General features: G+C 34.8%; 3 pseudogenes; 2 read left to right on the top strand and 1 right to left on the bottom strand.

The window, feature by feature from the left end:
- Positions 1-32,454: 32,454 nt before the first annotated feature.
- Positions 32,455-32,572, top strand: LOC120614340 (uncharacterized; annotated as a pseudogene).
- A 4,796-nt stretch (positions 32,573-37,368) lies between these two features.
- On the top strand, positions 37,369-133,721 carry LOC120614322 (eukaryotic translation initiation factor 3 subunit H-like; annotated as a pseudogene).
- On the bottom strand, positions 69,227-69,345 carry LOC120614344 (uncharacterized; annotated as a pseudogene).
- Positions 133,722-144,179: the final 10,458 nt, after the last annotated feature.

Below are 144,179 nucleotides of genomic sequence, written 5' to 3'. Positions count from 1 at the left end.
TTGCAGTGATTTTTATTAAAGTAGATGCTCTAGCCTTAGCGATTGACTCTGCAGGTTCCAAGCCAACTGATTGAAGCCAGCATCACTTGGAGAGAAGCAGGTCTTTTAGGGAACATCAGGAGTTCTTGGAATTGGGGAAGAATGCTGTTTCATTTGATTCTGTTTTCTACCCTAGTAAAATTCTATCTCTCCTAAAGACTTTCCTTTTTATCTTTTTGTTTTTTGTTTGTTTGTTTTGCCTAAAAGCCAAGACGAGGAAAGGTATTTGTTTAGTTAAAAGAACTTGTGTCCAAAGACTTGTACCTCCAAAATTGGTGGTGATTGTACCAATTGACACAATTGGGTCAGATTCTATCAACCTCCCAAGCCTTCACCCTGAAACTGTTTCTGTCACACAAGTACACACACACACATACACACACACACACACACCAGATCACAAACAACTCAACAATAATTGGTTAGGAAATAAAAGAAACAAACATTATTCTAAACTGCGTACCTAGAAATATTGATCTGGTAAAAGGCAAGAGAGGCTAATGAATTTCAATCCATATATCTACTAACGAGGGTCTTGCAAAGACTGGAACATCTATTGATTAACATGTTTACTATCTTAAAGCCAGTGCCTTGACATGGATAATACCCACTACGCTGCCTATCCAGAAGAATAATGTCATTGTTTGTCTTGCACATGCCAGGAGGAAGCTTCTGCTGATTCCTAGATGACAAAAGTGCAGAAAAGGCCTTCTCTCTCCCTCTTTGGCAACAAGAAAGATGCTCCTCTAGATGATAGGGTCCTTCCCCCTTCTGACAGGTAACTGTCAGTCAGGCAGGGTGTAAGGTATGATAATTCCATCTGCGCCATTCGGATTGTCAGCTGCATTGTTCTGCTCAGCGTGCTGTGGATTGTGAAAAACAACCAGGATGGATGATTTTAAGTAATTTCGCTGACACAGACTGATTACTACAGTAACAACAGTCAGTTATAGTTAAGGAGTAGCCTTGGCATATGGTCTACATTTGATGTGGGAAGGAGAGTGGAAGAGAGGAAGAAAAAAGCATTATAATTTTACAGATTGCTTTATGCTTTGTAATGACTGAGTTTTCTTTTCTTTTACTTGATTTTAAAAATGTCACCAACAAAGCCTGAAAAAATCTAAATATTATTACAGTTAAGGAATTCAAAGAACATTTTTAACTGCTATTAAGATAAACCATAAAATGATTAGGATTTATAAGACTGATAATTATTCATTGCCACAGCACATATTGTTCTATACATTGGGGTTTGTTTTCAACTTTATTCGTTCAGTGCTCACTCTTTGTGAGATCTCAGCCATTCACTGATTGCATAAAACTATTGTATTCTTTCTGACAGATGAATCATTAATATCTGTAGCTTACTACCAAACTAGTCTGATATTTCTTTTGTGGAAAATACTTTAACAAAACAATTCAATTTCTATATCTTTTATAAAATACTCTGTCTAATATTTAATGTAACAGAATAGAGACTTATCTGTTTTTGTTTAATGAGAGAATAACAAAAATAATCACATATTTCACATACACAAAAATACAGATTATCCTTAAACAAATGTAAAAAGAGATATTTATTTATCTTTATGATTACAAATAGAGAAACAAAGCAACTAAGGTTTCATTCTAGTTGGGTTTTTAATTTTTATATCATTCTTATTTTTTTGTAATGCCCAAGAAGTGGAACATGAGATTATATGCAAAACAATGAACTAGAAAGCTCCTTCAGAAATAATTGAAATGATAGTGATTTTTAAATATAAATAGTAACATACTCAATAAAATAATTCAATACCAGATAAATAAGAAAGTCTTTGGATTAAAAACTAGGGTAATAATTTAACACTGTGCAAAGTATGATAAAGAACATTCGAAGGACATTAATTACTTATATGTGTGAGCTATTGTTGGGCACATAATGGCTAATCCATTTGCCAGCACTGTCGGGCTGCTCCTAGTATTTTAACTCCTTCCTTTGTAAATCTTTTCTGTGATAGCTTGAGAAAAAAATTGCTATTTTAAATCTACTATTAATATTAACTAGTATCAAGCAAAATAATTTTCACCAATTATTATTTACACAAAGTTCTGGGCCAACTAATATTTTCTAATATGTTTGGTATTAACTAGCCTTCTAGAGTTTCCAATAGGGTAATTATATAACCTTCATTTCCAAAAATAAAAATAAAAAAAGAAGAAGGTCTGCTATTGGACTTCTAAAGTCAGGCTTTAGAAGCTATTTCCATGTGCTAAGAAGTTTGTGAGTCAAGGGAAGTCTGGAAAACTAGAGGACTTTTTCTTTCTTTCTGTCTGTCTGTCTCTTTCTTCCTTCCTTCCTTCCTTCCTTCCTTCCTTCCTTCCTTCCTTCCTTCCTTCCTTCCTTCCTTCCTTCCTTCTTTTCCTCCCTTCCTCCCTTCCTCCCTTCCTCCCTTCCTTCCTTCCTTTTCTTTTTTTCTTTCTTTTTTAAGAGAGATTTGGGTTATAACCTGCCAATGAAGAAACACAAGTCACATTGCAAGTTGCCCTTCCAGTTAGAGCAAACCACCCATACTAAATAAAATTCTTTGCTGGGAAAACTGGCAGTTATTCAGAACACTATATGGCAATTGGTTCTAAATAGCACAACTACTTGAGATTTTCATTTTCTAAAAATCACTCTTCTCAAATATGCTTGTCATCCTCCAAAAACATCCATGCTTCAAAGAGGTGACTTCTTACACATTTAGTTGAATAAGCAAACTGATCTTAATTAATTAAAATTAAATATTTTCCTTTATGACTCTGAAAATCTTTCAGGCATAACATAGTCCTGGATATTTTTTTTCAGTCAAATGGAAATTCTCTTAATCAATTATGAACTAAACATATTCATACTAAGAATAACATTTTATAAACTTACTGAATCTGAAATCTGATATTTTGCCCTAGACATTAAAGTCATTTGGGCAAGACTAATTTCTTAGTTCACTTTTTAAATGGTGCAAAAAGAATTAACATTTTGAAAAGTATTTCTAATGTTTTCTCAGAATTCACTCTTCATTCTCCATTTTCTTACTTTTGGACAAAGTCATAAATGTGTTACTTGTCTAGTCCTTATAGGCATTTGGATTTGAAATGCCTGGATCAAATAATGTCCAAGTTCTATCCTATAAATTGTTTCCACCTAAATTTCCCAAATTTGGATAAGGGCCAAAAAAAAAAAAAAACCTGATTTGAGGAAACTTGTAGCATCTTTGTTAACCCTCTGAAATTTCATCAATTCTGTTTTAATCTTCTTTGAGAACCTTGAGCACACATACAAATTTGCAGAATGTGGTTAAGAATTTAAAGTACTCTAAATTCTTTAATTATTTTAACTTGCCCTTTCTTCCTCAGTTCTCTGTTGCATTATAATCCATACCAAAATGTAGAGGCTTCAAGCAACAACAACAATGTATTATTTCTTATAATTTTGTGGATCTAGAATTTAGGCAGACCTTGGTTGTTTGGCTCTTCTGCTCCATCCGCCATTGACTGAGGTCATTCACTCAGCTGGCTTTACTGTCACTGGGATGAGCCGATATACACAAGAGGGCTTCACTCACATGTATGGCATTATAGTAAGCATTTAATGGCTCTCTCCTTCTTTTCTCTTCTCTCTCTCTCTCTCTCTCTCTCTCTCTCTCTTTCTCCACTTTAGACATCTTCTTTCTTCAGTAGTCTTACTCACCCTTCCAAAAAAAAAAAAAAATTATGGCATGGTGGCTGAATTCTCCAGAAGAGGGAATTTGCCAGTCCTCTTAAAGGTTAGGCCCAAACTAGAACAGCATCACTTCTCTTATATTCTGTTGATCAGAACAATTCTTAAGGTCACTCCTGATTCAAGAGGAGAAATAGAGTCTACTCCAATGGGAAGAGTGGCCTACACATATAGGGAAGGGAGGAATTAATGGCAGCTATCTTAAGAAATGATCACCACACCTTCTAAGAAATCATTTGTCTAAACAAAATGAGAAAATGTTTCAGCCACACAAACTATCACTGATTTTCTTAATGTTAATAGTTCTCATCATGGAGAATGATGAACTAAAAAACTATATGCTTCGAATAATAAAACTTTTGGCCCATCCATACATATCCACTAATTAAATTTATCTATATTTCTTAATGAATTTCTTTTATTTTCAACTAGATATAATGTGTATATATATATGTATAAAATTATAAAGTACAATTAATTTCGAAGAGTGAGTTCTAACAATGTTTTTCAAGAAGACTAACTGGAACAAAGCATATTGACTTTAATATTCTGAAAAAATAAGTTTAACTTCTGGTTTTGGAAAGGTTTGCCTATACATCTTAGCAGTTGAAGAGGTACTAGCAGTCTTTTTCTTTTGGACTTTTTCAAGATCAACATTCAAAGAAACTTTATTATATTGTGAAATACATTATTCTCTAAGACTATTTTTGTGTGAATTGGTAAGACCAGAGTTCATTTGTTTCATAAAAGCATATTTGGCCTTACTCTGCTCTCATTATTTTTCAAAACTACACAATTTAAAAGTTATTATTTCAGGTTTAAGTCTTTCCAGTGGAGTCTCAGAATCTTTTATACAGTTTAGGTTCAAAATGATTTCTAAACATATAAATAAATAAATAGATAGATAGATAGATAGATAGATAGATAGATAGATAGATAGATAAATTGTTTGTAGTTTCTCCTCTGAAACAATTTTTGGTGCTTCCTCAAAAGAAGGGAGCCATATAACAGAATATTTCTTTCACAATAGACAGATTTAAAATGCTGCTTTTCCAGTTATAAGGTGTATGGCCTTTACTCATTTTTAGAATGACAATTTGCTCACCTACTCTGTAGGGTTGTAGAAAGGATTAAATAGATAGTATATGTGAAATTCTTAGTTCAGTCTTGGGACATAGCTCTCGGTAAATGGCAGCTTTTAATATTAAACTTTTTTCGAGTCATGAGTTTCAAATAAATGACCTACTTTTAATTGGTTTGCTTATAGAATATGTAGTTGTAAAAATGATGATTGTTTCAACTTTCCTAAGTCTCAGTAAGATAGTAGTATTAATTTTCTCATTAGAAGAGGTGTGTTTGTGATCACTAGTCTCCCAAAATGCTCCTTGAAAAGGGAGTATTATGGTAAAAAGTACTTGAAAAATGTAATATATTATTTCTCCCACAGGGAACCATAATGTATATTAAAGACTCTAAAATATCTTGTGTAAAAATTAAGAAATATTCTTAAATTATTTAACTTAGTATTTAAAAAACTTTAGTAAAATCTAAATGAATAATAATCAAACTAAAGCATGAGACTGAAAATAATCAGCCCACTACATACTCTTTGTACTTCGAGGACTATTTTGTTGTTGTTGTTACTTTTATTTCCCTCATAGAAGAGGCAGTAACATTTCAATTTGAGGGTTTCCAATAAACTTAATCTTACACTGAATAACCAATAAATAACATATATTTTAAGAGGTTTATGAAAATTCAGCATCATTTTTAAGAACATAATAATGACCCTGAATTTTCATAAACCTCTTAAAATATATGTTATTTATTGGTTATTCAGTGTAATAAGTGTTCATACAATGTGTAAGATTGTATGTCCTTAGACTGAAAAGTCCCAGACCACTATGCTTTAATAATTAAGATACGTTCATATCTTAATTCATATCTATCTATAGGTATCTATAGGTAGATAGATATGGATATATCTGACTATTATCTCTGTATCTCTCTATCTCTATCTATCATGTATCTATCTATCTATCTATCATCTATCTATCTATCTATCTATCTATCTATCTATCTATCTATCTGTCTGTCTTCAGCTCAGCCTTCTTAGTATGTATGCTTTATAGTCTCCCTCCTCAACTGCTTTCTGTTATTATTGAAATTTAAGAAAAGAGACAAGATTTCCAGGAGAATCAAATGATCAATCTTGTTAAACTAGTAACTTCAATTTTATATTCAAAATGAATTCTATAAACTCTGCCGAGAGCATAGTTGCTTAACTCACAGAATAAAATGCTAATGTTTTATGACAGTCATTTTCTTTTTTTCCTAAATTTTATATCCTCTTTCCCACCATATCTCCATCAAGTTCTATTTCAAAGGCACAAATGTTCTATATTCTGACATATATCACACTACAGTAGTTGCTCTACAGAATTGGACGGGTACATTAGTAGCTGAGTGGAGAGTGGGGAAAAGGAAGGGAAAGAGAGACAAAGGAAGGAAGGAAAGAAAAGAGAAAAGAAGAAAGAGATACGGGAAGTAATGAAGGACAAATTTACAGGTTCATAACTGTTCTGAAGGAATAGTTACAAGTCTACACAAAATTAGCCAAATATTCTTTTTAAGTTAAGAACTAAATAACAAATTCTGTGATACAAACTGATATGCATAAAGACAATATCAAGAGAATAAAAATGTAAAATAAATAAATTACTTTTTTGTTTCCTCCTCTCATTACAAATAAACTCTTTGCTAATAGAGGCAGTGCCTGGTACAGAGATGGCTTTTCTTTATTTGTTGGTTACTTGAATAACTTTATTAATTATATATTATAAAATATATTGTTTCATCTGAAAAAAGGGTTTTCAATCAATAAAAAAAGGGAAAATACTTTAAATAAACAAACTTTACGTATTTTCTATGTTTAGTTATCCCATAAACCTCTGCTATCTTGACTTTTTCATCCATGCTTTTGTGGATAGAGCAGTATCATAATAGGGACAGTCCTTTAAGAGTGTGTCTCAAACATTACGACATTTTGCTCCCTAGAGCAAACAAACTTTTCTTTCAGTATGACAGGAGACATCAGTTTTAAGAAAATATTTGGATGAAACATTTTATCCAAGGAATCAATTTAGCTCTGTGCATGCATCGATTTAATCGTTTTGGAGACATGTGTCTAACACAGGTTAGTTAAGTCAGAATAAATCATTGAGGGAGCATGTAAATTTGAATGACAAACAGAATAGACATCTAATTTTGTTGAAATTTTTTCATAAGAATAACATTTAAAAAAAAACCCTGTACTCTCCACTTTTACATAAAAAAGACTATATAGCTACCTCACAAACTCCAAGCATTAATTTTGCAATATTTTGTGAGAGATAAAGCAAGATCAAAATTAAAATATCGAGTTCAAGAACATAAAGGGGAAAGTAATTAGAGGACACGGTTTTCTTTCCCCTTCAATTTCCTTTAAAAAATTAAGTTTTTAGAGACGGAAGCATTGTCTTAGAGAACAGGATGCTTAATAATACTTTTAAAATACTATAATTTAGCTAAAACATAGAAGTAAAGGGAAAATCATTGAAAACTTCTACATGGTGAAAAAGTGGGGGAGAGGAACAGAAAAAACACCCATAGTATACTTGTTATAAGTTAAGTCCTCTTAGCCGATTTATTTTACCATTTCTTTGATCAAGTAACCTATTTAAAAATGCATCCATCCATAGATTGCCCCTATTATTAATAGTAAAGGTACATTTCAACCTGTCAAGTTTTTATAGCCCCACTTTTGCAAGGGCTTTTTTTTTTTCTTTTTTTTTTTTAGGAAAAAATTTTAAAAGCAAAGGCATTTCCTAGGGCACATGCTGCCAGACACCCAGCATTTATCTTATCTCAGTTGATGACTTTCCTTTTATCCTGAAATGATTTGACAATGACTCTATGATTTCCTGTACAAATTGCCCTTTGAAAGTGGCAGTGGCGCTTGGCAGCGATCTTCACTTAATTACTGAGTGGATTATTAGCATACTGCTGTTCCCCCCACCTTCCTTTCTTTATATTTTCTAGATTGCGTTGACAGTTCCCTTTCATTGCATGCTTTAACTCACTGAATATTAAACATGCAGATTGCAGCTGAGAAGTACTCAGGCTACTCCAAACCCCTAGTCTGCTCCAAAACCTTTTGATGGAGAGTAATTTACAGGTCAGAAATCAATATTGTGTCTGGGGAGTGCATTTGTAGTTTTTCTTAATTTGAATTGTGGTTCTGAATAGCAGAACATTAATGTTCAAAGTGAAAATTCCTTTGCGATATTTTCGAAAAACAATTAGTTTTGTTCTTTCCTTTATTATTTTCTGTCTTTAAATAGTCTGAGATCTTGAGATTCTATTTCTCTTATTTTCATTATGTTACCTAACTTGGCTAGAGAGATTAAAGAGTCCCTGCTTTGAGAAATGATGTTTCACCCCTTATCTGTCTCTGAAGTCAGGGGGCTGATAAGCTGACCTCCTCAGCATGTGTAATATGTTATTTATTATTTGCCAGGGCAAGACAAATGCAAATGATAAATTGCGAAGATCTCTTCTGCATTCTCAGAAGGAATCTTCTCTTCTGTCTTGGCAGCCATCTTTTAGCACAAATATGCACATATGTCGGGCATTCTCCATCCAGATCTTTATTCCTTTTTTCTTCCTGAACTACATTCTAAAGCATCTTCCACATTTCCCAGGGTATAATAAGGACATGCACTTCTTCCTATTTCAGCCTTATGTTATGGCTCCATTATTTTTTTGTTTGTTTGATTTTTTTTTTTTTCTTCCTGGGAAGAGAATACAATGCATGAGTGATTCAGGTATTGATGGAAGTGACACCAAAGCAATAGGAGTCAGCATGGGTGGGGGCAACTCCTGGATGTTGACTATGTCATTGCCATTCTAGGACTATCAACCACCAGCTTTTTTCTTCTACTGTTACATCTGCTATGAAATTTGGGTCTTCCAGGTGGCAGCCCAACATGCTGTCCAGGGCTATCAGGCCATTTAAATGCTTTGAGCTAATGCTGCATATCCATTTTCTAAACAAGTTAGCAGATAACATATGCAGCAATTAAAGTTTTATTGAATAGTGCCTGCTTACCATACTGAATTTGGATTGGTTACCATCTGTCTCAAAGCCTGTGGTACCATTCTTCTTGCTCGAGAGAGCATTTGTAAGGATAGACAATTTTTCTCAACTTCTGAAGAAGCTGCTCTCATTATTTTTACATGCAAACCCACAAAAATGGAATTGGTACAAATTAAAAATGCCAGACAATTAGAAGTTAGGATTAAATACACATTTTTGAGTGGTAAAGGCCACTACTCCAAGAACACAGAATCTTGAAGCTCCCACTCTAGCTGTATTTAACATACAGGTATAGCTGAATTTGCTGTTTTTCAGATACCTTCTATGGGCAACCCAATGAATCAAAATTAGGACTAGGCAAAAAACATGAGAATTGTTTCACATCTGTAAGACTTAATGCAATTGTTCTCATTTTCTAGGAAAATTGTACCTAGTATCTCAGGAAAAAAATAAAATATAAATTTACATTTTACTAACTCTACTGGAGACAAAGCTGTTTCAGGTCAATCAGTGCTAAACAAATTGTTTTGCCTAAATACTTGAACTATGATGGTTTATCAATACAAAGTTAATGTTTGATGTTTTCTCAGACATATTTGTCTTTGTACCTTTGAACTTCATGAATGCTAAGAGAAAAAGACATATGAAAATAAATTTCAAAAACTTTTCTTTGTCTCTTGTTATAGCTTTTGTTTTTAAGTCTATTTTGTCTGGTATAAGTATTGCTAACCCAGCTTTTTTTGTTTGTTTCCATTCCTATGAAACATGTTTTTTCATACTTTTACTTTCAGTCTGTGTGTGTCCTTCAATCTGAAGTGGGTCTCTTGTGAACAATATATGTAAGGGTCTTGTTTTCTTATCCATTCAGTCACCTTATCTTTTGAATGAAGCATTTAATCCATATACATTTAAAGTAATTATTGCTATATATGTAATTATTGCTGTTTTATTATTCTTTTTCTCTCTCTCTCTCTTTTTTTTTTTCTTCTTCTTAAAGAAGTCCCTATAACACTTTCTGTAATACTGGCTTGGTAATGACGAAGTTCTTTAGCTTTTTCTTGTCTGAGAAGCTCTTTATCTGTCCTTTGATTCCAAAAGATAGTTGTGCTGGGTAGAGTAATCTTGCTTGTAGGCCCTTCCTTATCATTACTTTGAATATTTCCTGCCAATCCCTTCTGGTCTATAAAGTTTCTGTTGAGAAATCAGATGACAATCTTATGTGAGTTTCCTGGTTGGTAACTAATTACTTTTCTTTCTGCTTTTAAGATCTGTTTTTTCTTTAACCTTTAGCATTTTACTGATGATGTGTCTTGGTGTGGGCCTCTTTGAATTCATCGTGTTTGGGACTCTCTGCATCTCCTGGGCTTACATGTCTATTTCCTTCACCAGGTTAGGGACATTTTTAGTCACTATTTCTTTAAATTAGTTTTCAATTCCTTGCTCTCTCTTGGTATCCTTATGATGTGGATGTTGGTATGCTTGATGTTGTCCCAGAGGCCTCTTAAACTATCCTCATTTTGTGGATTCCTTTCTCTTGTTGCTATTCTAATTGGGTGTTTTCTGCTACCTTGTCTTCTAAATTACTGATTAAATCCTTCATTTCATCTAATCTACTGTTAAGTTCTCCTAAAGAATGCTTCATTTCAGTTATTGTAGTCTTCATTTCTGACTGGTTCTTTTTATGTTTTCTATCTTCAGTTTTATATCTTTTTGTTAACGTTTTCACTGAATTTATCTACTCTTCCCCTCAGTTCATTGAGCATCCTTATAAGAAGTATTTTGAACTCTGTGTCTTGTAGATTGCTTGAGTCCATTTTATTTAGTTCTTTTTCTGGAGCATTGTTCTGTTCTTTCACTCGAGATATATTTCTTTGTCCTCCCATTTTGGCTGCCTCCCTCTGTCTGTTTCTATGGATTAGATATGGCTGCTATGTCTCCCAGACTTAGAGTGGCCTTATGCAGTAGGTGTCCTGTGAGGCCCAGTGGCGCAGTCTTCCTTGGTCATCTGAGCCAGGTGCTTCAGGTATGTCCCTCGTTTGGGTTGTGTGTGCCCTCCTGTTGTAGTTGAGCCTTGGTTGCTGTTTGCTAATTAATAGGAGGAATTGATCCTCAGGCCAACTGATTGTGATGACTAGCCATCACCAGTAGAGGAGCTGTTGTGCAGAGGCTGGCTCTACCGAGCAGGATTCACTTTATCAGGGCTCTGGTGCCTGCTCTGTCTGCTCTTTGGCTGTGTCATACTTAGATATGACCCTGGGTGGTGCTCTAGCTCAGACCAAAGCCAATCACTGGGCATCCAGGCTGGGGCCTCTTTAGAGGAGCCGTGCTACAGGCCAAGTTCAGCTTCATGTTGTATCCTCCTTGGGGCCACCTGGCATGAGCCACCAAGCAATCCGCAGATGGCCACCACCCATGCTGGGCTTGGAGATGACTTGAAAGGCCACACCACAAACCAAGGCTGGTTACCATTAGTGCAGGGCTTGGGATGCTCAACAACAGGTACAGTGCATGCCAAGGCCAGATGCTACTTTTTTAGGTTTTCTGAACCTTTGAGAGATTTTAGAAAAGTCTAGAGCATGAGTCCAGACAGGCTGTTTGTATGGAAAATCTACTGGAAGTGGCTTGAGTTGGCCCTGCTATTCGGGAAGGGCAGGGTCTCAGTAATCACCAGGGTGGGGGTGACCAGCGTTAACTACATTGATGGAGCCTCCAATATGGCATCCACCTTGGCTTGGGCACCAGGCAGGGGAGGACTCAGTGAAGGAACAATGCCCTGTACTAGCACGTCTGTCTGGGAGAAAGAAACTCCTCCATCTCTTGCCTTGAAGCCAGTCAACTCAGTTATTCCCCATATATTCCTGGTGCTTTTTGAGCTGCTGCCTCAGAGTGGAGCTCAGAACAAATTAGTTCATCATCAAATAAATCAGCAGCCGGGCCCCTTAAGTGGAAAATCTGAGACTCCCTCATCCCTCCATTTCACTCAGCCACAATCTTCACTGGTTTTCATAGCCAGAAGTTGTGGGAACTTCTCTTCTCAGCACTGGAACCCTGGATTGGAGAGTCAGGTGTAGGGCTGTGACTCTTTCCTCCTCCAGTGGGGACCTCTGCAGCCAAAATATTTCTCTCAATTCTCAATTGCCATACATGGGTGTGAGACCATCTCATTTTTGTATCTCTTCCCTTCCTATAAGTCTCAGGGTGGCCTCTTCTGTGTATCCTTAGTTTAGGACTTCTGTTCAGCTAGACTTCAGGCAACTCTCAATGCTGTTCCATAGTTTAGTTGTAATTTTGATGTGGTTATAAGAGGAGGTAAACACAGTGTTTACATACTTCGCTATCTTGACCAGAAGCTTCTACTATTCTCTTTTAGTCTTTTTTTCCAGTTTGGTAAAATGGAGCTCAAAATTCATGTCCACCCCTTTGGGTTATTGTAAAACTTTAGTTTGCAAATTGTAAAGTGCTGTCATAAATCCTACTTACTCTTCAATTGAAGGTCAAATGTCATATTTTTAATGAAGCCTTTAAATAACGAGAATCCTCCATTCCTTCTCTAAACTCAAATAATAATGTATTTGTATTGGCCTAAAAATACTCTTTTGTATTTCTTATGATCTAAGAGAGGCTATCCACAACAACCCTGTGAGCTTTTGCTATTTGAATTGTGTGGTCCACAGAACTGACATTAGCATCACATGGGAAATTCTTAGAAATATAGAATTTCAATCCCTCACAGATCTACTAAATCAAAATCTACATTAACAAGATTATCAAGTGAGTTGTATAAACATTAAAGTTTGAGACATACTGCTTTATATGATAATTCAAATTTTCAGGAAATTTCTCGTTATTTTCTAATTAAAGTAGTTACTATATGAATATCTCATGAGACTTCAAAGATTACTAGCACAACCTCAACATTTTAAGAATAAAAGAAAGCAAATCTAAACTGAGATCCATATAAGTTGTGATTGCATAAGATTAAATATCTGGTTTATTCATTCATTTATTCAGCAATTATTGAGTGCCTACTATGAACCAAGCACTGTAGTAGGCATGGAGGATTCTATTTAGAATAAGACATGATGCCCAGTATCTGAGGGCTTGCAAATCTAGTGGGGACAAATGAAAGTTTCCTCACTCTGGTCAGGTGTTCTTTCAGTCATACCACAGAAATCTTCTTTAAGGAGTATGTGATCCTGACTAGTAATTAATCTTCACCTCTGTCTTACATTTCTTCCAGACTCACATATTTATTTATCTTCATTGCTATGATATTGGAAAAAATCTTTGCCTAATGAATTTGGTGAAATCAAGTGTTATTCCTTGATTACTAAATATATAAGGTAAGAATGGCTCATTGGTCAGCATCGTATCATAGCACTGGCAGATACATCTTATAGTAGGTGCTTTTTACCATTCTCCAACATTTGCCCACCCTAACTTAGAATTAAATTGTTATTCATTGATAATAATAACTGACAAATATTTAGGCCTCACCATATGCTAGGCATAATCCTAATCATGTCACATGTATTATCTCTTGTAATCTTCACAACTATGAGGGAACATCACACTCTATTTTCAGATGTGCTAACTGAGACACTAAAAAATTAAGAGAGTGATAGAGATACATTAGAACCCTGGGTAGTCTGAGTTTAGAAGCCTATCCTTAAGGAAATAATTGTACCTTTGGAATAATTTCCAACAGGATAGCTTGTCTCTAATCATGTATTCTAGCCTTTCTATTCTGAAATTGGCAGATCTCCCGCCGATGACAATGGGTATTCTAGACACATTAATCCCAAGTAGCTCTTTTAAAAGAATTAAACAAAGTAATGAAGATCTTAAAGTTAATTAAAGTAATTCCATTTTCTTGATTGAAAGGTCAGTAGAAGCAAAGAGAAAGCGCAGTTTCAATTATTTATTGACTGTATATTTTCTTCCTTCATGAAAGGTAATTCTCTAATTTTTACGAAACCATAAATACGTCATAATTTTCTTTATTACACAACATTGGATAAATGCCCATGTCGCCATGTTGTTCTCTTGCATTTTCACTGTAATGGTTTCTTAGAGTGTGTGCTCTAACCTTTTCTATTACAGATTCTCATCATTGGGTCATTTGTATCTAAGTAGTCTAAAAGTATATTTAGATCTCAATAGCCGATTAGACTTTTACACAGAAGTTTGGTCATCCAAGTCAAAAGGGTGATTCTAACATTAGTTTAAAAGTTTCTGACAACCATTCTTTGAGCATTACTACTTCACTTTTACAATTGAACTTGATTGTTGCATGGACAAAAATCAAGTCTACAGAAAAGTGTATGACTTGACTGTTGTGAGTTACAAATCAAAGTACCTTCTCCCAGGTGTTGTCAGTTTCAAGTAAAGTACTTAGTTTATACTCTTCTTTCTAAACTGCTTGTGTTCTTTGTTTTGGCTCCTTCCTTACTCCAATTCTCTGATTACTAGGATCCCCAGAAAAGATAAGTTCAGCAAAGTTTTATAATGCTGAAAATACTGATGGAAAATAAAGCTTATCAATTATCTATACCTTCATTTGCCCTATTCTTCATGAGCTGAGGAAATTAAATTCTTCATGCTCTATTTTCAAGTTCTCCCCAACATTAGAACATAAAAAAAAGAATGTATTAGTACATCTTGTCCATTTGAAATAGAAACATTTCTAGAACCTCATTCTACTGAAAAATTTCTCTAAAAGCCTGCATCAGTTCTAACAAGATTATGTAATTAAACACAACAAGATCTCCTTATAACATATTTGTACCAAAATTGCTTTTACAATACATGTCTCAAGGTTATGTGGTATAGAGAGGGTCCAGGCAATTTCTTTAAATGAGCTGAAGATATCAGTCTATAACCAGTAGTTAATTTCACTCCTTGGCTTACCAGGCTTATCATTGATTACAACTTTGCCCTTGGCTCTATAAATAGCTTTGTTCAGATCTTTTGTTTCCAGCTTAATTTGCAGCTACATAGATCGCTCAGCAGTCTACAGGTGTGCTCAATTGCTTCAAAATCTTCTTTGGAGAGTTTCTATTCATCCTATGTGCAATCATATATTCCTCCAATAATAATTTACTAAGCATGTGCTCTAAGAAATATCAAAACACTTGCAATATTCTCCAGGACCTGGCGACCACCTCTTTTTTCTAGTAGTGATTCTAATTTCTTCCTACTTCCAACTCTCCTGCTTCAGTCAATCTGAATTACTTGTTCCTGTAAGCATTAATAATAAAATAAAAACAACTGAGACCTGAGCCTGTCAGGATATATTAGTAGCTTACTCACACTAGCTAATGTCAATCCCAAGAAAGAAGATAGCTACTAAGAAGGACTCCTGGTGGCTAACTGGGCGAAAAAAGAAGAAAGAAGAAAGAAGAAAGAAGAAAGAAGAAGAAGAAGAAGAAGAAGAAGAAGAAGAAGAAGAAGAAGAAGAAGAAGAAGAAGAAGAAGAAGAAGAAGAAGAAGAAGAAGAAGAAGAAGAAGAAGAAGAAGAAGATAATAAAGAAGAAGAAGAAGAAGAAGAAGATAAAAAGAAGAAGAAGAAGAGGAAGAAGAAGAAGAAGAAGAAGAAGAAGAAGAAATAGCTAAGAAGAAGAAGAAGAAGAAGAAGAAATAGAAGAAGAAAGGAGGAGGGGAGGGAGAGGAGGAGGAATGGAGGAGGGAGATGAGGGAGGAGGAAGGAGGAGAGAAGTGGAGGAAGGGGGAAAGAGAAAAGAGGAGCAAGAGTGAGAAGTGAAGATGATGATGAGTGAGAGGAGGAGGAGGAGGAGGAGGAGGCTGAGGAGGAAAAAGAGGAGGAGAAGAAAATAAAAGAGCCTAGCAGCCATTTCAAACACGGGCCTCTAATGCAAACTACACTGCAGGGAGAAGCCTGCACTACTCTGCCTTCTTCCTGCACTGTGTTTCTGTCGTTTGAGCTAGCCTATATAAAAGAGTTCCTGGAATTGTATTTCAACCAATACGATTGACTTTCCCTGTCCAATCAGAGCTATGCAGTTATATCCCCATTAGAATCTTCACTGACCAATAAGAGTAGCTCCATTCTGACCAATCAAGATGGTGTTTTTTGGGCCAAACTGAGGATTTGTGGTCCTCATTTACATGAAGACAGATTAATCAGGGAGAAAGGATGGGACTTCTCTCTATATGTCAGCTCCCCTCTGGTTCAGAGAGTGTACTTTCTCTTTCCACAGAAGACAGTGTTTCCTCTCCTAGAGCTAAAACACTGACAATGTCTTGCCAGACAGAATAGGGCAGAGCAGAGTGGACCAGACCAGAGTGGAGCAGAGCTGTCTAGCCAGAGAAAAGCCTCACCCTAGGGTCACCTCACAGTCATGCTGTTCCAAAGTTGTGCTGCTTCGTAATTGCATAATTGAGATGTAATACTATTGAGCTGTTCCACAGCTGTACTGTATCACAATTGAGCTTTTTTCACTGAATAAAATTTCCTTCCTCACCACACCCCATTGTGTAGATATACATTGTTTATTCAACTGATCCAAATACGATAGACATTTGGGTTATTTCCATTGCTATTGTGAATAGTGCTATAATTAAATCTTATGTATACGTTCTTCATATTTTTGCTTCTTTGTCTTTGGAATATATTTCTAGAAATGAGATATCTGGATCAGGTGAGAAGTGCATGTAGGAGTTTGTTAGATATTGCCAAATTCTCACCGATCATATATGAGTGCCTTTTTACCTACATCCTCACCAACAAGTTATGTCGTCAACTTTTGGATTTTTTTCTAATTGACATTTCTCTTATTATGAATAAGGTTGAAATCTTTTCATATGTTTAAAAATTATTTATACTTTTTTCCTGTGAATTATTTTTCCTATTTCTGGCCCATTGTCTATAAAGTTTCATTTTTTTCATTAGAAGCTCATATTATATTAGAAATATTAACCTTCTGACTGTTAAATGAATTTCAATTTATTTGCAGTTTGTCATTTGTCTTTATACATTACTTATTTTATTTTTTTATGCCATGCAAAAGGTTTTGTTTCTTCCTTTGATTGAATAATTAATTGATTTATATATATATTAATCTTTTATTTTAGTGCCTTTGGATTTTGAGTCATGATTAAGTAAGGTTATCCCACTCCCAGATTACAACAGACAGCTTCATGTTTCCTTTTAGTATTTATATGAGTTAACTGTTTGCAAGTCCATCTCGTAATTAATATAAAATTTAACATAATAGATGGAATAAGAATTAGATCCAATCTTATCTTTTTATATGACTAACTAGTTATCTTAACTTCACTTAATAAAAATTCCATTTTTTCATGACTAATTTGAGACATTTTACTGTATTTTAACTTTCTGTATGCAATGTTGGGTCTATTTCTTAATTTTATAATGTTATATTAATTTATCCTTCTATATTCATGAGACAATATATATTGCTTTAATTATGGAGGCTTTAAAATACAGTTTAATTTGATAGTGTTGGTTCCCCCTCATTATTTCTAATTTTCAGGGTTTTCCAGGGATGTTCTTGCTCTTCCAAATAAAATTTATAATCAAATTGTCTGGATCCATAACAAAACATGATAGTGTCTTTATAAGGGTTGCATTAAATGTATAAATTAACTTCGAACTGACATTTTTGTTGATGATGAGTCCTTCAATCCAAAAGTATGTATATACTTGTCCAATATTTCAGATATACTTTTACATTTGATAATTTTCCTCATGTAAGTCTTGAACATTTTATGTTGTGTTCTATTTTATTATTATCAGATAAGATAGATGATAAAGGGATAGATATATAAAATGTTAAGAAATTTAATGATATTTGTATCTGCAGTTTATTTTCATTGCCCCCATGACTTTTTTCCCCATAGTATTACACTTTTTATATCACTGACTTTCAGAGAGCATATTAACCAACCATAAAAAGTTTACTTTTTACTTCCTTATAGGAAGTAAATTGTTCAGCAGCACAGTAACAAATGTAAAATTCTTAAAATTCAGTACTTTCTCTAGTTATTAAATGAAGGTTCAAAATGTATATTTTTATGTGAGATATAACATAAATTATTTGTATTCATTTTCATTTTCCTTTTTTTATTTATTCAAATTACCATTCACTATACTATTAGAAACCCTAAATATGCCAGAAAACTACATCTCAATATACTGAACTTTTTAAACAAACGTTTGCTGCTTAGTAACCTTAATTAGCACAAAATTGTATCTTTGATCAAATTAACCATGACTTTACTGTTATTTCACCTTAATAAATAAAAGTTTCAACTGGAGAACTTGAGAATTTCCTCTTATCTCCTTTCTTAATATTTAGTTCATGCAGGGAGGAGGTAAGAAAATTAAAAATGTTAATCAAGCTACATTCAAAGACTGTAATATGCTGATCAGCCCTGCAGCCAGTCCAGCAGGACACCTTCAGAACAAAGGAAGATTTCTACTGAGATTACTAACAACCCATTCCCCACACCTGTGAAGAGGAAATAGAAACCAAGAGGAGTTGTTTATGGCTCAAACCATGGGGACCGTATGGCTTGGAACTGTCAGCAGGCTTTTCACTCTATATATTCTTATCTTTTTATGCTATATACTCTTCCCTTTCTTCGCTGTATGTCCACTTCGAAGGAAATGAGAACTAAAGAATGCCATAAACTGAATTCCCTGAACACTCAGGGTCCCTCTCAATGCCTTTACTCTGTCTCTCTCACTGTCTTTCTCATTGTCTCTTTCACTCTCTGCCTCTGAGAGGAGACCACACTCTGTGGAGTGCCGTCCTTTTTCTAATGTACTTTCCTTTTGATTCTAATTTTGGAATGTATGTTGAATTCTTTCCACACTCTCCGCCAAAGGACCCTCTTCTTCTCTTGGGTACAGGGCTTGGTCTTCCCTCCCCCACCACTCTGGGAAACTTGCCCTGTCCTGAACCATAGTGACTGAAAGTAATTTGTGGACAAGACGGGGCTTCCTGAAGGCAGTCCAGTGTAAACAACCTGGAGAGCTGTAGTCTTCATTAAAAACAGGCAATTTTGGCTGATCCTCCTGGCTCCAAACTTATTCATCAGTATCCACAGGTATAGTACAACAAAATAAAATATTTTCTTCTTGAATATTTAGTTCCAAAATTATTTTTTCACTTAAAAAATGTTGACACCACAATGTTAGATTGCTTCGTTGGCCCCAATTTGCGACCATCCTAGCATTAACACTCTTTTCATGGCCTCATTGTGTGTGAGCAAACTTTCTTATCTCTTGACTTTGGACTCAGCCATGCGACTGCCTTTAGTTAGTGGCCTGAGGCAAGAAATGACAAAACACCATTTCTGAACCTATAACTTAAAAAGCCTCATGTTATTCCTTTTGTCCTCTTGCAGCTCTCCATTGCCATAGGAAAAATAGAGCCTGGCTCTATTTTCAAATTCTGACATGCAATTATGATTTTGATCACTAATTCTGATGTTTGTAGGGGGTTTTCCCCAAGCAATTCACCCATACCAGTTGGGTGTCATACTATTCAATTCATTTATGACACTTTCTACCCTGAGATAATATCAGATTCCATGGGTTAAAGATTCAATCCAACAGGACTGCCCTCCATTTCAGATGCCAGTATGAGTCTAGCTTTCTACCTGTGCTTACAACTTAACTGGCTATAGATTAGAGGTTCCAATGACTCTCCATCTCAGATTTGATTAATTTATTAGAGTGGCTCACTGAACTCTGGAAAACATTTTACTTACTAGATTACTGTTTTATTACAAAAGAATATAACTCAAGAATAACCAAATGGAAGAAATGCATAGGGCAAGGTATGCGAGATGGCTATATATGGAGCTTTCATGCCCTCTCTAGCCACACCACTTTCTGCATGTCAAATCCCATTCTTTTGTGTTTTTATGGAGGTCACATTACATAAGCATGATTGATTAAATCATCGGCCAACAGCAATTAATTCAGCCTCCATCATTTCCTCCACCCCAGGGGGCAGAGAGATAGGACTGAAAGTTCCAATCCTCTAATCACATGGTTGGTTCTCCAAAAGTCACCTCATTAACACTTGCACTCATCATTTAGGGAATTCCAAGGATTTTAGGAACTCTGTGCCAGAAACAGAGACAAAGACCAAATTAAATTTCTTCTTTTAGATCCCAATATTACACTTAACACATAGGACAAGGATAAGAGCCATATAAAAGAGAGTTGTCCAGCTGCCCCACAGATCTGCAATGATAAATAGTGCTGCCCTAGCTGCCCAGCCTGAAGAGAGGCACATAAATAAGCCCAAACTACATAAGGAGAATGTCACTTTACCCACATATTCATGAGGTTATGAAATGATTGTTACTTAAGTCACTGAATAACAAGTTGCTTGTTACACAGCAGTTAATGATTGATTCCACAATCACTCAAATCCACAAACTGAACACTGACTTAGAATCTTGCGCTTTTTCTTTCACCCTCCAAATCTAATCAGCCATGTTTGTTTTACCCCTACAATATGTCTGCCGTGTCGCTTTCTTTCCATTTTCTCTACCACTGCTCTAATTCATACCTTATCGCATATCTGAATTATTACAATAACCTTCAAACAGGTCTTTGATTTCTTTCTTCTCTAATCCATCTTTCTCATTGATAGCAGGTTGGAGTTTTGTTGTGTTCTTCAAATCCTCTTAAAATGATTTGGTCATGTCCACCCTTTGCTTGGAAACCTTAAATCAATACTCGCAAAGTCACAACACTTTTTCCTCACCTTTCTCATAATGGGTTATAGCTGTAAGTTTTGCCACTAAATTCAAAATGAGACTCTATATGAGTGTTCCCAATAGCTACTCCCCATCAGTACAAGCCATCTCTCTACTAAACTTGTGCTAGATAATTTGTCATTGTCCAAAAATATCTCTACCATCGAATTCAGACTATGACCCAAATTATCTATTCAGTTTTTCACTATTTTTCTATTTTTTCACTATTTCCACTGAATCCCATATGTTAGCCTCACTCAAGTAACCTTCCTGTTCCCCAAGTAGGTTGTTGGTTCCTATAGTAATTCTCACAAAATTTCCCCTACCATATAAGTCTTTCAGCCCTCTTGACCTAATGGTCAAGCTGAAATGTGTCCTCCTCTGTGCAGAACTCTTTGACATCTTCTACTTCTATTCCAATGTCTTCTACCTCTGGATGTCAATAACACATTAATCTTGTCATATTGACAGTATTGCATTTATGTTTACCATAGTATCCTCTGCTGACATGTCTCCTACTTAAATAAGGACCTTGTCTTACTTACCAGGCCTAGCACAATACTTGGCATTTAATACAGATTGGACAGATAAAACTATTTCTGTGAAACCACTCAAGTGATACTTAAAAGTATGTGATGCAATGTTTTCTTGCTAAATATGATTATGAAAGGGATTTTAGTTTACTTTTTTATTAAAAATCCTTTCACTTAGAAATTATTTAAAAATCAGTGACTTGAGGATATGTAATTTGTAAAATAAAATAAGTTTTCAAGGAAGATTTTACACGTTAGTTAATATCATTTAAGAAATGCCTGATGTAATGAGAGACTATTGCTCATAAAAAAGTGTTTTAACAAGTTAAAGTAATGAAAAATTGATACCAAAAATATGAATGCAATTATCATTTTACCATACTTATCCAAAAGTTGTAGGCATTCAGTAGTTTGTTTATGTGACAGAATAAAGAAAATAATTTTCAGCTTTTGAATTAATATAATCCCTTCCAGCAAGTATAGGTAGTACTATAATAAATTAAATTTATAAAAGATAGGAAATAAATAGGTATATCATTTAGTAGGTTAAATATAACATAAAATGAACTCACATTTAAATGAACACATGAATCTATCGATACCGTTTATACCAGAAGTATTAGTTAAGTTTGGAAACAGCAAAAAGTACTACCTGTTTAGTTACCACCACAGTTTAATCTTCACAAAAGAGAGCACGTGATCTCTCAACATGATATATGTTCTCCATGTCACCATTCAACCCTGATAGAATGACCCTATTTCTTAGCTCAAAGATTCATCTGCTTTTCATTTCAAGTGAAGATACAATAGTGTTTCTTAGAACATTTGCCAATTAAACTTGAGGTTCTGGGTTATGATAGCACATTGGGGGCTTGAGAATTCAGATGAGGACAGAACAAAGAGAATAGAGTGTTCAGCTCACATCTCTAAGTATGATTGCTTCTGAGAAGTTAGAAAAAAAGAAAAGTCTTAAATGTGGTCCCTGTTAGGGTCATTTTTTTTTTTTTCTGAATCATTCATATTTTTTCTTTCTTGCTTGAAAACAAAGTGTAACTTTCTACCAACAGATCTCAATCCTTAGACAAGTGTTTTCTAAAGTGGTGTGCACACAGCAATCCAACATGGTAGTAAAATAAAACACCATAGCTTCTTTTTATGTATATTTATCTCATCTTTTTTAATTCAAATATTATATTTTCATATGTTTGTAATAAATATGTATATTTTATCATAATATTATATGTATTTTTCCTAAACATATTGAAGTATGTTATCATAGAATATTTTTACTTAGAATATGTGATCTCATAATTTCGAAAGGAGTGTACAATGTGAATCACCGGGGTCCAGAAAAAAATTATAGGGCCATTATATATATATTTTTTAAATACATAAACAAGAAATCTACTGTTTTACTATATTCCACATGCAACTATCACTGGAACTCTCCTTTTATTCCTCTCCTTAGGCCTTTGATTCAGTAGGTCTAGTGTCTCATCTGCTAAACAAAATATCCTCGAGAAAACTAGGGGAGCCTGCACTTGTTTCTGAAAATATATTGAAACATACTATAATCTTGGAATGTACAGATAAGTTGCTTTGCAGATCATATTATTTCATGTTAACTAAACAAATTCTCACAAAAATTAATAAGTGGCTTCTTCAAAAAATTAAAGAAAAGAGGTTGGCAGTCTTGATATCCTGCCAAATATATGCAAAATTTAAAAACTGAAAGTGTTAATACTTTAACCCTGGCATGATCTTACCACCTATTCCAGAGCAAGGTATAGATGATGGCCATCTAAGCAGATCTGACAAGTAAAGAGCCAGGTATTTCAAATTATTGACAGGACAATTTAATATGTCATAAACTCATATTGCTAATGAGGAACTGTGCTCTAAATTTATATTGTACTTTGAGATATTATCTATCTTTTTCCATCCTTACTGTATTCTTTTTAAATTTATAAATTATGTTTCAAAATGTATATTATATAAATATATAATTAAATGTGTATAAATAAATGATTATAATTGCATAAATAGTATGTATCAATATTTATTTATTATTGGGAAAGCATGCTTCAAAATTACTTCATAAACCACGTAAATATGTAACTGATAGACTATTCTATAGTGCTCTATCACATATTCTTTTGATTTAGTCCATAGGATTGAATAAATTCTTTAGCAGGTCCAACTCACATGTACTGAAACCTACAAAGAACATAGAATATTGACATATGTTATATATAAGAATCGTTCTTGACCTCCGAGAATTGACAGGCAATTATTTATTAACAGGAAAAACATAATTAAGATAATCTTTAAACATTATTTTATACATTAAAGAAATATTTTAAGATAGAATAAAGTCGAGTTGCAAGATTACAATTGATTACTTTTAATTTTTCACTCTATAAAAAAGTAGAAATTGTAAAGACATCTAACTCCTTATTTCACATGAAATTAATGGAAATTAATAAGATCTTACATAGATTTTATCCATTCTTGAAAGAACCCCAAGACTATAATCTTTTACTTCCAAATACTTAACTTGTAAAAGATAATGACACAATAAGTGTTATTGTGGTGTAAATGAAAAACAATTTGCTCAGAAAATGAAATAAATTTCAAAATTGTTCTATTAAAGAATAGAATTTTGCCATCAAAGTGAATTTTTATTAATGCTGTTTGTTTTTGAAGAACTGTATCTAAACAAATTCTAATTTTTAGTTTTTTCCGTAGAAGAAATACTTGTTCAACAAACTAGCAAAAGAGTATGATATAAATCTCAATAATATTTGCCAAATGGGTACAGTTTCTAGACACTATTTGGGTTACAAAATCCTTTGTGGCCCACTCAACACCTAAGTATCACATGGTCAAAAGTCATTTCCTTTCTGAGTATAGCTATTTTTAACTCCTACATGTAACTATTCTAGTCTAGTGGGAAACTTTTCATAATGTTTCCAGTGTGTTTTTATTCTGTGTCGTGTGCATATGTAATATGGAACATGAAGTAGTTAGGAAAATGAAATGATGACATTCTCTTATATCAACAACCTTTTCTTGAAGTACTGGCAATTAGTTCCAAAGATTACATCAGCTTCATAAAATTCAGACAGTTAAAGAAAAGTACAATGTACAATGAGTCACATGACTTAAGGAACTAGTCATAAGCTAGAGAGAGCAGTTAACTATGACTTAAAATTTGAGTGTTCCTTAGTGGAAAATTCTTACCTTTCTTGGCCTCCTTCTTTATTTAAAAGCTGGAATTTGGTTACTTCACTGCATATTAACATCTAATGAAGAGGGTAAAGAAAGAAAAGTAGAGGAAGTAAAATTCATATCACTAAAAGTATTAACAACTCTCATTAATAAAAAGCTGGGTAAGAAAAGAAGTCAAAATATTGTGTTAAACTGAGATTTAGTATTTACTTCATTATGCATGATTATACAGTTCCTATTGTCTCAAATAACAGAAATCAAGCTCTCTTGGTTAGTTATTATATGACATGAGTATAGAGGGAAAACTTTATATTAATCACAGTGTATACATACACTTGCTTTTAAAACCACTTAAGAGTATGACATAGCCTAGAAGACATCAGGTAAAGAAAAGGGACAAAGTTTGGAGGGCAAGACAGGACCCAGAGGAAAATTATCTCTAACACTGAGTAATAATCGTGTTTCAAGGGCAGAATCCTGGACAGGAGGCTTGGTCTGTCTCAGATGAGGAATGTAGAATTCCCACCCTGAGCAAAAGATCCAGCTGCTGGCACCAACAGTACCAACTGCTGCTTCTAGTTTCTTTCATCATGACTCTATAGGCAAGTAGACATAGAACAAGCATGTTAAACACTTGTCATGAGGTGTACTCTCATTTTCCGTCATCTTCTTTGCTTCATTTTTCTCATGGTACTTATTGCTATCTACTTTTCTTAGCTTTTTGTTTGTTTATAGTCCATCTTTCCCACTAAAAATGTAAACTTCCTGAGGGTAGAATTGTTTGTCCTTGTAGTCACTGCTGTATTCCTTGCTTCCATACAGAGCTCAACACATAGTAATTGTTAAATAAATATTTGTCTAGTGAATTAATGGGTGACCCTAATGTCCACTTCTCTGCCTATGAGCCCAGAGAATTACTAGGACCACACTGACATCTCAGGTGTCATCTAAGTGCCTTCCAAAGTTATAGTCTGCAGAGATTTAGCTGACAGGAAATAAAGAATAAGGAACTCTTTCCCTTCCTTCTTCCCAAAATCTCTGTAAAATGATATGGGAAAATTAAATATGAGAAGTTAAGGATTCCTCCAGAAGTTATAAGTGTCTGCTTCTTCTTGATCCAGTCTTAATTGATCTTAGCATAAAATAGTTGACTACAAGGGAAGCTAATACCTTAATAAGGGCTTGGTAATCCCAACCCCACATTGAAGGCTCATGATGGTGCCTGGCTTTCTACTGCCATCTTTCCAATTCAAAACATGCAGGGCTTATGTCCATTCCAGGGGTGCTGTCTCATTCTGCTCAGTAAGCTACAGGCACTGCTTCCTACAACTGCTAAGGCCATGGCTTTCCTTGAAAGGTATTAAGGTTGTTACATGTCACTGCCTACCAATTAGCATGGGGACAGTCTCATTTAATTCTCACGACACTCCTGAGTTATGTGTTACTATCATTTTCAGCCAAAGAAACTGATGTCGAAGAGGCTTGTTGGAGCTAGAAATTCACCTTGCTTTATCTCTCATTGCTCCTTCTCCCACATGTTATATACGCTTCAGTCTCAATTTATAGTTCAGGTGCTAAGTTCTGCTATTCTTTGAATTTTACAGAGGGAAACCAAGCCTCATGAAGCTCAAATAATCTGCCCAGTACAACCCAGCTGGAAGGTGAGAGCTGAGACCTTAAATCCACACTTAATCACTTTGCTTCACTGCTTTTAATGTCTCATATAAAAATTGGCAAAAAAGAATACAACATATAACTACAGTATTTTTTTAAATTAAGTTTTCTTTATTTTTTTCCAGGGTGTAATATTTTTTATTTTTTTAATTTATTTTTTATTAAGTTTATTGGGATAACATTGATTGATACAATTATATATTTTTCAGGTATATATTATAATTTGATATCTGCATATTTTATCGTGTGTTTACCACCCACAGTCCAGTTACCTTCAGCTACCATATATTTGATCCCCTTTACACATTTCACTCTCCATGCTTCCATGAGTACTAATTAGGCTGCAATAAGGCTTCTGGAATCAGTCTCATGGACACTGCATATCTGACAGAAGAGGGTACATAGTCTCAAAGAAGAGTGCCCATGTGACTAAAGTGTCAGGATAGGATATCAAAAAGCAAGGAAATGGATATTTTACTTCTAGGGAGTCAGACCTTGGTTTAAAATCACTTAAGAGGTGCCTACTATGATGAGTTTTGCATAGAGGATGACCATATGGTGACTGCTCACATTCCCCATCCTTGCACACTGCACTCCAGCTTTTTTTTCACTTGTAATTCCCAACCCCTTTTTGCTCCCTGACCTTTGCATGTACTGGTTTCCCTATATGGGATACTCTTTTCTACCCCTCTCCATACCCTTGAGTCAGGCTAACTCATCCTACAGGTTTTGGCTTTGAGATCATTTCCTTCAGAAAGCTTTTCAGGACTACGTTAACCCCACACCAAGATCAGAGGAGAGAAATTATTTACATTTCATATTTTAATTATCTGTTTGCTTTTCTCTCTCCACCAGTGGGCTCTTATTGAGGGACTTTATCAATGCTAAACACAGCTCCTAGTAGTAATTCAGCAAATAGTTAAAGGACAAATGAATAAAATAAATGAGAAAACTTAATTAATCATAGCATGCATCACTCTTTCTTGGGACACTAAGATTTTTGCTAAAGCAAATAGGAAGAGAAATCAGCTGATGATCATCATGTGGTTGAAGCAGAGTATCTTTTAAAGTATAAATATAGAGCAGTAAAGCCAAGACCTCCATGCAGTTGTAAGATCAGTACTGACACCACAAAGCAATTTGTCTAGGTTAAATCACAATGAGAAACCCAAACTGGGAAATTCAAGTTGGAGAAAAAGAACTAGGTTTATGGAAAAAAGATAGATTCAAATTGAAACAAAACAAAACAAAAACAACTTTGGGCTCATTGTTAAGAACTTTATAAATAACAGAACATACTGCGATACATATTTTGTAATAATACACATATCATCTACATATATTTATCCTTAATTTAACAAATTTTAACTGAAATATATATAGTTTTCACTTCATTATCAAAAATTGTTTTGTATACCAGTTTCTATTCCCAGCTCTATGCAGACATTCCATTCAATCCATTGACAGCTCTGTGATATAACTATCACATGGAAGTTAAACAATTTTCTCTTAGTCATTCGGTGAGTAAGTGATATAACCAAGATTTAAGTTTAAATGTATCGGATCTAAAGGTCATGCACTTAATCACTGTATTATACTATCTCTACCTAAACTAGCGTAAGGGTCACTATTTGGATAAAATATTTAGGTAAGATAGGTAAACATGCCTAAGTGGCATCAATATTTGTGTGAACCAGCCCTTATATGTACAGAATATAAACACTGAATATAGTGATTAAGGGCAATGTTATTTGGCTCAGATTTCTAAGCTAAGAAAATAAGTGGTAACAGTTACCTTCTGGCCAAATAAGAGAGATGATTCATTTTGTTTTGACTACTGCTTTGGCTGAGAATCCTGCTTCATGAAAGTAAATTGATGCAAATCATACACACATTAAAAAATCAAGAAATTACCTAGAGGAAATCACATTCTAATAATAACTGAGGTATTTTTGTTGTTGTTAGGGTCTCTCAGAAAATGCATGTTCAGTTTCTAATTCCATTTAATAACCCTTTTAAGGCATGCCTGCATGGACCATTCTCTGACTAGTTTCTAAAAATATTTAAAATCTGAGGAACCGCATCTCAATATAAATATATTATACATTTATACAAGGTAATTATTTGGTTTTCCTTAAGATTGTTAAACATACTAGGTGTCAATTGCTTCCTAAAAGTAACATTGATCAAAAGAAAAACTATATACATATATTCAAACTCATTCCTTAGTTTATCAGTTAAATTTAGTAACTCCACTGAGGAATGGCTAATATTAGATTTCCAGTTGTGAGACGTCCTTTTGTTTCTTATGATGTGAACTTTTTGAGTTCTAACTAGTTACCAGAGAAGATTGTGATTAGCCACATGTCTTGTGATCTCACTGGTCTTCTACTTCTTTCTGCTCTCTCCACGGAGCTCTAAGATGAGTTAATTTAGTGGAACATTATCGAATGCAATCAGATAGAAGGATCCTTATGAAGAAAAAATTAATAATAATATCTCTTCCCATTTATTATATGTCAAGCCATCAAAGTCAAAAATCATCCTCATCAAAATATACAAACTACTTAAGTAGCATGCACTGTCTCATGTAACTCAAAAGCTTACAAACCAAGGGTCTCTAGAGATTGTATTCTAAAACCACTAAAATATAGTAATTTTTCAAACTTTGTAAATCTATCAGCTAATTTTATACGGACCTCCTAAAGTATAGGTATAAGTGATAGGCAGACAATGAATAGATTTAATTAATTAACTTTTACAAAGAACAAATTTAAATACGTTATAAAAATTCATGCATGAAGTGCCAAAGTCACAATGATATTTATATAGTTTTGTACATATCCATAGTGCTATTAAAAATATCAATTTAGTTTTGGAAGATTGGTAGAGGCATTTACATTCCAATTATTTCCATTCAACCGAAGAGTTAAGTAGAGCCTGAAAGAGCCCTAGGAAGGATGCCTACCTTTTAAGGAATTCACAGAATTCTGCAGGGCCGGGTCAATAGATAAAAAAAAAAAAAAAATTCTCAGATATTGAGGACTCTCCTGATTGAAGTTAATCCTAAGAACTTGCTTTCCAGTGGAAACATTGTTCTTGGTAGTTCCTAAGACACCAACAGGAGTTCTCCATCTCCCAGAATACACCAAAATATCTACTTCCAGGGGCCTCAGTTGCTAAGAGTAATCATGGCCTACAGTTCATGGTTGTAGTCCTCAGTGACTTCTCACCAGAGATTGGGGATACACAAAGTGCTGGGACACCTTACTATGTTTCAAAAGATAATTTATTGGTTCATGCTCTTTCAACTCTTTGGTTTGATATTGAGCATATACTGCTCTTTCAAACTTCGAACTTCAACAAGTCCATATATATATCACTCTTTTTATACTTAGAATACAAAATACCAATGAATCATGTATATCACGCATATTATAAACCTACTATATTGCCTCAAAAATGTAATTCCCCTGACATTATCAAATACTATCCTAAGAAGTCAAAACATTCTTGCCCATACAAAACCTAATCAAAACTCTACAAGCAAAAGTATATACAGCCATGCACTGTCTTATAGTCTCATTTCATCTAATTCTCTTAATCAGTAACATGTCATCTCTACTTGAGAGCAGGAATCTTATCTATCTGACTTTTTAATCACTCAATACACATTGTTTAACACAGTGCAGGCACTATGGACACAATCAACAGGGAAATTTGTAAGTTTTTTTTTTTTTTTAAATCTTCTACTGCCACCCCTACTGCCATGATAAATATATCTGGAAGAATGACAGTGAAGTTGCTGAGATCACCAAAGTCCAAAGAAGGGCACCATAACTAAATCACAAAAGTCTCCTAATCATGGATGAATGCAATACTTGCTTTTAAGCACACACATTTGGCTGTTCACAGGTGGGAGATTCCCAAAGCAATTCTTGAATCTGTAGATTTCCTACCCTGTATTGACCACCACACAGGTCAGAAAATCTAGCAAACTACTCTCCTTGAGCTCTCTTGCTGTGTCATATTGCATGACTAAATTTTAACTCTAAGTCAAATATCCCCTGCGAGATAGCTTGCCAGGGCACCATCAGTTGTTACAAAATTAATATTTCTCTTGAATCATTCTAATGTCTTATTAGTTGAGATACAGCAGAAGTTTGTAGGAATAAAGAATTTAGATACTGAGCTTTCGTTAAGTTGAGCTGGTCAGATTTTGAAATGTATGCCCTTTTAGAACATGCTTCTATAAATGAGTGCCAATCTGAACATCCAATATTTCTAGCCCAGCCAAGCATATGTTAAATAAATGAATGAATGATAGAATCAGAGGACCAATATAGCCTAAAATTAAGGAATGATCCCTTCCTGTTGCTCTCTCTGCCTTCTGTCAAACTTTTTTCCCCCATATTTCTGCCTCAAGACTTCTTTATAACATCCCCAAAACTGTCCTACAGAAAATCCCAAATTACCTCCTCAAAACTTGTAAATGTCAAGCTTTGGTTATATCATATACCATTTCTCTTCCCAGGAAGTGGAAAAATCCCCCAAGGCAGTGCCTCCATGTATGCATAATATGAGCAAACCTTCCAGATCAGTCCATATACATGACTGTTTTGTAAAAGATTTACTAAGTACAAAGCAAATCATTCCTGGTGCCTAACTTTTGAAACATCTCCCTTTGTGTTTAACGAGTGCAGTCACTCAGTCACAAGCATTCTGAGACATGAAGTTTTGCAGATGGTTTCGTGTGTCCTCACTAAAATGGCCTTACCCATTAACTCCTCAGCTCTCAACACATGCTGCTTTCAAGTCTGTTCTGGGCAATAATCTCATAGCCTAGCAATCACCTAGTAGAATTAGTATTAGATCTTGGCTTAACACTAAAAGATTTAGAAATATTTTAACAGAAGTTCTACTAAAATGGCCCATCTGCAGAGCCTGAATCTACAGGCCCTAAGAGGAGAGAACAAAAAAGGAACAGTATTTGCAAAAGAGAAAGTTTCAGGAAGCATCGTCCACCTAGTATACACTCTTAGACTTTGTAGTCCTGTGTTGTATTGTTTTGTTTCTTAATAATAGCCTCTGAGTTAAAATTTGGAGTGTCAGTATTCTCTGAACCAAAGGAAGTGAGAAAAGCAAAATTTGGTAAATTGAATAAAACCGCAGTTGGAACCAAGATCTCAGCCAATCTCCTAAGGAACTCTGGAGCTGGGTGGGACTTCAGATTTGTTCCACATTGAATCAAGGAGATTAAGCCATTTTATTCTTGCATCTCCCTCTCACGGAATATGTGCTGCTCCTAGAGAGAAGGCAGAAACCCTTGGCAGAAGGCAATTGCTGGGAAAGGACTCCACTAGGAAGGAATTCAGCTAATTAGGCCACATCTTAATCTCATATATTGGCATAAGAATAATGTCAACATCCCTGACAGCTGAGGGAATAAGTGCCTTGTTCCTGAAGGTAGAATCTGGGCAGTACACCACAGTGTCCACTACATGCACCATATCTAGAGGCATAATAATCAATTGAATAGTATATTTTTCATTTTTTTAAAAATCATCATTTTTTTTTCCAAAATATTACATGAGGATAACATCACTAGAAGAAAATTGGCATCCCTGAAGATGTCACAGGTATTGACTCAAACATTTTAAGAAGTCTTTGCTAAGCAAATAATCCCATACTAAATATAAGCTATCAATCTATTACTGGAAATAGTTTTAATTTAATTACCGGAGAGCAATTTAAACCATTGTTTAGATACTAATAATGATCATTTCTAGTTTCTCAACATATCTTCAAACTGAGAAAAGTATGTGTAAATGAACTACAAAGGTACATAGTTTCAACAACTCCTGGTGTCCCTTCAGGGAAATCAGCCTACTGACTTGTATTTTATTGATAGAAAAGTAAAATTTCTTAGAGGTTTTTTTTTTTTATCAATATGGATAAAAATTTCCTTGATAAAATTCCTCATCCAACCACAGGAAACCAGAATTTAAACTCGGGACTCATAAAAGTTTGTAGGAATAAGGCACTTAGCTGGAACTTTGTTAGATTGAGCTGGTCAGATTTTGAAATTTAAGCGCTGAATGCAGAATATTATATTTGCTACTATACTGCATTCCTTGGAAATGTTTATTAATGTTGCAAACATATATTTAATATGATGTTTCAGGGAAAGATAATATATCATATAAAGAATATTACTCCTCAAAATAAATATTTAAAATAATTCTTATAAAAACATAGCAGCAGCTATGTCCTCACCATTATCTAACTTGATATTATATTTTAAAAGCTATTTCTCTCAAGATTTAAAAGTAATAGTCTACGGCCATGCTACCCTGAACAAGCCTGATCCTGTCTGATCTCGGAAGCTAAGCAGGATCAGGCCTGGTTAGTACTTCTTGGGAGATCACCTAGGAAGACCAGGTATTGTAGGCATAAAAAAAAAAAAATAATAAGGGATTGTAAGCTGATAAGGTCCTCGCAATCTGTGAGGTCAACCAAGGGTTGCCTCGCCTAAAAAATAAAATAATAAGAGAAAAATAAATAAAAGAAAAAAAGTAGTCACAACTATTTAAATGTTTTTTGAAGATTTTGAGAATCTATAAAATTTTCTTGTTTTATTTCTTTTGAATATTATGAAAATCCTGTAGAAGTCATCATTGGCAACAGTTACAAAGTCAAAGACAGTTCTCTCTCCGGTTGTTAAGATTTGTAAGGATGATATGTGTCCACTTAATAACAACTTTAATGGATGATCACCTAATAAAGTAAGTAGGAATCACAACTGTTGACCTCTAACCTCAGGCATTCAGAGAGTATTCTTATTCATTAGTTTGTGATCCACCGAGAAGCTGTGAGAACTCAGCTAGGTCTTGACCTGTCTAGACCTATCCATGCTCTGCTGTGTCCTGTTAGCTAGTGAAATGCAAGTCACCCAGGAAGGTCGGGAGTCAAACACTTGGAAAACATCTGTCTTCATTCTTTCAGATTTGTTGATATATGCTTCAGTGGTCATGAAATAGATTCAAGGGCAGAAAAGACAGCATCAGTTGACAATTAGGCCACCTCTTGATCTTTCACCCTGCATGGCCAGCTCCCCCTTAGCCCAGCACCCAACAGAACACTCTCTCACTTGACTCCATGATACACCCCTTTCAAAACAGCACCACGTGATGTCACTGACCAGTTAGATTCATTGTAAAAACCACCACTCCAATATCAACTCCAACCCAGGAATTCCAGCAGTCCTAGGAAGAACACATGTCAGAGAGAAATGAGAATTATAGACTACTCTACTTCCAACTTGGGGAGATGGAGAATAAAAAAGAAAAAAAGTAAAATCTACTTGGGTAAAGCCATATATAAATGACCCACAGCCATGTCACTTCAATACCTTCCACTTCATTAAAAAAAAAATGTTAAAGCCATATATAAATGACCCACAGCCATGTCACTTCAATACCTTCCACTTCATTTAAAAAACAAAAAGTGTTTTGGGCAAATATGTACTATGTCAAAGGCACTGTGCTATGTACTAAAGATACTGCCTAAATTAGAAAATACAGCTAGGCTATTGAAAATGAATATATGGGCAAAAATACTACAGCTGTTAAGCGGATGCTTATGTGATCCCATAGGTCTTGTTTTCACTTGCTAAACTTTATGTAAATATATAGTGATAATGAAGTGGTGTCTGAGATAGCTGGTGCCCAAATTATGGCTCTTTGCCATAAAACAAAATCTTTTCTTTATTCCTTTATTTGCTCTTTGCAGAAATGAGGCTTTCCAGCCAGGAAAAATAATGGGTGGCATCTGTTCTTTTCAGGAACTGTTTAACAAAGATTTTATTCAAGTTGTGAAAAAACATAATTGTCTAGATTTACTCTATTCTAATGTGTAGAAATTATACACTGTAACACAAAATGCAAAGAATGATAGACTAAAGTAAATTCTATCAACAATAAAGGATGTTTGTTAAATAGTATCTTTAATACAAAAACAGGCAGCTTCAAGTGTTTGTGGATCTGTAAGTCATTGGCCTGAAGACTTAGACAACTTGTTCGGGGGAGCTTAGTCCTTCTATTAGTTGCAGGTGCAAACATTTCAAATTTGTTGATATAAGCTTCTGTGGTCATGAAATAGATTCAAGGGCAGAATACCTGTAGTTATTTGTAGTCATAATTAGACCATTTGGGGAACAATTAGACACTTAATTTTGAGGATGTAAGTGACTGGCCCACAGTTAGCCCTAGATAAAGTGTTTGTACCCACATGACAGGACACTGTGCCCAAACCAGTCAAACACTTTTTTTTTTTTCATTCACTTCGATAGTTCCTGTTTTCCCTTTGCAGACAGACAGATATTGGAGAAGATAACTATTATTGTAGTGGCAAAATACATGTGATAAGAATAACTATACTGAGTGAAAATAAAGTTGTGTTGACAAAGATATAAATAAGGGCAGCAATGTACATATATCATAAACCAGGAAAGAAACTCTGTCAAAAGAGTTGCTTCACACAATGAATTCCTTAGTTATGTCTCCCTTGCCAAGCTAGTAATTTATGAAAATGGTGCAAGGAAGATTGCTGTGAGCTGGAAATCATTAGGTGAATGTTCTTCACCTATGATATGTTTGTCCTCTTGAATGGAGAATTCTTAGGGATTTATGCCTATATTGAAGTGACATTCAAATGGACTCTTGTTCTAGACTCTGATTTTATTTTTCACCCTCCCCTACCATTTCCCTTGGAACACCTCCCAGCCATTCATACTTTTAAAATACAGGTATTTTCTACCTAGGCATAAGGAAAGTTATCTTTTTCAGTCACAAGTTCAAACTGCTCATAGTTAATCTAATAATCTTTCTTAAACCATTGGTTAGGCTTGAGAAAAGAAGATCTGCTTTTGAGATTTCATTTTTTTATTTGATTCTTAAAAAATAAAAGACGTCTTTGAAAAAATTGGAAGTCTTTCAAGCACAGTCTTTTTCAGTTTACTGAATGCTATATATACTTTAATGTTCTATTTATTTATTGCTCAATTAGAAAAATACATCACAGCCAAGTTCATATTACTTTAAATATCCTTTTTAATGTAAGATAAAGCAAATGTTCTCAATTTTCCCTCCTATCATTTTGTCTTCTTGAAAAGCTTATATATTTCATTTATCTATTGTTTAAAATATCAATATATCTTAAAGCAGAAATTTCCACATAGAAGTGTCTTACTTGTGCCCAGAGACAAGTCGGCCTAATACATTTTGCTATGGACTTCTTTAATTAAATCAGTAATTGGATTCCAGAGCTCCTGAATTTACTGGTTGAAGTTTAAATGTACCCTTAAAATACAGTGAGAGGAAATATAATAAATGTAGAAACTTCTTATCTCTTCAACTACAAGATCACTTCTAAGTTAATACAGTGAATCATAACTGCCAGTTACATAACCTCTGTTTATAAATTATTAAGCACTTTAGATAGGAACACTGAGGCTTGTCCAAATGGAAACTCAGTGAAGTTCAGCAATTTCTATGACTATCAACTAGTGAACCTTTCTTTGTTATGGCTGCTGCACAAATGTCAGGCGGATGCTTTCAAGGATTTCATATCACCCTGAACTGCAACTTCTGCATGATATCGTCTGTAACCAAGTGACCTGTTGCAGCTCATTAAAGTTAATGTAATGGATCATTCCCTCTTAATTGTAATCATCAGCAAATTAATCTTTTTCCTAGGCTAACTAGGTAACAGGGAACTATGTGATCTAAGTAGAATACATGAATAACTTTCCTCTTAGCTATGTGCCTTAATTCAACTTAAATAATTAAGCAGGGGGCATAAGCAGAAGTTCTAATATGTGCTAGGTGTGCCTTATTTACATCATTACAATATAATTATAAAATAATCTAATGCTTTTCCAGAGCTAGACTTTCATCCCAAAGCAGAGACAAGAGAAAAATGATGAAGGTAATTCAGGTGAGACTCCTATTTGGCAAAATGACATTTCCCTTTGGCTGATTTCCACCACTGTCAAATATTAAAGATATTATCTAACTACTGTTTATAATTATAAACTCTTTGGAAACTTCAATACCGTTATATTGATTTTTTATTTAAAAAATAATATACAGAAGCAGGAATGAAGAAACACATATGAAAGACCACAAATTCTTAGAATTAGTCGAAATAATCTTTCTAGAATTCTTGATCTATCTAATGATTCCTACTTCAAGTACATTTGTCACTGAAAGATCATTAGTATGTTTTATGTTTGCACTGAGGTGATAATAATTTGCTAGTATTTGTAATGAAACTTGAAATTGAAAGTTAAAGAGTAATCTCTCTAGATAATAATATTGTGTGAAAATTTTTCTAATCTATTGGACTAAGCAATCTCTAGAAAAGAGCAATTTTAGTCTAAACAGAAAAGGTGTTGAACTAGTGACAGGATTTATTATCTCAGTTAGCATAATGAGCCCTCTACTACTCCTCCAGGTGAAGGTTGACCAGCCATTTTATAAGTGAGCTCAAACATTCAATAATCATCCAGAAAGAAATGTGAAAAAATTAGGAAACATCTATAATTCCTATGCCATATAATAAAAAAATAGGCCTTAAACACAGTGATACAAAAAATGTTTCATAAGAGTGTGCAGAGAAAGAAAGATAACCATAATCAGGCTCCCTCCCACACCCATAGCTAACTTCTGAGCAGAATAAAACTCAGCACTTCTCCCTTACGTATGTGTACACGGGCTCCCATCATCTGGCAGTGTGACACTATTGTTTAACCTGTGTATAAAAGGTACTGCCATCATGTGAGGGTGCCATGCCCTTGCTGGGGAACTGCCACTCTGTGAGGCGGGCTGTGCTTTTGCTAGAATAAAGAGCTGTGTTGCAGTTTTCTTCCAACTTATCAATTTTTGTGCCACTTACACCAGAACAGTGAATCTGCAGCAATACACTTGGTATAGTCGGCAGGATTCCCAGATAAGGGAGCCGTGTGCTCCGCTGAAAGATAGGAGGGACATGTGGCCTGCACAGAGTATGTGGTACCCCATGGCGGCGGTATTGATGACTTGGACTCCACCTGAGCCATGGAAGGCAGTTGATGGATCCTCTATAAGTATTGAGAAGGCGCTCCACTCTTTGAAAGCACAACTGCCAGAAAAAGCTCAAGCCATGGCTATGAATTGGGCTGGGTGCCTTTAATGGCTTTGAAGCAGAATATGGATGAAGCTCTCACAGAAGCTGTGCAGGTACAGAAGCTTCTGCAAAAGGAAGATGCCTTGGGTGCAAGGATGCAACAACTGGAATCTGAGCTCCAAAGAAGTCCACCCTCCGAGTCACCCTCAAAGGCAGAGGACTCTCAGAGCATGTGAGTAATGGCAAATGTATGCTAAATTAGTGCAGATTATTCATGAATTGGGCATGCAACAGGCTGTGTTTAATGTGAATAAGCGCCGACCGGATGATGAATGGTTTATGACTGGCATGCAGGACCTAGTGTTAGGGACTGCCCCCTCTACTGTTTTTAGCTCATTGTTTGCTATCCGGCTCCCTATGTGGGGAAACATATATATGAAGTGAGTACGGCAAAGGCTGCTCTGGGGAATGTAGGGGGCAGATGCATGAAGATGGGGGTAGAAGTGTCCGTGAAGTAAGGCCCAGACCCCAGAGGAGTGAGAAGAAAAAGAAAGGTCTGGGTCAGGGTCCTGTGCAGGTGACCCAAATGCAAATGTGGACTGATTTGCTAGCTGCAGGTGTTGATCAAGACAAGATAGACCACCAGCCTAATGCAGTGTTGCTAGAATGCGACAGTTAGAACCTGAGCAGCAGTTCAGGCTATGGGTAGAAAACTCCTGCTGAGAGAACCAGACTTATGGCCTTGAAGGACTTTTTGAAACCCCAGGACTCTCTGTTAACCCTATATGATTAGAGAGAAGGCCGAGGAGCCCGTTTGTAGGAGATATATGGGTTCTGGAGGCCGCATATGGAATTAGCAATCCACTGGTCCCCAAACAGTGCTAGCCTTGGTGGATACCAGCACCAACTGCAGTCTTATCTATGGAAATACAGACAGATGCCCTGGATCAGCTACCTATGTAGATGGCTAAGGGGGCAGACTATTAAGACCAAAACTGTGACTTTGCCTCTTGGAATAGTACGTTTACCCCCACGTCCATTCATATAAAGTGCATATTTCTCCGTTGCCGGGGTGGATGTGTTGCAAGGGCTCAATCTGCAGACCTCTGCTGGTGAATTCCATTTGCGAGTCCAGGTGGTGATGACTGTGCTACAGGGACAGTCATATTCATCACCCGCCACAGAAAGTGCCAGAACCAAGGCACATTGCCAATGTTAAGCAATATTGCTTACCTGATGGACAAGGCTGCAATTCAGGAATTGGAGAAAGCTCAGATTGTGTGCCCCACCCATAGTCTGTATCATGCCCCTGTGTGGCCAGTGAAGAAGCCTGATGGCTTGTGGAGAATGACTGTGGACTATAGGAAATTGAATAAAGTGACTCCCCAACTGCATGCAGCAGTACCATCCATCCATGATCTAATGGGTCAACTGACTACAAGGCTAGGAATGTACCACTATGTTTGGATTTGGCTAATGCTTTTTTCTCCATATATTTGGCTCCTGAAAGTCAAGATGAATTTGTCTTCATGTAGGAAGGAAGACAATGGACTTATGTAATATCACCCCAAAGCTATTTACCTAGCCCAACCATTTGTCGTGGGTTGGTGGTCCAGGATTTGGCAACCTGGACCCAACCAGCAATTGTGGAATTGTTTCATTATATTGATGATATCACATTAACCTCTGCTTCCCTTACAGGTCTAGAGCAAGTGGCGCCAGTGCTTCTGCAGCATCTGAAAACAAGTGGCTGGGCGGTAAATGCAACCAAAATTTGGGGACCTGGCTTATTTGTCAAATTCTTGGGTATTGTCTGGTCAGGTAAGACAAAAGTTATCCCTGATGCTATAATTGATAAGACACAAGGATATCCACAACCCACATGGTTTAGGAATTGCAGAGTTATGTGGGCCTTTTGGTGTACTGGAGAGTGTTTGTGCCCCATCCAGCACAGCTAGTATGACTGTTGTATGGCCTGATCAAGAAGAGAGCTACTTAGGACTGGGATGAAATGATAGAGAAGGCGTTTACTGCCACCAAATGGGCAGTGCAGCAAACCTAAGCCTTACAGATAACAGGTCCAGGTAAACCCTTTGAATTAGACATTCATATAACAGCAGAAGGATATGGCTGAGGCCCATGACAACTTTCAGAACAAACTAGGACCCTGGTGGGTTTTTGGTCCCAATTATGGAAAGGCACTGAGAGCTGGTACTCCCTAATAGAAAAGCAACTAGCAGCTATATATGCAGCCTTATAGACTACTAAGGCAAAGATTGGCATGGCCAAAGTGTAGGTGTGTACTACTTACCCTGTACAAGGTTGGTTATGCACATGGATACAGGCCCCCCAAATAGGGGTGGCCCAAACTCCTACTCTGACAAAATGGGGTTCATATATGGAACAACAGAGTGCCATAGCTGCTAGCCCTCTGGCCATGTAATTCAGAAAGTTTTAGGCCCAGTTGAGTTTATCACCGACAATATACTGGATGCTGCAGTTCCTACAGATTTAGAAATATCTCCCTACAAAGAAGAGAAGCCACCCATACTTTCTGATGCATGGTACACAGATGCATTCAGTAGGGGGCAGGGAGCCAAGTGGGTAGCTATAGGTGTGCAACCAGCTACTGACCACACTTGGGCCCTTGACTATTTGTACTAATAGCTGGGTGGTGTTTAAAGGCCTAACATTATGGTTGCCTACGTGGAAATGGCAAAACTAGCTAGTGGGCCATAGATTCTTGTGAGGACAAGCCATGTGGCAAGACTTATGGGAAATAAGACAGGGAATGGATGTAACTGTCTATCATGTTATAGGTCATGTCCCTTCGGTTTCTCCAGGAAATGATTAGTCAGATGCTCTTTCCTGTGGCAATGGCTAGAAAAGGCTCCTGCCACTGATGTGACACACTGGCTCCACAGACGATTGCAGCATGCAAGTGCTAAAACTATGTGGACATTGAAGCAACAATGGAACCTTCCCTTGGAGTGGGAAGATGTCACAGATCCCTGTGCCAAGTGTTTGATATGCAGCTAAGATATGCCACATCCTTGTCACATGAAGTAGGAGCATGCACAAGTAACAAGGGGAAAGGGCCCATTGGCCATGTTATAGATAGATAACATGGGATAGCTTTCAAAAGTTCAAGGGTCATCTTATGCCCTTATGGTAGTAGATACAGCCATCAGATTGTTGTTTTCACGGCCCTGTGCAGCCTCATGGGCAGGCCTAAAGTCTACTTGGCACTGGGTCTTAGCTCTCCTAGGAGGTGGAGCCTACCTCCTAGTGGCATGTTGTTGTTCCATGTATTGTTGTTGTGGCATACGGGTACAGAGTTCTGCCTCCCTGCAGCAATCACACGCCAAGCCTCCAATAGGTGTACTGCAGGAACCCTGAAGGAGTGGAGTGTGCAGAGAAAGACAACCATAATCAGGCTCCCTTTCACACCTGTAGCTAACTTCTAAGCAGAAGAAAACTCAGTACTTCTCCCCATATGTAAGCATATGTCCAGTATTTGTGTGCAGGCTCCCATCATCTGACAGTGTGACACTGTTGTTTAACCTGTGTATAAAAAGTGCTGCAACCATACAGGGGTGTCATGCCCTTGCTGGAGAACTGCCACCTTGTAAGGTGTGCTGTGCTTTTGCTGGAATAAAGAGTTATGTCACAGTTTTCTTCCAAATGCCCAAGTTTTATGCCCCTTAACCCAGAACAGTGAATCTGCAGCAATGCAAAGAGCCATGGTTCTCAAGATATCATCTATGAACCAGCAGTATCATCATCAACTGAAAACTTCTAAGAAATGACAATTCTCAGGCTACCTTAGATCTACTGAATCAGAAATCCTGGCAGTGAAGCCTGGCAATCTGTTTCACCAAACCCTGAAGATGACTGTGATGCATGCTAAACATTTGGAACCACTATATTATAAAATAAAAGTGTGAATAGTCTATACACATTAGTTTATATTCAAAGGAAATTATTTTGATATAATAATTTGGGGATGTAAGTTGCTTATAAATGTATTACCATAAATATATATATTTATATATATTTATATGTATATTAAATATATGTATATAGTATACATATACTACAATTACAGAGAGAGAGAGAGAGAGAGAGAATCAGATAACTACTTACATTGATATGGTTTACTATGCTTCCTAGGCACAGTACAGGAATCCAAATGCTAATCAGTTATTGCTATGAAAGCAGTGATAATGTTTGTTTTATTTACCTCCATCTCCACATCTTCAGCATCTACAGAACCTGGCATACATGGTATGTTTAAAAAATATTAAATGAATGGCTTAATGATATATGTATGAGCTCATCCCTACTTGAGAGTATAGATATTTCTCATATTAGGGTGTTTGAGTAAATAAACTTTTAAAGCAGTGGTGGGAACTAGGAAGGAATGTAGGTAATCAGAAAGAAAGAATGTAAAATGCTTAATGATTATCATGATCATCAAATAGTAGATTGTGTCTTATGGTTAATTGTAAAACATCTTTTGTAAAAGGTCTTTGTATCAATTGAGCAAGTAAATACTTATTCTTCATTTTTCATTATAATTTAAATACAGGGTAAGGATGTCCACTCTCATCATTTCTATTCAATATTGTACTGGAGGTTCTAGCTCGGGAAATTAGGAAAGAAAAGGAAATAAAAGACAACAAGATTGGAAAGGAAGAGGAAACTGTCTATGTTATACAGATGACATGGTCATATATATAAAAAATTCTTAAGGTTTCCACACACACACACACACACACACAAATTCTTAAGACTAATAAACAAATTAAGCAAATTTTCAAGATAAATATACAATAAACAATTGTATTTCTATACAATAAACAATCCTAAAATAATATTAATAAAATAATTCAATCTCCCATAGCAACAAAAATAAATAATAAAATAGTTAGGAATAAATTTGACCAAAGAAATACAATATTTATAAAGTGAAAATTACAAAGCATTTTTTTAAAAAAAATTACAGAAGACATAAAAAGGCATCCTATGTTGATATATCAGAAGATTTAATATACTTAAGATGACAATACTCCCAAATTGATCTACAAATTCAATTCAATACCCATTAAAATTCCAGATGGCTTTTTTGCAGAGATTGACAAACTGACCTTAAAATTCATATGAAAAGTCAAGAGTATTCAGAATAGCCAAAACAATCTTGAAGAAGAAAAAAAAAAGTTTTTGAAGATTCACACGCTCATTTTTAAAACTTACTACAAAGCTACAGTAATTAAGAGTAAATGGAACTGGCATTATTGTCAAGATGGCAGAGTAATTAAATGCTGTGCTTGCCTCCTCCTAAAACCACATCATTTTTACAACTACAGAACAATCATCACTAAGAATTACATAAAGTCTAGATAAACAGAATTCCTATAATTAAGGATATAGAGGAAAAGCCATGTCAAGACTGATAGGAGGGGCAGAGACATGGAATGGGCTGGTTCCATATCCACAAACATAGTTAAAACTTAAGAAGGATTATCTCACCTAATGTGGTCCCCCTGAAGAAAATGTGGTCCACACAAGGCTCCCCAGCCCAGGGTTCTAGTTCCAGGAAGAAAAATCCCCATAACTTCTGGCTATGAAAACCAGCAAAGATTGTGGCTGAGTAAGATGGATAGCAGCTGGAATCCCAGGAGATCTTCTTAAAGAGCCCCTATGGACTTATTTACTGATGAACTCATGATTCTCTCAGCTCTATCACTGGGGAAACAGACAAACAGGGAGGAATTGAATAATCTGGCTTAAAGTCAAGGGGAGGAGGGGCAGCTTTCCCTCAGACAGAAGTGCAGGCAGAATCCATTGTTTCTTTTTTGAGCACTTCCCTAACTCAACCTGTACATACAAGCCAGCACCATAGACCAGTCTCCATTCACCTGACTAATACCATTTTCCCTGCCCTGGTAAGTCCCTGAGATCCAGCTCCGCCCAATTTGAAGGCCCAGCCAAGCCTTTTCCAGTGGCTTTTTCATACAAATGTCCTGTCTTGATTCATGCTTTGGATTTTCTAAAATCTCTCAAAGTTTCACAAACTTCAAACAAGCAACATATGTCCTCAATATGCCTCAAAGTGCTTGCTAAGCAGCCCCAAGCCTGGCAGAAGCTGCAGCAGACCTTAGTTCTCAGCTTAGCCTCTTTCAGGAATCTCAAAGCCAGGCACAAGTGGCAATCACCTGCAGATCACATTGTAGTTTCTACCAAATGGTCCATGGAAGAGCACAGGCAGCAGCTGATCTTGGCCTGTACCAGAAAACCTCCCAAGAGGTCCTAAAGCCAATACAAATGATGGACAGCTTCAAACCATAGCAGAGCACCAAAAAACCACCCCCATAAATAATGCCCCAAAGGGAAGACTCGGAAGGAACCAGAGCCCCACTAAAGCGAATGCAGATCCATAGGGTCAGCTCTTATCCAATAGCTCCTCCACTGTAGTCACAGCCAGTTCACACAATCAGCCCAAGGGTCAATTCCTTCTACTGGCACGCAAACAGCAATCAAAGCCCAACTACAACAGTTGGACTCACACAAACCCGCACAAGGGATACACTTGGAGCAACAAGTTCGGGTGACCATGAAAACTGTACCATTGAGCCTCACAGGACACCAACGACATAAGACCACTTTACTAAGACTGGGAGGCATAGCAGGTCTACCTAATACATAGAAAAAATCAGAGGTAGCCAAATGGGGTAACAAAGAAACATGTCTCAAATGGAACAACAGAACAAAGCTCCAGAAAAAGAACTAAACAAAAAGGAAACAAGCAATCTACCAGAGGCAGAGTTCAAAACACTGATTATAAAGATGCTCAAAGAGCTCAGTGAGAACTTCAGCAAATAGACAGAAAACATTAAAATGGAGATAGGAAACATAAGAAAACAACCAGTCAGAAATGAAAAATGAAATGAAGAATAAATTAGAAGAAATCAACAATAGAATAGAGGGCTCCTTGCGAGATGGCATAGAAGGTAGAGGCAGTGCATGCTTCCTCTAGGGACTACACCAAAATTGTAACAAAGTCACAGAGCAACCAGCACATGGAGTCACCTGAGGTCTGGCTGAACAGGGTCCTACAAATAGGGATAAAAATAACAGATCACCTCAAAATGGTAGGCAGGGAGGAGACAAGAAATAGCCCAATCCCACAACCGTAAGTGGTAATGAAGAATCAGGAGGGCTATCTTGGCTGCAGAGTAAAGTGTCCTGGCTGCACACTAGGCTTCCTAGCCCAGGGTTCCATTGCCAGAAAGACAAGTCCCCAAAGCCTCTGGCTGTGAAAACCAACAGAGTTTGTGGCAGAGTGAGATGGAGGGCTGCAAGATTGAAGATGTTCCTCTTAAAAGCCCCATCCCTGACCTTACTCACTGATGAACTTGCTTGCTCTGAGCTACAGTGCTGGAGCAGCTGCTCGAGGGGCACCAGGAACATAAGAGGAGGCGCTGAGTTTTGGGGCTTCAGGTCAAGGGCTGGAGGGGCAGCTTTCTTCTGGACAGGGGTGCATGCAGAAGCCATTGTTTCTTTGTTGAGTCCTCCCTACTCCCAGGCTGCAGACACAGGCATTGCCATATCAGAGTACCCATCAACCTGGATAACACAGGTCCAATGCGATGGGGATTTCCTGAGACTCTGCCTCTCCCAACTTGTGAGCCCACCCAAACTGTTTCCAGCGTTTTATTCCATACAAACAGACTATACTGGCTCCTGCTGCAAACTTTCATAAAATCTCTGAAAGGCTTACAAAATTCAAAATATCTGGCCTCAGTGTGCCCTATACCACTTGCTGAGCAGCCCCAAAACTGGCACTAGTGGCAGCTGGTCTCGATTTCTGACTTGGCCCCTCCAAGCACCTATAAGCCCAGCATGGGTGACAGCCATATGTGGATTGCTTGGTGACTCTTACCAGGTAGCCACGAATGTGCACACGTTTTGAGTGAACTTGATGTGCAACTATACACCTCCCAGTATTGTGCCACAGGCCTCATAGCACACCTACTACATTATGGCACTCTATTAAAACCAGGAGATTTAGGAGCCCTATCTAATACATGGAAACAGACACAAGGAGGCAGTCAAAATGTGGAAACAAAGAAGCATGTCCCAAATGAAAGAACAGAACAAAGCTCCAGGAAAAGAATTCACCAAATAGGAACAAGCAATATACCAGATACAAAGTTTAAAACAGTGATTATAAGAATGCTCAAGGAAATTAGTGGAAGAGTAGATGAACTCAGGGAGAACTTTAAGAAAGAGATAGAAAGCATAAAAATTGAGATGTAAAACATATTAGGGAACCAGTCAGAAATGAAGAATACAATATCTGAGATGAAGAATACATTAGAGGGAATCAACAGAGTGGATGAAACAGAGGAACAAATCAGTGACATAGAGAATGGGGTAGCAGAGAACACACAATCAAAAGAGCAACAAGAAAAAAAATCCGAAAAATGAAGATAGTTTAAGAAATCTTAGGTACTACATCAAGTGTAATAATATTTGCAACATAGGAATACCAGGAGAAGTGAGGGAGCAAGGAATTGAAAACCTATTTGCAGAAATAATGATAGAAAACTTCCCTAAAATGGTGAAGGAAATAGACATACAACCCCAGGAGGTTCAGAGAGTCCTAAACAAGATGAACTCACAGAGGAAGATATCAAGACACATATAATTAAAATGCCAAAAGTTAAATTCAAGGAGAGACTCTTAAAAGCAGCCAGAAAAAAAACAATCAGTTACCTATAAGAGAGCTCCCATAACACTGTTAGCTGATTTCTAAATAGAAACTTTGCAGGCAAGAAGGCTTAACACAAAATATCCAAAGAGATGAAAACCCAGGACCTACAACCAAGATTACTTTACCCAGCAAGGTGAACATCTAGAAATGAAGGACAGATAAAGAGCTTGCTTGACAAGAAAAAGCTAAAAGAGTTCATCACAACCAAGCCAATATTACAGGAAATGTTTGACGAACTTCTTTAAGAAAAAAAAAAATATGTATTGCAAATCTAAATAAAGAATGGCAATAACTATATATCTATTAACAAGTACTTCAAATGAAAAGGATTTAAATGCTTCAATCAAAATGTAGGTGGTCAAATGGATAAGAAAACAAGACCTTTACATATGCTGCCTACCAGAGACACATTTCAGATTAAAAGACACATACAGACTAAAGTAATGGGATAGAAAAAGATATTTCATGATGTACCTAAAGTGTACTGTGCTGAGTGGAGTAAGTCAGATAGAGGAAGACAAATGCCATATGATTGCATGTATATGTGGAATCTAAAGAGCAAAACAAATGAACAACAATAACAACAAAAAATAACAGAAACGAACTCATAGATACAGAGAACATTCTGAGGGTTACCAGATGGGAGGGGGTTGGGGAAGTCAGTGAAAATGGGGAAAGGGATTAAGAAATACAAATTGGTAGTTACGAAATAGTCATGAATATATAAACATAACATAAGGATTATAGCTAATAATATTGTAAGAACTATGTACAGTGTCAGAGGGGCACTAGATTTATTGGAGTAATCACTTTGTGAGTTATTTAGATGTCTAATCACTATGTTGTACACCTGAAATTAATATAATATTGTATGCCAACTATATCTGAAAAATTAAAAATATTTTAAAAACCCAGTAGATTAGAAAAAGCAGAGGATCGAAACAGCAAATTGAAAGAAAAGGTAGCAGAGAACACCAAATCAGAAGAGAAAAAAAAAAAGAAAAAGAAAAAAAAATACAAGGATAGGTTTAGGGGATTCTATAATATCATGCATATCACATTTCATCATAGATGTACCAGAAGTTGATGAGAGAAAGAACAAGGAACTGAACATTTATTTGAAGAAATAATGCCAGAAAACGTTCCTAACCTGGTAAAGGAAATACACATATAAGTCCAGGATGCGCAGTCTCAAACAAGATGAACCCAAAGATGCCACATCAAGATACATCATCATTAAAATGCTAAAGTTTAAATTCAAAGAGAGAATCTTAAAAGCAGCAAGAGAAAAATACCTAATTCCCTACAAGGGAGTTCCCACAAGACTGTCAGCTGATTTTTCAACAGAAACTTTGCAGGCCTAAGGGAATTGTTAGAAAATATTCAAAGTGATGAAAAGGGAGGACTAACAATCAAGACTACTCTACATAGCAAGGTTATCATTTAAAAGTGAAGGTGAGGTAAAGAGCTTTCCAGAAAAGAAAAGATAAGGGACTTCATCACCACCAAGCCAATATTACAAAAATATGTTGAAGGGACTTCTTTAAAAAGAAAAAAGGGGCCAAAAATGAACATAACAATAAATAGTAAAATGTCAATAACTATGTATCTATCGATAGCCATTTTAAATGTAAATGGATTAAATGTTCCAATCAAAAGACATAGGGTGGCTGAATGGATAAGAAAACAAGAACCAGACATATGCTGTCTAAAAGAAACACACTTTAGATCAACTGACACACACAGACTAAAAGTAAGAAATAAAAAAATATATATATATTTCATACAAATGGGAATTTTAAAAAGCTGGAGTACCAATATTTATATCAGACAAAATAGCCTTAAAAAAAGGCTATAATAAGAGACAAAAGAAGGACATTATATAATGATAAAGGGATCAATCCAACAAGGGAATATAACCCTAGTAAGCATTTATGCAGCAAATATAGAAGCCTCTAAATATATAAAGCAAATATTAACAAATATAAAAGGAGAGATAGACAGTAATACTGTCATAGTAGGAGAACCTAACTCCCCATTGGCATCAATGAACAAATCTTCCAGACAGAAAATCAACAACAAAGCAGTAACCTTAAATGACAGAAGAGACCAGATGGATTTAATTTAATTTGTATTTTTAGAGCATTTCAACCCCAAAAAAGCAGATTATAGATTCTTCTCAAGTGCACAATGAACATTTTCCAAGACAGACCACATGTAAGGCCACAAAACAAGTCTCAGTAAATTTAAATAAGATTGAAATCATATCAAGCATCTTCTCTGACCACAATGATATGAAACTAGAAATAAATGACAAAACAAAAAAACATGAAAAATATATAAATACATGGAGGCTAAATGACATGCTGCTAAACAATGAATGAGTTAACAATGAGATCAAAGAAAAAGTCAAAAGATACCTTGATACAAATGAAAATGAAAACACAATGATCCAAAATCTATGGTACACAGTGACAGCCATCTAAGTTGGAAATTCATATCAATACAGGCCTACCTCAAGAAACAAGAAAAATCTCAAACAATCTACCCCACACTTAAAACAACTAGAAGACAAACAGCAAACAAAGTTGAAAGTGAGTAGAAGGAAATAATTAAGGTCAGAGTGGAAATGTGGAAATAAACAAAATAGAGTCTTAAAAAAAATACAAAAGATCAATAAAACCAAGAGATTATTGTTTGAAAAGATAAACAAAAATAGATAAATGTTTAACCAGACTCATCAAGAAAAAAAGAGGGAAGACTCTAATAAATAAAAACAGAAATGAAAAAGAAAAGTGACAACTGACTCCACAGAAATACGAAGGAGTAGAAGAAAATACTATGAGTAATTACAAGCCAACAAGTTGGACAATCTAGAAGAAATAAATGTATTTCTAGAAACATACTATCTCTCAAAACTGAATAAAAATGAAACAGAAAATTTGAACTGACTGTTTACTACTAATGAAATGAAATGAGTAATGGAAAAACTCTCCACAAACAAAAGTCCTGGACTTCACAAGTAAATTTTATCGAACGTTCAAAGATGAATTAACACCTATTCTTCTCAATTTATTCCAAAAATATCAAGATGAGGGAAGGCTCTCAAGCTCATTTTATGAGGCCACGATTATCCTGATTCCAAAACCACACAAAAATAGTACAAAAAAATAAAAAAGAAAGGAAGGAAGGAAGGAAGGAAGGAAGGAAGGAAGGAAGGAAGGAAGGTAGAAGGAAGGAAGGAAGGAAGGGAAGGAAGGAAGCGAAGGAAGGAAGAAAGAAAGAAAAGAAAGAAAGAAAGAAAGAAAGAAAGAAAGAAAGAAAGAAAGAAAGAAAGAAAGAAAGAAAGAAAAGAAGAAAGAAAGAAACAGATGAAAGAGAAAGAAACAGATGAAAGAGAAAGAAAGAAAGAAAGAAAGAAAGAAGCAAAGAAAGAAAGAAAGAAAGAAAAGAAAAGAAAGAAAGAAAGAAAGCAAGTAAGAAAGAAACAGATGAAAAGAAAGAAAGAAAGAAAGAAAGAAAGAAAGAAAGAAAGAAAGAAAGAAAGAAAGAAAGAAAGAAAGAAAGAAAGAAAGAGAAACAGACAGACAGAAAGAAAGAAAAAGAAAAATTATAGGCCAACATCCCTGATGAACACAAATGCAAATATCCTCAACAAAATATTAGCAAATTGAATTCAGCACCATGATCAAGTGAGATTTATTGTTAGGATGCAATATTTTTTTGATATCCACAAATCAAATAATGTGATAACCACATTAATAAATTAAAAGATAAAAATCATACATTCATATAAATAAATGCAAAAGAAATAAGAAAGCCTTTGACAAAATCTAACATCCATTTATGAGAAAGAATCTCAGCAGAGTGGGAATAAAGAGAACATTCCTCAAGATAATAAATGCCATATATGACAAACTCACAACTAACATCATACTCAATGGGGCAAAGCGAAAAACATTTCCCTTAAGATCAGGAACAAAACAAGGATGTCCGCTTTACTACTATTATTAAACACAGTATTGAAATTCCTAGTTTCAGCATTTAGGCAAGAAAATGAAATAAAAATCTAAATTGGAAAAGAAGAAGTAAAACTGTCATCATTTGCAAATGACATTATACTATATAGAGAGAACCTTAAAGATTCCACCAAAAAAAATGTTAGAACTAATAAATAAATTTAGTCAAGTAGCGGGATACAAAATTAATATTGAGAAATTGGTGGCATTTCTATACACCAATAATGAACTATAAGAAAGAGAACTTTAAAAACCAATTCCATTTACAATTGCATCAAAAAAAAATAAGACATCTGGGAGTAATTTATTTTTATTATTTTTTTTACCTTCTAAAAAGATTTTTATAATTTATAATGTCAGCAGGAATATATAAATACATATTCTCCACTAAAATTTACTAGCTCTGGATTTCATCATTTTAATTTTTTTTAATTAGTAGGTATGAGGTGGTAGCTTATATTTGTTTTAATTTGTATGTTTGTATGTGAGGCTGAACATTTCTTGAAACTTTTTACAAATCTATATTTATGCTAGAAAGATTTGCATTTTCATATGCTATTTTAGATTCTTATTACAATTGACCCTTGAACAACCTGGGGATTAGGGGCACTGGACCCCCACACAGTCAAAAATCCACTAATAACTTTTCACTCCCCAAAACCTTAACTACTAATAGCCTACTTAAGCAGAAGTTTTGTCAATTAACACATATTTAGTATGCTACATGTATTATATACTGTATTTGTACAATAAAGTAAGCTACAGAAAAGAAAAACATAGGAAAATCATAAGGAAAATACATTTACAGTATTTATTGAAAAAATCCACATATAAATGAACACACATAGTTCAAACTTGTGTTGTTCAAGGTCAACTATAATTTTTCTTTTTAAAAAATTTATTTATTTTAATTAGTTTCAAGTATACAGTACATTGCTTAGACATCTATATAGTTCTTAAAACGATCTCCCCAGTTGCTCCCTCCCTCCCCTAACCCTCCGCCTAGCCAGCTTATTAATACTAACTGCATTCTCTATGCCGGGCTCCCCATCCCCATGACTATCCATTAGCTACTAATTTGTACTTCTTTAACCCTTCGTCCCATTCTCCCAGCCCCCCGAAACCCCTCCCCTCTGTCTGTCATCAAATTGTTCACTATATTTCTGAGTCTCTTTTTGATTAGTTCGGTCTTTTTATTCCTCAGATTCCACTTATAAGTGAAATTATATAGTGTTTATTTTTCTCTGTCTGACTTAAATACCTTCTAGGTCCATCAAAGCAATATCTTTTTCCATCCCCTTCCTTTTAGTCTGTGTGTGTCTTTTAATCTGAAGTGAGTCTTTTTTATTTTTTCTTCTTAAAGAAGTCTCTCTAACATTTCCTGTAATACTGGCTTGGTGATAAATTCCTCTGGGAAACTCTTTATCTGTCCTTCAACTCTAAATGATAGCTTTGCTGGATAAAGTATTTTTGATTGTAGATCCTGGGTCTTCATCATGTCAAATATTTTGTGCCAAGCCCTTCTGTCCTGCATAGTTTCTTTTGAGAAATCAGCTTCTAGTCTTATAGGTATTCCTTTATAAGTAATTATCTGTTTTTCTCTTCCTGCTTTTAATATTCTTTCTTTGTATTTAATCTTTGGCATTTTAATTATAATATGTCTTGGTGTGGGCCTCTTTGGTTCCATGATTTTTGGAATTCTCTGAGCTTCCTGGGGTTTTATGTCTATTTCCTTCACCAGGTTAGGGAAGTTTTTCATCATTATTTCTTTAAACAGAAGTTCAACATCTTGATTTTCTTCAATTATGCCAATTAGATGGATATTTGGACCCCCAATAGTGTCCCATATGCTCCTTAAATTATTTTTATAGTCTTGGCATCTTATCTCTTGTGATTCTGATTGTGTGCCCTTTGCTTTCCCATCCTCTAGATAGGGCATTTGATCCTTTTCTTTATTCACTTTGTTTATTCTTTTATTTATTCCATTTAATATAGTTCTCACATCAGATAATGTGTTCTTCATTTCACACTGGTTCCATTTTATAATTTCCATTTCCATTTTTATGTTGTTTTTTTTATCTCTTTGTTGTTCTCACTGAATTTATCTACACTTCCCAAAAGTTCATTGAGCATCTTTATAACCAGTGTTTTGAACTCTGCATCTGCTAGATTACTTGATTCCATTATATCTGGATCTCTGTTCTGTTCTCTCATATGGTTTCTGCTTCTTTGTCTTCCCATTTTGGCTGCCTTTCGACATCTTTTTATGTACTAAACAAAGCTCTTAAGTCTACCGGTCTTATTAGTGTGGATTTGTGAAGTAGGTGTCCAGTGGCAGTCCTGAGGGGAGTTCAGCTGCAGGCCAAACTTAGCCCAAGCCTCTATTTCTCTGGAGTCCCCTGTTAAGATTCAGCAAGCAATCCACAGATACTGTGCTTATAGTTGCCTCAAAAGGCCACACCAGAAATGGAGGCCAGCTGCCTCCAGTGTGAGTCTAGGTGCCGCTCAGAAAGGAGCACCTGACTCGCTATACCTGGATGTGGCTTGGGTGGGGCTGCGAGTTGGGGGAGGCAGGGTTTCAGGGAATTTTCTGAGAAGAGCAGCCTCTGTTATCCAGTTTGACGACATCACAGCTATGGTGGTGCTGTGTCTGGCTCACTGGTATTGAGGAGGGCTCAACAGGGAACAATGGATATCACTGGCACTTCTGTACCAAGTGAGTCTCACCTCAGCCCTCACTCCAACAATGTCTCCCTATAAGTCCCTGGTGCCCTCTACGCACAGCGGAATCAGCACTGGTGCTTAGAGTGAGCAGGTACGTTACTGCAAAAATCCCCTCGCAGTTGTGGCCCCTTTAAGAGGCATCTGCCACTGCTGCAGCCTCCATCTCACTCAGCTGCTCAGGACCCGGCAGCCCCGCGTCCTCGCCCCATCCTACCTTCTGCTGTTGCAGGGTGATTTCTTGGATTTCTCCTTAGTTGCATGGCTTGTTCATCAAGATCCCTGGCAATTTTTTCCTTGCTGCTGCTCCTTGTTTCTGTCACAACTTTGATTTGGTCGCCAGAGGGATGAACAGAGCCTCTATCCTCTATGCCATTTTTTCCCTCTCCCATCTAGGAATAATTTAATCGGAGAGGTAAAAGACTTGTATTCAGAAAATCATAAGTCATTGAAGAAATTAATTGAAGAAGATACAAATAAATGAAAGCATACACCATGCTCATGGGTAGGAATAATTAACTTCCTACAACGTAAAGCAATCTATAGATTCAGTGCAATCCCTATCAAAATACCAATGGCATTTTTCATAGAACTGGAATGAATAATCCTAATATTTATATAAAACCATAAAAGACCCTGAATAGCCATGACAATCTTAAGAAGAACAAAGTTGGAGATATCACACAAGCTGATATCAAGCTATACTACAAGACTATAATAATCAAAACAGCATGGCACTGACACAAATACAAACACAGATCAATGGAACAGAATAGAGAGCCCAGAAATACATCTATATCTATATAGTCATTTAATTTATGACAAAGCAGGTAAAAATATACAATGGGGCAAAGACAGTCTATTCAATAAATTGTGTTGAGACAACTAGACAGACGAATGCAAAAAAAAAAGAAACTGGACCACCTTCTCACATCATGCATAAGAATAAACTCAAAATGAATTAAAGACTTAAATGTAAAACCTAAAATCATAAAAATTCTAGGAGAAAACACAAGTACTAAAACTGACATTGCTCTTAGTAATATGATTTTGATATGTCTTCTCAAGCAAGGGAAACAATAGAAAAAAATAAATGAGACTACATCATTTTCTGTGAAAAATTTTGCACAGAAAAAAAAGCAGCAAAATGAAAGGACAAGCTATTGAATGAAGAAAATATTTGCCTATGATACATTTTATAAGAAATTAATATCCAAAATTTATAAAGAACTCATACAACTCAACAAAAAGGACATACAGATGACCAATAGACATATGAAAAGATCCTAAATTTATTAATCATCAGAGAAACATAAATTAGAACCACAATGAGATATCACCTCATACCTGTCAGAATAGCTATCATCTATCAATCAAAATACAAGTGTTGTGGAGGATTTGGAGAAAAGGGAAACATCATGCATTGTTCGTGGGATTGTAAATTGATACAGCCTCTATAGGAAGCAGTTTGGAGGTTCCTATAGAGAAAACTTTTTGGAGGCTTCTCAAAAAATTAAAAATAGAACTACCTTTTGATCCAGTAATTGCACTTCTGGGTATTTATCCAAATAAAACCAGAATACTACTTTGAAAAGCTCTATGCACCCCTATGTTCTCTGCTCTATTTACAATAGCAAAGATATGAAAGCAACTTAATTACTCATTAACAGATGATTGGATAAAGAAAATATGTACATATATACAATGGAATATTACTCAGCCATAAAAAAGAATGAAAGCTTGCCATTTGCAACAGCATGGATGGACCTAAAGCATATTATGCTAAGTGAAATAAGTCAGGCAAAGAAAAACAAATGTCATATGGTTTTACTTATATGTGGAACCTAAAAAAAAAAAATAGTGAACAAATATCATAAACAAATTCATACATATGAGGACATTTTGATGGTTGCTAGATGGAAGGGGTGTTGGGGGGGCTGGACGAAAAATCTGAAGACATTAAGAAGTACAAATTGGTAGTTACAAAATAGTCATGGGGATGTAAAGTATAGCATCAGAATATAGTCAATATTGTAGTAACTATGTATGGTGTCAAATGGGTACTAGACTTGTGATCTGGGTGATCACTTCATGAGTACATAAATGTCTAATCACTATGTTGTATATCTGAAACTAGTATAATATATTGTATGACAAGTGTAATTGAAAAATAAATTATATATATATATATTTAAAGAGTACATGGTACTTGTATAAGGCTAGCTGTATAGATCAATGAAGTAGAATTGAGTGTTCAGAAATAAAGCCCTACATCTATGTCAATTGATTTGATTCAAAAGTGCCAGTACAATTCAATTGGGGAACAATAGTCTTTTCCACAAATGTTGCTGGAACAATTGGATATTCACATGCAAAAGAATGGATTTAAATTTCTATCTTGTATCATACACGAAAATTAAATAAGACCAAAATTTAAGAAGTAAATCAATTTGAATATTAGTAGAAAAGAAATGAGTAAATATTTATATCTTTGAATTAGGAAATAATTTCTTAGGCACCAAAATGCTAAGCAAAAAGAAAACAATAAATAAATTGGACTTCATCATAATTTTAAAAAATTGTTTCAAAAGACATTATTAAGAAAGTGAAAAAACAACCCAGAGATTGGGTAAAAATGTTCGCTCTTCATAAAACTAATAAAAGACTTGGACCAGTATATATAAAAGGCTCTTACAATTCATTGAAAAAAGAAAACCTAATTCGAAAATAAGAAAAATAGTGTCACTGACAAGTGGACTTAGATGAGCTATAAATATACATAGCAAACTCTAGTGCTATTACCTTAAAAAGTTTTTTAAAAGTATAATTGATAAGCTAAGAAAGAATTAAAAACGAAATCCTATAAAATGCTCAATTGAACCCACAAAAGGAAAAAAGTAGAAGACAAAAATAGTAACAGAGAACAAAGACAACAAATAAGACAATTGTATGAATATGGTAGATATTAATCTAACTGTATCAATAATCCCTCTGTATTTCAGTAGTCTAAATGCAGCAATTAAAAGACAGAGATTGTCAGAGTAGATTAAAACATAAGACCCAACTATTGTTGTCAACAAGAAATGCCCCATAAATATAATGACACATATAGCTTAAAAATAAATGGATTGAGATAAATACATCATTCTAATACTAATCGAAAGAAAGCAAAAGTAGTTTTATTAATTTCTGACAGAACAATTTTTAAAGCAAGGAAAGTTATCAGAGATAAAGGTCATTAATGATAAAGAAGTCAATTCTTTAAGACATCACAATACTTAACATGTATGCACATAACAGCAAGAATATCAAGCTATGTGAGGCAAAAACTAATAGAATTGTAAAGATAAATAGATAAATTCACAATCATAGTAGAAGATTTCAATACTCATCTATGAGAAATGGACAGAACCAGAAGGCAGAAAAATTAATATGAACACAGTTAAACTCAACATTATCAATCAACAGGATATAATTTACATCTATAGACTATTTCATCCAACAATAGCAGAATATAAATTCTCCTCAAGCTTACATGGAACATTCAATAGATAGACCACATTCTGGAACATAAAACATACATTAACAAATTTAAAATACTAGAAATCATATCATGTCTGCTATCACATCGCAATAGAATTAAACTAGAAGTCAACAACAGAAAGAAAACAAAAAAAATAGCAAAAAACATGGAGATTCAACAACACACTTGTAAATAACATATGGGTTAAAGAAGAAATCTCAATAGAAATTTTAAAATATTTTTAACTAAATGAAAATAAAAACAAAATGTTTCAAAATCTGTGAGACGCAGTGAAAGCAGTACTTAGAGAAAAATATATAACATCGAATGCATATATTAGAAAAGAAGAAATATCAATAATCTAAGTTTCCACCTTATGAAACTAGAAAAAGAAAAGAAAATCCAAAGGAAGCAGAAGAAAAGAAATAATAAAAATTAGAGCAGAAATCAATAAACTGAAAGCAGGAAATTATAGAGAAAATCAATAAAACCAAATTTTTTTTCCTTGAAATGATTGCTACCATCGATAAACCTCTACATAGGTTAACTAGAGGTTAAAAGGGGGTTGGAGGGAAGGACACAAATAATTACTAGTATCAGAAATGAAAGAGACAGTATCACTATAGATATTAAGAACATTAAAGGGATAACAAAAATATGATGAATGATTTTATGCTCTAAAATTTGATAACCTAGATGAAATGAACCAATTTGCCAAAATTCACATAAGAAGAAATAGATAATCTTAATATGCCTATATTTGTCAAAGAAATTGAATCAGTAATCTTGCAAAACAATACACACCAGGCCCAGATGGGTTCAATGGTAAATGTTACTAAACATTTAAGAAAGAAATTATACCAATACTCTATAATCTCTTTCAGAGGATACAAGTAATGGGAATGCTTCCAAACTGATTATATGAGGGCAGCTTTACCCAATATCAAAACCAGACAAAAATATTAAAGAAAATAAAATTACAGACCAATATCTCATGAATACAGATGTAAAAATCCTCCACAAAATTTTAGCAAATTGAATCCAACAATGTATAAAAATAATTATGCTCCATGACCAAGTGAGATCTATCCCAGGTATGCAACAGGATAAACAAGAAAAATAATGTGATTATAACATGATTATATCAATAGGTGCAAAAAAAGCACTTGACAAAATCCAACATCCTTTCATGATAAAAACTCTCAGCAAATTAAAAATAGAAAGGAACTTCCTCAACTTGATAAAAAATATCTACAAAAAACCAACAGCTAATATCATACTTAATGGTGAGAAACTCAAAGTTTTCCCACTAATATCAGGCGCAAGACAAGGATGTCCCCTCTCCTCACTCCGTTTCAATATTTTATTGGAAGTTCTAGCTAATACAAGTCAAGACAAAAACAATATCTAAACAGGTTGGAAAGAAAGAAATAAAACTTTTTGTTTGCAGACTACTTGATTTAGATGATCTAGATGTAGAAAATCTAAAAGGATCAACCAAAAAATACCAGGAACTAATAAGCAATTATAACAAGGTTGCAGGATACAAGATTAATGATATAAAATTTAAACACGTTCCTAAATACCAGCAATGAACAGTGAAATTTAAAATTAAAAACACAATACCATATACATTAGCACCAAAAAAAATGGAATATTTAGGTATATCTTACTTCAGTTGGGCTGCAATAACAAAGTCCACAGACTGGTTAACTTCTAAACAACATAAATTTATTTCTCACATTTATGGAGGCTGAAGATCAAGATCAGGGTACCAGCATGGTCAAGTTATTGTGAAGAAACTTTTTAGGTTGAAGTACACACTGACTTCTCACTGTGTACTCACACTATGGAAAGGGCAAGCAAGCAATCTCTGCAGTCTCCTTTATAAGAGTACTAGTCTCACTCATGAGGACTGCCCTCATGGCCTAGTCACCACCCAAAGTCACTATCTCCTAATACAATCACCTTGAAGGTTAGGATTTAAACATATGAACTTTGTGGAGAGAAACACATTCAGACCATAAATCTAAAAAAAAACTCTGTATAAAATTTATAAAACTCTGATAAATTACAGAAAAAGATAATTAGGTAAATAGAAAGATATTCCATGTTTATAGATAGGAAAACTCAATATAGTCAAGGTCAGTTTTACCCTCTGTGGTCTGCAGATTAAACATAATAGATGCCAGAAGGCAATGGATTAATAGCTTCAAATTAAGGGATAAAATAACTGTCAACCCAGAATTTTATGTCAAATTAAATTGTCATTCAAGGTGCGAGTTAAATAAATATATCATCTGACACTGAAAGACTAAACAAATTTACAGCTCTCATTAAAAGACTCTCACTAAAAGAACTATTAAAAATGTACATCATCAAGAAGAAACATAAACATAAAGGGGATTGCAAGAATTAAGAATGATTTAAGATATAATTTAATTAAACTTCAATTTTATATAATAACTAATTTTATGTTTTGAAAGAATAAAAGTAACAGAAAAATCTAGACTGCGAGTTAGAAATGTTATTTTAGATTTTTTAAGAAAAAAAAAATTAAGTCAAATAAGGAAATTTAAAAGTAAAGATAGCCACTACAACAAAATGTAATTAAATATCAAAACTACACTTAGAAGGGCTTCTAGAAAAGCTAGCAGACTAGATAAACACTGTGCTCACCTCCTCTAACTACCACATCCAAATTACAACTAACTATAGAATACCATCATTGGGAGTGGCCTGAAGTCTAGCTGAACAGAAGTACAACTGTGGATACACTGAAGAGGCCATCTTGAGACTGGTAAGAAGTACGGAGATGTGAAACAAGCTTGTCCCACACCTGCATGTGGCAGTTGAGAATTGGGAGATATATCTCGGCTGCAGTGGTTCCCAGCCCCACACCATGGGTTCCAGTGTTAGGAAGAGAAGTCCCCAAAACCTCTGGCTGTGAAAACCAGTGGAGATTGTGGCTGGGTGAAATGGAGGGATGAAGGAGTCGCAGATTTCCCACTTAAGGGGCCTACTTGCTGCTTATTTGATAACAAACTCACCAACTGAGCTCCAGATCTGGGGCAGCAGTTCAAAAGGCACCAGGGACATAAGGAGAAGAACTGAGTTGTCTGACTTCAAGGCAAGAGCTGGAGGAGCATCTTGCCCGCAGACAGACATACTGGTAGAGGGCACTGTTCCTTCGTTTGAGCCCTCCCCTGCATGGCTTGCATATACAGGTAGGTGCCTTATCTGAGGCTTTATCAATGTAGTTAACACCAGTCACCCTCACTCTGGTGATTAACTAAGGCCCTTCCCCTCCTGAATAGCAGGGCTGACCCACGCCACTTCCAGCAGATTTTCCATACAAACAACCTGTCTGGGCTCATGCTGTGGACTTTTCTAAAATCTATCAAAGGTTCAGAAAACCTAACGAAAGCAGCATCTGGCCTTGGCATGCTCTATAACTCTTGCCAAGCAGCCCCAATCCCTGCACTAATGGCAGCCAGCCTTGATTTGTGGCTTGGTCTCTTAAGTCACCTCCAAACCTAGTGTGGGTGGTGCTCATCTGCAGAATGCTTGGTAGCTCATGCCAGGTGGCCCCAGGCAGGACATAATATGAAATTGAACTTGGCCTGTAGCAAGGCCCCTCTAAAAAGTTCCCAGACTGGATGCCCAGTGACTGGCTTTGGTCTGGGTTGGAGCACCATCCAGGGGCACATCTGAGGACAACACAGCCAAAGGGCAGGCAGGGCAGCCACCAGAGCCCCAATAAAGTGAATCCTGCTCTGTAGAGTCAGCCCTGCACAACAGCTCTTCCACTGGTCACAGCCAGTCATCACAATCAATTGGCCTGAGGATCAATCCCTCTCATTAATGAGCAAACAGCAACCAAGGCTCAAGTACAATAGGAGGGCACATGCAACCCATACAAGGGACACCTAAAACACTCGGCTCAGGTGACCAGGGAAGACTGTGCCACTGGGGCTCACAGCACATCTACCACATAAGACCACTCTACTAAGAATGGGAGACATAGCAGCCTTACTTAATCCATAGAAATAGACAGAGGGAGGCAGTCAAAATGGGAGGACAAAGAAACATGTCCCAAATGAAGAATACAACAGCTGAAATGAAGAATCCACTAGAAAAAAATCAACAGTAGGTTAGATGAAGCAGAGGATCAAATCAGTAAATTGGAAGAACTTTGTGGAGAGAAACACAAAAAGTAACACAAAACACCCAATTGGAACAGCAAAAAGAAAAAATAATTTTTAAATGAAGAAAGTTTAAGAGACTTCAGGGACAACATGAAACTTACCAAGATTCACATCGTATCAGATGGAGAAGAGAAAACAAGTAATTGAAAACCTATTTCAAGAAATAAAACAATAAACGTCTCTAACCTGGTGAAGGAGATAGACATACAAGGCCAGGAAGCACAATGAAGTCCAATAAGAGAAACTCAAACAACCCACCCAAAGATACATCACCATTAAAATGCCAAAGGTTAGAGACAAAAGAGAATTGTAAAAGCATCAAGAGAAAGGCAGCTAATTACTTACAAAGGAATTTCAATAAGAATGTCAATGGACTTCTCAACAGAAATTTTGAAGGCCAGAGGTATTGGCATAAAATATTCGAAGTGATGAAAAACAGGAACCACAACCAAGACTGACCATTAATTAAAATGAAGGTAAGATGAAGAGCTCTCAGAGAAGAAAAAGCTAAAGAAAATTATTACCAACGAGCCAGAGTTACAAAAAATGTTAAATGGAATTCTGTAAAAAGAAAAGGGGAAAACACCATAAATGCAAATAACAAAATGCCAATAACTATTAGTACTTATCAATATTCACTTTAAATATAGATGAGTTAAATGCTTCATCAAAAAGATATAGGGTAGCTAAATGGATAGGTAAATAATACCCATCCATATGCTACCTACAAGAGACATACCTCAGATTAAATGACACATACAGACTGAAAGTAAAGGAATGGAAAAAGATATCTCATGAGAATGGAAATGAAAAAAAATGGGGTAAAAATACAAATATCAGAATATCAGACAAAATAGGCTTTAAAACAAAGACTATAATAGGAGACAAAGAACGTCATTACATAGTTATAAAGGGATCAATACAACAAGAGGCATAACCCTAGTAAACATATATGTAGCTAACATAGAAGTACCTACTATATAAAGCAATTATTGACTGACATAAAGAAAGAACGTTACATTAATAGTCTAATAGTAGGAGACTTCAACATCCCATTGACACCAATGGACAGATATTCTAGACTGAAAATCAATAAACAAACAGCAGCCTTCAATGACACAAGAGACCAGATGAATTTAATTGATTTTTTCAGAGCGTTTCACCCCAAAGCAGTGAAATATACATTCTTCTCAAGTGAACTTGGAACATTTTCCAAGATAGACCATGTGATAGTCCACAAAACAAATCTCATAAATTTAAGATTGAAATCATATAAGCATCTTCTCTGACTACCATGGTATGAAACTAGAAACCAATTACAAAAAAGAAACATGAAAAATACATAAACACACAGAGACTAAACAACATGCTGCTAAACAATGAATTTGGTTAACAATAAGATCAAGGAAAAAGTCAATAGATACCTTGAGACAAATGAAAATGAAAACACAATGACCCAAAATCTATGGGACACAGTGACAGCCGTCTAACTTGGAAATTCATAGCAATACAGGCCTATTTCAAGAAACAAGATAAAGCTCAAATAAACAATCTAACCTCACACTTGAAAAAACTATAAAACAAACAGCAAACAAAGCTCAAAGTGGGTAGAAAGAAATAATAAAAATCAGAGCAGAAATAAACAAAATAGTCTAGAAAAACAATACAAAAGATGAATGAAGCTAAACACTGGTTCTCTGAAAGGATAAACAAAATTGATAAATCTTTAATCAGACTCATCAAGAAAAAAAGAAAGAAGACCTAAATAAATAAAATCAGAAATGAAAGGAGAGAAGTAACAATGGAATCTACAGAAATACAAAGGACAAATTAGACAATCTGAAAGAAATGGATACATTCCTAGAAACATATAATCTCCTAAAACTGAGCAAGAAGAAACAGAAAATCTGACCCTACTGATTACCACTAACGAAATTGAGTCACTAATCAAAACCCTTTCAAAAGTCAAAAGACCTGGACCATAGGGCTTCAGAGGCAAATTTTACCAAACATTCAAAAAAGAATTAGTACTTACTCTTCTCAAACTATTCCTAAAAATTTGAAAGAAAGGAAGTCTCCCTAACTCTTTTTATGAAGCCACCATTACCCTGATTCCAAACCCAGACAAAGACGGTAAAAAATAAAATAAAATAAAATAACAACAACAAAAAAAACTATAGGCAAATATTCCTGATGAACATAGATGTGAAAATTCTCAACAATATATTAGCAAACTGAATTCAGGAATACATTAAAAATATTACACACCATAACCAAGTTGGATATATTTATAGGATGCAAGGCCAACACAATATCTGCAAATCAAATAATGTGATGCACCACATTAAAAAATTGAAAGATAAAAATCATATGATTATATCAATAGATGCAGAAAAAGCATTCAGCAAAATCCAGTATCCATTTATAATAAAAAACTTTCAACAAAGTAAGAATAGAGAGAACATACCTCAACATAATAAAGGCCACACATGGCAAACCTACAGGTAACATCATACTCAATGGGGAAAGATTAAAAGAATTTTCCTTAAGATAGGGAACAAGACAAGGATGCCCACTTTCACCACTTATGTTCAACATAATATTGGAAGTCCTAGCTATAGCAATTGGACAAGAAAGAGAAATAAAAGGTATCTAAATTGGAAAGAAAAAAGTCATACTTGCAGATGACATAATAATATGTATAAAGAACCTTAAAGATTCCACCCAAAAACTTAGAACTGATAAATATATTCAGTAAGTAGCAGGATACAAAATTAATATTCAGAAGTCAGTTGCATTTGTATACACCAATGATGAACTTTCAAAAACCAAAATTAAGAAAACAATCTCATTTACAATTGCATCGAAAACTATAAAATACCTAGGAATCAAACTAACCAAGGAAATAAAAGACCTGTTCTCAGAAAATTATAAGACATTGAAAAAAGAAATTGAAGAAGATACAAATAAATGAAAGCATATATCGTGCTCCTAGGTAGGAAGAATCAACATCATTAAATTGTCCACACTACCCAAAACATCTATAGGTTCCATGCCATCCTTATCAAAATACCAGTGGCATATTTCACAGAACTAGAACGAATAATCCAAAAATTTATATGGAAACGTAAAAGATCCCAGTCACAGCTATCTTGGGAAAGAACAAAGTTGGAGGTATCACACTACCTCATATCAAACTCTACTAAAAGGCTACAGTAATCAAAACAGCATGGTACTGTTATAAAAACAGATACAGAATAGTTGGTCAGTGGAACAGAATAGAGAAACCAGAAATAAATTCACACCTATATGCTCACTTAATATATAACAAAGGAGGTAAGAATATACAATGGGGTAAAGACAGTCTCTTCAATAAATGGTGTTGGGAAAATTGGACAGATAAATACAAAAATAAAAAATAAAATGACCATCTTCTTATACCATATACAGGAAGACTTAAAATGGATTAGTGAATTAAATGTAAGACCTGAAACCATAAGACTTCTAGAAGAAAGCCTAGGCAGTAAACTCTCTGACATTGTTACTAGTAATCTCTTTTCAGGTATATCTCTTCAGGAAAGGGAAACAATAGGAAAAAAAATTAACTAATGGGACTATATCAAACTAAAAAGTCTTTGTATGTAAAGGAAACCATCAACAAAATGAAAAGACACTTACTGAATGGTAGAAGATATTTGCTTATGATATATCTGACAAGGGATTAATATCCAAAATATATAAATAACTCATAGAACTCAACAATAAAAAACAAACAGTCCAATTAAAAAATTAGACCTGAATAAGTATTTCTCTAAAGAGGACATACAAATGGTCAATAGACATATGAAAAGTCACTAATCATCAGAGAAATGCACATTAAAACCACAATGAGATATCACCTGTCAGAATGACTATCATTAATAAATCACAAAACAATTATTGGCGAGAATGTGAAGAAAAGGGAACCCTCATACTCTGTTGGTGAGATTGTGAATTGATACAGCATGAATAGAAAACAGTCTGGAGTTTTCTCAAAAAATTAAAAATGGATTTACCTTTGGATCCAGCAATTTCACTTCTGGGTATTTATCCAAAGAAAACCAAAATAATAATTTGTAAAGATCTATGCATTTCTATGTTCATGGCAGCGCTATTCACAATAGCCAAGATATGGAAGCAACCTAAATGCCCATCAACAGATAATTGGATAAAAAAGTTATGGTTCTTATATACAATGGAATATTACTCAGCCATTTAAAAAAAAATGAAATCTTACCATTTGCAATGACATAGAAGGACCTAGAGGTTATTATGCTAAGTGAAATGAGTCAGACAGAGAAAGATAAATACCATATGATTTTACTTACATGTGGAATTTAAGGAACAAAAAGAACAAACTAATTAAAAACAAACTCACAAATAAAGATGACAATCTGGTGATGGCCAAAGGGGAGTGAGTATGCAGGACTGGGAGAAAGAGGTTAAAGAAGTACAAATTAGTAATTGATAGATGGTCATGGGGAAGGGGAGCACAGCATAGGAAATACAGTCAGCAGTAATTTCATGGCTATGTGTAGAGCCAGAGGGGTGATAGAGTAATCAGGAGGATCATCTCATAAACTATATAAATGTCTAATCATGTACTATATCCTCAAAACTAATAATAAAACAATTTTTAAAAAATGTTACAAAGGTTAAATGCAAATACTTTATTGATAGGTGCAAACTCAGGGTAGGGAGTGAGGGAAAATGTAAGTAAAGCAGAGAAGAATTGGAAGAAGTTTCAAGGTGGTTCATTTCCAAGATGATGCTACTTCAAAGACACACAGATATTCAATCATCTAAAGGTAAAGTATACATAAACACTGAGCCTCACATAGTCTATCAGGGGTAGAATGGAGAGGAAATTTTCTCCTGGCTTCCTTCTATCTCCTGTTCTCATTAGTCAAAATTCATTCTATGAAGAGTTAAATGCTCCACATTTCTAGCTTGTGTCTCCTGAACCCTCCAAAATCTACACCTACTTCAAATGTCTTCAGCTCTAGAAATGACATGAGGAGCCAGCAACTACAGGAGACAGTCTCAGCAACCGAACTGCAAAGACCACGGGAATTCAGTTCTCCAAAAATTGAGTGAGTAGAGCAAGTGGCAAAGGGCCTGAAAGAAAGAAAGGCCGAATTGATTTGAGGCAGCATATGAGATGTTAATACAACAGGCAAAAGCCTAGGACTCACTAAATAACTTTGAATTATTGGGTAAATTGTTTAATACTCCTGGATTTTTTAAATCACAGTTGGATTGTATCTCTGAGGTCTCTGAAAGTTAAACTATTAATAAAATTCTTTTAATCCATGCCCAGCAACCTTTGTGCTTATTACTATTAAAGAACAGTAATTATCCTTTAAAACTCAAGGAATAGACAGGCATGATTTTGCATTGTCTATTGGATAACATGATCTACTGAGGAAGATATTTACAAGTTTTATGATACACAGATCAATTCTATCTCTTAAACACCCTACTGAATTGAAATTAGACTAATACTTGCATTATCTTTTACTTGACTTTTTTAGGTAAGAGGGAAAAAATACATTCAAAATAGTTTTGGGGAGCAGTTAAGATCTCATTCCTCACCATATGTCATCAGTTTGGCTCAAATAAACTCATAAAAATTTTCTATAGGTTTGGAAATTTTTTTGTTAACATTTACTTGGTGTAGTGCAGCAGGATTCTGAAGAAGCCCACCCAGGACCACCCTGCAGACCCACACATAGTGTTAGGTACCAGCAAGGGCCATTTGTGCCCCACCAGCAACCCACTTTGTGTGAACTTGAGTCTTTCTTGGAATGCCAGGCCTCCTTAATTTACTTTTTTGAGCTATTCTTAGAAAATCCTCAAGGTGAATAAGAATTGAGATAACACAGGAAAAGAAAAAAAAAATTGGTAGCTGTTTTTTTGTTTTTTTGTTTTTAATTTTGGCTTTTTTAATTTGATTGCCTACTAAGAGTCAGAACAAATTATTTGCTGGTTAAATGAGAGATTGAACTCCCTTTACCTCTGAAAGAAAATAGACTCTGTTTTTCCCAACCCAAATAGTCAATGGGGTGACAGTAGTTGTTCAGATTCTTGAATCTGGAGTGGTAGAGATAGATGCTGAGAGCCATCCAGTGTGGTAGCACAGCTGATATCGGAGAAGCCAGTGGAGCGCCAGGGAGAAGGGAAGGGCACCCTGTAATGGGTTTAACAAAGAGAGGGTACTAAGAGAGAGGTCCATATCTTAGAAAGTGATATGGTTCTGGTGGCATCTGGTAAGTTCTGGCTGTCTTTGCTAGGATATTTTTAGGTGACTAAGAATCTTTGTGGAGTGGCCTGAAAAACATTTCCTTTAGGACATAAAGCAGTCCTATTGAGATATCCACCACATTTGACTCATTCAGAGATGTGCATATAAGAGCTGATTTTTTCTACAAGTTTGTTCAGACTCTACAGATCTCAAAATTAACATGGAAAAATGTGCTTCCCAGGCTAAGAAAGCTCACCACACTCAGTTTCCCATAAATTCTAAAATATCTAAACTGAGGATCCTTTGATACTTCTAAATTTTTACACACATGATTAGAAAACTCTGGCTATAAAATTAGGCAGAATTAATGGAAAACATATTTAGTTGGTCTCTCAAAGCTTCAATAAGAGACTTTAGATAAATGGAACAACCTCTGATGTCATTTAGATGTCAAGCCAATCCTTTAAGATATCGAAAATGGTTGTCCTTATTTTAAAAAGGGGAAGGTCATTTGGAATTCGACTTGTCAAAGGCAGACATAAATTATAAATACCTCCAAAACAAAATTTTGATTCAACTGTTTTGTTTGTGTCTATGTATGTCTATATGCGTAAATTGTAAATTTTCTACCTTCTCATGTTAAAATTAATTTAAAGGCATGCTTTTGTAAAAAGTGGGAATTCTAAAATTCTCAGAAATGTTGAAACTAACTTAAATGCTTTTCAAGTTTAAATGATCCTTAGTAAATAAAAGCTAGCTTAAATTTATTGGTTTAAGTAAAACAGACATGTTTTTATTTTGCCTAGGTTTTACAAAAATAAGTCTATGTTAATAATTGACTTTAATGTTTATAAAGTATGTTTCTAGAGATTGTAATATGTCTTCATAATCTACCAAGTTAAGAAATGCTAATTGCTTACTTCTTAATTTTCATTATGAATAAGTTTGTGGGTCCAGAAGGGCCCCTCGAACACCTCAAAGGATTGTGTTTATGTTAAGATACATGGGAAATGGAGACCTGCCAAGATGGCATAGAAAATACATGCTGTGCACACCTCCTCTCATGACCACACCAAAATTACAACTAACTTACAGAGCAAGCACCATTGGGAGTCTCCTAAGTTCTGGTTGAACAGAAGTCCTACTACTGCACAAACATAAGAGGCCCCTTAGAAAATGGTAGGAGTGAAGAAACGTGAAATGGGCCGGTCCCAAAACTGGTGTGGCAGTCAAGAATCAAGAAGTTCATCTTGGCTGCAAAGCCCCTCCCCACTGAGGAGCAAGGGGTCCTGACTCCACACTGGTCTCTCCACCCCAGGATTCTAGTGCCAAAGAGAGAAGTCCGTACAATCTCGGGCTGTAAAAAACATTCTGAGATTGTGGCTGAGTGAAATAGAGGGCTACTGAAGTCCCAGGCATTCCTCTAAAGGGCCTGCATACAAACTTATTCACTGACAGACTCACTCGTTCTGAGCTCCAGCACTTGTGGCAGCTGCTCAAGGAGTACCAGGGACATACGGGGAGACACTGAGCTGTTGGACTTCAGGGCAAGGGCCTAAGGGGCTCCTTTCTCCTGGACAGAAGTGCTAGCAGTAGCCATTGTTCTTTGGTTGAACCCTCCCCACTCTCAGCATGCAGACATAGGTGGCCACCATATATGAGTCTCTATCAACATGGCTAATCCCACCCAGGTGATTCCCTGATACCTTACCTTTCCCAATGTGCAGGCCCACCCCAGCTGTCACCAGTGGTTCTTTCCATATAAATGACCTGTCTTGGCTTAATCTGGGGACTTTCCTAAAATCTCTCAGAGGTTCATAAAACCCAAACAAGCACCTTCTGGCCTCGGCATAACCTATATCTTTTGCTGAGCAGCTCCAACCTGGCACCAGTGGCAGCTGGCCCTGATTCCTGGTTCACCTCTCAAGGCACTTATAAGCCCAGTACAAGTAGTGGCCATCTGCAGATTGCTTGGTAACTCTTGTCAGGTAGCCCCAGGCAGGGCACGAGCTGCGGCTAAACTTGGTCTGCAGTGGGGCCCCTTCCAGGAAGCTTTGGGATGGGTACATCCAGCAGCCTTCTTCAACCTGCACCAGAGGCAGACCACCACCGGGATAGCATCTGAGGACACACCCAAAAGGCAGACATAGCAGGCACCAGAGCCCTGCTAAAATGAATTCTGTTCTCTAGGGTCAGCCCCTCACTGGCCAGTTCTCACAACCAATCATCCCAAGGGTGAATCTCTCCCATCGAAGTGCCAACAATAACCAAGGCTCAACGACATCAGGAGGGAACACATAACCCACAAAAAGAACACGCCTTAAGCACCTCACTCATGTGACCAGAGAAGACTGTGCCACTGAGCTCCACAGGACACCTACTACATAAAGCCACTCTATATTTTTTTTCACCTACAGCACCCGGTCTTCCTAGCTGGTCTCCCAACCAAGTATTAACCAGACCTGACTCTGCTTAGCTTCTGAGATCAGACGGGATTGGGCATGTTCAGGGTGGCATGGCCATAGACCTAAAGCCACTCTATTAAGACTGTGAGATGTAGGAGACCTACTAATACATAGAAACAGACACAAGGAGGTGACCAAAATGGGGAGACAAAGAAATACATCCCACATGAAAGAACAGCAGAAAGCTCCAGAAAAAGAACTAAACAAAATGGACACAAGCAATCTACCAGATGCAGAGTTCAAAACACTGGTTATAAGGCTGTTCGATGAACTTGGGGAAAGAGTAGAACTCAGGGAAAACTTTAACAAAGAGATAGAAAATTTAAAAATGGAGATGGAAAACATAAAAGGGAACCAGTTAAAAATAAAGAATACAATATCTGAGATGAAGAGTACTTTATAGGGATTCAACACATTGGATGAAGAGGATGATTAAATCAGTGATCTAGAGGATGGGGTAGCAGAGAAAGAAGAAAACAAGAAAAAAAATCTAAAAAGTGGGGATCGTTTTAGGGGCCTCAGGGACAACATCAAGCACAGTAATATTTACATCATAAAGGTACCAGAAGGAAAAGAGAGAGAAAGGAATTGAAACCCTATTACAAGAAATAATGATGGAAGAGTTTCATAACCTGGTAAAGGAAATAGACATATAAGCCTAGGAAGTCCCAAAAAAGATAAACCCAAAGAGTCCCACACTATGACACATCATCATTAAAATGCCAAAGTTTAAAAACAAAGAATCTTAAAAGCAGCAGAAGAAAAGCAATTATTTTCTTAAAAAATAGCTTCCATAAGACTGTCAGCTGATTTCTCAACAGAAACTTTGTGGAGGAAGAGGATAAGAGAAGAGAAGCGGGAGAAGAGAGGGAATGACTAAGTGAATAATGAAATATTGGTAACTACATATCTATCAACAAGTACTTCAAATGGAAAAGATTTAAATGCTCCAATCAAAAGATAGGGTGGTTGAATGGATAAGAAAACAAGACCCTTACATGTGCTTCCTACAAGAGACTTACTTCAGATTAAGACACACACAGACTAAAAGTAACGGAATGAAAAAAGAATATTTCCTGATGGACCTAGAGGGTATTGTGCTGAGTGGAGTAAGTCAGATAGAGAAAGACAAATGTCACATGATTTCATATGCATGTGGAATCTAAAGAGCAAAATAAACAAACAAAAAAATAGAAACAAACTCATAGATACAGAGAACATTTAGAGTGAATAAGTGAAAAAGAGAGAATGGATTAAGAAATACAAAATAGTAGTTATAAAATAGTCATGGAGATATAACATATAGCATAAGGAATAGAGTAATAATATTGTAATAACTATGTACAGTGTCAGATGGGTACTAGATTTATTGAGGTGATCACTTCATGATTTATATAGATGTCTAATTACTATGTTGTACTGAAACTAATATAATATCATATGCCAACAATAATTAAAAAATAAAGAATGTTTTTGAAAATTGCATGGAAGCATTGTAGTATAAGAGATAAAATCTTCTAGAGTATATTGTATGGTTGTAAATTAAATGAATAGTCAGGGCTATGGGAAACTCAAGACAGCTTCTCGATTCTCCCTGGTTCCCTGGCTTTTTTGGTTTTTACATTCCTTCATGCATCACAGTGCATTTAAGCTGGACTTAAATTAGGTGAAGGAACACGTGAGCTGACACTATTGAAAGGAAACATCTTACATTATTACCAAGGTTTGATAGAGTCACTTCAAAATAATGCCAAATGACTAACTGCTTCCTTTCATAGTGAGCTCCCAGGAGACAAAGACTTTAAAGATATTTTGACTGCTAGCTGAAGATTTTGTTTATTGGAAATGTAGAAACTGCCTTAAATGCTAACTCAGTACATTAAGTAAAAGATACTCTCCAACCTCTCTGAAAGGAACCTTATCAGGCACCTAACTGCAAATGAGCATCTACTCTTTTCTATGGACATGAAAGACTCCTTGAGAATGAGGAGTCACTACCACCAGGGGTAGACAGCTATCCCAAGATATCGAAAGGCCTATGTACCTACAAATTAATATTGAACTCAGAATCCATTTTGTTTGATTGTCTTTACCTGTCTAATAATGATATTAGTCATAATAACAGTTATACTTGCTCTTTGGGTTTTTCTATATAGTCCAACTCTTTATGATTACTGATCATGTATAAGATAACTTTTAATACTCTTTTCTTGGCTTATGTAAATGTCATATACCAAATACAGAAAACTAAGGTAGAAGGCAAAGCTTGGATCATAATAGTTCACAGAATAGAAATGATCCAGAGTGGGTTTTCTTTTCCCTTACAATGAAGGTAATAAAACCTGAATGTCTTCCATTTACCTGCCCTTCACTTTGGGAAAATTTGCTCTCAACTCAGGAACTGTGGTTACAGTACTGCTTCATCCCCAATGGACAAGATAACATCATCAATACTGAGACTTCCTAGAAATGAGCCTTCCTAGTGCTATGAGACTACACTAACTGATTGAAAGTTTGGTTGTCAGTGCATCCTTTGAATTGATTTATGACGAAAATGGGAAACTGTATATATGTATTTTTAAAAAAAAGGCTCAATGGAAAGTAACTTCACAGGGTGATCTGATCATAAATTCCTAACTGGGCAGGTTATGGTAAGTAGTTATGCCCCAGGCATATAATTTCATTAGTGAATGAAAGATTTTAAGCCCTGTGCATTGTTCTTGTGCATCTAGATTAACACACCTTTGAAATAATAGAATACACCTTGAAGAGAGTATTAAACCTTAAAAGAGCACATAATTTTGTTAAGTGTCCTGTAATCCAATCCCTGCTTTGCTTTATTACCATCTCCATGTAGTCTTTCTTATGTTCCCTCCTTAATTTCAAATGCATAAAAATCACTGAAAAACTGTTTTCCTCAGAGCATTTGAGATATTGTTATCTGGCATATGCCATCAGTTTGGTTCAAATAAATCTACAAAAATTCAAAAAAAAGAAATAGAATCTCTAACTTTCAGTTAAGATGGCAAAGTAAATAAACTTTGTGCTCACCTCCTTTCATGATTACACCAAAATTACAACTAAATTATAAAACAATTATCATTGAGAACCACCTGAGGACTAGCTAAACAGAATTCCTATAACTAAGAATACAAAGAAGAAGTCATGTTGAGACTTGTAGGAGGTATAGAGATGCAAACCAGGCAGGTCCCATACCTATCATGTATTAAGAAATGGAAGGGACATCTCAGCAGTGGAGTTACTCCCTGAAGAATAAGGAGTCCTAGACCCACACTGGGCTTCCCAGCTGGAGACATCAGAACAGGAAAGAGGAGTCCTCATTATATCTGCTGTGAAAACCAGCAGTGATTACATCTGAGAAAAACAAAGGGCTATAAGAGACTGAGGAGCTGTTCTTAAAGGGCCCATACAGACTCATTTACTCACTCTCTCTAACTTCCAAGACATGAGCAGTAACTCGAAAAATGTCATGGAAACAGAGGAAAGACTCAAATTGACTGACTTCAGTACTAGGGCTGAAGGGGCAAGTGTCAGAGTAACTCTCTCTGGAGACTGAAGCAATGGAAGTTGCCTTATTCCTTTGTTGAGCTCTCCTTTGACAGCTGGCCCAGCCAAGTAGGCACCAAACCTATGCTCTACATTAACCTAAATAATACCATTTGCCCTTCCCTGGTGATTCTGAGACCCCACCCCACCCAACTCACTCACCCATCCTCGCCTCCTTCAGCAGCTCCTCTTCACAAACAGCCTTCCTCAGCTTGCACTATGGATTTTCACAAATATCTGAAAAGCTCATACAAGTGATGGACACCTCAGGCTTGTGATGCAGACTTCAGATCAATAGACACACATAAACTGAAAGTAAAGGGATGGGAAGGGAAATGCTTCATGCAAATGGAAATTAAAAAGAAAAAAGTTAGAGTAATAATACTTATAGCACACAAAATAGATTAAATAGGCTTTAAAACAAAGGCTGTAACATCAGCTAAAGAAGGGCTTCATAATGATAATAGGGATCAATCCAACAACAGGTAATAATGCTTGTAAACAACAATGCACCCAATGAAGGAGTGCATAAATATATAAACAAATGTTAATAGACATAAAGGGAAAGATCAAAAGTAAGTAGGAGACTTTAACATTCCATTGACATTAATGGATAGATCATCAAGGAAGAAAATCTACAAGGCCTTAACTGACACATTAAGATCAGAGAGACTTACTAGATACTCATGAAATATTACACCCCAAAGGAGCAGAATATACATTCTTTTCAAGTGCACATGGAATATTTTTCAGAATAGACCATGTTTTAGGCAATAAAATAAATTTCAGTAAATTTAAGAAGATTTAAATCATATCAAACAGCAAAATCAAAAGAAACTATGATATAAATTAAAATAAATACACAATGACACAAAATCTATGGGACACACCCAAAGCAGTTCTAAAAGGGAAATTCAGAGCAATACAAGACTACCTCAAGAAATGAGAAAAAAACTTAAGACAGGCTTTATGATAGAGGCTTTATTTATCCCTCTTGCAACCAAATCAAAGTTGTGACAGAAACATGGAGCAAACGGCAAAGAAATTCACCTGGGGTCAGAATGAACAAAAGTATTACAACTAGGGAGAGAAATGATCAGCCTTCAATGGTAGAAGGTAGGAGAGAGCAAAGATGCGAGGCTGCTCAGTCCTGAGCTGCTGAGTGGGACAGAGGCTACAGTGGCGGCAGCTGGCAGCTGTGGATGCCTTTTAAAGGGGCTGTATCTGTGAGCAGACTTTCCTGGTGACAGACCTGCTTGCACTGAGCACTAGCGCTCAGTAGGCTGCATGGAGGCACCAGGGACTTACAGGGGGCACTGAGTTGTCAGAGTGAGGGCCGGAGTCGAGGCTCTCTCACAGCCAGAAGTGCCAGCGGTATCCATTGTTCCTCTGTTGAGCCCTCTCCCCATCCCACTGTGCCGACCAGCGCTGCCATAGCTGAGACATCATCAAACTGAATAATAGAGGCTGCTCTTCCTAGAGGATTCCCTGTAATTCTGCCTACCCCAACTCAGGGACCCACCCAAGTCACATCCAGGTGTATCTTCGGCGAGTCTGGTGCTCCTCCCTGAGCAGCAACAAGACTCACACTGGTCAGCTGGCCTCAGTTTCTGGTGTGGTTTTCTGAGGCAACTATAAGCACAGCATCTGTGGATTGCTTGCTAAATCTTAACAGGTAGGCCCTGTTAAGAGGGGAACAGGGTGGGGCTAAAACTGGCCCACAGCTGAACCCCTGTCAGGACCGTGCCATGGGACACCTACTACACAAAGCCAGGCTAATAAGACTGGGAGACTTAAGAGCTTTGCTTAGTACATAGAAACAGACACAGAAAGGCAGCCAAAATGGGAAAACAAAGAAGCAGAAGCCAAATGAGAAAATAGAGCAGAGATCCAGGAATAATGGACTCAAGCAAGCTAATAGATGCAAACACTGGTTATAAAAATGCTCAATGAACTTAGGGGAAGTCTAGAAATTCAGTGAGAACTTCAACGAAGATATAAAAAAACATACAAATGAAAATGAAAATTACAAAAGGGAACCAGTCAAAAATGAATAACACATTATCTGAGATGAAGAGTATATTAAATGGAATAAACAGAGTGGATAAAGAAGAGGATTGAACCACCAATATAGAGGATGCCAAAGACAATCAGAATGGCAAAAAAAAAAAAAAAAAAAAAAAAAGAAGCCAAGAATATAATAATAATAATTTAAGGAGCCTATTGGACAAAATTAAGGGTAACAACATCCGTATCATAGGGGTATCTGAAGAGGGAGAGCAAGAAGTTGAAAACTTTTTAAAGATAATGATGGAAAACTTCCCTAACCTGGTGAAGAAAATAGACATAAAACCCCAGGAAGCTCAGAGAGTGCCAAAACACAGAAACCCAAAGACAGCCACACCAAGATATGTAATTAAAATGCCAAAGGTTAAATACAAAGAAAGAATCTTAAAAGCAGCAAGAGAAAAGCAGTTAGTTACCTACGAGGAAGCATCCATAAGACTGGCAACTGATTTCTCAAAAGAAACTATGTAGGACAGAATGGCTTGGCACATATTCAATGTGATGAAAACCCAGAATCTACAACCAAGAATACTTTATCTGGCAAAGTTATCATTTAGAGTCGAAGAACAGATAAAAAAAAAAACCTTCCCAGCCAAATATAAGCTAAAGGAATTCATCGCCACCAAGCCAGTATTATAGGAAATGTTGGAGGGACTTCTTTAAGAAGAAAAAAACATGTAACAAAAACATGAATAAGGAATGGCAATAACTACATATCTATCAACAAGTACCTCAAATGGAAAAGAATTAAGTGTTCCAACCAGAAGATAGGGAAGCTTAATGGATAAGAAAAGAAGACTCCTGCATATGCTGCCTACAAGATACTTACCTGAGATCAAAAGACACACAGAGACCAAAAAGAAGAGGATAGAAAAAGATATTGCCTTGATGGAAATAGAGGGTATTGCGCTGAATGAAATAAGTCAGAGGAAGACAAATATTACATGATTACATGTACACGCGGAATCTAAAGAATGAAATAAAAAACAATAACAACAAAAAATGGAAAGAAACACATAGATACAGAGAATAATTTGAGGGATATTAGATTGGAGGAGGTTTGAGGAGGAACAGTGAAAAAGGACAAAGGAATTAAAAAGTTCAAATGGATAGTTACAAAATGGACATGGAGATACAAAGTGTAGCATAAAGAAAATAGTTAATAATGTTGTAATAAATATGTAAGGAGGAAGAGGGGTAATAGATTTAGTGGAGTGACCACTTTGTGAGTTATATAGATCTCTAATCACTATGCTGTACACTGAAACTAATATATTATTGTATGCCAACTATAATTTTTAAAAACTCATTGAATTATACAATGTAAAAAAAAAAGAAACAAGAAAAATCTCAAATAAGCAATATAACCTTACATCTAAAAAGATCTATGTTAAAAAAAAGAATAATGACAGAGTAGATGAAAAGAAATAATAAAGACCAGAGCAAATATAAGTGCAATAAGGTTAAAAAATAAACACTAGAAGATTGGTGAAATCAAGAGCTTCTTCTTTGAAAAGATAAACAAAATTGATAAATCTTTAGCCAGACTTAAAAGAAAAAAAGAGTAAGAGCCCAAATAAATAAAATCAGAAATGAAAGAGAAGTGACAACTGACACCACAATAAAACAAAAGATTATAAAAAAATACTATGAAATATTATACTCGAAAAAATTGGTCAATCTAAAAGAAATGATAAATTCCTGGCAACATATGATCTTCCAAGAATGATTCAGAAAGAAATAGAAAATCTGAATAGACTAGTAACTACTAACAAAATCAAATCAGTAATCAAAAAACTCGTAACAAACAAAACTCCTAACAAACAAAAGGTTCAAACCAAATGACTTAACAAGTGAATTTTACCAAATGTTCAAAGAAAAGTTAATATTTCTTTTTCACAAACTCTTCCAAAAAGTTTAAGAAAAGAGAAAGCTCTCAAATGCATTTTATGAGCCCAGCATTACCCTACCACCCAAACAGGATGAAGACAGACACACACACACAGACACAAACCAAAAAAAAAAAAAAAAAAAATAGAAAGAAAAAATTATATACCAATATTCCTGATGAATGTAAAGGCAAAAATCCTCAATAAAATATTAGCAAACTGAATTCAGCAGTACACTAAAAAAATCAGACATTGTGATCAAGTGGCTTTGATTCCTGGGATGCAAGCTTGGCTCAATATCCATAGTTAATTAATGTGATATACTACATAAACAAAATGAAGGATAAAAATTATGAAATCAAATTAATTGATGAGAAAATGCATTTCACAAAATCCCACATCCATTTATAATAAAAACTCTCAGCAAAGTGGAAATATAGGAAACATACCTCAATATAATAAAGGCCATATATGAAAAATCCACAGTTAACATCGTACTTAACAGTAAAAAGCTAAATCCTTTTCCTCTAAATTCAGGAAAAGGACAAGGATGTCCACTTTATCATTTATTCAATGTAGTATTGGAAGTCATAGCCACACAAGTCAGACAAGAAAGAGAAATAAAAGGCATCCAAAACAGAAAAAAAAAACATGAAGTAAAACCATCAACATTTGAAGATGACATAATACTACATGAAAACTTTAAAGAATAAACAAAAACTGAATAGAACTAATATGAATGCAGTAAAAGCAGGACATAAAATTAATATTCAGAAATCAGTTGCATTTCTATATATCAATAATAAATTATCAGAAAGAGAAATTAAGAAAATAATCTCATTTACAATTACATCACAAAAATTAAAATACCTAGGAATAAATTTAACCAAGGAGGTAAAAGACCTATACTCAGAAAATTATAAGTCATTGAAGTAAAAAATTGAAGAAGATACAAACAAATGGAATAATATACCATGCTCAGAGATAGGAAGAATTCACATCATTAAAATGTAAAGGTGTGAAATGTTTGGTGATGGAAGGAAATTTAACTTTGGGTGGTGAACACACAATGTAATATACATGTGATGTATTATCGAATTGTATACTTGAAACCTATTTGACTTTATTAACCAGTGTCACCCCAATAATTTTAATAAAAATAAATAAATTTTAAAAATGTGCATGATACTCAAAGCAATCTAAAGATTCAATGCAATCTCAGTCAAAATACCAATGATATTTTTTACAAAATAAAACATCTTAAATTATTTTTTAACTACAAAAGACCCCGAATAACTAAAGCAATATTGAGAAAGAATTACAAAGTTGAGAGTGTCATGTTACCTACTAGCAAAATATACTACAGGGCGATAGTAAACAAAATAGCATGGTACTGCATAAAAACAGACATATAAATCAATAGAACAGAATAGAGAACCCAGAAATAAACCCGTGCCTATATGTTCAATGAATATATGACAAAGGAGGCAACGATATACAATGGGTTAAAGACATCACTTCTATAAATGCTATTGATAAAACTGGACACATGCATGCAAAGAAAATAAAACTAAACCACTTTCTTATACTATATACAAAAATAAACTCAAATGGATTAAAGACTTAAATGAAAAACCCCAAACCATAAAGTTTCTAGAAGAAAATATAGGCAGTAAACTCTTAGACACTGTTCTTATTAATACTTATTTGGGTATGCCCCTTGGGCAAGGAAATAAAAGAAATAAACAAATGGTACTATATCAAACTAAAAAGTTTTGCACCATAAAGGAAATCATGAACCAAATTAGAACGGAAAGCTTCCACTCGTTTTAGATAAAAATTGAAGACAACCTACTGAATTTGAGATAATATTCCAATGATATATATAATAAGGGGTTAATATCCAAAATGTATAAGTAATTAATACAACTCAACACTATAAAAATAAACAATCTGATTAAAAAAGTACCAGTTTTGAAGAAACATGGCAGAGTGAGAGGCGTCCTCAGATCTCTCTTCTTGATACAACAATAAATTTAACATCTAAAAAAAATCTCAACAAAAAACACCCAAACTGCACACCACCATGTTTGAGCGTGGGTTCTGCGCATAAGAGCTACCACAGATCAGAACCCCGGGTGTCAGGCATTGGACTGCGAGAAATAAAGAGGCTGCCTCTCGCAATTGCTGGAGATCTCTGTAGGAGGAAGAGGAAGGGAGAAGGTGCAGAGAGTTCCCTGAACAGCCCTGCCTGGGAGAGTTGTGAGCTCCACACGGCCAGGAGCTGGGCCCAGTCATCAGGGCAGAAAGCAGAGAAGCAGGAAGGCAGAGAAACAACAGTTGATTTTTACCAGCCACGGTTGCAAAACCAAGGCTGAGTGGCAGCCCTCAATCTCCAACCCAGAGGGCTCCTACCCCCATACCTTCCGAGATTGAGAACCATGGAGCCCCAGGGGAATCTGAGCAAATGCTACCAAAACTGTCGCTAACACACAGGGACTGAGGCTGAGGATAGCGAGCATGATTAAATATCTACAAGAATAAAAAGGCATTATTAAGGATTTATATAAAGCAGGGATCCAATAGGCTGAGGTGCCATCTACTGGAAACCAAAATAAAAGCACCTTTTTTACAGCAGGCTAAAGAGAGACCTTTATATAATAAATCTTCTTTCTGGAAAAACAGCAGAATATACTTCCATTATTGCTCAGGCAGAGAAATAGTCCATTAAAAACCATGAACAACCAAGATGAAAAGTCATCTCAGAAAGAAAGAGAAAAATCTCCAGAAAGTAAGCTTATAGATATAGAAATATGCTACTTAAATGACAGAGAATTCAGGATGCTACTTCTGAAAAAACTCAGTGAGTTCTGAAACGAGTAATATTAGCAATTTCAGAAATTGCAAAAACAGCTAGATGAGCAGAGCAAAGAGACTGAAACCCTCAAAAGAATAGAATAGATCTTCTGGAGATAAAAAGTGCACTGCAAGTGTTGAAAAATGAAATAGCAAGCTTGGGAAATAGACTCGACCAAACGGAGGAAAGGATCAGGGATATTGAAGACAGAAATCTAGAAATAAATAAGAAGGAAGAAGAGAGAAACTGAAGAATGAAAAATAATAAATGAGAAATACAAGAACTAGCTGATACCGTTAGAAGAGGAAACATAAGAATAATGGGCATTATCGAAGGCGAGGAAAAGGAGCAGGGACTAGAAAGCATTTTCAGACAAATAGCTGACAAGAATTTCCCAAATCTAAGGAATGAGCTGGAGCTTGGAATTCAAGAAGGTAACAGAACACCCAATTATCTCAACCCAAAAAAGACTTCGCCAAGACACATTGTATTAAAATTATCAAAAATCGATGACAAAGACAGAATTCATAGGGCAGTGAGGGAGAAGAAGACAGTAACTTATAAAGGAAAACCCATTAGATCATTGTCAGACTTCTCAGCGCAGACTTTACAAGCCAGAAAGGAGTGGAATCAAATATTCAAAATGTTAAGTGAAAAGAACTTCTGGCCTAGAATAATGTATTCAGCTAAGCTCTCCTTTAGAGATGAAGGAGAAATAAAGACCTTTCCAGACATATAAAAATTGACAGAATTCTCCACTACGAGGCCTGCACTACAGGAATATTGAAAGGGGTCAGCTCAGCTAAAATGAAATGACCAAAAAAAACAAAAACGAAACAAAACGTGACTATGAGTAAGACAACTAGCAGGCAGATAACAGCAGAGGAGTGCAATCTTTATTAAGAACAGGGCATTATAAGCTTAAACAATAAGAAGAGATTTGCTATAGCAAGATAGTAATGAACATTCAGCATACATAGGGACAAATTGAGACAACAGTGACTGAAAAGGAGAAGATTCAAAGATCCAAATTCGCAAAGGGGAATAGAGATAAAACACGCACAGAAGAAAAAAGAAGTATATATATATATAGTGTTATATATATATATATATATATATATATATAGTAAGAGAGAGAGATATATAGTTATATATATATATATAACGAGAGAGAGATATATAACATCTATATATATATTATATATATATATATATATAAAAAAACACTATATATATATATAAAACACTATACTCTTGCAAATTCATGATGGTAATCACACACCAAAAATTCAGAACTGAAGTATATAATGTAAAATAAGAAGGACCAGAGGGAAAACCCACAAAAGCCAACAAAAATTAAAAAAAAAAAACAGAAACAGAAACAAAAGAACAAGAAAGCAATGGAAAACCAATCTACCAGAAAGCAAAAGATAAGGTGGTTATAGGAAAATCTCATATTTCAATAATTACCTTGAATGTAAATGGACTGAACTCACCAATTAAAAGGCACAGAGTTGGAGATTGAGCAAAAAAAAAAAAAAAAACACCTAACGAGCATAAGCGTTTCAGGAGACACATCTGAGCTCCAAAGACAAATATAGACTCAAAGTGAAAGGGGTGGAAAATGATAATACAAGAAAATGGCATTCAGAGAAAAGTAGGAGTAGAGTACTAATATTGGATGAAATAGACTTCAAAAAAAAAAGAGGTAAAGAAAGACATAGAGGGGCACTCCATAATGATAAAGGGAATCATACACCAAGAAAACATAACATTTATTAATATCTATGCTCTCAATCAGGGAGCCCCGAAATATGTAAAACAATTACTAACAGAACTAAAGAAAGAAACAGACCAAAACGCTCTCATAGTAGGGGACCTAAATACCCCACTGTTGGAAATGGACAGATTATCCAATCAGAAATTCAATAAGAAAACAACATCCTTAAATGACACATTAGATCAACTAGACGTAACTGACATTTACAGAGCCTTCCATACCAAAACAGCTGCTTATCCACTCTTCAATAGTGCACATGGAACATTCTCACGGATTGACCATATACTGGGACACAGAGATAAACTCAACAAATATAAGAGGGTTAAAATCATACCAATCATATTCTCTGATCATAATACTTTGAAACTACAGATCAACTGCAAAAAAAAAAAAAAAAAAAAAAAAACAGGAAGAACCACAAATATATGGAGATTGAACAACATGCTACTGAAGAATAACTGAGTCAGGGAAAAAAAAAATAAAAAGAGAGATCAAGAGATACATAGAAACAAATGATAATGATAGTACAATATATCAAAACTTTTGGGACATAACAAAAGTGGTCATAAGATGAAAGTTCATATCATTACAGGCCTATCTCCAAAACTAAGAATGAGCCCAAATAAACAACATAACGCTTCATCTAAAAAAAAAAAAAAAAAAAAAAAAAAAAAAAAAAAAAAAAAAAAGAAGAACAAATAAAGCCTAAAGGAAACAGAAGGGGAAAAAAATCAAAATTAGAGCAGAAATAAATGAAATTGAAAACAAACAAACAAACAAAAACAATAGAAAAAATGAATGCAACGAAGAGCCGGTTCTTTGAGCAGGTTAGTAAAATTAACAAACCCCTGGCTAGACTCACTAAAGAAAAAAGAGAAAGGACACAAATAAACAAAATCAGGGATGAAAGAGGGAAATTACAACTGACATAGAAATACAAAGAATCATACAAGAATACTATGAAAAAGTATATAACACTTAATTTAATAATCTAGAAGAAATGGACAAGTACTTAGAAAAATACAATCTTCCTAGACTGAATCAAGAAAAACTGGAAAATCTAAATCAGCAGTATAGAAATTGAAACAATTAACAAAAACCTACCAAAAAGTAAAAGTTCAGGACCAGGTAGCTTCACCAGTGAATTCTACCAAAAATTCAAAGAAGATTTCATATCTATTCTCCTTAAACTCTTCTAAAAAATCAAAGAGGAGGCAATATTTTCCAATTCATTCTATGAGGCCAATATTCCCCTGATACCTAAACCTGGTAGAGATAACACGAAAAAAGAAAACTACAGACCAATATCGCTCATGAACACCGATGCAAAAATCCTAAATGAGATACTAGTGAACCGAAGACAGCAACATATTAAAAAGATTATACACCACGATCGAGTTGGCTTCATCCAAGGGTTACAGGGATGGTTCAACATATGCAAATCAATTAATGTGATACACCACACAAACAAATTAAAAAATACGAATTATATGATCATATCAATAGATGCAGAAAAAGTCTTTGACAAGATACAGCATCCATTTATGATCAAAACACTTAACAAAATCGGTATAGAAGGAAAATACCTTAACATAATAAAGGCCATATATGCCAAACCCATAGCCAACATTATACTTCATGATGAAAAACTAAAGACCTTCCCGCTAAGATCAGGAACAAGGCAAGGCTGTCCACTATCGCCACTCTTATTCAATATAACATTGGAGGTCCTAGTGAGTTCAATCAGGCAAGAGAAAGATATCAAAGGCATCCAAATAGGAAACGAAGAAGTCAAACTGTCACTATTTATGGATAACATAATTCTCTATATAGAAAACCCTAGACTCCACAAGAACACTGCTAGAAATAATAGGCAAATACGGTAAAGTCTCTGGATACAAAATTAACGTTCAAAAATCCATAGTGTTTCTATACTCTAATAACGAAATGTTAGAAAAAGTAGGACCTCGGACTTAAAGAGGATTTTATGAATTTAACCTCAAAAGCAATGGAAGTAAAAGCTAAAATAGATGAATGGGACTACATCAAACTAAAAAGCTTATGCTCAGCAAAAGAAACTGTCAACAAGGTAAAGAGACAAATATCCAAATGGGAATTTGCAAGCAACGCATCCCATAGGGAGGGGATGGTGAGGGAATGGGTGAATAAAGATGAAAGGGAATATAGTCAATACTATTGTGATAAGTTTGCACAGTGAGATGATGAATACTAGGCTTAATGTGATGAGCACATTGTACGGTATATAAATGTCAAAGGTGCAGATATGCTCAGAGATGATGGAATTTAAAGAAAGAAAGACTTTACATCTAAGATGCTACTATTGGAGCATTCAACATTTTTTCCCCTTTTTAAAAGTGGAACAGGAAAACTGGGCCTTCTTAAATAATGCTGAAAAGACTTCTTGAGTAACTGGATTTTGTCAAAGTATTTTCCACATCTATTATATGAGATGATCATATAATTTTTATCCTATTTTATCCTATTTTCTAGAATGTATTGTTGATGTGATGAATCACATTAATTGTTTTGTAGATGTTGGAACTAAACTTGTATCCCTGGTGTAAATTCTACTTGATCGTGGGGTATAACCTTTTTCATTTGTTTTTAAATTTGGTTTGCTAGTATAAATGCCATTTTTGGCATTTATGTTCATCAGGGATATTGGTCTGTAATTCTCTCTTTTAAATAATAATTTTTATTCTATGAAATGAATGGAGAAAACATAGTGATAGTTAATTATAAAAAAACAACTTGTTTTTACTTGATACATAGCTGTCTGTATTCTGAAGATGAATTTATGCCATATATGAGGTCAATTCTGGTAAACAAACCATGAATGAATGACCTGAATCTTCTTTCTTTCTGAATCTTAATGTTCATAGAAAGAGATTGTTTTGAGGTCTTGCTTTTTACATAGAATGCAAAGAAAGCAAAGCAGAAGAGCAAATTTCTTTCATCTTCTTTTAACCACCTAGACTCATTTTTTAGTATAGTTTCATTTCTTGTATGTATTTTGTTTAGAAACAAAATGTCAATATGAAAAGAAATTTACCATCCCTTAAGCAGTATGGCCACCAAATGATCTTCCACATGCTTTCTAGTTTCATGATCTCTCTACTTTGTCTTGGAAAAGGTAAAATTCAGGTGCAAGGTAATTCTCTTCCTTTGATAGTGTCTTTGTCTGGTCTTTGGTATCAGGGTAATACTGGATTTGTAAAATGAGTTTAGAAGCATTTTTTCCTCTTTTGTTTTTTGAAATAGTTTGAGAAAGATAGGTACTAATTCTTCTTTAAATGTTTGGTAGGCTTCACCTGTGAAGTTGTCTCGTCCTGAGATTTTATATGTTATTTTTTTTAAATTACTGTTTCAATTTCATTGCTAGTAATTATTCTGTTCAGATACTCTGTTTCTTCCTACTTTAATCTTGGAAGATTATATGTTTTTAGAAATTTGCTCATTTCTTCTAGATTTTCCAATTTTTTGGTATATGATTGTTTGAGTATTCTTTAATGATTCTTTGTATTTCTATAAAGTCAGTTGTAATTTCTCCTTTTATATTTCTGATTTTATTTATTCATGTTCTTTCTCTTTTTTTCTTGATAAGTCTTGCTAGAGGTTTGTCAATTTATTTATTTTTTCAAAGAGTCAGCTCTTAGTTTCATTAGTCTTTTCTATTGTTTTTTTGTTTGTTTGTTTGTTTGGTGTCTATTTTGCTTATATCTACTCTGGTTCTTATTATTTCCTCTCTATTTACTTTGCATGTTGTTTGTTCACTTTCTGGTTCCTTTAGGTGTAAAGTTAGATTATTTATTTGGGATTTTCCTCTTTCTTGAGGTGGGCCTCAATAGCTATGAACTTTCTTCTTATAACTGTTTTTTGTATCCCATAAATTTTATAGTTGTTTTTATTTTCATTTGTCTCATTAGTTTTTTATTTCCTATTTGATTTCTTCTTTGATCCATTAATTGTTTAGTAGCAAGTTGTTTAATCCAATTCTTTATCCTTTTTTTATCCAATTTTCTTTTCTGTAGTTGATTTCCAGTTAGTATCATTGTGGTCAGAAAATACAATTGATATAATTTCAATCTTCTTGAATTTATTGGACATGTTTTTGTGGCCTAATATGTGATCTATCCGGGAAAATGTTCCACGAGAAACGGGCCCCTTCAGACCTTGTCCTGAAGTCAGACAACCCAGTTCCTCCTGTATAAGCCTGTTATTTTCGAGCAACTGCCCCAGAGCTGGAGCTCAGAGGGAGAGAGTCTATCAGTGAGTAAGTCCTCACATGGGCCCTTCAAGAGGAATATCTGTGATTCCCACAATTTTTTTTATTTCATTCAGCCACCATCTCTGCTGATTTTCATAGCCAAAGGTGGGAACTTCTCTTCCTGGCACTAGCATCCTGAACTAAGGAGCTTTGTATGGGGTGAGATTCCTTGCTCCTTCAAAGGGACCTTTACAGTCAAGATATCCCTCCCCATATTTAACTGCCCACATAGTTGTGCAACCAGTGTGTTTCAACTCTCCATGCCTCCTACTAGTCTCCATGTGGCCTTTTATGTATTTCTCCAGTTGGAGGACTTCTGTTCAGCCAGACCTCAAATGACTCCCAGTGTTGGTTGTTCTGTAGCTTAGTTGTAACTTTGACATGGTCATGAGAGGAAACAAGCACAGCATCTACCTACTATACCATCTTGATCAAAAGTCCCAATTTGTGCTTCTTAATCTCTTCACTTTTTTCATCTAGTCTCCCAATCGCCCTCCCATCTGGCAACCATAAAAATGTTCTCTGTATCTATGAGTCTGTTTCTGTAAGGTCTGTTCATTTATTCTTTAGGTTTTACATATATGCAAGATCAAATGTTATTTGTCTTTCTCAGTCTGACTTATTTCACTTAGCATAATATTCTCTAGGTAACATCCATGTTGTCTCAAATGGTAAGATTTCATTCTTTTTTTATGGCTGAGTAATATTCCATTGTGTATATGTACCACTTCTTCTCCTTTTTTTAATTAATTAATTCATTAATTTTTTAATTGAAGAAATGATTTAAATGTTTTCCCCCATCTACCTCCCCTTTCTCCCCTCCTCCCTGCTCTCTGGTAACCACTAGTCCATTGTCCGTGTTCATGAGACTCTGTTTGTTTGTCCTGTTCATTTGTTGCTTTTAGGTTTATATCCCACATATGTGATATAATGTGAATTTCAACTTTTTCTACCTGGCTTATTTCTCTTAGTATGATTATTTCAAGGTCTATTCATGTTGCCACAAATGATAATATTTCATCTCTTTTTATGGTTGAGTTATATTGCATTGTATATATGTACCACAGCTTCTTTCACCAATCATCTATTGTAAGACACTTCAGTTGCTTCCATGTCCTGGCCACTGTGAATAATGCTGCTATGAACATAGGTGTGCAAATATCTTTTTGGATATGTGTTTTCAAGTCTTTGGGGTAACTACCCAGTAGAAGCATTGCTGGATCATATGATAGATCAATTCTTAGTTTTTTGAAGAACTTCCATACTGTTTTCCATGGTGACAATTTGCAGTCCCGCCAGCAGTGTATGAGGGTTCGTTTTTCTCCGCATCTTCTCCAGCATTTGTTATTACTTGTCCTGTTGATTATAGCTATTCGAATGGTATCTCATTGTGGTTTTGATTTGCATTTTCCTAATAGCTAGCGACATTGAGCATCTTTTCATGTATTTATTGGCCATTTATATGTCCTCTAGGGAGAAGTGTCTGTTCAGGTCCTCTGCCCATTTTTTGATTGGATCATTTATTTTTCTTGTTGTTATTGAGTTGTATGAGTTCTTTGTATATTTTAGATATTAGACTCTTATCGGAGGTATTGCTTGCAAATATATTTTCCCATTTGGATGGTTGTCTCTTTACCTTGTTGATGGTTTCTTTTACTGAGCAGACGCTTTTAATTTGATGTAGTCCCACTCATTTATTTTAGCTTTTACTTCCCTTGCCTTTGAGGTTAAATTCATAAAATCCCCTTTAAGTCCAAGGTCCTTGAGTTTAGTGCCTATGTTTTCTATATCACTTCTTCTTTATCTAATCATCTATTGATGGACACTTAGGTTTCTTCCATATCTTGGCTATTGTAAATAATGCTGCAATGAACATAAGGGTGCACATATCTTTTCAAATCTGTGTTTTGAATTTCCTTGGATAAATGACTAAAAGTGGAAATAGTAGGTCATAAGGTAGTGCTATTTTTAATTTTTTGAGGAACTGCCACAGGTTTTCATAGTGGCTGCACCAATTTGCAATCCCATCAACAGTGCACTAGAGTTCTCTTTTCTCTACCTCTTCGACAACACTTGTTGTTTCTTGATTTATTGATAGGGCCTAATAGCCATTCTGACAGGTATGAGGTCATTTGACTGTTTCTTAAAGTCATATTTCCCTGGAAAGAACAATAATAAAAGAAAATTAATTAATATAATTTGAAATTTTACTTTATGTTATTACCAACATAGTCATTTTTCTAGAATGTAATTTTTACTTGAAAATTTTTGAAGAACTTATATATTAAACATAAATTATGTATTATGGAATAGAACACAAATATGTTGAAAATCACATGATGTCACTTATATGTGGGATATAAACCTAAAAGCCAACAAATGAACAGGACAGAGACTCATGGACATGGACTGTAGACTAGTGTTTACCAGAGGGTAAGGGGTGGGGAGGAGAGGGGAGATAGATGGGGTAAAGGGGGTCAAATATGTGGTGACAGAAAGAAATCTAACTATGGGAAGTGAACATACAGTAGGTATATATATATATATATATATATATACCTACTGTATGTATATATATATATATACCTTACTGTTAAAGTGTATAGCTGAAACTTGTTGGATTTTTAAGCAAAGTCACCATAAAAAAAATTCATTCACTCATTCATTCAATAAAAATATCCTAAAAAAAAAAATGTTATTAAGATGAGGTCATACTGGAGTAAGATGGACCCTTAATTCAATGTGACTGCTGTCCTTATCAGAAGAGAATAGATACAAAGAGATACACCTTAAGAGAAAAGAACATCGTATGAAGACATAGATACACAGAAAGAAGTACCCAGGTCACAGTGGAGGCAGAGATTGCAATTATGCTGCTTCAAACCCAAGAATGGCAAGGATTACCGACAATTGCCAGATGTTAGAAGAGAGAGAGCATGTCTGGCTAACACCTTGATTTCAGACTTCTGATTTCCTGTGTGAGAATAATTTCTTTCATTCTAGGCTACTCAAGTTTGTGGTAATTTGTTACAGCATTTTTAGAAAATGCATACTGCTTAAAAAATCACAGTACTTCAAAGCATATTATGACCCATATCAGAATGGAAATCACTTCCATTTCACTGGTCTTTGAAGATAAAAAATTCAGGTTACTTTCTTCCATGATGTTAGAAATGAATCTTTTTCCTTGTTACTTCAACCCACACAAACCTCTAAGAAATATTACTTAAGTCATAGTTTAATCAGTTTACTATTATATATCCTGTTCATGCTGGTTTGGAAGCATGGTTTCTCATCCCTAGATCCAGTGAGAAGTTACTCTTACTGTTCTCAAAAAAAAAAAAAAATCTGTTGTCTTCTAGGTCTTACAAAGTGCTCAAATAAACAAAGTCAATAGGAAAGAATAAAGCAATTTTGGATCTTACTTTTTCCATGTCCACATCTCTTCTTAGTCCTTCCGCCTTAAACACTATAATAAGACGGTGATACCCTATCACCCAGAGCCCTGTGTACAAAATAGTTTTCAGAGAAAAAATAGCCAAGATGCCTTCAAAAGTGTGTATGAAGAAGGACAGGCTGTTTTGTCCTGGAGAACAGCGGGAAGGTGGAGGGAGATTCAGAAACCTACTCATTTAGAAGGGCTCTGAGAAAAATGTATGAAGCTGGACCATGCATAAGGGAAAATGTATTGAAAATTTAAGCCTCCTGCAAAAGTATATTTCTTGCCATCTTAATGGCAGAGACCTTTGAGCAACTTCCTGTTTTGCTCAAGAAGTTCAGGTTTTTTGAAGCATGCCCATGTAGAGGAGTTGCTTAAGAAATAAGGTGAAGGGTTCTGTGTGGGGAACACCATACTTTTGCATGGTTCGAGCACACAGCCCTTAAAGGAAATTAAATCAAGATGATCTGGGTCAGAGTCAGTGACTTCAAGGAATTGCCACTGAATATTAGTCTCACAGTTATTGCATTGATTTCTGCAAGGGTTTCCCCAAACCAGACATAAACCTAGTCAAACAGGAAAATGCCAGAAGGCGAAATCATGGGAGGTTCCTCTTTCTTTTGTGCCTGTGATGGTGTTTTTATATCATCTTCAGAATGGTACCCAATAGTGTAAATTGTGTGACAAACTCAGTAGGTAGCAGTGTCCACAATTTTTTTGCCTACTACACACATACAAATGAGTACCACATTGTCATGGTCATAATTTCCAATTTAATAGCCATTATTCCACTCTTTTCTTTCCCACTTAAGATGGCATCTGAAGGCAGGAATGTGAGATTAACATTCTTATAAACCTTATTATTATTATAAACCTATTTTCATTTAGAAATAAGTTACATAATATCCTTAGGGTTTTAACAATTATTTTCTACAATTTCTGAGATATCTCCCTACTAACTTTGACACAATAGACTGCTATGATGACAAACAATTATTAACTAGTCTAAGTGTGTGCTCAACTCTTTAACCAAACTCTTAAATACACAGAAAAAAAGTTTTTTTAACCTAGACATATATATGAAAACATATATTTATAATGAAAACAGAATTCATTGATAATGACTTACACAACAATATAAAATGAGTTATTTATAGTCAAAGTAAGTGGTTAATATAAGCATACATGTATGCAATAAATTACAAATCTTAGAGAATACAAGCTTACAACATGGGCAGCTAATCACAAGATGGACCAGGAAGGAATAACATTACTAATAAATGCCTTAGTATGCACAAAGATATGCTATTATTCAGAGGATTACATAGTTCTAAATGGCTGGAATATGGAGACTTTTTATTATGGACGGAGGCCTGAACTTAGAAAAGTAAGAAAATAGTGGAGAGTCTTAAATTCATGCTAAGGAGTTATAACTTCATCCTGAAGAGAATGTGGGTGGAAAGAGTTAGAGGAATGGAGACCAGTTAGAAAACCATTGAAGTGGTTTTGGTGGAAGATGTTCCAACAAAGACAGCAGCACTGGAAATGAGAAGATAAATGAATTGTAAAAATATTAAGAAGTTAGAATTTACAGGAATGGGTCATCAATTAAAGGTAAGGGAAAGGGAGGAAATTGAAGATGACTCTAGATTACCAGATTGGGTAACTGGAAAAAAAAGGTGCTGCCTATCAAAAAAGTTATTTATATAATCAACGAATATTTATTGAGAACTTAATATTTACCAATGGATACACTTGATAAATTAAGATGAGAGGTAATATATCATAACAACTCAAAATATAGGCTCTAGATTCAGAAAGACCAGGATTCAAATCTAAGGTTTACATATGACACTTGTCCATTAGTTGATGAATGAACAAAAGTGCTATGTCCATACAATAGAATATTATTTGGCAATAAAAATATAAAGTACTGACACATTCTACAACATAAATAAATTTTGAAAACATTATTTTGAAAGAAGGCAGTCACAAATGACCACATATTGTATGATTTCATTTATATGAAATTTCCAGAATAGGTAAATCCACAGAGACAGAAAATAGATTTGTTGTTTCTAGAGTCTGAAGCAGAGGTTAATAAGTAATCACTGGGGCATAGAAAATGTTCTAAGATTGGATTGTGGTGATAGTTGCAGAAGTCTATCAGTATAATAAAATCTACTCAACTGTATACTTTTTAAAAGGTGTATAGTGTGATATGTTGATATACATATATGTTGTGAAACAATTGCCACAATCAAGTTAATTAATATGTATCTTCTCACAGTTCCCTTTCTTGTTGTTGAGAATGATTTAAGATCTACTCTCAGCAAGAAAAACAGACTCAGATACAGAGGACAATCTGGTGACTGCCAGACGGGAGAGAAGTTGTGAGGCTGATAGAAAAAGGTGAAGGGTTGAAGAAGTACAAATTAGTAGTTAAAACATAGCCACAAGGATATAGAGTACAAAATAGGGAATATAGTTAACAGTATTGTAATGACTATGTGTAGAGCTAAATGGGTGATAGGGGAATAATTTCATAAACTATATAAATGTCTAACCAATGTACTGTATATCTGAAACTAATAAAAAATTAAAATTATTAAAAATATAAAATAAAAATATTTATTCTCAGAAAATTTTCAGTATACAATATAGCATCGTTAAGTATAGTCATCAGGCTGAATATTAGATCGCCAGAATTTATGTATTCATCTTGCATAATTGAAATTTTGTATATTTTGACCAACTTTTCTTCATTTTCTCCACTCCTTAGTCTTTGCTAACCACCATTCTATTCTTTGCTTCTATGAATTCTGCTTTTTAAAATTCCACATATAAGTGATATCATACAGTATTTGTCTTTCTATATATGATTTATTTCACCCAGAGCAATTCCCTCTAGGCTCATCCATGTTGTTGCAAATGGCAAGATTCTTTCTTTTTTTAAAGCTGAATAATTTTTCATTGTATATACATACCACATTTTATTTATTCATTCATTTGTCAAAAGACACTTAAGTTGACTCCATATCTTGTCTATTCTTAATAATGCTGCAGTGAACGTAGGAGTATAGATATCTCTTCCAAATACCAATTTCATTTCCTTTGAATATATACTGAGTAATGGGGTTGCTGGGTTATACAGTGGTTTTATTTTTAATTTTTTTGAGGAACCTTCATACTATTTTCCAAAATGTACCAATTTGCATTCCTAGCAACAGTTTACAAGGGTTCGTTTTTCTCCACACTCTTACCACAACCTGTTTGTTTTTATCTTTTTGATAGAATTGATGTTAATAGACATAAGGTGATACCTCATTGTGACTTTGATTTGCCTTTCTCTGATGATTTAGTGATATTAAACACCTTCTTTACCTGTTGGCCATTTGTATATCTTCATTTCAGAAGTGTCTATTCAAGTTCTTTCCCCATTTTTTTTAAATGGGTTATTTGTTTTCTTACTATTGAGGTTTTTTTTTTTTTTTTTTTAGTTTTTTATACATTTCAGATATTAACCACTTATCAGATACATGGTTTGCAAATATTTTCTCCCATTCTATGTTATTTCTTCACTCTGTTGACTGTGTACTTTGTTGTGCAAAAACTTTTTAGTGTGATGTAATCCCAGTAGTCTATTTTTGCTTTTGTTGTCTGCACTTGTTGTAGTCATATCCAAAAATAATTGCCCAGATAAATGTCAACAAGCTTTTTCCCTGTTTTCTTCAGGTGGTTTTATAGTTTCTGACCTAATATTTCTTAATAGTACACTTTACATTTGTAATTTGTATGCGTGGTATGTGAATTATATGCTAATAAAGCCTTTTTTTACCTGTAAAAAAAAAAAAATGAGTCAATGACTTATAAAAATATTACACTGTATTTTAATATAATTGAGAAAAAATAATTTAAACACTGTGTATTCATTTCCTTGGGCTGCCATAACAAGGTACCACAAACTGGGTGGCTTAAAACAACAGAAATTTATTGTCTCAGAGTTCTTAAGGCTAAAAGTTTGAAATCAAATTGTCAGCAGATTGGTTTCTTCTCAGAGCTTTGAGGGAGAATCTTTTCCATGCCCATCTCCTTCCTTCTTGTGGTTGTTGGCAATCCTTAGCATTCTGTGACTTGTAGATGAATCTCTCCAATCCTGTCTCCATCTTCTCCTGGACTTCTTCCTCTCTGTCCACATTGGTCATATTTCCTCTTTGTCACTCTGTCTTCTTTTCTTGTAAGAAAACCAGTTATATTGGACTGGGACGTACCCTAATGATCTCATTTTAAACAAATTACATCTGCGAAGATCCTATTTCCAAATAAGTTCACAGTCACAGGTACTGAGGATTAGAACGTTAACATTTGTTTGGTAGGGGACACACTCAATCCATAACATACTGAAAGTTATTTTATTTAATTATCTTATCTAGTCCATTCTTTTGAATAGTTCAGGATTAGGAACAAAGTAGGTACTGCGTATTCATTGACTGATTAAACCATTCGATCTCTCTCTCTCTCTTTTTTTTTTTTTAACTATTCAATCTTTATAGCTAATCTGAAAGACCTTTAGGGTTAGAGTCTATAATATCACTTGAATTTATGCCCTGGTGTTTAATTAAAGGAGTACTTCCTTTTGATCAAAGGCTTTGCATTTGCATTCTTTGCCAGAATAACTGACAAAGATGGGTTTTTTGCTGAATCAATGCAATTAGTCATTTAAATGAAACTGTTAATTGGCAAACTCAGTCAAAATGATCTTGAAGTTAGCCATGTTGACTCAGCCTCTTTTAAAACAATTTAAGCTCATTTTGTCTTGTTTTGTCTTCTGGAGAAGGAGAATCTTCTCATAATGATTCTTTATCTTTCTAATAATATCCAGGCCAAACAATCCTAAATTTTGTAATCTTATATTTGAGTCCATACATGGATTTTTAAGGCATTCCAAATACATAAGAAATGTTCATGTGATCATTCTCATTTTAAAAGCAACTAAAGCTTATTACACAGCCCTATATGCCTATGTCGCTCTACCTTAAAAAGTAAAATACACAAACATTTCAATTAGACTTCTTCAAATATCCAATGCTTGTTGAAAGGATTTTAACTATGGATCACAAGAAAGTAACAATTTACTTGAAACTTTTTCTATGGTTAAAAAGATTACTTTAGGATTACCAAAATAATATTTGGTTTCAGATTTTTTTCTGTTTATTATAAACCTATAGATTTTTTTTAAATTCCAGAGGTAATTGAATAAAACATACTTTTTAGTTCACTGTAATTCTTAATTATCTTACAAAAGGAATTATATTTAACTTTTTGGTTCACATACGTTGAATTTTGAGGCAAGACTAGAAAACTTGTTTTGAAATCTATTATAAATGGTCCTTTAATATTTGTGTATTTATATTACTCTCTGGATTTTCATTTCAATTTTAAATTTTATTTCAGTAAATTAGAAATAAAATAAATTTGAGTGTTAGGTATAGGTGTATGTTGTTTGGGCGGAACCATTTTACTAAACTATATTCAGAATTATAAAATGTTTTATTGATTCTGATTCACTTACAAAACAGGAAGTATAAATGGAGCTGATCATTTTAAGGATTATAAATGACTTTTTAGAGCATTCCAAATGTCAAGAAAAAAATATCTAAATGTACTTTAAATTGTTTCTGAGAAATATTTTATTTAATTTGGAGCAATTAAATGTAAGAAAGAATCAACGTTTTACTAAAGAGAACTTTTTTTTTATAAATGGCATAAAAAAGTTTTAGAATGTTTTTGGTTTTGCTTTACTTCTAGTCCTGTGCATTGGGAGTCTCTCCCAAGGCCAGATGCCCTTTGATCCTGTCTCCATATCTGTCTCCTAGATTCTGTTCCTAGCTCCTCTCTATCTTGCCTTGTACTGTGTTTCTCAATTTAATTCTCTGGAACAGTAACAGGTTGATTTCACCAATGCAACTTTTGGTACTGAATCCTGGGCCATTCACTTAGATTAGAACAGGAGGTAGGGGAGAATTAGTATAATCTTTTATCATCTATGGAATGATAATCTCATAAAGCACAATGTACAACATCTTATCTTTTATTAAGAAGTAGACATAAGATATATTTTTCTCTACTAATATAAGTACCAAGTTTCTATGTGCACTTATTATTAGTAATGTCCATATAATGTTTCACTATCTTCAATGCCTAGAAAAGGTCTTCCAAAAAGTAGAACTCACTAAATTCTTCTCATTGTTGCTTTTGCTTCTGATTTTAATTGTATATATTACAAATATAGTTGAAACTCTCTGAGTATGCTCCACTCTCCAGAAGTAATCACTATTATGAATTTATCTTTCCCATAGATATTTTTATACTTTTTCAATATAATATATTATATATCCATATATAGAATTATATTGCTTTGGAAAATTATTAAACTTTATATAAATGGTTTCATGTAATACATGTTATTTTATAACATTTTTGTTCAACATTACATTTTTAAAATATATACATGTTGGGATGCTTTCAGCTCTTGTTAATTGATTTGACTTCTGCATAGCAACACCATACAACCATACTGAAATACTGAATTTTGTAAAATGGTATGTATCTGTTGATTTATTTTCTTATTTAATCTAGTCTGTGTATGTCTTTTAATCTGAAGTGAATCTCTTGTAAGCAGCATATGTAGGGGTCTTGTTTTCTTATCCATTCAGCCACTCTATCTGTTGGTTGGAGTACCTAATTCTTTTCCATTTGAGGTACTTGTTGATAGAAATGCAGTTATTACCATTCTTTATTCATGTTTTTGATACATGTTTTTTCTTCTTAAAGAAGTCCCTCCAACATTTCCTGTAATACTGGCTCAGTGGTGATAAATTTCTTTAGCCTATTTTTGTCTGGGAAGCTCTTTATCTGTCCTTCAACTTTAAATGATAGCTTTGCTGGATAAAGTATTCTTGGTTGTAGATTCTGGATTTTCATCATATTGAATATTTTGTGCCAAGCCCTACTGTCTTGCAAGTTTCTTTTGAGAAATCAGCTGCCAGTCTTATGGGTGCTCCCTTTTAGGTAATTAATTTGCTTTTCTCTTGCTGCTTTTAAGATTCTTTCTTTGTATTTAACCTTTGGCATTTCAATTATGATGTGTCTTGGTGTGGCTCTCTTTTGGTTTCTGTGTTTTGGCACTCTCTGAGCTTCCTGGGGTTTTATGTCTATTTCCTTCACCAGGTTAGGGAAGTTTTCCATCATTATTTCTTCAAATAGCTCTTCGATGTCTTGTTTTCCTTCTAATACCCCATGACCAGATATTTTTACATTTAATAGTGTCCTATAGGCTCCTTAAATTATTATATTCTTGGCTTCTTTTTTCTTGCCATTCTGATTGAGTGTCCTTGGCTTCTCCATTTTCTATATAGGTCATTTGATCCTCTTTTTTATTCACTCTGTTTATTCCATTTAGTATACTTTTCATGTCAGATAATGTGTTCATTTCTGACTGGTTCCCTTTTATAATTTCCCTTTCCAATTGTATGTTTTTTAACTCTTTATTAAAGTTCTCAGTGAATTCATCTACACTTCCCTTAAGTTCATTGAGCATCTTTATAACCAATGTTTTGAATTCTGCATCTGCTAGATTACTTGACTCCATTATTTCTGGATCTTCTTTCTGTTCATGTGGTTTCTGCTTCTTTGTCTTCTCATTTTGGCTGCCTTTCTGTGTCTGTTTCTATGTACTAAGCAAAGCTCTTAAGTCTCCCGGTCTTATTAGTGCAGGTTTGTGAAGTAAGTATCCAGTGGCACAGTCCTGAGAGGAGTTCAGCTGAAGGCCAAATTTAGCCCCAGCTTGTGCCCTTCTGGGGCCACCTGTTAAGATTTGGCAAACAATCCACAGATGCTTATAGTTTCCTCAAGAGGTCCCCCAGAAACCATAGTCAACTGCCAGCAGTTTGAATCTAGGTGCTGCTCAGCAAGGGACACCTGAGTCACTGAGGATACAGTTGGATGTGGCTTGGGTGGGACCATGAGTTGGGGGCAGAGTTTCAGGGAATCATCTGGGTGATGCAACCTCTGTTATCCAGTTTGATGATGTCTCACCTATGGCAGTACTGAGTCCTCACACTGGGAGTGGGGATAGCTCAACTGATGGATACCACCAGCACTCCGTACAGAGCAAGTCTCGTCTCTAGCCCTTTGACAACTCAGTGTCCCCCTGTAAGTCCTTTTTGCCCCTTATGCAGCCAAACTGGCACTCAGAGTGAGCAGGTTCGTCACTGTGAAAGTCTGGATGGAACAAGGCCTATTTAAGAGCCATCTGCAGCTGCAGGTTGCTGCTATGGGCTCTGTCACTCAGCCTCTCAGGACCAGGCCAACTCCTATCCTTTCCCCATCCTACCTCCTCCCATTGCAGGATGATTTCTTATTTCTCTCCCTAGTTGTAGGGCTTGTTCATTTAGGTCCTAGGTGGTTTTCCTTGATGTTTGCTCCTTTTTTCTGTCACAACTTTGATTTGGTCACAAGAGAGATGAACAGAGCCTCTGTCATCTAAGTCATTTTGTAAGTATCTGCTTTCAAACTACCATTATGTGTTTGTTTGTTTTTTCTCTAACTTTCTTCTATCTATGAACTGATAATGTTTTGTAATTGTTATTTTATTTTCTATACTAGTTGGAAACTATTAATTTTTTTCTTAATGATTATTTTAAAATTTTGACATAAAAACATAGTTTAAAATTTTCTTAGGTGAAGAGACAGCCACAAACTTGAAAAAAATATTTACAAAATGCATATCCAATCAATGTCTTATATTAAAAATATCTATTTCAACAATAAGAAAACAAACAACCCAATATTAAAAGTGGGCAAAAGGTCTGAACAGACATCTCATCAAAGAAGATATGCAGATGGCAAATAAATATAAAAAAGATTGCTCTACATCATATGTCATTAGAGAATTGTAAACAAAAATAACACTACTCACCCATTAGGATGACTAAAATTAAAAAAAGAAAACTAGCAATAACAAATGCTGAAAAGGATGTGGAGTAACAGGAACTCTCATTCATTGCTGGTGGGAATGCAAAATGTCACAGCCACTTTGAAAGACAGTTTCTTACAAAGCTAAACAAAATCTTACCTTACAATCCAACAATTGTACTCCTAGATAATTACCCAGTTAAGTTGAAAACATATCTGCACAAAAATCTGTGCATGAATGTTTGTATCAACTTTCTTCATAATCATTCCAAATTGGAAGCAACCAATATGTCTTCAACAGATGAATGGATAAACAAACTGTGATACATCTATCAGTTGAATATTATTCAATGATAAAAAGAAATGAACTATCAAGCCATTAAAAGACTTGGAGGAACCTTAAATGAATATTAATGTATGAAAGAAGCCAGTCTGAAAAGTCTATATACTGTATGATTCCAACTATATGAAATTTTCGAACAGACAAAACTATAAAGACAATAAAAAGATCATTGCTTGCCAAGGGTTCCAGGGGAGAGAGGAGCGATATAACTAGCTTGAACACAGATTTTTAGGGTGGTAACACTATTCTGTACGAAACTTATGGCAGATATATGGCATTATGCATTTTCAAAACCCGTAGAACTCTACAACAAAAAGAATGAAACTTAACATGAACTTATGAATATAGTTAATAATAATGTATCAATATTGATTCATTTATAATAACAAATGTATCATCTGAATACAAGATGTTAAAAATAAGCCAAACTGTGGGAGGTAAGGGAGATGTAAGGGGCAAGAGTCAGGTGGATATATAAAATTCTACATACTATCAGCTCAATTATTTTGTAACTCTAAAACTGTATTGTAAAAAACAAAGTTCATTTTTTTAAATCATTTTATGTCATCTACACATATTTATTTATTTTGTACCATGTTAGTTTAATGGAGAGATAATATTGTTTTCAGCAAATAGTACTAGAACATCTACAAGCAAAAGCAAACAAACAAAAACAAACCTCCATCCTTATTTAATACCACATAACATATTTAACTTGAAAAGGATCACAGACCTAAATGTATAACCTAACTAAAATTAGATTCATCAAAATTTAAAATATCTGCTCTTCAAAATATACTGTAAAGAAAATTAAAGATAAGCCACAAACCTGGAGAAAATTTTTGCAAGATAGGAATTGAATCCAGAATAGCTAAAGAACTCTTGCAATTCAAAATAAAATAGAAAAAAAAAATTAGAAATCAAAAGGTTTGAATAAACACCTCATCTAACAAGAGATGTAAGTGGCTAATATGCATACAAAGTGGTATTCAACATTATTATTCATTATAGAAGTACGACTTAAAAACAGAATGAAATATCTCTATACAAATACTAGATTTATATATATATATATATATATGTATATATATATTTTTTAAGTGACAATACGAACTCCTAGAAAGAATGTGAAGCAACTGGAACTTTCCTACATTGCTCTTAGAAATTGTTATAGCTACTTTGGAAAACAATTTGGCAGTTTCTTATAAAGTTATATATTCATCTACCTTACAACCCAACAATTACACTTTTAGATATTTACCCAAAAGAAACATAAACAAATGTTCACATAAAGATTTAGGCATTAATGTTCATAGAAGCTTTATTTGTAATAGCCAAAAATAGTGAAAATAAACCAGATATATTACAAATTATAATATATATCCATACAATGGTAAGCTACTCGGCAATACTGCTCGTTGCTCTACCAGGCCAGCAGCAGCTTCTGGGATGTGTGAAATGTAATAGGATCATGGATCCCATGGCCACATGCCACAACCACTATTCACTTGTTACAAAGTGGATTCATTGATCTGAGGTGATTTTCATGATATTTTGTGTCACTGAATCAATCTGTACTAGCTAAAACCCTAAGGGCAGGAAAGACAAACATATACAGATAATATATGTTAATTCTAGACAAAATGAATAACTGCCCCTTCCAGGGAGGAAAGAGACCCTTAAAATCAACTTGCCACCCAGTAGCAAGTTTGTCTATTCGATGGATAATGCTAAGACAGGTGGTCAGCTTTGATGTCTGTTGCAGGCAGTTTGAAATTTGGCAGCAGTAATAGCTAGATCAGGCTTGCTGAGTGGGAGCCCATTCTTTAATATCCATGCATAGACCCTATCCTTACCACTATAGCTATTCTATTTATAAGCCCATTGTTGCAGCACTGGAATAGCCAAAGGCAACAGCTGAGTCATTCTGTCTGTTTGACTGTTTGGTGCCTCTCTAGCATGGTGGCTATTCTTTGTTCCATATTAATTGTGATATGAATCGTGCACATTTCCATGAGTCCAGCCACAAGCCTCTTCTCCAGAACTCCTTCTCATCAACCCTCCAATCTTTCTCCTTCGAAGCCCCTGACCAACCAGCCAAGCTATTCATCAATGTCATGAGTTCCCATTTATTCTTTATTGGACTACTTTACTTTTCATGTAAAATAAATTACCACATGCATCACCCGAAGCTCTTTCAATTGGGAGGATTTCTGCTCACAGCTCTCTTTCAGGGCTACTCCTGAGCAGTCCATTTTCAACTTTAACCCACGTAGCAAGCCAACTCATCCATAAATTATACTTGACCTTCTTCCTCGTCTACTAATAAGAAAACCCTTAATTAGCCACAGATGGTAGGTAGCAGAGGGGTCTGGGCCACTGCTTTTGAAGTTTTCCTGTAGCTTCTGGCCCAATCTTGCTTAATCACACTTCTACGTTATTAATGGATTTTGTTGGACCTTCCTAACATTATAACATAATGGTTCTGACAAAACACAGTTCATCAAGGCCAGCTCTGATCACATGGTTATTTTAATTTCCATGATCAGATGTTTTCTCTCAATCAGAGCCCAGTAGCATGACAGAGGCTATTTTTAAAATAGAGTATAGTTCTCTATAGCAAATGGCATGGCCTTACTCCAAAATTCTAGTAATCTAAGTTGTGATTTTCCATTGGGGCTTGCCTTAAATATCAGTCTTTACTCACCATAAATATCTTTAACATTTAATATGATATTAGATATTAAAGGTCATATACTCCAAGTAGCAAGACTGATTGCCCTATAGCCTAAACCTGTTGCAGAATTCTATCTTGCTCTGGGCGTCATTTGGGATATGGATCAGGGCAATATTCTCAAGCGTGAAATGCTTCCTCTAGAATACAAAGAGGCATACCAAGCATTCTGCTTCCTTCTCACTGATGGCAAAAGTTATCCAATTCCGTGGTCTATATAGTTACTACCCTTAAATCTCTCAATGCCTGAGATATTATTGTTGCCAGTGAATTCTCTTCCACTGATTTTCAGTCCTGGGGTACCATTGGTAAGAATTGAACTCATCGACCATTATATTATTCCAAGAGTTATCAGTACTCCATCTACCAGCAGTGATGGAGTTCTCAATGTCAGCAGGTCAGTGAGACTATTCCATTTTCAAATTTGCTTTCTGGGACCACTGGATCTCATTTGTCATCAGTCAGGATCCCTGGAAACAGACTCTGAGACAGATTTGCACACTGTTTTTGAAAAATGCTATAAGGAAAAAGGAAACAGCACTGGGCAGAAAGAGAAGTTGAATTGGAATGCAATTGCAACAGAGACCTTGGCAGATCCCATGAGATGTTATGGAATTGAGATGACCCTTCAGAATTGTCCAATTTTGAGAAAAACAAGTCAGACCTTTATATTTCCATATCTACCAGTTGTTAAACGTGGGCTTCTTTCAGAAAGGGGCCTAGGGTAAGGGAACAATTCACTGATAGAGGCTCAGCTTTGAGCCATGAGCATCCAACACTCTGAGCAGCTATGGAAAATTTTCTAAAAAGTCTGAAGTTAGTCAATCGTTTTATTTTTTCAGTTAATAAAGCTCTTAGCCTGCTCTAGCTACTCACTGACCACCAATACTTCTGTTCTAAATACAAACAAAAATATATTTGTCATCTTTTACAATTAGTATATTCCTGAATTTACTAATTTGCTCAAAATTTTTGCATGTGTTCCATCCGCTCCTGTTTAGTAGTTCTTTTAGTGTCTGGTTGTTGCAATTTTTCATAGTCTTTGTATGCCTGAAATGTCTTCATTTTGACCTCAATATGAAATGATAATTTAATTAGGTATAAAATTCTAGGTTGGCAGTTATTTTCGTTTAGCTGATTATCTTGATGCAACTCTGACATTTACTGTTTCAGAGAAGTTTGCTCTCAGCCTAATTATTCTTCTTTTAGAATTGCTGCAATGTACTCTTTTCCTTCTAGAATTGTTATTAGATATATACAGAAGCTGTCAGTGCATTCTCCATGTATCTTAAATGCTCTTTCATAATCATATTTTTCATATCTAACTCTGTTGCTTTCTGAGTGAATTTTTAATTACTCATTCCCAATTTGCTAATTCTTCTTTGCCTGTGTCTAATCTAGAATATATTTCATTTATAGAGTTTTTAATTTCACTGGCTATATTACTCATTTTCAGGATATTTAATTCTTTTTTGTATCCAGCTCTTTTTCATTTCATCCTAGATTTTATTTCATTATTTTTTGTTCATATAGATGTTATTTCTTCACTCATCTCCCTTAACATCCTAAACATATTTATTTTTTTAAAAAATGTATGAGGTTGTTCTACTACTTAAACTTTTATGCACTTTCATATTACATTTTTATTTTCTTGACTACTCTCTCACTGTTAGGGTTTTCCCCCAATGGTTTTAAGAATTAGCAATTATCACCAAGATTTCTTTCTCTGTTTATTCTTTCCAGTCTAGTTTTATGGTGCTTCCACCCTGTGTCCCAGGTCCCTCATATCAAAGCCATATCTTATATTGAAGATTAGATATTATTTAACAGAGACATTAAGAACTTTGCAATTGTAGTTACAAAGTCATCTTGGGGCTTGGTTCCATTTTGGATCACAAGGCTGTACTTGTTTCTTCTATCTTCCATGGCTTTATATATGCCATATTTCCCCCTTTTGCAGGAGGGGAGACCCCCCTCACCTTACCCCTAATTTCAATCAGTGAGCTTAGCTCTTCTCTGCCACCTAATAGCAATTTACCTCACCAGCCTGAACCTAGAGACAGGCAGGCCTAGTCCTTCATCTGCACCTTCACTGACCATCAAGCATTTTTATTTTGTATCTGTTCCACAGAGATGTTTACTTCATTTTATTTTATTTCCTTCAGTACAGCTATATCATTCTAGGTGTTCACCTTTAAAATTTCATCTGTCATTGTTTTATATTTGGAACAGAAAAGCACTTCAAGGTATAAATTTATAAGGCCACCTTGTATGAAAATCAACAAAAAGTTGTTTTCAATTTATTTGTTCAATGAATAAATGAAATGCTCTCTGCAATGTTAGGAATCCCTTTGAGCCTTTGTGCTGTTCTCTCAACCTAGAATAAAATTTGCCTCTTTCAATTGTACTCATTAGTCAAATATTATCTCTCTTACAGAGATTTTTCTAATGACCACATGCCCTACACAAAATTAATTATATTTACTCTGTTTTCTCATTGCATTTATTACAAATCCCTTTAATAACATATTTTATATTACATAAAAATTATTTTTATGTGTGTCACCTCAACTAACTACAAAATTCTATCTTATTTAACTCTGCATTCCTTGTAATATAATAGATTGCATTCGTATGTTCTCAATATTTGTAAAAGAAATTGCAGTGGACCACAGACCAAGAGAATATCCTATTCTAATCACTAAACTGTCTCTATTCTAGCAAGTGCTCAAAGATGTGAAAATATTTTACGTTAATCAAGGCATCCTATGCATTACAACAATATGTTGGAAAATTTCTGTGATTTAAATTCAACAATTAATGATATAACCTTTAAAGACAATTGAAATGTACCATGAAAAAGTTTTCCTTGTGCAACTTTAGCAACCTTAGCCTAAACTCCTGAAGGAAAAGGACTATGTCTAAATGTCCTTTTATCTCTAATCTCTGAGTGGCAACTAGCACAAAGTAAACTCAATGAATGTTATGGAACTAAAATGTGAAAAATTTCCCAGCCATTATGAAAAATTTGTCTCACTGTTATTTGTATATTGTTTATAGAGCAACATGATATCAGCTACTATTAATAGAGATCTTACAATGTGCCAAGCAGTATGTTAACTATTTAAATCAGTATTGTGTTTAACTTTCTAAACAATTAAGAAAAATATTTTCTAATGAAAAATATTTTTTATTTTACACACAAAAAAACCTTTTAGTTCAGAGAAGTTAAATAACCTGTCTAAAGTTACCTAGTGGGTTTCAGCAGCACTAATATCTAAACAAAGGTGGGTCTGATTTTCAACCTCTGGTCTTTCCTCTTCGCATTATATCTTTAAATTATGTATGCTTTCTTAAATTTTTATTTATTTACCTATCTTTCCCTATTTCTTTTCAGTAACATCTTTGTGAGTTTCTATGTTAACTATTTAGGCATAAAACAGTTATAAAAATGGATAAGGAAAGAAAAAGAAAGGCAAAAGTACTCACCAATTTAGGAGATTGGCAGTTGTGTTTTTGTCTGTTCGTTTGTTTTTCATATATGTATGAATAATTATTTAAAATATCCATCTAAGTAGGAGCAGACAGGAACTTCCATAGATGTCCTTGGGACAGAAAGTATTCTAAACACAAAATGTGAAGAGGAGGAAATGGAAACAAGATGTAGAATCTGCATCAGAAATGGCTCCACCCCCTCACAGCTGCAAAATTATGTTCATGGGGAAGTTTCTTAGAGACACAATCATTTAGAATAGAACACCAAATCACTTATCTGAGACAGGGAAGGAGAGAGAGAGAGAAGAGTTAAGAGAGAGAGAGAGAGAAAGCTTGCTCACTGTTGGTGGAAAACAGTAAATAAATAGCATAGAACCTCACTAGGAATTATGACAATAAAGAGTGTCATATGCTAAGCAGAATAAACTTCTTTATATTATTTCACTAAGTACACAAGAGGATTAAGTTTTCACTGGTTACCTTGTTATCTCAGTTATAGACTCTCTAGTTGAAAGATTTTAATTTTTACAAATAAAGGAATGGCTTCACAGAACAGTCCACCAAGATGAGAAATGAGGCCACTCTAACACACAGCCTCATTTTCCATGCTACAGTGGAATTCAGCTAAAGCTTTCATCTTCAGTGAAAGGTTAGCCCTAACTCCAATAATTTTTAGACTGTCCGAGCAGTGAACATTTTAAATCAGCATAATTATATTTCACATAGCAATAAACATTTTAAGTGTGCATAATTTGTCTCTTCGTTTAATTTTCTTTGTTTTATTAGTTTTTCTCCATGGCGAACATAAAATAAAAGGATTTTTTTTTATTCCCTTGTGATTACTCTTTTTCCTTTCTCTTTTAAAAATGGTCAAGATGCTCTGTTTATTAAAAAGAAAAATAAAAAGAAAGTTGAATTGTAAAGAAAAATCTCATCTCCAGTCATTTGATTTAGAAAAAATTTAGGCAGATTACAAACATTGAAAATCTTTCCAGTTTGCTTGTTTTTTTGTTTATTCGTTTTTTTTTGTTTGTTTGTTTGTTTTTTGTTTTCTGCATTATTTTCTAATTCTCTGTTCTATGACCAGGCCTGAAGTTGATCTGACTCGTTTTAGTGTCTGGCTTTGATTGGTATTCAAGTGGAGTGATGAATGTGTAAGGCTCTAATTCTTGCAACACATGGTAATTTTCCATTCTCTCTCAGCCTCCACCTGTTCCATGGTCCAGTGGAGGACTGCAAATCCTATCAAGGGAGGGTAACGTGACTAAGCCTGCTTCCCTGGCTTCAGTCCATCACATGTGCACTCAGGCTGCAGAGCACCCAGCCAGCTGCAGCCTAACAATCATGTTATCAGATGACGGATGGTTTTATATCAGGTGTTTAAACTGACGAGAGCTACCCATCTGGTAAATGATTTGGGAAGTCTGGCCTCACTTGATGAATGGGAAAAGTGACAATGCCAATCAGTGTGACCCCTGTAGCCTCCCTGCTGCTGCCCCAACAGCCACAATCTCGACTATCCCACTGGTTTACTTTTTCATTTCTATTGTCACTCAGCTAAAGTTAGACTTACTGTCATTAAATTGTAACTAAATTATATTATTAATCCAAATATTTTCCTTATGAGAATCTTCATAAAATGTATATCAGGTCTCTAACAGATTCATGATCAGTATTAGAGAGGAAGATATAAGATTTAGTCCAATACTTTTAAGGTTTGTTTCACATTGCTTTTCACAGCCTGTTTTGTAGTAAATGTAATTATTTTGGAGAGAACTGCATATTATACTCCAAATCAAACTAGGATCCACTATAATGGAAATGCAAAGGAGTTCAATGTGCTGTGCATGGAACTGAACAATATAAATCTCTCTGTAATGTTAGTTGTCAAGTACCAATTAGTGTCTCAGATTGTAAACATTTTAAAGGGAGTTTTCAAAATGGCTTTCCCAAACTACCTTTCATGAGATGGTTTGTGATTTTGTAATTTGGTTTAAATGTTTTAAGTTTTTAGGGACCTGTAATGTATGTCAACCATTGCCCACTTTGCTCAGTATTATGGTGCCTGAAGAGAATATGCATGCATAAAGCTAGATTTATAGAGCACAAGACTAAATGGAAATTTCAGTCAGTGAAATTGATGTCCCATCACCCCCTTGATATGGTATTGTGAAGACACAGTCTATTTATAAATAGTATATCATATCAATTATTTATCATAGCAAATATCAAATAATGGAAATGAAGTAGAATGTATGAAGACTTGAAAAACAATTTTCTGTGCAATATCTATTTTCATCAGTAATCCAAATTACTGTGAAAGTCTCATGAGCCAAGTGCTAATTGTTTTATTTTTAATTTAAAAAATATTATTGTCCATCTCCGATGTAAGAACTGTTTTGTCCATTCCTATTATAAAACACATAACTTTTGCAACCCTGAATTGTGAATAAACAAAACAAAGGGGGAGCTTAATGGAAATGACAGCATAGCAGGTATATTTATGAGTTAGTATCATTTCAGTTTTTACCTAGGAAAAGTATCAACCATTCCAAAAATAAAAACTAAAATGCCATTTATAGCATAAACTCTTTAAATTGGCAATTTGTAACTGAAAATTCATTCTTAAGCAAACCTCAACTGCTTGCTACCTACTGTATTCATTAGCCCGTCCATCTTCCTATTCCCTGTAGAGCATGTAGAGGAACTGTGTCAGAAAAGTGTTATCCTGCTGTGTATATTTCCTACTTAATGCATGTACATATGTTTGCCATGTGTTTTTATGCAATTGTTTTAGAAAGATGAGCAATTGTGTTTTTTTGCCTGGAAGATAGTTATTAATGTTTTCTGGATGTTTTGCAATAGATCTATTTTAGATAAATAATGTATTACATACTGTGTCACATGCAGTAAAATTTTTTTATTTATCTATTGAGAATAACATGCAAAACTCAATATAGAAACGACCAAATTTTAAGAGCAACAGCTCTCTGTGGCACATTTGCAAATATGGGTATTTCAGGGTACAAATTAAAATAGTTTGATGCATCATATCACACTTTCTCAATGAAAGAGAAACTTTCCTTGTGCTTACTATAAACACTTCATTTACACATTTATTTGAGACTTTGTTAAATTAGATTATGTAAACACAGGCTGGATAGCAAGTCAGATTTAATACACATGAGTTTTAAAACTGACTTGCATGCTGAACATAAAAACTATGAAGGACTTCACCAAGATTTATTGATTCATGTCAAAGCGTCATTACTTTTCAAAGTGTGAAAAATGATCATATATTTATGACCTGCCGACTGAAGCTGTTTCGTGAATTAGCAAAAGCTCTGGAGAGGAGCAGCTTAATTGCATTATCATAGAATCAGAGATGGTTGTCAATTTCCCCTATTTAGCTTTTCTACTTTAGTTTGTTAAAATAAAGGTGCCATACGCTGGTTGAATTCACTAATACCCTGATGAATGAGGTATTTTCCCAGTAGGCTCACTACCAGTATAAACAGTGAATTAGGAATGATAGACCATCAATCATATCTCCTTCAAACAGATCTCTACCCTGAGATTATTTATTATATATTAAGGCCACTTAACAAGTTTTCACACAGGATTCACCAGTATAAAGAATTAAATTGTCCTTAATCTTCAATGTCTGCTTTGAAAGCAAGAATAGTAAAATAAGTTACTTTCTGCATTTACATAATTTTCATTGTCTTTCTTATTTCAAATATATTTAAATATATGTGTATATATGACACTATTCACTCATTCTGTAATGATATCTTAATTATAAAATTGAATTATATTGTTTGGTAGTCGTTTCTTATTTATCTGACCATAAATTAAAGGTAGTTCTCTGACAAGTCCACATCAACTAAATACAAAATTCAGGATAAATAAATGCTCACCAGCCCCTTATATTTTTAGCATTACGAGTTTAAGATGACCTGGTGACTTGTGCAGTGTTTTTATGCAGAAAGTCAGGGTTTGCCCTCAGGCGCCCATGAATGGTCCCCCTGGGGTTTTGTCTCTTTAATAGAAATTATGTGTATAAATCCAAAAGCAAGATTCCTCCTGAATTTATCTTGCTTCAATGTGCAAACATAATTCTCATTAAAATTAATAGGAATTGTACACTTGCATCTAGGGAAGAAAGACTCCTAGGTTCAGATCACCTCATCTGTTTCATGCCAAAGATGACAAGATCTGCCCTGAAGGTGGGCAAGTAGCCAAAGTTTGGAGAGTTCAGATAAGCAATTGGAACTTCCAACGCTCATCTGCACTGTGGTTGAGGCTCTGCAAATTATTTTTTTCCTTTGCAAGAGATTGTACAGAGAACCTAGCTAGACACATTTGTTAAGCTTTTCTTCTGCATTACAATTAATTCTATGACTTCTCCAGGGAGTTCAGGAAAACGGGATATTGCTTATACTTGGTTCCTGTATTGAAGGTTTGGGGTAATTTGTATTTATCAGAATCATTGTATCATGATATTTATCTATTCTTTCCTTTTAGAATGCTTCAAAAGTATCTCTTATTTGAGTAGATAAGTGGTATTTAAATCCTGGTGTGTTTTAGGGCCTGATAAATCATTTCTTTATTTTGGAGAAATTTAGCTTTCATGCACATATTGGTAAACTTGTATAAATTCAACCAAACGATCTTTTTAGATCAACTCAATCTATGTTGAAATCACATAAATCAGTCCATAAAAAGATATAACCTCACCCTTCTGAAAAAAAAAAATATGTCTTACTAGATTAATTTTAAAAACTGAATAATTTCAAAAACACTAATATCACCACTCTGAAGCATATCTGAATGAGAATTTTCAATTCTTCTCACTTCTAAAAGCCAGCATAGTATAGGAGAAATATTAATGTTTTATTGATTTAGTTTCATCGATATAAACAATGTAAAGTAAATTTTTTAAATCTCTTTAAAAGGTAGAGTATACAAAAAGATTTTGACATCAACCAAATAAACCATAAGTCTACATTAATGATGAATATGTATTTACAATGTGTAAATACATACGGTTAAATGATATAATAGGTACCAGTTGTCACATCTCCTTAAAAGAAAAAAATTGCAGAAAAGTAGGACACTTCAGTGATAACATGAACAGGTAAATTAAATCTCTCCAATTTTCAATTATCATCAAATTGGCCATGTAGTTTATGGAATCATAAAATATTTCCAAGCAAAACCACTTGAGCCAAGTATTGAGACTCAGTTGGATGATTGACTCATTTGCCCCTTGAATTTGTTTATATCTGAATAATGACTCTGAAGATAAGGAAAGGATCTAGAAGGTGAATACAGGCAAGATGAGGTTAACTTTTCAATAATTAAACATCTTATTTCAAAGTAGATTTTGGGTCACCATCTTCCTGTTGTCAGTGACATCTTTAATTTCCTGACTCTGTCTCTTTTACTAAATACATTTCTTTGATGTCTCCCAAAATTTCATCATCAGCCTTTTCCGTTTATTATAGGCTCTCTTCCTTGGCTATATTAAATTTATATCCAGGCTTCAGCTACCATTTTGGTGCCAGAGACTTCCAAATTGTTATATCACATCTTAACCACTTTTCTGAGTTTGAGATTCTACTAAATTGATTACCTCAAACTCAGTGTGGACAAAGAACTTTCCTTTTCCTGGAAAGTCATGTATGCTTATTTCAACAATTCAGATTAATAACGACTGACAAAAGTTAACAAAAAAGTCTGGGGAATGCTCTTATCTTCTCTCATACCATACTCTGCAGAATATAGGCTATAAAACTAATTCTATATGCAATAATAGAGTACATCATTCTGAAAGAACTAGATAAATTATAAAGTTGTGTAACACAGATATACTTATTTTGAATGAAGAAGCATCTGCTTAAAATGATTTATTTCATATTATTTATGTGAACTCTTTCTTCCTCCACAAAGTAATGTATTTTTCACTGCTATATATGCCTTATCCAATGAAATAGAGAATTTCCTTAAAAATTACTAACATCATATGGCCATTCAGATACTGGTTTCTGGATGTGTCTAAAATTGTTTCCCTCTATGGTATATATGAAAGCAAACTACATGTTTAATGCTATATATTTTAGTATGTATAAAAAATCTTTTAGTCCTTTGCTGATAGATAAATCAGTAAATGTGAATGCAAAAGTATCTAAATACATAATTATCAGTTTAGTTAAATTAAATTTCATACCAATAGAGTAAGATTCAAATGGACGGGGACTATATACTGCATTTCCTTTCTTTTTTTTCTTATATTTTAAACTCACTGAAGTAGTATATGAATACATACCAGATGAAAAGACATTCGAACGATGCAATAACATATATAAAATAATGATAAAAGTCTCCTTTCATTATCCCATCCAATACCATTAAAGTAAATAAAATAATGTATATCTGCCAGTTTTGTCATAGCTATAAATCCAGCACATAGAATAATCAATAGCACATGTAAGTATTCACTAGTCACTAAATTAGTTGATATCTTTCTAGTTATTTTGTATAAATTTGCATATATATTTAACATTTATATAACTATAATGTGCCTACTTTCCTGTGAGATTCATAGTTGTTACGACTTCATCTATCTTTCCATCAGGTCTCTCCATCTATCCCATTATTTTTAAGTTACACCACTTTCCATAATATAGAAGAATTATAATTTATTTCACTGCCTTCCTTTATATTGTATCCAACTTTTTACTACTGTAATCAATGCTGCAATGATTAAGTGTGCATATTTATGTATTCGTATGAATATTTTTGCAGAATATATTTCTAGAGATGAAATTGCTGGACCAAGAGTATATAAGCATTTAAAATTGTTACAACATATACTCTTGCCAATACCAAATAAAACAATCAATTATACTCAAGCTTCAACGACATTTAATTCTATAAATATGATAGATGAAAAAGCGTACCTACAAAATAGTAGCTTTAAGTTACATTTCCTTGGTTTCCACTAAACCTGAGTAACTTCTCACAAGTTTATTATGCATATGTGTTATTTGTTTCTATAGAATTTTCAGCTAAGAAATTTGGTTTTCTTTTTCTTATTGATTCATAAGTGTTCTTTATATGTTATGAATACTAACCTTTGCTTGTTATACATGGTGGAAAAGTGTTTTCTCCTGATTTGGTACTCATCTTTTACAACATTTTAAATTCTGTTTACTTACATTTATAAATATTTTTCTTTTTGTTTTCTGGGTTTTATATCTTAAAGAGTTGGACTTTTCTCTGTACAGTTCATAAACATATTACTTTTAGAAGATTTCTTTTTTTTTAACATTTGGATATTTGTTTCCTTTTACCCAATATGTTTAGAATTCTTTATCCTGCTTATTTAGATAGTCAATAATCTTGTGTTCTAAAAATATATTCTAGTTGATCATAATGTGTAATTCTTTTAATATACTGATGCATTTAATTAACTAACCATTATTTTATTTAATATTTTTGCATCTATAACACTAAGTGATATTGGTCTTCATGCTAATCTTATCCAGATTTTATATCAAGATCATGTAATGCACCTAGAAGGTATCAACCAGTTTTCCATATTTTCCTATACTCTTCAAAGTGTTAAGAATTTAAATAACAAAAAAAAAGAATTTTAATAACATAGCGTTTATCTTTGATGGATGGTTAGGTAGAATTTAAGAATATCTGCTATTTATTTAAGTATTAGATGTTAGATTAACTTTTCAATTTCTACTATAATTGTTCATCCAGTTATCTATTCAATCTTATCGGTCATTGTCATATACATTTTTCTAGAAAAACGTACAATTCATCTTGTTTTTCAAATTTATTAATATATATAGACTATTAAAATTTTTAAATATATCTTTAGTTACGTCCCTTGCTTTATCTTACTGTTTTTTGTGTTTTCTCTCTCATATACTCTCATTATGTTATGAGACTTACAAGAAGTTTCTTTGTTATATTAATCTTTTTTAAAAGATTGGAATTTTATTAATCAAATCTAATATTTATTTACTATTTACTATTTATTTGTTTTCTATTTCATTAATTTCTGTTTTTATCTTTATTCATTTCTGTCTTTTACTTACCTAGATATATTTTATTGGATTTTATCTAGCTTCTTGAGTGAAATGCTTAACTCCTATTTTCAACATATATTTTTAAAAATAAATTCATTTAAGGTATTTTTTTCTGAATAACTCTCAGGGTGTAGCTTTATAGATTTTCATATGAATCTTTATCATTACTTTCTATATAATCAAAGATTTCATTTTGTTTTTCTCTTTAACTTAAAATTCATGTATGTAAAATACTAAACAAAAATAAAGGAAAATATAAAAATTGGAGAAAGGAGTAGGAGGAAAAATAAATGTCAAAGCGAGTACCTAAGGTGATGTTAGTACTTCTACCATTAGGTAAAACTGTCTTTAGGTAAAAGCTCCAGATAAATATTGGCTCTATGTAAGAAAGAACTTTGTAAAATTCAAGGTTGTCCAAAAACAAAAAAGAAAGAAAGGAGCCACCTTTTAAGAAAATAAGTCCTCTGTTACTGGAGTTATTCAAGCACAAGAATGGATGATCATGTGACAAGGACATTGCAAAGTGGATTCAAATATGAAGTGAGTAAACCACTTTTAAGATCTTTCTCACTCTATTTACATCCTATCATATAATTTAATCTATTATAAACTGCAACAAAGGATGCCACAAAACTATTTTTAATTCAAGTAAACCCCCCACTGTAATGAACTCTATGGGAAACTGAGAATGCTTTATTGAATTATAATTGTTTTAAAATTAATAGTTTGCTTAAAACCACATTTCTAATCTATAGAAGTATTAAACAGAAATGAGATCAATTTTCTCTATAGTTTATCAATAAGTCAAAAGAAATAAGTAAAAAGAAGCAGCAGCATAAACTTCCCCCTTTTTTAAGTCTCAGGTCTTTGTTAGCATAGAGTTTTCTCTGACAGCATAGTTTTGGACTTGGGGTTGATAGTTGGCATGTTTGAAATGCTGATGGAATCTAAAAGTATAGCTGTAACTTGAAAGTAATAAATAAATTATAATCTACTCAGCTATAGTTCAAGTAAGAATTGTCCATTTTGCCTTTACTTCTGTTCTGAGACCCTCACTCAAGTCAGGGTAATTTGCTATTCATATTTTACGTGATTTACTAGCTTCTACTCTCAGGAGTTGAACTGGCCACTTGGAGGACAGACTTCCTTGTATCTGAATAAAATGCATATTAAAGATGTATTGTACAAGATACTAACTACCTTTGTTTCTCAACATAGCTCCTTTTCTCATATGTGCTGTTATCTTGTACCTTTTTCAATTCTTACCCTCTGACTTACCATGATTTCTTGTACTAAACTACCACCAGAATCCTTACTGTGGGCTTTGAATGTAGAGAGACTGTAAAGACCTCAACTCTTATTCCTTATTTCCAGGTTCTTCTTGGCCCTTCAGTTCTGTCTTTCTGCCTCTTCTCCATCAACCAGCACACCTATAAGAAATGTCTCTATTCCTTCTAAATTCATATGTTAAATGTCTACCCCACAATGTGATGGTATTTGGAGATGAGGCCTTTGGAAAGAAAGGCTAAGTTAGGTCATGAGGTTGGGGCTATCACGTTGGGATTAGTGGCTTTATAAGAAGAGAAAGAGTTAGAGAGAGAAAGCAATCTCTCTCTTCTCCCACTTGCATGCATGAAGGAAAGGTCATGTGAGTACGTAGTGAGAAGATGACTGTCTATAAGAGTTTTCACCAGTAACCAAAGCAGCTGGCACTTTGATCTTGGAATTCTCAGCTTCCAGAATTTTAAGAAATAAATTTCTGTTGTTTAAACCATCCACACTGTAGTATTTTGTTTATAACAGCCCAGACACATTAAGATAGTAGGTGTGCCAATTACATACACTATCTTCACATATATGTTATATTAAAGCTTTTTGTTTTCCATTTGTTCTTCTCTATTTTAGATAAATATTTTGATGACTATTAACTTTATAATAGCAAAGTGAATTGATTAGTCAATGATATGGATGAACTTATTTCTAAAAAAATGATTATAAATAAATCAAATTTTGAGATTGTCTGAACTTTTAAAACAACCCAGGTAATAACACAAAGGCTTCATTTTTGAAACATTACCTCTAGCCTGAATGCAATAACCACAGAATCTACATCTTCAAGTACCATTGCTTTCATCTGTTGGCCAAATAAGATGCCTGGTTTTATCCTGGTTGATTGAAAGCTGACCAATATCTTATGAAGATCTATAATTTCAGTCTAAATAAAGGGACAAAATTGAAAGACCAGTGTAAGAAATTTCAATAAGAACACTTTGTCCCTGGTTCTTAAGTGATTAATATGTAAGTTTACATATTTATCACTCTGGAATCTTAGAGAATTCTGAAGAGAGGAATCTTTTTTTCACACATCTTTATATCTCCACATTCAGCACAGTGTTGGACACATAATACACTTTCAAAATAGGTTGGTTGAATGACAGCACTTACATTTTCTTTGGTACTTTGAATATAATTTTATTGCATAACCACCATTTCTAATATTTTGTAATTTCTCCATCTATTTACTAAATAAACACTTATTGAGCACATAATCTGTTACCAGAACTTTTTCTAGGCACTGAGGATGTGTGAACAAAATAAAATCTTAGTTGTAATGGAACTTACATTTAATCAGAAAAATAAACGACTATCAAATATATTAAAATGCTTAATACAGTATCAAGCATTAAAAATACTATGAAGATAAAGCTGCTAAGGGGGTAGAGAATGACAAGTAGACACTACTTTAGAAAGAGAAGTGATATTTGAACAGGGATCTAAATGAAGTGAAAGAAGAGGCTCCCTGAATAGTTAAATAGAGAACATTCCAGCAGAAAGAACAACTGCAAAGACTTCGAGAAATAAGTGAGGATGATATGTGTGAGGTACAGTAGCTGGAACTAAATGAGCAAGAAGAGTAGGAAAGATTAGGTCACAATAGTAGATAGATGTCAGATCACATACGAACTTCTAGGTCATTTTTAGGACTTGGATTTATTCAAAAGAAGCCATAACAAGATTTTTGAATCTGAAAGTGAAATGAGATTTATGCTTTTAAAGGAATACCCTGGTTTTTATGAGAATAGATTGGGTGGGGTGAGATGGGTAATGGGTGGAGAGAAAGGGAGTAAGACCAGTTGAGAAACTATTGCAGTAGTCCATTAGATGTGATGTTCACTTTGATCAAGGAGTTTGGTGGAGATTGAAAACATATTTTGCAGATGGACCCAACAGAATTTGCTGGGATAAAAACATATGAGAAAAAAAGGAGAGGAGCAAAGGATGACTCCAAGTTTTGTGACTAATTGAAGTGGGGAATATGGCAGAGGAGCAGATTTTGAGGGGAAAACCATGAGTTCAGTTTTAGACATATCATGTAAGTGGAAATATTGGGTAGGCAATTGGATAAATGAGCATTCTAGACAAGAATGAAATTTAAAAAGGGTCATCTGTGTATAGTGGTAGTCCAAAATCTAGGTCAAAAAGGTATTTCAAGAATTATTTGTGCCAGACTTCAAAATTACAACTAAATTACAGAACAACTATGCTTGAGAACCACCTGAAGTCTACCTGAACAGAGCTTCTATAACTGATGACATAGAGAACAAGCCATGCCGAGACTTGTAGGAGGGACAAAGACTCCAAACAAGCTGGTTCCACACCCATGTGTGGCAGTTAAGAATTGAGAGGGATATTTCTGCTGTGGAGGTCCCCACTGAGGAGCTATAGGTCCCAGCACTACACCAGGCTCCCCAGCCCAGAGCAGTGGTTCAAAGAAGATAAGGAGAGATTCAGTCCATGTGATATGGAGGGCTTCTTTACACCCAGGCATCCTCTTAAAAAGCACAAGCACAGACTCACTCACTCACTCTTAAACACTTGCCCTAAGCTCCAGATAAGGGACAATAGCTCGAAAAGAATCAGGGACATATGAAGAGGAACTGAATTGCCTGGCTTCAGGGCAAGGGCTGGAGGGGCAGCTCTCTCCAGGACTAAAGTACCCACCAATACCACTGTTCTTTTGTAAAGCCCTCCCTCCACATAGCCTGCAGGTGCTGGTGAGTGTCACATATAAGTCTCTATCAACTTGGCTTACACCCTAGAGATTTCCTGTGACCTCCACCCCACTCAACTCATGTACCACCTGAAAACCCTTTCAGCAGCTCTTTCTCATAAGCAGCTAGCCTCAGCTTGCATTACAGAGTTCCCTAAAACCTCTTAAAGGTCCACAAGCCCCAAATAAGCAGCAGCTGGCTTTGGCGTGCACTGTACCATTGCTAAGTAGCCCCAAGCCAACATGAGTGACAACCAGCTTTAGTTCACAGCATGACCCTTCCAGGTGCCCAGCACAAGAAACTATCAACAACAGATCACTTTGTAGTTCCTACCAGGTGAATTCGGGCCAGACACAGGCAGTAGACACAGACACAGTAGCCTACACTAGAGCCCCTCCCAAGAGCCACAGAACCAACATACCTGGTGGTCAGCTTCAGTCCACACCAGAGCACCACCTAATGAATACCACAAATGACACACCCAAATAGTAGATGCAGCAGGCAACAGAGCCTCACTCAAGCGAATCCCACTCCATAGATCTGCCCCCATACAACAGCTTGTCTGCTGTAGTCACAGCCAGGCCTCACAGCCAGGCCTCACAGCCAGTCAGCTTGAAAGTTAATCTCTCCCACAACATGCCAATAGCAATCAAGGCTTAACTTCAACAAGAGGATATACACAAACCACACAAGGGACACCCCTGGAGCACCAAGCTCAGGTGAACAAGGAGACTGTGCCACTAAATCCCACAGAACATCTACCACATAAAGCCATCCTGCCAAGACTAGAAGATGTAACAGATGTACCTCATACATAGAAAAAACCACAAGGAATCAGCCAAAATGAGGAGGCAAAGAAACTTGTCCCAAATGAAAAAAACAGGACAAAACTCCAGAGAAACAACTAAACAAAATTGAGGCAAGCAATCTACCAGTTGCAGAGTTCAAAATACTACCTATAAGAATGCTCAGTGGACTTGCCTTTGGGGAAGAATAAAAAACTCAGAATTAAGAGTTACAAATTGGTAGTTATGAAATAGTCATAGGGATATAGAGTATAGCATGGGGAATATAATCATTAGTATTGTAATAACTATGTATGTTGTCAGATGGTTACTGGATTTATCGGGGTGATCATTTCGTGAGTTACTAATTGAAATCCATCAACTTCATGGAGGCAAAAACTGTTAGTAATGTATACTTAATAAATAGTTGTTGAAATACCTTTTTATTATAGGAAAAATATCTTGTCTGCTTTAGTAAAACTTACACCCATCAGAAGAGTGCTTGAATATAGCAGACCTTCAATAAATATCTTTGAATAAATGAAGCCAATGTCAAAGTACAATGTGAGTGAGAAAGAGAGCTTTTTTCTCTACTGGGATTAGCTGTCAATGATGGTCTTTTTCTTTTATTCTGCTAGTGAAAAATATAGAAAAACTGTGAGGAAAGCACAGATGGAGCTAGGTGACAATAGAGAACAAATATAAAAAAAATGAAATTATCAAGGTGGCTCCCTAATGTAGTGGTAATCACGTCTGCTTTACACTCAGAAGGTCCTAGATTCGTGCCCTAGGTGGAGCCATGGACCATACCCCGGGTGCACCAGCCCACCCGCCCCCCCCAAGTGAGCCAGGCCCTCCGAGTATGCCACCAGGGGCACCAGGCCCCGGATGTGCACCCCGAGCGCATGGGAGGAGATGCCCCACCTTCAGAGATCCAGTTCTTAAAAGGAAGAGGGCAACATCCGTAGATCAGAGGTAGAAGTGGCAAGGAAATTAAAGAGAGGGGCAGGGGCGGAGAAAAAGAAAAAAGAATAAAATTATCTAGAAAGAAGAAAAGTGTGCAGAAAATATAAAAAGGAGACTAAACTTTATTGTTACAAGTATACCTACCGTATTCCAGACACAGCATTAGCTCCATAAAAACACATTATTCTTAATTCTCTTGTTTGTGAGATAGATCTGGCAGGTCTCATTTTACAAAGAAAGAAATAGACTCAGACAATTTAAATAATTAAAGTAAGGTCACAAATTTAAATAATTAAAGCAGAGTCTATCTGACCAGCAAACTGTTTAAAACCAGCCTCGGAGACTGCTTTCTGTGCACAAATTTCATTCTTATTAAAAGTATTTTTACCCCCCACAATCTTTTGCACTAGATAAGCACGCAATAAATATTTGTTAAATGAATCAAAGATCCCTTTACAGAAATGTTTTAAAAGTAGACAGAAATAAATAAATAAAACATAATAGTGCGTTTAGTTAGAATGAATGAATGAATGAATGAATGAATAAATAAATAAATAAATAAAGGCAGATAGAAACCCATGTATGTTAATAGTGATTTTTAGTTTTTAGTTTTTAGCTTTTTAAATCAAAATATACTAGGTAGGAAAATTAAAAAAAAAAAAATTACTTGCCAAAAGATTAATGAAGGATGTGATCTAATCATCTTTCAAATCATTAGGCCAACCTAAACAGAAAGGTATTTTAGGCTTTGAAAAGTGATTCTTATGTATGCAGAATTACAAATGGGCTAATTTTTTCTATATCTCCATAATTTACAGAATAATTATTGATGAGTACACAACACACAGTCTCTGGAGACATGATTTGTGTGAGTGCTTAGCTTTTCAAAGCTTAAATCTCTGTAGTCACTATTAAAAATGAATTGATAGTAAATGTGCTATAATTAGTCCACCTATTCTATTTGCACATGAAATTTTCATGCTAAATATCTCCTTTATTTAGGAGAGAATGCAAATGTATTACAATGATGCAATCAAAAATAAATTGGAACTTTTAGTTTCCCTGCAATATTCCTTGTTTTTAATTCACTCAGACTTTTCATATATCATTCAACTTTAAAATATTTCTCAATTTTTACCTGAAAATTACAGGTGCAAGGAGGAGTCTAGGTAGAACGTTTGGATAATAATCTGAATCCCCTCAAAGGTATGTGCACTGATGCTGGGTTGTTTGCCCTCTTGGTTCTCAAGCCTTCTCTGCTCTGCTCTCTATCACCGGACCATCATTTATAGGCTGCACATACAAGGCCTCTTACCAGAGGGTTTCCTACCTTGCTTGGACAATGGGAGGAACTGGTAGGAGGATGGAAGGAAGAAAGAAGCCAAACTGTATCACTCCATCCCTCTCTACCCATGTGACCTCAGTTCTATGGCAGTGCTTGCCCCTCCTTTGTGCCTCCAGTTGTCTACATAAAAGACCTGCCAGGTGATCTTGACCCCTAACCTCTGATAACATCATCTCCCTTTGTGCTCCAATCTAGGGGTAATAGTGACTTCTGGCTGTCGTTAATCTCTGGGTTGCCTCACTATCATCAACTGTTATCTTCATAGCCCTTCCATTTCCTGTATAACACTCCTGTATTAAATTTCCTCTGTTCTAAATATTTAAAGCAGTTAGTGTTTCTCTGATTAGAGCCAATCATATGCTTACTCCTTAAAGGAAGGGACCTAGTTTGTCTTGTTTAATGCTATATATTCTAGTACCTAAGAGGGTACCAGATATATATGAAGTAGTCAGTGAAAATATGTTGAGCATATAAATCCTCTGGCCTGGTAGTTTTCAATCTTTATGGAGTGTCAGAAGTAACTGGAGGGCTTGTTATAACACAGATTGCTACCCCCTACATCCCCCCTTTCCCAAATTTCTGATTTAATAGGACTAGAATAAGACCCCAAAATTTGCAATTCTTACACATTCCTAGGTGATGCTGATGCTGCTATCTCAGGGACCACACTTTGAAAGAACTTCTGCTTTAGGCCATGAGCCTCCCTGCATACAATCAAACCTGAATATCCATACTGGAATAAACATCTACATCAATGAGCACTAACATTTCATATTTTAAATATTTAAAGGTAATCTGGCATCCATGTTCCATTATTGTAACCACATTGATAAAAATTGTGTGGTTACAAGGTTTGCTATGAAAGCAAGAAAATTATAAATTTTTAAGTTTTACCAAGAATGGTTTTACAAGTCAATTAAATCGTTTTAAAAATTTGCCTTTAAATTTTTTTATTTACTCTTTTTTTAAGTCTAATTTTGAAGAAAGGTCAACTTTCATAAAATTGATCAAGTTGAATACTCTTGTTCTTTTATTCTCTATAAAGAGCATGAGGAAAATAAGTTCTACAAAATAATACTTAAAAATTCATTAGATCTTTTTTAAAGAAAATATCACCAACTAAGAAAAGATGTTCTTCACATATTAGTATAAATTAATTTGATTACTCAAATTTCTTTGCCATGATATAATAAATCTCAAATTAATAAAAATGGTTAGTATATTACTATGCTCCATTAGGATGAATGTAAATTCTATAAGGGTAAGGTCCATCTGTGTCATTCTATAATATATGCCTCAACACCCAGCACAGTGCTTAGTATGTAATAGCCATTCAGTACTTATTGGCTGAATAAAACAAAAAGGTAAATGAATTAATTATTGAATCATTCTAAGCTGGTTTGGTTTTTGCAGTAGTTTATTTGTAAAAGAATTTTGTTCTAATAAATTCTCATAGCTTATATATTTTCCTCTGCCTGCAATACAGCCACGTATTTTCAGGAAACTCCCTCTAACAGGGATGGAATAAGTTGGCAAGGCTTTAACTAACAAGCATTGTGATAACATAAAGCTATTAGACTTAACTTTCTCTGATGGCTTGGAAAAGAGCACAGTTGTATTATTCCCTAGACTTGATTAAGACAAAATTTAGGATATACTTTAATTTCTCGCCCTCGCCGTCTTTAATCCATTAGCAAACTCTATGAGCTCTATTTTTTAAAAATTATCTTAAATAGGTTATATCTTACAACCTGCACTGTACCCACACTCACCCAAAGCCACCATCTTCTTTGACTTAAACTATAGTGATGTCATCCCTGCTCCCAATTTTGTCCCTTGAAGTTTCTTCTCCACATGCCTGCTGAGGTGATCTTAAAAAAGAAAAATAATTAATAATAATAATAATAATAAAGAATAATACTCCAATCATGCCACTCGGAACTCTCTAATGTCTTACAATATTTTTAGAACAAAATCAAAATTCTTATACTAATTGATCATTCAGTTGCCTCTGCATAGACACCTCCTCTCCTTCATCCAGGTTCAAGTTTCTAGAACTCACCAAGAGCATTCCTAGTCACTTCAGTCATCTCAGTGCCTTTGCCCTGGTTGTTTTCTCTACCTGTAATAATCTTTCTTAGATCTTTTTTTTTTTTTTGCTTATATATTTTTTTCACATTATTCAGATCTCTGCTCAAAATTTACCTCTACCAAAGGTCTTCTCCAGTACCCTACCTAAAATAATGTTCCCTTTCCTCCTCTGAGTCACTTTGTCTTTTTCCTAAATAGATCTATCTGAAATTACATATTTATTTATTAGTGTACTTCTATACAATTTGTGTCCACAGTAGAATGCAAACTCCATGAGGACACAGCTTTAGTCTCTTTTTTTCCAGTTTTATTGAGATATAATTGACATACAGCACTGTATAAGTTTAAGGAGTTCAAGGTGCCCAACAATGATTTGACCTACTTATATTGCAAAATTATGACAATGAGTTCAGTTAACGTCCATTATCTTATATAAATCTCATATAAATACCAAAAAGAAAAAAAGAAAAAAAATTTCCTTTGGATGAGCTCTTAAGATCTATCTTAACAACTTTTAAACACAGCAGTGTTAGCTATTGCCATCACGTTGTACATTACATGTTTAGTACTTATCCTATAACTAGAAATTTTACCTTTCAATCACCTTTATCTAATTCCCTCTCCCCTACTCCCACCTCTGGTAACCGCAAATCTGGAGTATTTTTTCTCTTTTGTCCACTGCTGTATCTCAATGTCTTGAATAATACCTAGCAAAGGGCAAGTTCCCTATAAACATCTGCTGAATGAATAAAATATCAAATGCAAATTGTGCCTAAATTCAACTTGAAAGGAGAAAAAATTTGCTTTACCATCTACCTTTTCCTCACTCTAAATCTTCTCCTAGTGGATTCCTGCCCACTCTTACACATACACACATGACTACATGCCTACACACTCAATGAAGTAGTGTGCTGCTGTTTTTCTTACATCTCCATCATGAAAGCATATAGTTCTATTATGCATTCATATTGAAATATAAATAACTGAGAATAATTTCCAGAGCAATGGCTTTCAAACTTGCTCACAATTTATCGATCTTAAATAAAGAAAAGTAAACTCTTAAAATCTAGCACCTTAATCATTGTAGCATTATTTGTAATTGCAAAATATTGGAAATAATCTAAATGCCCATATATAGTAGACTGGTTGAATAAATCGTGGAATATCATGTAGCTATTTTTAAATAAGACAATGAGGAGAATCTATGTGAATTGACTTGGAATGATTTCTAGTATATATTGTTTAAAAAAATACGTGCAAAAGAATATGTAGATAATGCTATCTTTTGTGTAAGGAAGAAGGGAAAATAAAAATGTACCCATGTATCTGGGTTTTTCTTTTGTAAACAAAACACAGGAAGAATAAATCAGAAACTAATGAAACTGATTTTCAAAATGTTGTTGGGAATACGATGAAAAGGAAGCGAAGGGAGCAACGATTTTTGGAGTATACATTTTGTGTTTTGACTTTTGGAATTATGTTAATGTCTTGTATATTTAAATTTTGAAATAAAATCAACAAGGATGGAAGGAACAATGTCAAGTTGCACACAAATAAAAACAAAAAGACCTAAATGTTTTACAAATAAATAACATAACCACTTCGAAGGAGTTAAAAAAAACTGAACCAAGTAGCTTTTGAACACAGTACTTTAATTATAAATCTTCATTATAAACACCAAAAAAGATCTCAAACAAATCTTAAACTCTACCTAGAAATTTTGTTTTTTGTTTCCATACCAATATGGGTATAGTAAATCTGAAACTATATTTAGTGTGTATTATAGGATTGACCAAATGAGTAAGTATGTTAATATTCTTGAGAGATAGGATTCTCACTGTAAGAGAACAAAGATACAAATATGTAATGGTGGAAAACAGAAAAGAACCCTTAGGAGTTAATTTGGAATTTGAATTATCATTAACTCATGATTTTACACCACACACACCATATGCACACACATGTACAATGTGTGTTCCAAAAATCTTAGTACATTATACTTATGGGTGTATATACACATATACATCTATATATATGTATGTATGTGTGTGTACACACATATATTTCTGCTTCACATGCAATTTCTTATTTTCCTCAATTCTATCTGCTGAAAGGCCTAGAAGAAATGATACCTTAGTAGCAATGAAAATACCCAAGGCTAATATTTGTAAATGTTATTCTTCACTAAAAGGAATCAGGGCTCCTTTGAAAAATGGCTGATTCCAGAGTTAGTGCAGAAAAGTACAAGATTAGCCCAGAAAATCTTGTTATTCAAAAATGTGCAGAATTGATCCAAAGAAAAATGGGGCATATCAAAGCAATATAAGAGTCAATTTTAAGGAATGCTTACTAGCCAGCTGGGATAATTTTAGATCGAAATAAATAATGACAATAACAGATTGTAACCATCAAATAAAGTAAGAATTCATTAGTTTATACTGATAATAAATAAAGAAAAAAAGGAAAGGTCTTCCTTACAATAGAATGACAAATAATAAATGCAAAAAAAAAAAAAGTGAGAATTTTAACAATTACCATTTGCAACCATCAAAATAATAATTTATTAAGGCAAGAATCATCAATAGATTATAAAACAATTGGATGAAAGTTTGAAGAAGAACAAGATACTATAAAATTTTAAAGTATTCCTCTCTAGATTACTTATTAGTTACAAAGAGAAAAATGATAATTTCATAGAGGAGAAACCTGGAAGATAGCACTTTAGCCAATCGATCAAAGCATTGTCAATAGTAGGACAAACTGCCATCATATGCCTCTTAATGTGATACATGAAGAAGGTCATAATATCACGTATGAGGTATTTCTCCAAAAGTGTATAATCTAAATCTAATGATGAAGACATATTAGACAAATTCAAACTAAAGGACATTCTATATTGATGACTAATCTATATTCTTCCAAATGGTCAAAAAAGACAAAGAAAGGCTGAGAAACAATTTCAGGACTACTTTTGGTGTCCTGCTTTAAAGATAAAAAGGCATAACTAAATGCAGTTCATGTCGCTGGATTACATGTTAGACTGTAGAGAAGAAATTAAAAGAATATTTTGGGAACAGTTGGCAAAACTTAAATATGTAGTGTATGTTAAATAAGACTATTGCATCAATGTTAAATTTCATGAGGCTGACCATAATTCTATGGTTACGTAATAGAATGGCCTTTTACTGAAACAATTCTAACTAAAGCATTTATGTGTAAAGAGTCATAAAGTGGACAAAGTACATTAAATGGTTCTGGCAAAAAATAATAAATAGGCAATGGACAGATAGTTAGCCAGATAGATAGATTAGATAGCTAGATAAATAATAGATAGATAAATGATGATGATGATAGATAGATAGATAGATAGATAGATAGATAGATAGATAGATGATAGATGGATAGGTAATGTTAATAACTACTAAATCTGAATGAAGGGTATAAAAAAGGGTTTTTTAAAATATTATTTTTGCAATTCTTCCATGAGATAAAAATTATTTTAAATAAAATTAATTATTTCAAAATAATAGTTTTTTTTTTTTACTATTAGTGTTTCAGGCATTATATGGTGACATAGAACTCTGGTGGATATGATCTGGTTATTGGCAGAATAACCAGATAGAGTACAAATTCATTCTTTTATGTATTCATTCCATACTTTACTGCAGGGAGACAGACAATAAACTAAAAATAAAGAAATAAATATAAAAATTACAAAATTATCTGTTTAATGAAGAAAAATAATAAAGGGATGAAAGTTAGGGAGTTAAAGTTTTTTGTATTTTAAATAAGGTAGTCAGAGGAGGTCTCACTCCTAAGTTCTTACGTAAAGACCTGAAGAAGTTTGGGAGGTGCTCATACCTGAGGAGAAATTTGGGAGGTGCTCATTCCAGAAGGAGAGATACAGTGGTATTCTGGTAAATTTTAACAGGTTCTCTGTGGCATGAAGAGACCTGATTTTTAGAGTTTTCCAGTTTCCTTGGTGTAAATACTCCCACCTTGGCTGATTTCCAGCTACCACTGATATAACAACTGATTAGTACAGTTCCTGAAAATTCAACAATTGACTCTCACAGGCCAGTTGGAGCTCACCCCAAAATACCACTGAGAGAATAGAGTAGGTGCAGAAGCCCAAGGCAGGAGGTGCATGCTATACGCATACCTTGTTTGAAGCCAATGAAAGTGGAGAAGGAGTGAGCCAAGGGCAAAGGGTAGCGGATTGAGTACAGAGGAAAAAAAAAAACAAAACAAGAGACTTGATTGTATAGGGCCTTGTAGGCCTGGTGAGGACTTTTATTCAAAGTGAACTCAGAAGCCATTGAAGGAGTCTGAGCAGGGAAGCAACATGGTCTGACATTTACTTTGACAAGATGACTGGGGCTGCTACCATGGAAACACAGTGTAGGCAATGAGGGGTGGAAACAGGAAAACAGGAGGCTATTACAATAACAGAGAAAAATGATAGTGCCTAGCCCTAGGCTCTTAGCAGTGAAAGTAGTGATAAGTAAGGTAAGTTAGGATATATTTTGAATCTAGAGCTCACAGGATCTGCAGTTCAATTGGATGGGGGGTAAAAGAGAAAGAGAGGGGTCAAAGATGATTGCAATGTTTTTTAACTGATTTACCAAAAAGATGGAATTGCCATTAACAGAGAAAATAAAGGCTATGGAAGGTAAGAATTTGTGGGAGTTCAATTTTACACACCTTGAATTTGAGATTTGAATGGAGAAGTCCAGTAAATGATAACAGAATAAATACAGAGTAGAAGTAGGTTAGGAGTAGTGAGCACCAAATCCAGAGGTAGTTCTCACTGATGCTGTAGCTGCATGAAACCCACTGATTTCATTGACTTCTGTATTCCTTTCTCTTCTTTTTCTTTTTCTTTTTTTTCTCTGAAGTTCTGCACATTTGTGTTTATAAATGGAGAAACTAATGCAACCAACTTGTTCTAAGCACACATATGAAAATGGAAAGTTTTAAATAGATGTTCTCCCCTGCATAAACTAATTTTCTGAGTAAATCAGAAAAAAATACTTGAGCTATTTATATTTTCTACCATCCAAAATTTAATACAGAGGGTATAGATGTCAGCTAGAAATCAACTACCATCACAAATAGAAAATTCTTTTTATTTTAATAATGGTATACTAAACTGTTTTGAAAATTTTAGTTGTAACTAGCATTGTGTTTTTATTCTTTTCTTTTTTTTAATCAGTGAATATAGTGAAAGCACAGGTGGCAAAATATGTGCATGTTAAAGTCAAGTGCACAGATATTTTATAATGAAATTGTGCATAGATGTTTTAAAGCATAATATGTGTCTGTGTATATTATTGTTGGAAGTTTTAAAAAAAAGGCTCCTTACTTTCCCAGCTAGAACAATCTGGGAGATGATCAGCTGTAACTAAAGAGGAAAGAGTGCCAAGTTTACAGTGTGTTCATGCACATTTCTTTTCTCATAATTAATAGCCTCCGTGCTTGCTAAGTTTTTGGAAAGCAGCTCGAAGCCTACCTAGGTAATGCCTTCTGACAACGTTTTAAAGATCAGTTATGTCACATGGCTGCCTTTTAGAAAAAAGAGTCAGAATGCATAACTGTGCCATATGGCATCTCTGAAGAATCAGCCGGATTGGACAGACATTCATTGGATAAGGTCCCATAGTACTTGGAAAAGAATGTAGTTCTGTTGCCAAAATGTGGCCTTTGTTAATCTCCTAACTATCATTGTGCAGAAACCAATTCATCTGCATTAATTATAAACAAATTTTAATTACATCAGTAAAAGCCCATTATAACAATATCTGATGCCAAATAAGCTGTATTAACTCTTTGTAAGTCTCCAAAGCAAACTCTAGGTGTTGAAACATGGGTGTTTAATATGAGGCAAGAATTTCTCTAGCCAAGTGTAAAAATGCAGTTCTGACATTTAGTTTCTCAGTTCTTTTAGAGATCCCATGATGCTTTTGCTTTTCACAGATTATATCAAAAAGTAACTGATGCATATAAATTGTTAAAGGCAAATTATTCCTAATGAGAGTGTTTACACATTTTATTCTTTTGCTTAAGATTTAAAAAAAAAAAATTAAGCAGTTTGCATTGCAGAGCAATAATTTGCAGTGACACAAAACAACCTGACAAAATGTAACTTGATTCTGGTAAAATATTAATTTATTTGTGATAGTGCTCTGGACAACTTGATACCAAATGTATACTGTGCATCAAAGTATAATATCCTTAAAAACATGAAGAACCAAATCACTAGTGTGTTTTATGGCAGCAGTTTGGCCAAGAAAGCTTGCTGGTCCTTCCCACACAGAAACGATCTAGTTTGCAGATAACACATGGTGGTTACAGTGTGCACAGCCGTTGAGGTTGGACAGGATCCAGCTAGAAGGCTCATCTGTGTGCAGTAGTGTTGGAATCATCTTTGAAATCAGTTTTACTAATGTGTAGTTTTATTTTATTAGGCCAACCATCAAAAGTTTCTCTTCCTCTTGGAAATCATTCCTTTTGGTATTTGTATCACTCCTTGGACCTAAAAAGTTAAACAGTTTTAAACAAATAGACCAAATCCTGCCTTCTTACTCCATTAGACTTTGAAGTTTCTCATGTAAACCTCACATTATTTTCCCTTCTTTTTATACAACAGAAGAATTTATTTTTATAATCATAATAGGTAAATTCCAGAAAGTACTTTCCTCTGTAAATTTTCACTGTAATGAACATAGAGTTGCATATATCTTTTCGAATTAGTGTTTCGGTTTTTTTAGGATAATAAGTAGTTTTGTTTTTAATTTTTTGAGGAACGTCCTTATACTGTTTTCCATAGTGGCTGTGCCAATTTGCAATCCCATCAACAGTTCACAAGGGTTCCCTTTTCTCCACATTCTCGTCAGCACTTGTTGTTTGTTGATTTATTAATGATGAACATTCTGACAGGTGTGAGGTGATATCTCATTGTGGTTTTCATTTGCATTTCTCTGCTAATTACTGATGTTAAACATCTTTTCATATATCTATTGGTCATCTATATGTTCTCTTTGGAGAAATGTCTAATCAGGTCCTCAGCCCAATTTTTAATTAGATTGTTAGTTTTTCTGGGTTCCATAGGTTCTTTGTAAATTTTAGATATTAACTCTTTATCAGAAGTATCATTGCCAAATATCTTCTCCGATTCAGTAAGTTGTCTTTGTGTTTAATTGATCACTTCCTTTTCTGTGCAAAAACTTTTTAGTTTGATGCAGTCCCATTTGTTCATTTTTTCTTTTGTTTAAATTGCTGAGGTGACATATCAGAAAAAATATTCTTAAGAGCAATGTCAGAGAATTTGCTACCTATGTTTTCTTCTGGCAGTTTTATGGTTTCAGGTCTTACTCTTCAGTCTTTAATCTATTTTGTGTCTATTCTTATATACAGTATAAAAAGGTAATCCAGTTTCACTTTTTTTGCATGCATCCATTCAGTTTTCCCAACACCATTTGTTGAATAGACTATCTTTACACCATTGTATATTCTTGCCTCTTTTATCATAGATTAATTGACCATGTAGGTGTGGATTTATTTCTGGGCTTTCTCTTCTGTTCCATTGATCTATGTGTCAGTTTTCATGCCAGTTCCATGCTGTTTTGATTAGTATAGCCTTGTATTATGGTTTGATATCAAATAGCATGTTACCTCCAACTTTGTTCTTCTCTTTCAAAACTGATGTGGCTATTTGGGGTCTTGTATGGTTCTATATAAATTTTAGGATTATTTGTTCTAGTTCTGTGAAAAATGTCATTGGTATTTTGATAAGGATTGCACTGAATCTATACATAGCTTTGGGTAGTGTGGATATTTTAATGATGTTAATTATTCCTATCCAGGAGCACGGTATGTGCTTCCCTTTATTTGTATCTTCTTAAATTTCTTTCTTCAATGTCGTATAATTTTCTTAGTACAAATCTTTTACCTTCTTGGTTAAATTTGTTCATAGGTATTTTATGTGTTTTTTGAAGCAATTGTAAATAGAATTGTTTTCTTAATTTCACTTTCTGACAATTTTTTACTGGGATATGAAAATGCAACCGATTCCAGAATATTTTGTATCCTGCTACTTTATTGAATTCATTTATCAGTTCTAACGGTTTTTTGGTAGACTCTTTAGGACTCTCTATATATAGTATTATGTCATCTGCAAATAATGACAATTTTACTTCTTCCTTTCCAATTTGAATGCCTTTCTATTTCTTTTTCTTGTCTTACTGCTGTGGCTAGGACTTCCAATACTACATTGAGTAAAAGTGTTTTAAATGGATATCCTTGTCTTGTTTCTGATCATAACAAAAAAAGTTTTTAGCTTTTTAGCATTGAGTATGATGTTAGCTGTGTGCTTGTCATATGTGGTCTTTATTAGTTGAAGTATGTTCATTATAATACCATTTTGCTGAGAGTTGAATCACAAATGGATGCTGGATTTTGTTAAATGCTTTTTCTGCATCTGTTGCTATAATCATGATTTTTATCTTTTATTTTTTTGTGTGTGATGTTTCATGTTAATTGATTTGGGGGGTATTTAATCAAGCCTGCATCCCAGAAATAAATCCTACTTGATTATGGTGTATGAACTTTTTAACATATTGCTGCATTCAATTTTTAGATATTTTGTTGAGAATTTTTGCATGTATGTTTATGAAGACTATAAGTCTATAATTTTCTTCTTTTTGTAATGTCTTTTTCTGGCTTTGGAATCGGGGTAATGATGGCCTCATAAAAGGAGCTTGGGAGGCTTCTCTCCTCTTGAATGCTTTGATAGTTTGAGAATAATTCTTAATTCGTCTTTGAATGTTTGGTAAAATTTACCTTTGAAGCCATCCGGTATAGGACATTTGTTTCTTGGGAGTTTTTTGATTATTGATTTGATTTTGTTAATAGTAATCAGCCTGTTTAGATTTTCTGTTGCTTCTTAATTCAGTCTTAGAAATTTGTATGTTTCTAGGTATTTATCCATTTTTTCCAGATTGTCAAATTTATTGATGTATAATTGTTTGTAGTATTTTCTTATAATCCTTTGTATTTCTGTGGTGTCTGTTGTCACTTCTTCTCTTTCATTTCTGAATTTATTTCATTGGGTCTTCTCTCTTTTTCTCTTAATGAGTCTGGTTAAAGATTTTTTCATTTTGTTTGTCTTTTCAATGAACCAGTTCTCGTTTATTAATCTTTTATATTGTTTTTTTTAGACTCCATTTCATTTATTTCCACTCTGGTCTTTATTATTTTTTACTTCTATTCCTTTGGGGCTTCATTTGTTGTTCTTTTTCTAGTTCTTTTGTATGTAAGGTTAGATTGTTTAATTGAGATTTTTCTCTTTTCTTGAGGTAGGCCTGTATTGCTATGAATTAGGACTGATTTTGCTCTGTCTCATAGATTTGTTTTTTGATTCAATTGTCTCAAGGTACCTTTTGACTTATTCCTTGATCTCATTGTTAACTTATTCATTATGTAGTAGCATGTTATGTAGCCTTCATGTGTTTGTGTGTTTTTTAGTTTTTTTTTTTCTTATAATTGATTTCTAGTTTCATACTATTGTGGCCAGAGAAGATGCTTGATATGATTTTAATCATCTTAAATTTATTGAGATTTGTTTTGTATCCTCACATGTGGTCTATCTTGAAAAATGTTTTCTGCTGCTTTTGGGTGAAATGCTCTAAAAATACCAACTAAATCATGCTGATCTAATACATCATTTAGGGCCACTGTTTTCTTGTTGATTTTCTGACTGGAAGGTCTGTCAATTGATATCAATGGTGTATTAAATGTCTATACTATGACTATTACTGTCAATCTCCCCCTTTATATTGGTCAGTATTTGCTTCATACATTTAGGTGCTTCTATGTTGGGTGCATAAATGTTTACAAGGGGTATATACTCTTGTTGGATTAATCCTTTTATCATTATGAAATGTCCTTTTAATAGCCTTTGTTTTAAAGTCTATTTTGTTTAATATAAGCATTGCTACTCCAGCTTTTTTTTGTTTCCGTTTGCATAAATTTATCTTTTTTTCTATTTCTTTACTTTCAGTCTGTGTGTGTCTTTCAATCTGAAGTGGTTCTTGTAGACAACATATGTATGGGTCTCATTTTCTTATCCATTCAGCTCCCCTATGTCTTTTGATTGGAGCATTCAGTCCATTTACGTTTAAAGTGACTGTTGATAGGTACATAGTTGTTGCTGTTTTATTATTTATATTTATGTTCTCCCCTCTTTCTTCTTCTTAAAGAAGTCCCTTTAAAATTTTTTGTAGTACTGGTTTGGTGATGATAAACTCCTTTAGTTGTTTTTTTGTTTTTGTTTTTTGTTTGTTTGTTTATTTGTTTTGTCTAGAAAACTTCTTATCTGTTCTTTGATTCTAAATAATAGCTTTGCTGGGTAGAGTAATCTTAGTTGTAGGTCCTTGCTTTTCATTACATTAAATATTTCATGGCAATCTCTTTGGGCATGCAAAGTTTCTGTTGAGAAATCAACTGACAGTCTTATGGGGGCTCTCTTATATGTAACTAACTGCCTTTCTCTTGCTGCTTTTAAGATTATCTTGTTGTCTGGCTGGAAAGACAGTGTCCCACAATGAAGGCACCAGCTCTACCACCATCTCTTCCAGTTTCATCACTGGTGCAACAGGGCAAGGCAAAGGCAAAGGCAAAGGCAAAGGCAAAGGCAAAGATGGGTCCAGAGATTCAGCCATTAATCAAGTGCAGATAGATCGGTTAGTGGTATTAAAGAGAATCAAACTTTATCAAGAAAAAGTACAAGGAACTGAGGTAGTTCACGGAGTTCTTTTGGGCCTGGTTGTAGAAAATCAGTTTGAAATTACCAATTGCTTTCTTTTCCTATAGCACACAGAATGTGATCTGACTTTGATGAAACTTAACATCAGACGGAAATGATGCTAACTCTTTATTATGTAAATATTGACCATCTTCACGTGGGCTGGTACAAGTTCACATACTGTGGCTCCTTCATCACCCAGATGCCCCTGGATTCTCGATTCAGTTACCAGAATGTCATTGAAGAATCTGTCATTTTCATTTACAATCTCATAATAATCCCTAGGGTCTCTCTCATTGAAGGCATAGAAAATGACTCCTAAACTGATAGATTATAAAAAGAAGGATTTTTCTCCTAAAGCATTGAAAAGAAGAAATATCACCTTTGACCACATGTTTGAAAAAGTGCCGATTGTAATTAAAAATTCACATCTAATCCTAATTTGAGAGCTTGAGAAGTTAGCTGTGACTAATAAACATGACTTGCTCAGTCTTGCTATGAGCAATCATTTGGGAAAGAATCTTTAATTGCTGATGGACAGAGTGTATGAAATGAGCCTAGATATAGTTAAATATATATATGAGGAACATAAGTAAATAGCAGCAGCAGCAGAAACACAAGTATTAGCAGTGTCACCAGCAGGAAATTATGCAGTTCCAAGATTGAGGAGAACCCCTACTTTCTGAGGAGGATCTGTCTAAACTTTTCAAACCACTACAGCCTCCAGCCATGATGGATTCTCTACTCATTGCAGACCAGATTAATACTAACTGACAGAACATCAAAAAATTCATTGCCCAAAACTTGAGTAAACTCTTCATGGCTCAGGCTCTTGAAAATTACAACTAAGAGAAGGAAGTTTCCACAAAAGAAAGTAACTCTTGAGATCACATTGGGGCATCGCTTGGAAGAAATACATTTGCATATTGAAGTCTTTTTAGCCAATAATAAAATATAAACAAAAGAAAACAAAAACAAAATTTATTTCTTTGTCATTAAAGTGGTATTTTAATTATCATATGTCTTGATGTGGGTTTCTTTGGGTTCATCTTCTTTGAGACTTTCTGTGCTTCCTGGACTTGTATGTCTATTTCCTTCACCAGGTTAGGGAAGTTTTCAGTCATTATTTCTTCAAATCGGTTTCCAATACTTTTTTCTCTCTCTTCTCCTTTTGGTACCCATATGATGCAAATGTTGTTATATTTGTTGTTGTCCAAGAGGTCCCTTAAACCTTCCTCATTTTATTCTTCTTTGTTCTTTTTGCTGTTTCAATTAGGTGTTCTCTGCTACCTTGTCTTCTAAATCTCTGATTCAATCCTCTACTTCATTTAATCTGCTGTTGATTTCTTCTAGTATATTCTTCATTTTAGTTGTATTCTTCATATCTGACTGGTTCTTTTTTATGGTTTTTATATCTTTTTTATGCTTGCTGTTTCTTTGTTGAAGTTCTCACTAAGTTCCTTAAGCATCCTGATAACCACTGTTTTGAACTTTGTACCTGATAGATTTCTTGCACCCATTTTGTTTAGTTCTTTTCCTGGAGTTTTCTTCTGTTTTTGTTTGTTTGTTTGTTTGGGATATGTTTTTTAGTTTTCTCACTTTGGCTGCCTCTCTGTGTTCTTTTCTATGTATTAGATATATCTGCTACATCTCGCAGTCTTAGCAGGGTGACCTTATGTAGTAGGTGTCCTATGGGGCCCAGTGGTGTAGTTTCCCTGGTCACCTGAGCCATATGCTTCAGGAGTGTTCCTTGTGTGGGTTGTGTGTGCTCTTTTATTGTAGTTGAGCTTTGATTGCTATTGGCATGTTAGTGGGTGGGATTGACCCTCAGGCTGACTGGCTATGAGGATTGGCCATGATCACAGCTTCAAAGCTGCTATGCAGGGGCTCAGCCCCCCACAGAATGAGATTTGGCCCTATAGGCTCAGGTACCTGCTGAGATCACCCTTTAAATGCACCACTTGTAGAACTAATTGGGTGGTGTACTACTCTGGTTTGAAGCTGGCCACTGGGTGTGCTGGTTCTGGGGCCCCTTAGAAGGGGCTTCTTCTAAGGTCAGCTGCTTCCTACGATCATTGGGGCTATCTGATGGGAGCTACAAAGTGATCTGTGTTTGGTTGCTGCCTGTGTTGGACCTGGAGGTGCATAGGAGAAGCCATACTACAAATAGAGGCTGGATGTCACATGTACTGGATTTGGGGCAGCTTAACAAAAGGCCCAGGGAACCCCAAGGCCTGCTACCACCTGACAGATGTCCATAAGGTCCAGTCATTTAAAGATCCTCAGGTAGTAGGGGTAGTATGGGAGATGGGTAGACGGAGTATCAGGAATCACCAGCATGGGGTGAATGATGTTTAGTGGGTTAATGCAGATGGAGATTAGGCACCAGTGTTGAGCCTAAGGCTGCTCTGAAAAAAGTCTCAGAGAGAAATGAGGCCAGTGTCACCCATCTGGGGCCCATAGACCCCCAAGAGTTGTCCAAGAATATCGGTAGCATGAGGCAACAATGACGGCTTGCCAACCTCCCAAAAGCCTCTGATGATGTAAAAATTAGGTAGGGCAGAGTCTCAGGGAGTCACCAAATGGAGCAAGGGGAGCTCACCAGGCCAGCAGAAATTCAGATTTGGCCGTGTTGACCACCACACATGAGTGCAGGGACAGGCCATTTTGCATCTCTGCCTCTCCTACCAGTCTCAAGTTGTCTTCTTCTTTGTATCCTTAGTTCATCTAGTCTTCAAATAGTTCTCTAGGTCAATTGTACTACATTTTAGTTGTAATTTTAATGTGGTTGTTGGAGGAGGCAAACAGCATTATCATACTCTTCCATCTTGACTGAAACTTTCTCTTTTTCCTTCTTTCCTTTCCAATTTGGGTTTGAGTTCACGTATTCAGGGGGCACTTTTTACACCAGGAAACCTAGAGAAGCCATAGATGCCAGGGAGTAATAGGAAAGAAAATCAGCAATATGCCATGGGACTGAGAAGTTAAATGACTTACTTTTTGCTTTGTAGACTTGCTTTTGGTTTCAGGCTTAAGGGGTGAGTGGTGAATGATCAAATTCATGAGAAGAAGCTCCCGAAGGGGCTAGCAATAAAGTCTCTCAGGACATAATCATGGCTGTAATTAGCTATAGATACAATAGATATGTCAACCTCATCACTCTTAACATTTTGTGCTAGATGATTCTTTGTAATGGGAGGGCTGTTCTATTCACTGTAGGATGTTTCCAGACATCGCAAAATTGTCCCTACTTAAGAAAAACTGGTATAAAGGTAAAACCAAGAAAAGTGGTGCACCTAACAGCATGCAGGCTGACCTCCACTCTCTGTCTTGACTCTCTCCATCATGACCTCCTGTTCTCTCATTCCACTCTGCTTCACAATAAAAAGCCAATGGATAATCATTATCACTTCTCAGAGTTGACGTGGCCAGTCGATGTGCCCTTTTTAAAATTTCTGACCCATCTTTCTGGCCTCTTTCATAAAAGAAGTTGTATGTAAGGAAGAGAAGGGAGGCAAAGGGAAAAGGGAAAAGAGTATATTAAAAAATCACCCTATGTTAATAGTAAACTGGTTCATATTCTGAACAAAAAATCAAGGACAGGTATAGGTAACACAAAGGCAGCTGGAAACAACTTAAAGGTAACGTGCAGGGAGATGGCAGACAGTCTCTTAACTGGAAGGTAAACAGAAGACATGCAGGAGTAAAGATTAAAGACAGAACATTTGCCAAAAGTAGATCTCTTGAATTTCATTCCTTAAAAGCACAGTCACCACTGATAAATATCCTTCCCATCTCATAGGAAAAGTGTTCATTTTAGTCAATTGGCATCTGAACTGTGTAAAAACTAATGATGAAAAAATGTGACTTATGTCCTGAGAATAAATTTAGTCATATTCCCCTTCCCCCACCCACTCACCATATCCCTCCTCTTGGGTCTGTCCCACATGATGTCTTACAATTGGGCCTTGGAAAGTTGAAAATTACAGCCAAAAGCAGTAAGAAAGTGCCATGAAACTGGCAAGGTTCATTGTGGAAAGAGCCAGAGCATCTGCTTTCGAGCAAGGCTATAAAAACCGAGCCACAGGGGGAAGAAAGGCTATTAGGCCACGAGCAGTTAAGGGGAAAAACCACAGGAACCCAGATTAAAAGTCTGAAAAGACTTGGAACCCTCAGAAAAGGATCAGTGGAAATGGGTGGTAATGCCAGGACTGGCATATGGAACTGTTTGAGAGGTTCTGCTAGTCATCCCAATACAATCCCACGTAGAGTTTGGGATAAGAATGACTAGAAATGGATAAAACAGGGGGGGCTGAAGCACTTACCCAGGAACTGTGGAAAGAATGAACAAAGATGGCCAGAGTCAACCAAGCAGATGGATATGTTATAAATGTAGAGACTGTGCAAATTGGATCCTGATCAATTATTATGGATACCAGTTGATACCAACCCATTTCCCAAAATGTCCTCAAGGTCCTTTAATTGGTCATTTTCAGAAGTTTGCTCTGCCTCTGTTTATTCTAGATTAGCTTCCTCTTTGTACTCAAATATAAAGTACTTTCAATATAATACCTCACTAACCCTAAAAGCATTTTGCATTGTTCTGCAATGGTTTTCACAGACCACAGTCACATTTCATTTCCCTTATGTGTTAATGAACAGAGAGCTTCCCAGATCCAGTTAATGCAAAAGAAATAGAGGAATTATTGGTTTCACCTGCATTCTGCCTGTTGCTTGTCAAGTCACTTTTATTGACCTACAGTTTCTCAAATCCTGATTTATGGTAACTCTCACTCTTCTATTCCAATTGGCTGGTTCTCTGATGCCTCACATTTATGGAGTGGAAGAACATCTACAATACCTAATTTGTAGGACTACAAGTGTTCTTTCTGCCTCCACCACCACTTACAATGCCTTGCTTATGTGAACTCAATTTCCTGATTCAACAAAATGCAACCAATAGTTATTGTCTCTCAGAATTGTGTCTCAAGTACCCATGACCCCTCTGTCTTGCCCAGTTGTTTGGGGGTGACTTCTTATTTTGGAATGAGTGCAGCAGGATAGCAATGATAGTATTCAAAGATAGTACTCATGCAGAAGAGGGTAGCTGCCCTATATTCCAGTTGTACACATCATAGACTTTTTGGGACTGGGGCAAATATACAGAATGGTAAATAATGTCTTCCTAGCTGTATTCAGGTAGTTTCTGTTTCACACAACAAAATCTAACTATGCCTTGAGTTGAGGGAAGAACTGCCCACCTTCCCCACCCCCACCCCCGCCCCCAACACACACACATACAGGGATGATGTTTTAATTGCTTTCTATTAATTAGAAGAGGCTAGATTGAGGCTGCTACTCAGCTACTGTTTTAAAGTGGTTGTCTCTGTGATACATGTTTTTAAAATGTTGCCACTTTTCTCTATTTAACAACCCGAAGAAGCAGGTATCTTTGTTACTGTTTTGTGACCCCAGGCTCCATACCTCTTTCTTTTGCTAACAGCACCCAGATTTCCTTTGGTGACTAGCTGTCTCCCATTGGGTGTAGCCTCAGGTTGGGCATATGCCCTAATCAGAGTGCTCTGTCTTCCCCCTAGTCAAGTAATAAACATGCAATCCAAGCTACATGTATTCATCCTGTTGGCCTTGCATTTGAGAGGAGCAATATAAAGATAGAAAAAAAAAATTGGAGCTTATTCATTACTACAGCAATGTCCTGCTGAGACTCTCAATTGAGTCCTGCATCCTGGCCCTTGATTACTGACTTGATATCTGTCATTTTTTTAGAGTAGTTCTCTAAACCCCACTTCAAATCTTTGAGACACATCATACCTTCCAATAAGTAATAAATTTCTGAAGATGGAAACAGGATCTAGGCCTAGCCTCTTTTTTCCCAATTTACTAGATTGGTCCATCTATAGTGAGATAGAAATTGGTCACTAAAATTATTTAGTATATTTTCAAGTAGCTTAATTGCTTAGCAAATCTGGTTATAATCCTTCTTGCATATGTTGTGTTTGTTTCAGAAATTCTTAACCCTACAAGCACCCTATGAACTTCCTTATTACTAATTCTCTTACTTCCCAGAAGTGAGTTTTTTCTTCCTGATTTGGTCTTCTTCTACCCCTCTTCCAACAAGAGAAGAAGGTAACTTAAAATATTATTTGGTACTAAACCAAATAATATCATTGATAGAATTAAAGGATTGAAAACCAATAACTAACTATCTATTTCAATGAATCTATGAGAAAATAATATGCTATAATTCACTAGAGAGAAAATATATGTATATTTTTAATTTCTCAAGTAATGCTTGAATTGTGGGAAAAGAAGGGATGAATACTGAGTCTTTCTTAGGAGAGTTTGGACCTTCTCTTTAACCAAAATAGATATTAAGTGGATATGTGAGATTACAAATAAATCATCCATTCATTTACCTCTTCACTAAAATTGGTGCATAAGCCATGATATTTGTGTTTTAAATTTCAAGCATTTATTAAAGATAATCACAAATGTAAGACTTTTTTTTTTTTTTTTTTAATTCAGAGGCTAAGAAGTTCTTCCAGACTATCTAAATCAGATAGAGCTCATATTTTATAAACCACATTGTCTCAGCCTTTAGTTTTTTATCTCTGGCCATGAACCTCAAAACCTAAAATCAAGAGCAAAATCTCAAACTGAACAGACATTTGAATTAAAAAATTTATTTGGAGCATGTTATTTCTATTCAATATTTTATTTGGCAATTTATTCAGAAAATATTTGTTTTCCTTCCCTAATAATTAACACTTAATCATTAATGCTTTGGGAGGCAAATTCCACAGAGAAAATTTTGTGGCATATATGTAATTGCTATTGTATTTAGTCCCTTAAAATTCTTTTTCTCCATCACTTCTTGAGAAATAATGTGTCACCATGTGTAGGCAACTAAGGATGGTCATCTTGCTGTTAATAAAACTAGTAGTCTACATTTAACTTTTGCATATATTATCACATTTGATCTTGATAATAATGATACAAAGAGTAGCCAAAGTGAAATGTTATCCCTATTTTATACAGGAAAAACAGGTTAAAAATTAAATGACTTATGTAAGTTCACGCAAATAATGGAAGAGCCAGACCTCAAGCTCAGTCTGACTATGATACAGAGATTCTTTCAACTATATCAGAAGTCCACAAGCCTTTTCTATAAAAGGTCAGATAGTAAATATTTTTGACCTTGAGGCCCATATGCTCTGTCACAACTGCTTACCTTTGTCACTGTAGCAGTAAAGTGGGCATAGACAAAATGGAAAGTGAGCATAGCTATATTACAATAAAAACTTTATTTACAAAAATGGGCGCAGGCTATAGTTGACCAACTTCACAACTATATCCTATCTCTAGATTTAAATCAAGATTCAACTATCACTCACTAATTGTTTGTCACATATAAAGCATTGTGTTGGGTGCTTTTATCTGAAATTAAATGCCTCTGCTCTCTTGAATGACTAGTCAAGGGAGTAGAATTACAAAGCAAAAAATGTAATAGGGAAGGGGTGCCTCATCAGTTGCTCACCAGGCTTTCTGGGGAACCACCTTGGTAACTGGACTAGATAGAAAGCCCTAAATTTAAACCAGTGGTTCTTGAACTTTTTTTGTGTTACAAACCCCTATGAGAATCTAACGATGGTCATAGCCTCTTTCATTTACAATGAAACTTAAACACCCCAAATATGGCACACAAATTTTAGGAGTTCATAGACTGTAAGCCCATTTAAGAATACTGTAAATGTCAGTGGGCCCTGGCTTAAGAGTTCCGAGTTAAAACTTACAGTTGTTGTGGTTGCTATTGTTGTTGAGTTGTGGTTCTACTCCTATAAATAGTCTTTATAAGTTAATAAATTATTTGACTTCAATCTATTTTAATTGGCTACTTCCATGGCCTATGAAGTTAAGAGGAAGTTTATCTTTGTTAACAAAGGTGTAAGCTATTGGTCACTTTGTATCCAAAGTTCCTCATACTTATAGTGATTTTTCTTCTTGTGTATGACTGTGACTAAAAATAATTCTCATGGTCATGTACACAAACCCCACATTGTATGGTTGTCGAGGATTTCCTTTGGCTTGTTGCTGAGACTATTAATTATAGATAATAATAAAGAGAGTGATAACGATAAAGATAATAATGTGGTTGTGAAGCATAAGGTCTCTTGAGTCAGACTAAATTCAAATCTCAGCTCTCTCACTTACTACCCATGTGAATTTGGGCAAGTGAGGGAAACACTTTGTACTTCAGTTCCTAATCTGTTAAGAGTGATAGTTGCTATCTTGTATTTAGTGTTTACCATGTACAGATTCTGTACTAAGCATTTAAAAAATTATCTCTTATAATCATCACAACTACCTTTGAGGAATTATCTCCATTGTACAGATGAGGAGACTAAAATGCAAAGCATGAAATTACTGCCCAAGGTCAAAAACCAATAAAGCTAGATGGTCTAGAACTAAGTCTCTGGTCTTAATCATTAACTTCAATGACTCTCCGACTTTATATTTTGTTATTAAGATTAATTAGGTAATACATGTAAGTGCCTATCATAGTACCTGATAAAAATTAAGGTAGGATATTTACAGGATGTGTCTAACTCAATCTGTCCAGCAGCTCTGTTTAGCAGAATCATCTAATTCAGGTTTCTGGGTTTTAGATTAGCCTGGCAACTTCTTAAGGTATCCAAGACACATGCCTACTCTGCGTCATTGAATGACAAAATAATCCATGGCATTTTTAGCATGATTTCAAATGATTCAAAATAACAACAGCAAGAAACATACATAGCAATAAAGGAGACTCTCGAAAGAGAGATCTGTTTCTGGTCACTAGAGCAATGACTCACATTGGATTGAATTGTTTCTGAAGTTTGCTGATTGTCAAAAAGCAGCTAGCCCTGTCATGAAAAGTGGGCACAAGAGGCGTTTCAGCAAACACATGTTAACCATGAAGGCTACTCATTTCTCTGCTGAGCAAGTCACCATGCTTAGCTTTCAAGGTAGGCAGAAAGCCTATGGTGTAGCACTGACACTATGGGAATTTAAATAAATGAGTATCTTTTCCTCTGATTATTGGCTTAAGGGTAGTCAAATGTGTTGTTGTTGTTTTTTTTGGTTTGTTTTAGAATAATTCTATATTTCAAATACTACCTTTTGATAATACTTGACATATAATAGCTGACAAGACAAAACCTAGAAAATTTAAACAAAAACCGAGGCCAGTGGTCTAAGTGTACAGAAAAAATGATCAGAATTATCCATAAGGATACAATTACAAACCCAACTCATTATCTCATAATCCATCAGTATATGTTGCAAATATAAAATACTGTGATAACTGGCTTTAAGTCCTAATTACAATTCAACTTCACATGCATTAATGTTTTCTGACAAAAAAAAAAAAACTGTAAGAAAGTCAGATTCTGTGAGGCACAGGCATAGGGAAAAAAAGTTTGGCTGGATTGTAGAGAGGTGGACCAAAAAAAGAAAAAAAAAGAAAAAAGAAAGAAAAATTACATGTTGCCAAAGAAGTTTCTTGGAAAGTGCTTTCAGCCACATAGTGCTGAATAAGTGAAATAATTCCCGTTCATTCTTCATGAACTAAACATCAGTTCAATCCCTCTTCCCCAAGCTCAATTAGGCCCCCTGTTATGCTTTACAACCCTGTGCTTGTAACAGTTTGTAACCCTATGTTTGTTAGAATTATTATTTGTTTAATATCTGCTTTTCCTTCTGGACCAGGAGCTGATAAACTATTGGCCCATGTGCCAATTCAGGTATACCACTTGTTTTTGCATGAGCTGCAAAAATAATGATCTTTACATAAATAAGTGGTTGGAAAAAAATCGAAAGAAAAAATAAAATTTTGTGAGACATGGATATTAAAAAAACTCAAATTTGAGTCCATAAATAGATGTTATTAGAATACACTCATTATTTCTGTGTTGTCTATGGCTGCCCTAGTGCTAACATAGTAGAGTTGAGTAGCTGCTAAAGATACTGTAAGGACTTCAAGGGTGAAAATATTTGTTCTGTGGCCCTTTATAGAAAAAGTTTGAATAATTTCTATCCTCGACTTTAAATTCCATAGAGATGTAAATCTGTCTTGTTTAACACTATATCATCAGATCCTAGAAAATTACTTGTTAAGAAAGAAACCCTCAATAAATTTGTGAATGAATGAATGAATGAATGATGACTAAAAGAATAAATAGTATTGATTCCTAGCCTTGGGTTATAACAAAATTAAGTTTTGGGATCCTCTGATAGGGTACAATTCTTGTTTTTTTATTTGTTTATTTGTTTTTGTTTGTTTGTTTTTTATTTTCAGTTAGGGTTAACATTTAGTATTACTTTATATTAATTTCACACGTACAGAATAATGGTTAACATTTATATAATTTAAAAAGTGATCCCCCAATTAGCTAGTAATCACCTGGCACTACACATAGTTATTACAATATTACTGACTATATTCCCTATGCTGTATTGCATATTCCCATGACTATTTCATAACTACCCATTTGTACTTCATATTTTAAAATTTTATTTTATTAGTTTCAAATATATAGTGCATTGGTTAGACATTTATATAGTTTATAAAACAATCCCCCTTATTCTTTCTCTCCTCTAGCTCTCCACCTCGCCATTACATTAATGCTAACTGCATTCCCTATGCTGTGCTCCCCATGACCATCTCTCAACTACTAATTTGTACTTCTTTAACTCCTGACCCCATTCTCCTAATCCCCTCCCTTCTAGGCATCACTAGATTGTCTTCTATATTTGTGAGTCTGGTTTTGATTAGTTTGTTCTTTTCGTTCCTTAGATTCTGCATATAAGTGAAATCATATGGTATTTATCTTTCTTTGTCTGACTTATTTCACTCAGCATAATAACCTTTAGGTCCATCCACGTCATTGCAAATAATAGAATTTCCTTTTTTTAATGGCTGAGTAATATTCCATTGTATATATGAACCATAACTCATACTTCTTAATCCCATACCCTTTTTTATCCGCCCTCCCAATACCTATCTAATCTGGCAACTATCAGTTTATTCTCTGTACCTATGAGTATGTTTTCATTTTGTCAGTTAGTTTATTTTATTCTTTAGATTCCACATGTAAGTGAAATCATATGGTATTTGTTTTTCTCTGTCCAACTTATTTCACTCACACAATACCCTTTAAGTCCATCTATGTCATGGCAAATGGTAAGAATTAATTTTTTTATGTCTGAATAATATTCCATTGCAAATATGTACTACTTCTTCAA

This window comes from Pteropus medius, unplaced genomic scaffold (assembly GCF_902729225.1).
Source record: "Pteropus medius unplaced genomic scaffold, Ma_sr-lr_union100, whole genome shotgun sequence".
Taxonomy (NCBI): Eukaryota; Metazoa; Chordata; class Mammalia; order Chiroptera; family Pteropodidae; genus Pteropus; species Pteropus medius.
Note: the sequence above shows the minus strand (reverse complement) of the source record. Positions and strands in the feature narration are given on the sequence as shown.